Below are 144179 nucleotides of genomic sequence, written 5' to 3'. Positions count from 1 at the left end.
TGCGATGGTGTCAGGTCACCAGAAGAGGAGCACCCATCCGAAAGCAAAGCACAAGAACTCATGGTGACACAGGCTGGCAGCAATGTGCCACTGCAAGCCTCGTGTCTGTCTTGAAACAACTGGCACTGGTGGATATACGCTCAGTAAAGTCTGTCAAAGTAAGGGAAAAAAAAGGCTTGAACCAAATGCCCTTTCCAATCCCAGCAGCATACTCTCACATGCTCAGCTTGGCAGTAGCAGGGACTATACGTTAGTAAAGAAAACAACAAGAAAAAATAATCCTACACTGCTTTTGCAGGTGGACTGGCTCCCTGCCTCAGGCAGCAGCACTGCGATGGGATCAGTGTCAGGGGGCAGCAGCAGCAACGGGGCAAGAGCAGGGACACCCCAGATCCTGCAGTCCTCAGGGGAGGTATGGCTGCTGCATTGGAAATCAGGCCAGCAGCTTCTTCACAGACACAAAAAATCAAAAGCATTTTACAGAAAAACCTTACCCATTCCTACCTCAAGACTGACCTGCTGGCTGAGCACAGACTGTCTCTAAGCTTAAGGTTCCCCGATCCTCGTGGTTTTTCAGCCACAGGTTTTTTGCAGCATCATTCCTTGTGTGAGCCTTTGTCCAGAGCAGATACATACACCTGTCCTGCAGCAGAAGTTGCCCTTTCCCTTTCTGTTTTATCTGGTTTCTGGCAGGTCCCATCTCTGAGCCCATCAGTTATTTTCTACCCACCTGTCATTTAATAGTCATCTCTGCTAGCTCTGCAGACCTAGCAACAATGCATTTTAAACAGGCTTAAAATTCAAATCTACTCAAATTATCCCTAGGTACTTTACCCATAAACTGCCAAGGCAAGAGCATCAAGCTGTCCAGGTGTCACCAAAGGCAAGAAACAAAGCTGCCCTGAGCACACAGGACCAAGTTCCTTGGCATTCACCTCTGCAATCGTTTTTAGTTCAGCAATTCACCTTAAAGCAGGCGGAGAGCAGAATGTCATCCACATCAATGACTGCTAATGCATTTTGCAATGTATTTGATTTTAATATCAGAATATTACATTTTCCAGTACCAAGAGATAATAGGCAAAACACAAGGGTTTCCATGGGACATGGGTGTATTTTGTCTTTTATATTTGTGCTGTGCTTTGCTTTGGTGGTACAATATGCTTACATGCCATTACCATAAATTCAATTGTTTGCAAATTCTCTCTCAATTTTCCATCCTCTGGCAATAAAACTACATTTAGAAAGGGCTGTCTTTAGCAATTGCTTGCCATCTTTTTATTGATGGATTCTCTGAACATCTCATTGCACTTTTATTCTATTATCCTTTTAATGGTTTTTCATTTCCTTCAACATAGACAGCCACCGTTTTTCCCAAGGAATGTTTTTACCACAGTGGGTGCCATTTCTCCTCTCCATCTGGGGGGTTTGGAGTGAGGGGGGGCATTTTTCTTTTCATGAATTCATTTGTGAGATGAACTTTGCTAGTATACACAAAAAAAATTTGGTGCCTTGAAGAGTCTAACTCTTTAAGAATATTCCTTATTTTTCCTCACAAATATATTGGTACTATGTATTGAAACAGACCTTTATATTCTTACTGCATTAAACTGTAGGTATTGCCTGTTTAAACATATATTTTGTTTAACAAACTGAATAATTTATATTGACAATTATTTCAGCCTACTTTTGTTTATTAAATTTAGCCAAAGATATTGTAATTGGTGGTAAAATTATGTGAAACTTGGAAAATTATTACTATTTATGCTTAATTTCAACATCTCTCATGTCATCTGGTTGCCCAAGTAAGATGTACACCTGTTCCTTAGAAACAAGGTGGTCTACAGATCTGCAGAGAAAAGGGAATATCTTTCACAAGGACAGCTGATATATTTGGAAAAAGCTAGCAAGAACCAGGCACGCCGTTGAGAGCACAAGACCTCTGGTACACAGTGTAAAGCTATGAACACTTTTCATCACAGTACAAAAAACTTCTAGAAACATCATTACAGCAGGCAAACCTCAGTTTCCTTATTCTCAGCTTATGTATTTTATTAAGCCAAATTCTCCTGTTGTTTAATAAATATTCTAATTATTTCTGGAGAAGTGGTTATCTGCTCCTTCTATGCTTTCAACAAAACCCCACACTCTGAAGGTATAGTTTTACTTAATTAATTCATTTAACATTCATCTCCATGAATATCAACATTAATCTTTTCATGACAGCACAGACATCTTAATACTGTTTTGCTGGTCTTGCACAGAGATGGCTTTGGAACATTCAGAGAAAATGCATCTGTGCTCCATTCACAGATATACATGATATACTTCATCAGGAGGTTCTGTCCACACACAGTACTCCAAAACTTTCAGCGTAAGGAACTTCTGTAAAGTAACATAGGAGCTATTCAAGGCATTTTTCAGGATAAACCTGTCTTAATTAATGCAGCTTGAAGAAGTTCTTTTCCACCCCAGTGAGGTACCATGAACCTCCATCCCAGTTAGCTCCCAGGCATGCCAGACAGATGAGATTTCCCTTCAGGTCCACGGGAACCTCAGGCACAGTTGGACAGTGCCATCAGCCTCTAAGGGACTTGTGCAACACAGCCAGATGTTGGTAGGTTTCCACCACACAGGGTTTATAGAGAGCAAGTCCTGCCCATTAGAAGGGCACATTGCCCAAAATGTACAGCACAACTCACAAAGAATTGTCTCCTTAAACCGCAAGTAGAAACAAGTATGAATTAAATCTGGTATATTGAAAAGGTACAGTGACATACCGGACATCAAAAATAAATAATTAAAGCAAAAGTAGGCAATTAAATCATCTTAAGTGATCACCAGTTTGATCCAATAATGTTTGAATTTTGGATTTAAAAAACATTCACGTGGCTGAAACTAGAAGTAGCCATCAAAATAAATCTCTTTTTGCTGCATGTATTTGCATGTCTTGTTTGAGGATTATTATTATTATTATATTTTTTTTTTTCATTGAAATACACAGTTAAGGCACACGCTAGATATCTTCTTCAAAAGTTTTCATAAAAAAAACAGCTGGGGGCTGAACAACTGTCCCCAGCATAGCATTGTGGTTAAAAAACAATAATAATAAAAAAAAAAAGCTAACCAACTCCAAGAAACATGTATCAGAAGGAGAATTAAAATAACAGAATAAAAGGGAAACAAAACCAACAAAATACAACAAATCAAAAATATCTCCTTTTACTGCTTTTTCTAGCTCACAACAAAATGGCCTCACATTTCATGCGTTCCAGGGGGCTGCTGTGCATGCCTAGCAGAGGGACATGCTCGGCCCTGCCACCACTTGCTCAGAGCAGTCATGGGGTGAACTGAAGCTTCTGCTGAAAAAGAAAATATATTCTTACCAGGAAATAGTAGGATAATAGTAAAACTTAACCTGTCTGGTTTGAAGTCAACTGTTTGTCTTCTGCGGAGGAATGCTGGGTTTATTAGCAGACATGAGTATTTTGGAAACATTTAGAAGATGAGTTCTTTTACTGGACAATCCTGCAAGACCTGTACCACCTCTTCCCACCTTAGCCTCAAACTACACAGAAAATGACTGAACCCCAATAAATCAAATCTGCAAAGAGCTAAAAATTTTTCAAAGACTGGACGCCCACAGGATCAGAATTTTCCATCTGACCACAGAGAAACCTCTTTATTTTCTTTTCACTGTTCTGCAGCTGAGAAAATCATCATCTTGTCATGAATTTACAGATCATTTCGTTCATGCAACAAAAGGAAAAACCCGAGAAGCACAATCTCTTTGTTTGAGCTCAATCATTTATTCTGCTCAATACCAGTCTAGTCTGAAATTAAATATTTTCTTCATCTCCACCTAAATAAAATGTGATCCAACATATTATGCAGTTCTAATCTATTTTGGCCAGCTACATTTTTATGCTGATAAGGAAAAATTAATTTAACCATATATGCACAGGAAAATCATCACATTGTGCATGGAAGATAAAATCACAGAAGGCATTTGGCTTGTGAATGCAGCTTCCAGCAGAATGTTCATTTCCAATTGCATTTTCCTCCCAATAGATTCTTAATTTGCCTTGTTCTATATGGTTTTGAGTTATCATTTTGTATGGCAATAAAAATCAGTGAAGCAGCAAAAGCTTACAGGCCTGCGCCTAGGTTTGATTTATATAATGGATGGCACAATATTGCTGGTCTTCATAATTGAAATTCATTCAGCTCCCGCAGTTTATAATGCACTTTTAAAGTACTTTGTGTATTTATTGATAAACAATCATTTTATTTGCAATAGTACTGGAAAAATAAAGGTGTCACCTTCATTTTCTTATTCTGTATATGCTTTATATTTATGAAACTTAAATTGTAGAGCTGTGTAAAACCTGCTTATTACTATCAGCTTCTGCTTCATAGCCTTAAAGTAGACTCATAGTTCCTAACAAAGCACAAGTAGTTAATAAAACGCAGGCTGTGGCAAAAAGTCAGAATTTTAAGTCTTGAAATAGCACTCATCAATAAGTAAAAAAAATCTGAACAATGGTTAAAATTCAACAGCTGACCTGAACATGTCCCATATAGCTTGGGTTCTCCTGCAGTAAGAAAGCTGCAGCTCCAACCACTTTCCTGAAGTTCAGTGTTCCCCTAATCAGGGAAAAAAACAATCCAAATGTCACTTTCTGAGACATCGCCAGTAAGGCTTTTTTAATAACAACTGTTTAAACAAAACAGTAAAGTTCTCATTCAAAACAAAAACAAAAACAAAAACAAACAAACAAACAACAACAAAAAAAACCCCTGTCCCTTACACAAATTTAATCAGATATCTTAATCCTACTGTCAGAAAAAAAAAATCACGCTTTTTTTTTTTTTTTATTTCTCTCCTTCTTTAGAAATGCTGCATGCTATGTTTATGCCTGTGAAGGCATCATTTAAAAAACATATTTTCACCTTTATTTTTCCCTTTTCCTTGTGGCACAATTTAACAAAATCTTATTTTCCATAAAAGCTGCATCAGTTCTGTTGAGGGTCATTAGACTGACAGCTTTGAGGTAAATAATTTTTCATTTACCCCACAAGAAAGCACAGTGTAAAAAGCAGAAAAACAATAACGTGCCTGTATGCTATCCCTGAATGAACCACTCCTGCAAATTGGTCAGAGAGTAAATATCATCTCGGGGGCCTTCTCAGTTCATGACATCTCTCTCGGAGTGCTCACAAGGATCAATAGTATTTCCTGTACAACGAGAATTCAGTGTGTCCCTTTTTATAAAGGATGCATTTGTCTCCAAAAAACTTATTTCACACTGGCCAAATATAAGTCACTGAAAGGTTATCACTTTAATTTACTTCCCAGCTGGCCTTGTATGTTACAACTCCCATTTTCCAAAATGTAGCATTCTACTGCACCAAAACCTGGATTTACCACGTGAAGGTTTTACTACATGGTTGAAAAGCCAACTGATTTATTGGGTTTTATTCCATGGCTTCAATGTCACTCTTTTAAGAGCTTCAGATTCCTCAGTCCAGCATCTGGACCTGGCAGTCTCCTGCATGGTTGCCCTCACCTTGGGTTCTGCAATCATAGCTTCTCATTCTGCTTCTCAGAAAATGAATTAGATGGAAATAGTACTGACACGCAATGCAAGGTGAAGGTGGAGAAAATTGTGTCCTTCGTTCCTTATTCATGTTTCTTGTTTGGAGCAGAGCTGGTGGTGAGAGGAGGGGAGTATTCCCTCTCCATAGAGATTAACCTTACCTCTCAAAAGCATCAAATGAAGGATTGAAAATGAACACATGCCTTTAAAGCAGACCGTTTGCAGAGCTAGATGCAGGTTCTCTCTTATACTGTTTCCTGGGGACAAATAATAATAACAACAATAATAATGATAATAATAAAAATATTTACGATCCCTTCTTCACCAAGAAACCTAGATAATGACTCTACTATCCTAATATTTCTTGCTGGAAATATTCCACCCATGCAAGGCAGGTGCCTGTATGAGTTATTGCAGCTTGGGCTCTCTTCACATCCTCTGTCCAAACCTCCTCTCCTAGCAAGAAGGATTGGATTGATTTATGGTGTTCAAAAGCCATTCCTGACAGATATAGAGCCATTGGTATTGGCACACAGTGCTATTTCAAATGGACCTTACTATTTTTGCTCTTTTAAACATAGCAGGCAATTGGATTTATGGTCTCCTATGAGGTGACTTCAGCTGTTACGCTCACAAGTGTACACAGACTACACTTCTTGCTTATTTACCTTTGATTTCTTGCCATTGAGCAAAAGATTTAGGAGGTATGTGGGCGACTGATTGATGCAGCAGGGCACCACATTACTGTTTTCAGGTACCAGGTCTCTCTCTCGGCTCCTGATGTTTGTGTGCATTGCATCCTGCTGATTTTTCATGTTGTTAGTGGTGCCAGGGCCTCCCCTCCACACTGGCCTTTGGCTGCAGTGATGCTCCAAGGACAGTGAAATCCCCCAAGCATCTGAGAGCTGGATGGCAAGAGGAGAAATTCCCAGGACAAGAAAACCTCAGGAATAAGCTACTCTGAGAGCAGTGCTGCTCCAGCACTGGCAAGCAAATCCCTCAGTCATGGTGTACATTTATGACTCAGGGAGCTGCAGGGATGGTGAGGAAACCAAAAATATGTTGGGGAGAAGAATTTGGGGGGCATAGCTGTGGCCTTGTGGTTCTCCTCGCAGTGGCAGAGTGTAACCACCACAAGCAAGAGATACAGGTTTGCTCTACCATTTTAATTTGGCCTATGAGATGTCTGAAACAAGGCTGGGTAAGCCCATCTATTTCCTAGCTAACAAAGTCTGGAAAACAAAAATTCCCCAGTTCACCCAGCTCACTAACAAGGGGTGGAGGGGGGGGGCTGGGGAAGAAAAAATAAGTTTTGATTCTCATAAAGAAAACTATCCATTTAGAACATTTTTAAAAATAAAAGAAGCTAGAGCTTAAAATGGTGAATGGTAATGTCTTTTTTCACATGCTGAACTTTAACGTTTCAATAGAACCAATATTTTCCTTTTCCAGATTAAACTAAAAGCTGAATTCCTCAATTACTTTGGTCATCTTTAAATTACTTGGACTGTTCAAACATTCATTTGGATCTTCTTATGAATCTTTTTCTAACTTTTGATGACAAAAAAATAGCTTTTCTTTTGCTTCCCAATTGTTGAAATCTACTTCGCCTTCTTATCCTTGATTTGATTTTCTCTTTTGAATCCTTACATTTTGTACTTGTCAGCTGCATTGATAAATGTGTTCATGAGCAGCTCTCTGTGATTTTTGGCTCAAGGAAAGTAACATGACACAGCATACTTAGTGCATGATAATACTGAGGACAGAAAATTATATGTGAAACAGCGGGGAATATACAACCTGGAAGGGACATATTTTAACATTTAGATCTTAAAAACAGATACCTGAGATCAGGGACTTCTTTCTGGTGCATGTTCTTCTCTATCCCTAAAGAAAATAAATCCTTTTTTATAGTTGTAATTCAGATTTATATCAGGTAGATTTATTAGTGCTTACCTTTGTTTCTGCTTCTTAACTACCAAATTTTGTTGCTTATGATACAAAAAAATTCTCAGAAGACTTACTAAATTCTAAAAAAGTACTGTGAGAAATGCAAAATTCTCCTTCCTCACCTCCATGGAACTTCAAGAAACTTTCCTTTCTTGAATCTGTATGACAATAACATAAAAAGTCTTCTGAAAATTCAAGTATATTGCAGATTGTTGTAATTTATCATGTAGTTCTCAAGATACTCTATGATGTATTTAAAAATTCTGCTTTCAGTAATGTGTCAAATAAAATATTCATTTTTAATTGAAATGAAACATACTACAAAAAAGACTTGTAAAGCTTCATGGTGAATGTTCTCACACCTTTTCAAAAAGGTTTTAATAAGGAAACAAAGGAAAACAAACTAGTTAAACACAATAACTATTAAGAATTAAAAACCAGTGCAGAGGCTTTTCTCTCTAGTCATGACCAGTCCAAGTGCTTGGCTTACAATTTACAGCGCTATGTAAAGCAAGAATCTGGCCTTTGTAGCCCATTTCTTTACAAAATAAGATGAAAGAATTGAATAAATTTGAGCCCATTACTGGCACCACGACCAAAAGTAAGAAACATCCACCCTGACATCCATCTAATAAGGCTCACTGACTGCATGTACTATCCACAGATAAAATGGTCACACTCTAGTTGTATCTGATTAAAGATGATGGAAGTCATGAGAAACTAGATTTTTGGATGATTCATCACTTTAGAGACTAACTGTGCAGCAGGTGACTGGGATCACCATTAAACTTGATTGATGCTCAGTGAAACACTGTCTGTACTTTTACAGTTATGTTCCTATGATTTTTCCTTTGCCACAAGAAACCTGTGCTCCAAGGCTGGTGACCTGAGTAAAATGGTTTGTGGTCTTCTTAAACAAAACTAAATGACTAGACTGAGCAGCCATAGCAGTAAATGGTTATATGAAATGAAATTTCAGGTACGCATGCTAGAAATACTTGTCTGTCTTTCAGATTATCAAAGAAAGTCTTGAACTGGTTAACAGGTGAGCTAGGAAAACACTGACTGTGAAGCTTCACAGGTTGTATTCAGTCCCTCTTTCTGGGTTTGCATCACTAAACATGTGAAAAGATGCATGAGCAGTGATGCATGTCCAGATATGATGTGAGACTAGGGAACAATGAAAATAGCAAGCTGAGTAGCACATAAAATTAAAAATAAAAATAAAAATAAAAAATCATATGACAACCACATGCTTGATTAACTACTGACTAAATACAAGGAAAATATGAGGAAAAACGGAATTTTTAAATGCTTCATTTGTGATTCTACAAAGGGACATTCTGATTCTCTCATCTCAGCGCTACGTATCTGGGCGCTGAAGATGACCCAGTGAGTATCCTATCACAGCCTCTTTTGACTGAGCCACAACATCTCTTGAATTCTGAATGCAAAAATGAGACACATCCACAATAAGAACTGTTTGCAATGAATAATTCAGCAAGCTACAGTCATGAAACCCACAACAAGCACTGCAAGGAAGATGAAGTATTTTTGCTGCCCATCATTATGTATGTTCATGCCACAGGGATTTTTCAATTATTGAACAGTGTAGAGTTGCCTTTGTTTGCAGAAAATGTCAATTTGAATTGTGTGGCTTCTACACATTCATTTATGTTTGCCAAAGGCTGCTTTAACCTTAGTTTGGCTTTTTATTCCTCTGCCACATGAAGTTGCAGATCAAAAATACTGAATGATTACTAACATTTGAAGAAGCATCTTAAGTTTGGATGCTTTAGCTGTCAAGACAGTTCCAATAATTTCTTCCGCTGTCTTTGTACCAGAAAAAGCTCTATTAAATTTCTTTTTATTCACTAACTCAAACATTGTAAACAAGTACTAATGATACAGAAGTATGTTATAAGTGTCATAAGTAAAAAGAAAATGAAAGGCGAAGTAGCTCATGTTAAGTTTACAAGCCAATATCCTGGAAAATATTGCTGCTTTTACTTCGCACCTATTGAAATTCAACCCACAGTTTAAGAAGGAACTGTCTGCACAATTTACAGAGGCAGTACTTTGAGCAGGCAAGAACACTTTGTGTGTGGATATGCTGAGCTTCAGTTTGGTGATGTAAATGGCTAATTTTAGCTAGTGATGACAGAAATTATGGAATTGCTGTTGTGTAAGCTCAGAGGCAAGAATCTACCACTTCCTGGGGCAGCAGCAAGTATAGAAATACACCTTGTAAGTTACTGCTACATGTGGTAAGTTATTGCATTTTATTAATTTGTGAGATATGATGAAGAAGATCAAGTTTGTCCTATAATTATAATTGTGGTGTAGTTGGTTATCGGGGCTGTACCTGCGTGTGTATCCAGTGCACTCATGCCCTTAATTCCTTGGCTGCCAACATTTTAGCATATCCCTGTTTAGTTTCTATAGAAGAAGCAATGGACTGATATCAAAAAGATTGGATTGAAGGCATGGTGTTGACTGAATACCTATCTACCATCACAAACACTTGAATAATTTTGGAGGAGCTACTCAGGAGGGAATTTTGGACAATGTTAGAAATTCCTCCAGATACGTCCAGATATGTCGAGGCTGTGGATGGGGCAATCTGTATTCTTTTATATGTGGAAGAGCATCCTAGGTGTGGGATCTGTTTGTCTCAGTGTCAGTGACTTCCCAGGTGGTTCCTCTGCAGAATTGCCCAAATTCTGCACAGCTGGCACATGTAGAAATAGTAGAAATCATTTCTGCAGATGCAGAAATGGCTGCTGTCTTTGTATGCAGTTTAAAATAATTGATGGCAATGGATCAGACATATGCCTGAATTGTAGGAAGAATTCAGGAAGAAGTGAAGGAATAATTCAGCAGAACAGCAGTCTGGGGATTCTCACCTGAAACAATGCTGATACAAAGGCCCTTGCAATGGAGAGATCCGTTACCACCAAGGCTGTACACAACCATCTTGTTCACGAGATCTGAGTCCCCACACACCCACTACATGTACACAAGGGTTCCAATAAGATGGGGTGGTGGTGGTGTCTGTTCTTTTCATTATTTTTTTTTTTAAACAAACAATCTTTCCATATCTACAACTGAATACAACAGGATCATATATACTGTGCTCATCTGGATGGATTCTTTGCTGGCTCAGATAAAGACTACGTATGGTTATGAGACTGATGTTGAACAGAGTCAGACATTTTTTATGTTTTATGAGTCAGACAAGTTGAACTAATTGTGAAAGCAGCACCACAGCTTTATAATAAAACAGAATTGAGAAATGTGAAGTAACAGGTTTGTTGAACCAGAATTTCACAGAAGGGTACTCTATTTCATATCCTCTCTATCTTCGATATCTACATGTGATAAATCACATTCAACATCAATCCACCATCAACAAGGTAACAACAAAATCACATATTGAAACTTTCCTGGAATGTCACCCTTTCCTATTATTATAAACTTATAAATAATATCTTTATCACCTAACATCCATATCTCTGACATTGAACCAGCTGCTAAATGTTAGGCATCAGATCTTCATAATCAACTTCTTGTCTTTACGCCCACACAATAACTCCTTTCAAAGACAGTCCATGCTTTCCTAACTCTTTAATAACTGAGACAGAACAAAATGATACCAGATAGCAGAATACTGTTACCTTTTTTAACCCTAAAATGAACTTCAAGATTCCTAAAATGACTTTGTTCCCATGGAGACGAAGCTAATAATTACCAGTGTTACATCTCTTGGTGAGAGCTGGCTTATTGATTATGATGTTTAACTGAGCAAGATAAAATTGAAAACAAAAATGAACAAAGTTATTTGGTGATTATTGTTAATGAAATTGAAAAATTTCATCTGAAAAAGGATTTCTCAAATACAAAATTATTTGTATACGTACCCGTCCATTTACTCTTTTAATTTTTTTTAATTTATTTGATGCTTTCTGAGTATTCCCCACTATTAAATACTTGGCAGAAAGCCAGTGAAGTAAAATTCAGAAGAAATGAATAGGTATTCTTACATCTAAGGATTTCCAAAGGCTTTCAAAGATTCAACAAACTATCTCTCTACAGCAAAAGATGCAACGCACTTGCCCATTAACCACCATCTACCTTTTCTATTTCTGTGTGCAATCATTGTATTTTTAACTCAGTCCCTAACATACTTGTCTGATGACCCTACAGCACTGAACATCTGTGGTGGGCATTAAGGGGAACCAAATCTAATGCACTTCAGTGCTGAATGCATTTCCCAGATAAAAATGTGTGTAAGCTTATGAAACAATGTGCTCTTTTGATTCAATTTCTTTTTTTTTTTTCTTTTTTTTTTTCTTTCTTTCTTTTTTTTTTTTTTTTTTAATTGTTGCCAGGATCTCTGTCCTTTCTCTGAGAACTATGCCTTCTTTCTTTCAAGATTTTCTTAGAAGAGAGGTACTCTTTTAACAGAGGGGCCCTATGGCTATTACCTTTACCACATTCCTTCCAAAACACCTGAACACCCAGCCTGTCAGCTGAGTAAACAGCCATCAGCACAGGCTTTCCTGAAGGGCAGAGCATGATCTCAAAGTGTCAGCCCAGGGAAAACTAACCCAAAAATCAGGCAAAGAACCCCAATAATACAATAGCTTGGAGTTACTGCTGGGCATCTCACACAGCTCCCCCCCTCCCTGTTGCTGCATTATACCCTGTTTTGGGGTCAGACACCAGCCTCACTGTAGCTGTTCTTGTGCACTGCTCCGATCCTTTCAGTGTACAAGTGCCTCCCAGCAATTCTTGCCATCAATAGTAATCTACAGCAGGCTTAAAAACAATTATTTTATTATTTGACACAACAATCACTCATTGGCCTCATTTCTCCTCTGAGAAATGCATCTGAATGCACGCCGCATCTGAAACTAGCACCAATGCACAGGGAAGAATTAACACTGGTGTTACCCACCACCAGTAGCGTTAATTTAACTTGTGGAGTCCTTTTCAGACTCCATTTCCAGCTATCTGCTTATCAGTCCATTTTTCAAAGGTAGAACAGAACCAATGCAAAGGGATTAGGGAAGAAAGTCATGATGAATGTGAGGTCACGAGCAATCGGTGTGTCCTGCTCCTGACCTTTCTGATAATGTGCCACTTGAGAACGCAGAAATATTTTATGACATCCCCTTTACCTAAGCCCATGTTTCCACTTGTGATTTGCATAAAACAGATTGACGGTTACACATCTGACCTCTCTGCAGACATTACAACAGTACACCTGAAAATGTTAAATAAGGTAACCAACAAATAGCAAGCTCCAGTTCAGCTGCAAATCACCACCTTATACTCCATGCTTCAGAAAAGAGTTTATCTTGCCACAATCAAGCCAGGGCAGCTAGTCTTCTTGACAAATTTTGTTTTTCTATGTAGATTAAAAATACAGATGCTTTTTACATTTGAAATGAACACACAACAAAATACTAGTCCGGAAACTATTGACTGGCTTTAGTGGAACTGGGTATTAATAATAATGTGAGCATCATTTCTGGGCTGGTATGAACAGAACACTCTGTGAGACAGGTAGGAAATAAAGAACATGTGAACTCAACAATTCAGGCAATAAACAGAATTTTTAGGAGAGAAAGATATTTTGTCTATCCCTACAATTCACCCAACCTCCTTTTCAGCTGTGAAATGGGCATTCATCTGCAGATAGGTGCAGATGGGAGTGATGGGGTGTACTACTAACAGGAACCACTGGAGGACTTCAGGCTGGTAACTTGGAGGGACTTTGAGAAGGTGAACTGGCATGACTTGGGCTTACTTTTCACCACAGTTATTCATTTACGAATGCACGCAACAGCAGTAGCACTACTTTTCTGTTAGTGGTTGTCTTCTGTGAATGTCTTTTCATAAAAATACTTGATGGCTCTACCATTCAACATCACTTACACTTCTCTGGTTGCTACCCGAACCTTAACAGTTGCAGAGCCTTAAGGACATTATGGCTCACCTAAGATAGCATCTTTCCTATGGAGGACCATTAGAAAGCTCATGAATTATGCTGGGTGCTTCTCATGTCCTTGTGATACATTCCTCATTATTGCAACCTGAAATGTCATTTCCATGCCAATGACTCTCAGATCTGTCTCTGTGATGGAAAGCCCATAAGCTCCTCTAAGTTTCACAGTTGCCTGTAGAACAAATAAATCCTGAAACAGCCCAGGCTTTTGTTACCATATGTGTCTGGAAAGGCTTAAATTGGGTGTCGTCTACTCTCAGCCTCAGTCCATGACCACACTGTCAACATATTTTGATACTTCAAAAGAGCTACTTGAAGCTTGGGCAAAGATCATGTCTTCAGGGAGAATGCTCATTCTGAGCTGATTTTCAATTAGCTTTTTAATTAGGCAGACCATGGTAAAGATGAAGCCATCCTTAGGATACTGTATTATTTATTTATTTATTTAATTAATTAATTTATTTATTCATTTCTACTGGGTCGGTTAGCAGCTTCCATAAAATTAAGTCACACAGTCTTCCTTTGGACATGATCAAAGCAACGCTCATTGTATAAAACAGCTCCATATAAAATGATCCCTCTTCTTTCACCAGTCTCTTCACAGTATGGCTGCCAAAGAGCATTAACATTAAAGATAGTTCAACTGGTATCGTAGAAACTTTACATGCTATAGATATGAGAATGCTAAAAAAGGAAAAAAGATTAATTTCAAGGTTATGTTGCTGATGTGCAAAAACTTTTTAAGGACAGAGCTCTGCTTTATGTAACAGAAAGGACAGGATAACTACAGGCTTCTCTACAGGACTGAAGGCACATGCTGAACTTCAAGGAAGTGCCACTTTATACAAGGAAATTTGTGTCTAGCAAGGATGTGCCTGCATACGGTGCAATGACTGCTGGAAAAGTATATTTAGGCCTATTAAAACAAAACAAAACAAAACCAAAACAAACAAACAAACAAACAAAAAATGGAATTAGATTAAATGTTGTGGTCAGAAGATTTCTACTGATTTTTAAGGCCAGAACTCTAGTGTTGTGAAATGGGATTTACATTATAGAGAAATAAACTATTACAAGTCCTGGCCAACAAGACCAAAAAAGCTTGGAACCATACAATAAATAAATAAAATAAAGACATTTATTTAGCAGAACTTATTATTAAGTATTATAATGGAGAGGCTTGCCTTTTTCATCTAAGACACTAAGTGAGAATAGGAGAATCCTTCCTATTGTGTTTACTTTGAATTACACATCCATTTTGAGTCATAGGTCAGGAATGTAAAGAGCTCAGATTGCTTCTTATGATGCCACAAGCATTTTACAATGAGGCAGCAAAAATCTTGTTTATTAGCAATTGTGGCTTTAATCTATGGAAAATATAATGGAATAACATGTTTTACAAAGATGAGGATAATTACGGCAGAAAAATAAGCAAGCAGATCAGCAGCTTCCCAGCTGTACCTATGGAAGGTACTGACTGTATCAGGCCTACAGAAGTTAGGTTTTAGAACTTATTTCATTTTAATATTGTTTTCCAACACAATTACTTTTTAACAAATTGCCATGCTTAAGCAAGTTGTTTTGACATGCTTTTAGGAGGTTTTGCATCAGCTGCAAGGACAGCTTTATAAGAAGCGTGATATTAATTTTCCTCAGTCTCAGCATACTTGAAGAACCAAAAAAAGGAAAAGGAGTGAGTTATTAGCATCACTACTCTTCCTATAACTTCCTGTAAGGTGAAACCATTTTAGGGTCACAGTGCCCATACAATGCATCTTGACATCAGGGTTGAGAGCAACATGACCCAAAGAAACAGACAGAGATAGTCAGACATTCCAAAAATTAGAGTGCAAGTTTCAGCTCTCAGACAAAACAAAACAAAACAAGTGCATTCAGGCCCAGTTACTATGAAAGCTTAGACCTTCTTTGATGGTTCAGGGACCTATGGCAACCTCAGCAAAAGTACTGAGCAGAGGCATCCACTGACCAGAAAACAAACTTGCTCTGTTAGTAGAGACTTTGTGCCCTGGATCCTGCAGAGAAACAATAAAAAGCAATTTTTACCTGTAATAAGCCTCTTTCAGGAGTAGGCAAAACCATCAGGCCCTGGATATACTTCAACAGACCAGCTCATAAGTAAATGTTTGTCTTCTACTCATCACAGAAACTGAAGGAAACATCACAAGAGATGGAGGGAAAAAAAAAAAAAAAAAAAAAAAGAAAAAAAAAAAAAGAGGAAAGAGAGGGAGAGAAAAGAAACTTAAAACATTCTCAAAAACTTGAGCCAGTTTCATTAAGTCAGGCCAGAATTCGTAACTCACGTGTAGATTCCCTACATACATAACAATGTTGTGAACCTACTAGTGTAATCTTGCACCCTGATTTTCTGGCTAAGATTTATCTCCTCCATCACCTACTACTCTCCATAACTGTGATAGAACAGTGCTCTGGGTCCAGCTGGGGCACTGTGCCTGTGCACTTCCATGACCCCACTTGTAAAAAAAAAAAAAACACTTCAAAGGAAGGACAGTGTTTTCCTCTTTAGCATGTACTGCTATTTATGTCTCTAAGCAGCAGCTGCTGCGGGCAGGTAAAAAGTAGTTTTTAGCCTCACAATGTCACATATCTGAGTTAAATTATTTCATTGCTATGATCTTCAGAGAGCAAAGAGCATTCTATAGCAGAAGGATGTAGTTGTTTGTGTGACTATACTAGTGATTAGTTCAGGCTAAGCCAAAAGCCAGAAAGTATTCTTTATTACCATCTTTTTGACACCATCTCCAAAGATGTTTGCTATCTTTAAAAATACACATAATCTGTGAATACATTTTGGTTGACAAAAGGAAAAGTAAAAGCCCTGCATCTTTCTGTGCTAGGGTTAAGCAATACTACATTCAAGGGTTTTGTTTATTTTCTAAAATGTTATTATATCCCTTCTTCAATTCAGCTCTCCCTGTGGAACCTACAGCACAAACAGACCTTTACAACTTAACTCTGGTCACAGCAGTTTAAACAGATAAACAGATTTTTAAAAGAGAGAACACCATCTGATATGTTTAGAAGCCTTTTTTTTTTTTTTTTTTGCAGCCTCTGTTACAACTTGAGGTCAGTTTGAGGATGGCCAGAAAAAGCCAGAAAGGCAGTGCATCCCAAAGCGAGTGAATTCAAGCAGCACACACTAATCCTCCACTTCCTTAAAGGGTTCAAATCCACCACCTGGGAGCACCAATTCCAGGCGCTGCCAAGCACCCAAGGCTCTGCTGTGACACAGGGGCTTTAATGGTGATTTCTCCTGCACCCAGGGAGATGGGCATGGAGGTTAACCAGCATCCTCACCATCATCCTTGCACAACAACATGGGATGTGGAGTGCCTGAGATACTGGGACAGGTGCAACTTTTGTTTCAGAAAGCCTTGTTATGTTCACCTGGCCACAATCAAAGCCAATAAAAGTCTCCTTGCATTTCATGTCATCAGAATGGAAGGTTGGGTGTTTATTTTTGGTTGTTGTTGGTTGGTTGTTTTTACTTGTTTTTGATTTTTGTTGTGTTTTGCTTTAAATCCAGCACATCTTGCATGAAAAAGGTAAAAGATATTATTTGACACTGTCCAAGGTGTCTAAGGAAGAATGAATTTCATAAAGAGAAAACTGTGGCATTTTAACGAAATCTTGCCAGCAACAGTTGCACAATATGAAATGATGATGATGCTTTAAGCCTCTTAAGGTCTTCATTTTACAATGTATAGCACATCAGAAGTCCACTGCTGGCAGTTAACGAGCAGGGTTGCTTGTGCTGAGGTCTGGTGGAAGAAAACAAAAAACAGTAGCTTTAGAACTGTTACTTTTATCTGGGGAGAAATGTACTGTCAAAGGCTGCTTCTGACAAAAGCTGTTATTTCTGTCAAAGCAGAGACTATATGGTTACATAGGCACTTAGACAAGGATCAGTTTATTTATTTATTTATTTATTTATTTATTGGAGCTTTGTTCCACGTTCGTGTTCTTGGAACTGAAATCTTTCTACTTTTCTCAGAAAAACAAAATTAATTATACTTAAGCTAATTACAGATTCAAATATGAAAAAGCAAGCTGTAGTACTGGGGAGTCTCCAGTGAGCTCCTTCAGCTCCTGTTTTTCTGACGCTGGCAGTGCCCCACCAGATATGTGGCAACAATACACAAAGTGTGCCTTATCCACTGCACGAAGTGAATTACACTGTGCACAGTCTGCACAGCATGCTGTGTTGTTCTGTCACTGTATTCATAGCATGAAAAGAGAAAGCAAGACACTGAATAAAGGTATCGGCTGTGCCACTTCCACAGAACAGACCTCCCAGTATGTGTCACCATTTATCTCTAGAACAAAAACAAAATCAGACTACAAGAAGCTCAACCTCATTCATATTCCTGAAGCTTTTGTCAGCTACATGATGAAAGACCCTATGTGCAAAAAAATTCTGCTTACTTACGTATGCTGCCGGCAGAAGAGAGGTTGTCCTGGGGGCCACTCTGTCACCATCTTTGGTCCATTCATGAAAAACAAACTTACAACCACCCCTCCCTGGCCCCTGCTAGGGGGGCAAGGCAGGGATCCAAAACCACATCACCAGGTTCTCTCCCTCTCCCCACACACTTGTACCTGCTGTTTGCCACCAGCTTGATCGAGGATGACCAACAGGGCTGCGTCTGTAAAGGATGTGCTGCTGGCAGAGAAAGGAAAGCAGGGAACAGAGTCGCATCTCAAAGGAATTGCCTCAGAAGGGACCAAAAGACTTTACTCCACAACAAGAAAGAAGCTCACAGGTCAAGAACCAGGATCAATAAAGAAAATCTCTCCCACCTGAATGCTGCCACCTAACCAGTGGCTACCCGTACTACTCACTATGAAGGGCTGGGAATTCCCCTCTGTCGTGGTTCCGCTCGAGTGGGCAGCCGAGCTCCACCACAGCCACTCTCTCACTCCCCCTCCTCAAAGAGGAATGGGGAGAAAACATGTGAAAAGGGCTCAAGGATTGAGATAAGGATGAGAAAATCACGCAGTAATTATTGTAACGGGCAAAACAGACTCGGCATAAGGAGATAGTAAGATTTATTGCCTATTACTAACAAGCGAGAGAAGTGAGAAAACAAAGGAAAAAGCAAACCAAAAGCACCTTCCCCCCCACCCACCCTCTTCCACCTCCTCCCCCCAAGCGGCGCAGGGGAACGGGGGAATGGGGGTTATGGTCAGTCTACAGCACTTCTTCTCTGCCGCTCCTTCTCGGTCACTCTCGTCCCCTGTGCTGTGGGGTCCCACCCACGGGATGCAGTCCTTGATGAACTGATCCGGCGTGGGCTTCCCACAGGCAGCAGCTCTTCCAGAACTGCTCCAGATATGGGTCCGTACCACGGGGTCCATCCCTCAGGAGAAAACTGCTCCAACCTGGCTCCCCTACGGGCAGCAGCTCCTGCCGGGTCACCTGCTCCTGCGTGGGCTCCTCTCCACGGGCTACAGGTCCGGCCCGGAATCTGCTCCGGCAGGGGTCTTCCACAGGCGGCAGCCTCCGTCAGTGCAGGGCCACCTGCTCCACCGTGGTCTCCTCCACGGGCTGCAGCATGGAACCCTGCTCCACCGTGGTACTCCATGGGCTGCAGGGGGACATCCTGCTTCACCATGGTCCTCACCACAGGCCGCAGGGGACTTCTGCTCCGGCGCCTGGAGCACCTCTCCCCCTCCTTCTACACTGACCTTGGTGCAAGGCTGTTCTCCCACTCCCTTCACTCTCCCGGCTGCTGTGTGGCGCAGCGTTTTTTCCCTGTCTTAAATATGCTCTCACAGAGGCGCAAAACAACATCGCTTATTGGCTCGGATCTGGAAAACAATGGGGCCCTTCCCAAACATGGGGCAGCTTCTAGATCTTTCTCACAGAAACCACCCCTATGGCTCCCTGCTACCAAAACCTTGCCATGTAAACCCACTACACCCTCACACCAAGATGCTTCCATTCACACTAAAGCAACCTGGGCTGCAGGGGCAACAAGAACAGGCAGGACAGGAACAAAGAACAGAACAGCCCTCACACATTCAGGTTTTCTTGATTCTCGTGCCCATTTAGCTGCTGAATACAGGCTGACAGCTTGGTAAGGCGCAAGAGCTTCATGTGACTCAAACAAGGAGATCACTCTACCTTAAGAATCACCACAGTTGCAGAGATTGGGCATTTGTGCAAAACATGATGCACAAATTCAATTTATTTCCTAATCAGAATGAGTACTTCCCACCCTTTGTCCCAGTACTGGAGGGGGGCCCTCTCTACTGGTAATAGTAGCCTTCATATGCATTGCTCTGCATACGGTTCCTCCGTTTCATTACATGAAAGCAAACCTGTCTTTTCAGTCCTAGTGCCCTGACCCCCTCCCAAACTCCAAGAACTTCCCTGGTTACGCTGTCAGTCATTCAGAGTTTCTACACTACTTTGTGCCACAGCTGATATTTAGAAAAGAAAGCCGTCCTCTTCTTTTGTCAGTTTACGGTGTATTTCATCTCCCACTATCTCATAAAGTGACAGTTTGATTATAATGTAATTACCTTTTTTTAGGGAACCTAGTGAATAATTTTATTTCCAGATGGGTTTATGCTCCTTATATTTAAGCTCATTATGAACAAGAAAGCTGCACTGGGAAAATACAAAGCCAGATTGTCTTTTTTCTTCCCCCCCTCCCCCCTCCCCTTTTTAAGGTGAATGTTATGTAGGGTTTATAAAGTGAGGGAAAAGATGCCAACACCACACAGTAGAAAAGGTGACTCAAACATGAGTGCACAAAAGAGCTTGAGAGCCCTTTAAGACATTTATATGGAAATTGAGAAAATAAATGTTTAATTTTCATTGCGTGGAATTTGGTAAAAGCTAACAGGCTGAATAGCTTCAATACCCAAGAATCAAGAGCCTGAGAAGCAAGGATGAGAGTGGCTGCAGACGACTACGGCAGGGACAGTGCCAGCTCACAAATTGATGAAATGAAAGTCTTTTTTATTCAGTAAAATCTCCAAGCCTCCTGTGGCTGGGTACTCGCCAAGGAGCTCGTTTGCAAGTCAAGTATTATTTGTTGATGCTAAGAAGCACAAGCTGATACATTTTGCCAAAACATGTGTCAAGAAAATCCATGTAAATCAACAGTGCTTTGCAGCAGAAACAGTGGTTCCTCTCTGAAAACTGTCTTAGTAAAATGGCACCCTGGGGTTTCCTGTTTATTGCATCCCAGTGACTTCCAAATCAAACACGATCAGCTCAGACGCAAGTGATAATGATTTTTTTTTAACTGCTGCTTCTATGAAAATAGAAATAAAGTTGCACAGCCAAGATGTTCTTTCTGGCTCACATATCAGCGGTATAGATCCTGCAACTGGAATTTAGTCAATAATCCTATTTATGACTGGAAATCCAGTTTTCTTTCTATCATCCAGTTTGTAGTTGATTGGCTTGAAAGGGAAAAAAGGGAAGAAAGAACATCCTGAAGCAGAAAAAAAAATCCTGAAGCAAACAAATTAACTTACCACAAAAGCGAAAATTGGATCCTCATTGGAGTCCATTTCTTTAGCAATGCTTTTACCTCTGGTTGAGCATGTGCTAACAAAATTCTTCTGTCTAAAGTAGAGGTGCAGGACCATGTACCATATCAACTACATCTGTCTGTGTTTTCTGAAGTGGGAAATTACTTAAATAACCAACTGAAGCAAATATATCCACTTCTCAATGCATTTCACCATTTGTAATCCTACAGACGTGGCTGGATAATGATGACATTTCGAATCTGTGACTCATAAGAGGTACATGTATATGACTTACTGGCACTGCCAGCCAGGCTGTGACCTGGCATCAAGCTTCCTCCTCCGGAAAACTCCCACACACTGCTCCTTGCAACACATCAATTCTCTTCCTCTTTGACCAGCGGTTGCTTGAAAATACACATCCTGAAAATAAACAGGACTTTGGTTTATAAATATATGCATATTTTTCTATTTTCAAACAGTTCTGGGCTCATTTTCCCATATTCCCAAGATTTAGGCCACTGATAAGTAACCTAATCTGCTGTAATGAGAATATTGCTCATTTTCTGTGTGTTATCTAGCCAGCAGCTCTCCTGGGACACTTTAAACTAGCATTTAAAATGTTGATATTCCACGCACGTATTCTACCTTATTCTACTGCCTTGCCACAGACCTCAGTACACCAACCTAATTGTTCATTTGTCTGGGCCTGTCAGTTTTTCTATTTCCACACTCCCACCTTGGTACCAGCATTCTGTTAGGTGGTGGGAAAACCCAAAGATTGCCACATACCACAACATCATTTATTTACTCTATCAAACAGGAACTATTGATTGATTGAGCTTGTTCAGTAGCAAACCTGCAACATAATTTTATCAAGAAGTAGCTTAGTTCTACGTAAGAACTGGAACCTGGAAATTCATATAAAAGATGTGAAATATCATTGCTGTTACCTTTTCAAGTGAAAAAAAAAAATCAACATTACAGCAACAAAAACTAGACACCTACAGCAAAGAAAAGGGGAAATCATGTGAGAGAAAACTCAAAGATAAAAGAGCTAATATTAAAGCTTAGCAGTCCCTGGGGGTATTGTGAAGGCTTTTGAATGGATGAAGCATTTCTAGTAATTATGATGAATCGAACAAATACTGTCAACCTCAGGCTCACTGCAAGACTATCTTGAAAAAAGGACAACTAATTATATATATGTATATATAACTGAAACCAAGTTATTGTTTCACTTAAATGACTAGGATCTGCCTACCAGAAAAGCTTTTTTATGAGAATTGCAACCTTTAAAAAAATAATCCCAAGCTGATTTTTTTTTTAAATACAGAAAAACTATTTGCAATGTATTTGAACTTGTCAATCAACTCAGATGAACAGTTTTTGTAAATGTGCTACAGAGCATTCAAAAACCAATATTACTATTAGAACAACCTTCTTTAAAAGACAAGAGTTCAAAGACTCATCATTCTTGGACAGGTTCAAATTTCCCTTTAAGGTCAAGAGCAAGATTTAAAACACTGTCCCTGCAGAGGCCTCCAGACCATCTTTGTTTCTCTTTTTCCATGTATTTTAGCAGTTAATTGATGAAGCATCAGACTTTTTCCTGATGCTTCCAGTAGAGGTGACTGAATAGCAAAGGGATGAAAGAGGCTATGTCTGTAGAGGTCCCAAATCCATGAAACAAAGATTTATCAGACTAAAGCCACAGATGGGACCAGAGAAAGAAATGATAAACTTGGGACCCTCCTCCTTATCCAACACCACAGAACAGTTCTTGATTTTAACTTGTCCACCTCTCTGCCCACCTTCCAGAAACCATGGGTCATAGCTGAAGGTGTCTTCTTAATGTTCTTATCTACTTTGTTTGGCTTTGTTTCTGTCTGAAAAAAAAAAAAAAAAAAAAAAAAAAGACCAAATTAAGGATTATAAATTATGACAAAAAAGGAAATTTGAAAGCAACATTTACCAAAAATCCCACTTCAGAAACACAGAGGATACATCTTGAAAGGCCCCAGCACCAGTCCTTCAGCATATAATTCCAAGTAGTCTTTAACTTCTTCTTGTCAGTGTAATGTATTCAGAAATGGCATAGGAATGGTTAACTTTGCAGTTGTTTTTCCTTCAATCAAGGAAGTAGCACAGAGGTCAAAGCTTTATATGACTGAGAAGCTATCAAGCTGGTGACAGCATTAAAAAATAAAAGTGTCTGTTAAAAACTGAGTCCATCAAAAGAGAAAAAATCGTGTCAAGAGTCATATTAAATGACTCTATTAAGATGATTTTTTTAAATCAATACATGGTATGCAGTCCACGTAATTCAATTTTACAAAAATTTAACTAGATTATATCTTGTCAAGAAGACCTTATGGGTCACTTTAAACTCAATTTTCATCTGTCCAAATAACGAACTCTAGAAGGATAAGAGATTAGCACTTCGGAGTATGTTTTAGTGCAATCAAAGCTTTCTTGAGAGGAGGCTATTGTACTGAAATTGTCAGAATCGTTCCTGGATTATCATGTAGACAAGAAAAAAACCCTAGAATTAGTTTCTGCGAGTTACCTTGGGTAAGATAAAATAAGGCACTGACAAGGCACTCGAAGAAACTCAGTCACTCCCAGCAATGTAAAAGCTTACCCCCAAAAGGCTGAAGGAATTCTGAAATAATTGCAAGCACTTCCCCAACACAAAATTATAAAGTAAAGATGATACAAGTCTGTAAGATTTTATTTAAAATTAAGTATATTCTTTTCCACATGTTGTCACTGACTCCTCATTCTTTCCAGTCATAATTCTTTTCTACCCTCATTATGATTTCATTCTTTCTGTGTACCTCAAAACCACAAGCCAACTTTTACTCTGCATTTTTGTTTTCAGCTTCGGGGGAGACCAGTGCGTGCAAATCACAGCATTTCTTCTCTCTGGCTTGCACTTCCCCATACAGAAATCCAGCCAGGAAAGAGAATTAAGAGGCAGCCTGAGCCACTGCCTTGCCAGGAGGGAGGCTCCATTATATCTATGTCATTTCTGACAGACTTGTCTCTCTCGCTCTGCAGTGCCTGCCAGCTGCTGAAATGCCACCAGTTCCCTAGCTGGTCTGTTCCCAGTTTTCCCTGTCTTTTAGCACTGATAAATTTCTTCTTACTTGAAGTCTAGGGAATCCCATTACATTTTGTTTTCTCCCCCAAGGGCAGGGAGAATTGATCGCTTGCTCACCACCAAAACTCATTACCTACTGACCAGCTGCCACGTCCACAGTCTCAGTAATCTGTGCTGAACTATAAACCTTGCTAATGCCCTCCAGACTCCAGTCATCCTGAGGACACCAGAAAAGCTAATTTCACCTCTGGGATGTGCAGAAGCCAACCTGCTGGCTCCAGCAGGAACTTTGGGTGATGAGCAGAGCCTTGTCCTGGTTTCAGGACAAGGGCTTCCTGGCTCAGTGCTCCTCTCAGGCTGGGCATTGATGTAGCTCACAGCTCTGACCCCAGACAAGACTGATGTCCATCAGTGCAGCAAAACACCATCAGACAGCAGTCCTACCCATCTGTGGTGGCCAGAGGCATACATGACACATGAGCTACTGTGGCATAGCCTCACGACTCCTCAGCAAGTGACAGCTCAAGTCAGCAAGAACTAAGATTCAAAAGCCTTTTACAGAGCTAAAATACCACCTACGGGATGGATGGCTTTATCTGGCATTTGGGAAAGGCAAGCTGCTCTGGAGCTGGCATGCTGCATTGGAAATGACTACAAAAGACAAGGGAGAAGGGTGGTTGTATTTCTGCAGGGACCCTAATGGGTGGTATAATTCCTTAGTGTCATGGAAACCCCTACAGCTTGCATTTACTGTGCATGCTGGGTCAGGCTCTTTTGCTCGTGCCAACTAACAAAGGGTTGCCTGATGTGTCCTTTCTGGCCATCATCCTCATTACTATGTCTGGAGGGTCTAATTTCCTACTGCTTCACATAGTTACGTGTGACCTGCTTGCATTTTCTATATGATGAATGAGTAACTGTGGTTATCTAGAAGAAGGGTAATTAAAAACATAATATGAAGCTAACCAGACAGAGATGAATATTAAAGTGAATATTAAAGCACCTGACCTGGCCAGGTGCTCAAAGATATTGCTGAAAATGTCTTCAGGTTAAAAAAATAAAATAAAAAATACCACCTTGACAGATTACTAAGTGTTTAAGCCTTCTGGCAACAAGAGCTGCTAATAAAGAAACAGTGTAAACCAGAAGACAACAGTAGCAACAGTAATTATGCAGCAAAATGATTAAACAGCTCACAGCCTTAATGACTCTAATCTATTTTATGAGAGGAAGTCACATCTTCAACATTCAAAAAAAAATCAATTAGGGAGCAAGGGAGATGGAAAAAAAAATCTATTTAAACTGTGTTCCTACAATCAAGTGATAAATCAGTCATGAGTAATTGTAAAAATCACTGCAGCTCACCATGTTTTGATAACATTGGCTACTCCACCAGGGACTGAAGCCCTGTTCAGTTTCCCAGCATCCAAAGAGACTCCACAGAGTAATCTGAGAAATTGTTGTACCGGACTAACCGTGCTGTCTGGCTGGAGGAATATCCAGCACTACCAAAACTAAGAAGCTTGCTTTGGAGACCTTTTCTTATTTTTATAGCAATAGAGCTAATTTCAGTTCAGTTCAGAGATACTTAACAGTCTCATTAACTCTTAACCACTCAGATATTTTGTTTCCTCTTCACATTCTTTGTGTATGTTTTCCCCTCCCAGATAAAAGAATTGCAGATATCAATTTCCCACAGTGACACTAGCCCAGACAAGGTCATTCTTGGAGGTCTGCCACATTCCCCTTTGCCTGCAGAAGCCAGAAAGTTCAAGGGAAGAACACTAGCATGGTGCATGGGAAAACCTGAGGTGTTTCCCAGACTCTTCTGGCACAGGGTCCTGTTTGTTACAACATAACATTGACCTTCATGGTCACCTATGCTCTGAAAAATAGGCCTCAAAAAGGAGCTTGTTTTCACTGCACTCTTATCCAATTCTTGACATACAAACAAGGATTGTTACACCGAATTAGACAGGCTTGTGTAATTCCAAAGGTAATAATAAATTAGTCAGATCCCCTCTTTGTCTTTTCCTAGACCTTTTAGTGAGATTATTCTAGGTATCAGAACCAAAACACATTCTAAGGTTTTAATATTTATTCTTGTATCTCTCTTCTCTACCCTCACATTTGCAAAAAATATTTTGAAACACAGAAAGCTTGATGCTATATCTACCTTACAAATGTCAGGGAAAAACAAAACAAAACAAAAACAACAACAAAAAGCACCACCAGCTCCTACAAATATTGATATATCTATAATGAAAAATGATACAGGCTCTTTTTGTTATGATGGTATTAGAAACTTTGTCTGATGTATTTTGTTTGCTATAACATACTTCAAGATCTGTGTGCCATGATGCAGAGCTTGCCTTTCCACCTCATGCTGAAGGTGCAGAAATGCTTCTGAGGACAAAGGATTGGGCTGGAAAAAGCACTCCAGATGCAAGGACTAGTATGAATGAAGAAGAATTTGGAACTGGTCATGGAAAAACCTGTGTGTTGAGACAAAATATAATTTCTTATTTGCCGCTTTTCTATGTAGTTCCACTTTTTATATTTAAAATAAATACTTCAAAATATGTTATATATATGTATATATATCATGATTACTACCCCTTTTCTGTAGACTAAATGTTATAACCTTAACTATGTCACACACACACACACACAAAAGGTTAATTTTCAGAAGATGGCGGGAGATAAAGAAACTGTAATAAGGATCTACCTGTGCCAAGGCTGTTGTGCTTCTCAACATTTCCCTGAAAAAAAAAAAAATTACCACCATACCATCCATCCCCATTTGCTCACTTTTCAAATTTCAGAGCGAGATGCGATTAATTAACAAGGGTTTTGTATTTGTTATGGTTTTAGACCTAGAAGTTATTGACAGCCACTTGACATTAATTATTTGTAGTGTTGACATCTTTACACCACGGAAAGCTCTCTGGAGAAGAGCTTGGGAATATGCCAAAGGTGGAGAGGAACAGTTGCTGAAGGCAGGTAGGGAGATATTGATGTTACACGCGTGCAGATGGGGAAAGCAGGGGGATTTAGTTGTTGTTATTAGTTTCATTGGTAGGTCTCAAAACCGGGAAAAAGAGAGCCTTCGTTGTTTTGAATCCTTGCTTCCAAAGACTTAGGCACAGTGTGACCCTACCCAACTTTTGGATGCAACTAAGGCACATGAGATAGTCATGGAGAGAATGTCCCCACCTTGTATACACATGTCAAAAAGCCATTTAGCCCACCCCCAAAAGGGGCTCATGGGCAGGTGAACTGAGAGTTAAGCAAGTTCCTGGGGTTTCCAATGGAAAGAGAGACATTTATGCAAGGGTAGAAAACAGAGGAGTCAAGTGATAAGCAGAACATTACATTTCAGATGGCATCAGAGAGATGTAGGTCAAGTTGTAGCTGCACTGAATGAAAACCCAGAAGTCCAAGAAATCAGCACACCATGGCTGCAGGCAGCAGCCCAAGTAGCATGGCCTTGATGGCAAAAGCTGGGGCAGACACTGAATGAAGGGGTGGGGGATCCACACAGGCCCCCAGTGATGCTGCCTGGTAAACAGCAGCTGGGAAGAGGGCAGGGTCAAGGGAAGACCTGCAGCTCTTCCAGAGGACATCTGCCCAAAAACAACAGCTCTGGGAGGAAGTTACCAATGATGAACCTTCCTTAAATTGACCATCAGCTGGGTTACGCGGGGAGCAAGAGAAATTTGAGAGCAGAAGTCAGTTGGAAAAAAAATAATAAGGTGGAAAATTTATGACTGTGGAAGGAGATTTTGAAGGGGGAAAGTGGTAACATGGTGCCAATCAAAATCCAATTTGAAACTCAAATTCATACACATTCCTTACGGTTTTGTTAATGTGTAATATTGTGGTTTATATTGTTGGTGGTATTGATCTTGAATATATATTTCACTGATCGTTCTTTAATTATTTTCATTTAAAGAAAAAAAAAAAAAGTGACTTTGATCTTGATTTGATATAACTGCATAAATCACATAGCTTGTTTCCTCACACCGTAGGCAAACCAGATGGCACACACTACATAGCAAGGAATGAAGGTGTCACAAAAACAAACCACCCAGCAGACTGCTTTCCTGCTCACCTGGAGGGGTTAAAGTTGGGGTGAGCACCCACATGATGTTCGTATGTTGCTGAGAGCTACTGAGCTGAAGGCAAAGAGGATGACCGTGTGTTTTTCCTTTTGCTTGCCCAAGCAATAGACCAGAGAGGATTCAAATAAAAGAATAAAATGTTTCTGTGCAGGTAAAAGTGATCCCCTTAATTACACAAGCAATAGTCAAGAATTTAGCTTTTACTTCTCCACATGTGCTATTTAGTGCAGTGGTTTTCAAGGAGACACACAGATAACAGAAAATACTATTGGTAAAACAGGGATGCTGCTTCCCAGCCAAAAGCACAGTCCCAGAGATCACAAGCCATCACTGCAGGCATTTCTGCTCTTCAGTTCAGAGGAAGACTCTCATGTTGGCACTGACAACTTCTTCTGGGAGTTTCCAGCAGAAAAAATGAAGCAAATGAAGGTCACAATGGCATTTAATACTAAAGTAGCTTATTAGTAATCACTAGAACAGATTTGAAAGTTGTACCAATTATCCTTAATCATTTATCAGCTACAGCCCAAGAAGCACAAGCAGAACCTTTGTCTCATTTGCACAAGACAACTCTTGCTTTGTCAGAGCTTTTCCTTGTCCTGGTTGGATTGCAGCTCCCTTCTCCTCCTCCTCCAGTTTTGCTTCAAACACAGTGCAACTCCCACAGATCTATACCCCACACCCAACCTCAATAGCTCCCTCTCAGACTGAAATGCAATTTGGTCTCTGGTGGCCTCACTCCATTCTGTGTTGTGCTTCGATTGCTGGAGCAGCCAATTGGGGCAGTAAGTCGGAGAAAGATGTTGTTTCCATAGTAACCCATATTCCTCTACCCACTCATTAGATTAACACATTTCAGATCAAAGGTAGACATCAAAATATCTAATAAACGATAGTCCAAGACATTACTTTTCAATATAATCTAAACCCACCAGATTGTCTCAAATGGGCCTCCTTGATATCAGAACATACATCTATAGCTGCTATGTTCATTACCCTGCCCTGCCTGAAAGTTATCAAAAGCCTCTTATCTAGTTCACTTTATTGTTTGCAGACAGTTGTTTAAGTACTGAAACAAAGAGAAATTCCCCAATATCAGAGCTGCAACAAAGTCAAGGAGTTCATTATCTCTGCAATTAATGCCTTTGGTACACTTAGCATTTGGATAACATTGGCAACTTTGCTTAAGAAAAGGCCTGATGCACACTCCAAATAGCAGAAGGTGTCTTACCAGTTTAATCTCTTCCCAGTTCACTTTTACTACATTCTTAGTATTTCAGCATGAGTTGACTTAATGGAAGTCTGAGCCTGAGGAACAAATTCATGCATTGAGTCCGTGTGCCCAGATAATATGAAAACCCTTCAGGCTGCCTCACTTCCATCATATAGAAACTCTGCTGCACACAGGAAAGCCTGAAAGAAACTCTGAAAACGGCACAAACCTACTGTCACTGAAGGTTTCAACATCTTCCATTAAAACAGTTGACAAGGAGGCAATGGATGAGCCACATTTCCTAATTTTTGTCATGTTTTCTCTGGAGTTTTTAAGAAGTGTTTCTCCATCTCAGCTCCCCACACAGAATATGAGCCATTTCTTTTGCTTTTCTTTCCAACCATTCATGTCTCTAAACTGACTTTATGGTTCTCAGAGAGGGTCTTGCCACAAACATATATACACACAAAATACATGATGTACACTACTTGAGTAACCTGCACTTGGTAAAATTGGGTCCTGGACCTGACTTGGCTCTCGATGCTGATGTAATACAAGCGGTAACTGCAAGCTTGCTAAAAACCCCCTTTCCAACACTTTGCCATGACTCAAGCAAAGCCTATTTACACCGAACAACATCATTTGGATACTGACTCTAGCTGGTATTTTCATGTCAGTGTTATTTGTTCCTTGTAGATTTGTATCTGAAAACTAGCATTTTCCTGACAACAGGTGCAGTTTCACTAGTCTGTTCAAAACACCAGGAACTGAACTTTGTTCTTTTTATTTTTCTTCAACACGTGTTATAAATGAAGTCTCAACTCAATCTGAATTTATTAATATTTATAAAAGAAATATTTATAAAAGGTATAAAAGGTAAGTAAACAGCGCTGGGTGTGCAGGGAGTCTGCGCTCCACCAACACGCACACACGAACATCAAACATTCTAAATATACAGAACATTGCTTTTACATACTAAACGCAAGTATGCCTATACAATCAGAAAAGGTAACACAATCCTTTAAGTTCCATGATTTAACAGTCTTCATTTTCCATTCCTTTTGAACAATGCCTTGCTTTAAGTTGTCAAGCAACTCGGCCTTCGGGCCTTATGTATCCTGTTCTTCCCAGATCAAAGAAAAGCATATCCATCTCCTTTTCAAGGCCAATAGGGCCTGGGTCAAAAGGCACGTCCAGCTCAACAGGGGGCGTAACAGCAAAAGCCTTCAACGGCTGTAGCAGCAGAGGGGCCGATGGCATAGCAGTCGGATCAGTAAACGAGCCCACAGCTCCCTCACTGTCTGGCAAATCACACATTTGTGATTGTGACCCCACATGGCTCTTTAAGGCCTGCTGAGCAATCCTGATGCAACCTTGTCATTTTTAGTTGCAGAGTCCCACACCTTGACCTCAATTTGGTCCCATATTTCAGGATCATAAACTGTCTATTTGTTAATAAGGAGAATAAGCTGTAAGGTTACCAGGACAGTCTTTGTTCCTAAGGACGTATGATTCCCCATAACGCGCAAAGGCTTGCCAGCAAGGGGCAGTTGTGTGTGCGGGTCTGCTTCTCTCAGCTTAAGCTGAGAGAAGCAGACTGCTTCTCCCAGCTCCAGTGCGCCCATTTCCAGCGACTTTCTGTACGAGCTTCTCTGAGCAGTTTGCTGAGTTTGGCCGAACCTACATGTATCTTCATAAGATGATCAATGTGCCTGTTCCCGTCTCAGTCTCCGTTCTGCTAGCCTGTTCCTTTTCATTCCTTCTTTTTACTTCTTTATTGATGACGTAACTTCATCACATCGTGTTACCTTTTTTTTTTTTTTTTTTTTTTTTTTTTTTTTTTATCTTGAGGACAGGATCCCCTCTTATACCCTTCTCCCCCACAGCAGTTCTTTTTAAAACAACTTTTCATTGGTCAAACAACTTTGCAAATAACAGCAATGGCAAACACCCAGAAACTTCCATGCCTTAATGGCTGGAGAACAAGCAACCAAGACTGCATGGAGTCTCCGAATCACCCTTCTTTGTTCCCTTTACACTCCTTATGGCCTCATTGTCAAGAATCTGATGATATCATCATACAAGGGGCTTGCCGACCCCCACGGCCACACATCTCCCCCTTCTTTATTAACATCAACCATCTTCTCGACACAAATTACCACTCCATATATAACAACCTCTCCTTGTCAAAAATCACTTTTGTCAGATATACAGCCTTGGTGAGCCAGCTTGGGGTGAGAAACCTTGGGGTTCCATTAACATCTTGACTATCTTCTCCTAAGCACGATACCTCACAAAATTACAATTCACAGGTGGGAAAAAATAATTCTCATATCAGAAAATCACCCTAGAGTTGTGACAAAAAATCTTAATATACATCCCACCTTTTCTTTTTCTTTCCTTTTTTTTTATTTTTTTTTTTTATGAACTTATAAGAACCGATGCTGTTCTTGATTTCTGATCATAACACCAGTGCAATCATTTGTCTAGCGAGGTGGGGAAAAATGCTACATACGTCCTGATTTGATTTCCTCATATTGACTATTCTAACAGATATATCTGATAGCTTTGCAGTATTGCCTCATTTCAATTTTATTTCTTCATTTTCTTTTGTCTCATTGGCTCTCATGCCCTTACGTGTTTTACTCCTTCCAAGGTATTGCTGGAAAAATAACTCACATGGACTCTTCAGTGCAGGACAGTGTGTGGCTGGGTCTTTGCTTTTGTACTGGAAAGGGTCTGTTGTTTTCTGTCAGCCAGGGAGAAGAGGTAATTTGGTCCTAGTTTCCAAGTAAACTGCAGATGAAAGAGACTTTGCCTGCTTTGTTGTGCTATAACCTTAGGCAACAGCTTTAAAATATATACGATTTTGGTCATTAAAAAAGTAGCCTTTTTCTGTCATTTATGTTCTCTATACTTTGTGCCTCATTAGAAACATGAGAGGAATACAGGCACTCCAACATGATGCAGAAGCCCTTCAGCAGCCAGTACATTTTGAGTGTTAAAATGGAAACAGTAAAATGGTAAATGAACATAAAGAACAAAGAGGTGTTCTCTTAGCTTCTATTATTTTCTGCATTTAAAGTATAGTAGTCAGAACAAAATCATAGACTTTAAAATTAAGGAAAGAAACTGAATGGTGAAATTGGCTATGAGTTTTGTAAATGACTGCTACTTAATAGCTGCAGCCCACTGTGGTTCTCGACAAGAAAATGCATGTCAGTCACGTCACTACCCAGGGAATAATCAGAGACACATCTTCTTACTTCCTTTTGTGGGCAGAGGGTAACTGCCTAAGCTGCCTTCTTGCTACAGAGCAAAGCTAACTCCCCAGCTCTTGAAAAGCAGGCAGTCACAAAATCACAGCATGGCTGAGGCTGAAAGGGATCTTTGGGGTCATCTGGTCCAACCCTTCGTTCAAGCAGAGCCACCTAGGGCAGGCTGCCCAGGACCAGGTCCTGGTCTGTGTGGCAACACAGGGAGCAAAGGGGTCTTTCCAGCTCAGTGCTGCTCGCTCAAGAAACACTTGCTGCCTTCTCAGGGCACAGGGAAAAGGGAAGCATGCCTTTGATCAGCAAATACCAAGGTGACATTGACTGATTTTCCTCTCTCAACTCTGATGTGTTGCTTTTCTCATTTTAAGCATCTGAAAGCAATAGAAGAAAGACTATTTTCCCCAGAAGAGAACTCTTAAAGCACTCACATTTGTGCAAACTGATTCTCTCTCTTCTTTTCACAAAAGGAGTTGGCCAGCAATTAGAAAGCAGACAGCACTTTGGGAATAGCTTTTGCAATTTTCTGTTTTAACATAGCTGCTTCTCAGTTAAATTCCCACAAACAGGAGATGAATATCCTTTCAACTCTGCGCCTGGATCAGCCTCAGCATCATTCATGCCTGTAAGTGGTGCTTTCTACTTTGCAGGTAGAAAGTAACCTACCACAACAACTTTCAAGGTTAATGGAGCTGCACTGGGACACCATGATTTTACTACAGAAAAGCTAATTTCTGTGGCTTTTACAGGACAGGAAGGAGGATAACCTTGTCTGGTGTTTCTCAGGTAGCTGTTTATTCAACCCTTGCTCTTTCTTCACCCCATAAATGCTCTCTCTTTCACAACTCCTCATCACTGGAAACTCAGAGGAAACTCCAGCCACTTTCTCCTTCTAAATCTCTCTTGCTCCTTGCCAGCCCCATCTCCTGCAGCACATACTCTGTGAGCAGAGTGACTTTACTGCTGGCAGGAGGGATGCTCCACATGGGAATGCTGCTGTACCAGGCAGGCTCCTCTGTTTAGCAATGGTGAATGAGAAAATGCTCGGTGCCTACCTTGTATCTATCCATGGTTCATGCTTACTACAGATTTACTTCAAAGCACTCTCAGTCCTGCCCTAGGCTCCTTATTTGTATCCTGTGTCAAATTACACACAGCTCCTAAGCAATAACCACCCAATATATTTTTGTTGTTTTGTCTGGTGCTATTGTTTTTTTTCCTAAGTAGACATTACCCCAGCTGCTCCCAGCCTTTAAACCTGTTACTGATTAAAATGTCATGTTCTGGTACGTGGTGTTCTTGCTCGTCCCCTGGGATCCAGCTACAGAGCCAATCAATACTCTGTGCATAGTGCACATCACAAGAGGTGCCGCCCAGCCACCTTCATGCAAGCACTTCTCTCTCCCTGGCAGTTTTCCCAGTGGCCCTGCAGACAGCAGACACAGCACAACCGAGAGCAAAAGTAGTTTATTGGCAAAGATGTGCACTGTCACACAAATAGGAGACAGCTGCCCTAACACATCCTGACAAGGAATCTCCGATTGTACTTGACATCTACATGATATACAGCTCTCCAACTTGCAGACATGTCCTGGGGGAATCCATTGGAGACCCAGTTCCCATGAGAGGCGGGTTAACATGCCAGGAGTTAGCCAGCACTGTTGCTCCCTTGTTAATAGAAACAGCAGCAATTTGCTTTAAAGAGAAAGGCACAAAGTGACCTTCACTGCTGCCTGGCAGTCAGCAGTCTTAAATTGAAGAAGCACAGCACAATACCTTGTAGGTGGCAGAATGGTTTTTAAAATGCTTTTAAAGAACTGAACCATAATAGTCATCTACCCCCACAATATCTCAATTCAGCCTAGGACTTCAGCTCGTACATGTTTCCCTGTTAAACCCTCTGCAGCAATTGCTCCCGCTACTAAATGCCTGAGGGCTGTCAGCTGCACAGTGCAGGCCCCAGAGGCAGCAGCAACGTACAGACTAATGCTGTACTATAGGTGCCACTTCAACGTATGTCTGTCCACTCTACAACCATGGGCATTAGCTTCCCTAACTGCAAAGTGCTATTTTGCCAAGTGGCTCAGCAAAATGTTATCCTTTTAAGAGAAGAGCCAAGTTTAACACAAATAAACTACACTACAAATCAAGATGCTGGTAGATTCAGTGAGACAAGGACCATAGCAGAGCAGGGGACACTTATAGCTGATCCAGCCTACTTGCGTGTTAAACTGCTCACCCAGCATCTTTGAGAAGGAAGTGAAGCAATCAGGGAAGAGTAAATTCTCAACAACCCTGCAAAGACCAATGCACTTCTTTGAAATCAAAAGGAATTATAAAGTGCTTTAATTTTAGCTACTTATCGAAAAGAACACAAGCAAGGGGAAATAGTCTCAGGTGTGGCAGGGACTTCACTCAAAAGCATTCAAGACCTTTTTTTGCTTTGCTTCCCTCTCCTGTTCTGATGACCACCATTTCATCTGTAAAGGTTGCCTCTAACCTACCACCTTCATCTCTTAGCACTCCTGATATAAGTAAACATACTCACAGGTTGGGATGGTTCTTTTCCACCCATCCCTACCACTCTGCAGCCTTTTTAGAAAAGAATGGGCTTCTGACAACAACACAGATCAGCTCTGTCAGCTGATACCAGCCTTCCCTTGTGCAACAGATTAAGATTTTTATATTAAGCTATAAATCAACAATGCATGACACATGATCGTTCCAGATATTTTAATATTGTAACACTTCTCCCTGGTGCTTCTCCAAACAGCTTTCCCACCTTGGAGGCTGTTTTTGAGTAGGCTGGTGACAAGCGTCATGTTAGGGACCTTGACCACTGCAGCAGACTGCCAGGCTCTCAGTGAGTGCTCTGCTCTGGCCTTGTCACCTGGGAGGACTCCGGTCTCTGTCCCCCACAAGAGAATATAGCATTCTCACCCTGTGGCCCACCTGACAGGACAGCTTCCTGTGGTGAACTACCTAAATCACCTCGTTCCAGTTCAACTTGACAGCCGGTAACACAAGCTGGCACATTTTGCCTTGGTCTTCCACTTAGCACCATTAAAAAGGAAGCAACACTGAAGTTTGATGTAGATTACACCAGCACAAGCAATAGCTTGACAGCTTTTTTATTCCAACACACAGCACCCTATAACAAGTCTTTGATTTATAATCTTTATAGAGAAAAACATTTCAGCCAAATATCTGATTTAATTCTTGTTTAATTTAGCTTTTTTTTTTTTTTTTTTTTTTTTTTTTTATGAATGGAGTGATGTAAAGACAGTATTAGAAAACTTATGTGAGAGGAACAGCTATCAGCTTCCTTTCACTACCATTCATACAGTTCCAAGATCAGGGTAAGCTAAAATCTTACACTGAAAAGTAATACAGCAAACCAAGATCTGATGTACAACGTCAACTATTTTTATTCGCCTGCTGCTGCTTAAGTGACATTCACTCAATTAAGAAAATCTCTGGGATCTGTCAGCAAGTGCACTAGATGTACAATTATGCTTCATTTTATTTCCAGTCCCATCACACCCGTGGCATTGTTCTCAGGGTTTCTTATAATGGAACCAAGCATCTTCAGACATGCGTTAATATGTTAGCATTGGCTCTCCCTTAAATAAATCTTGAATAGAAAACAGCTTCTGAGTCATATTCCATGTTACAAATCCATCAAGTTCAAAACAGGAAATTCCATTATCTATAACATATTTCAAGGTAAAGCTCAGGTTGAAAAAATATAAATTATTTTGGCCTTGGTCTGCAGTACATGTTTAAATAACATACTAGGGACCTCTCAGTCTTCCCAATCTTTTATTTTATAAATATCTATATAATATATAGATATGTATGTATTTATGAATAAATCACTAAAAGAATAATTATGCAATCTAAAAGGCACTTATTCAGCCTTAACCCTGTGGTTTGCCATAATTAAGACTTTGCACAACATCCTGAAGAATTTATGCAGGAAATGTGTAAAACATGCTTTGAAAAAAATAAACTTCCTTTAACCTTATTAAATATTTTAAAAACACATTTTCAATTGACTAAATTTCAGTGTGATTTTACTCAGTTGAATGAGTAAATTTAAATTCACTACTGAAGACTTACGTGCTTTGACCATTTTCTGATTCCTCTAAACCATGTAATGAGGAACAAAAAATCCAACTGCTTTTGCCCCATTGGACACGGAGGCCTGTCCAGTGAGGTTCCACACCAAGATGGAGGCCATCCACCTCCACTCCACTGCCGGCTCTGCCATCAGCCTTCTGACTGACCTCAGGCCTACCCAACACATTCTGTTTTTTCAAAGTAGCGTAGAAGTTCATGTCCCTTACCACAGAACTGACATTTGTTCAGTCCTCAAAAGAGCTTGTGTGGGATAGAGCTCATACGCCTGCCTGGCTGATGAGTCCTGTCAGACTAAACTCCTTAAAGGCCCTGAGGTATTTACTGCACTAACTGCTGCTACAGCATAACATTAAAATAGAAGAAGCTCCCTTCCACCATCAAGTACCTTTTCAGGGCCAACATAGTACTTTGCAGAACCCTAGCTCCCAGTTACCATTGCCCAAACACAGCAATAAACATGTACTTTTGTGGGTGCCTGGACTTGCCTTCCACTACAGAATACTCATGAAAGTTGCAATCTCAGGCTTATGTTGAAAGGTTATGGAGTTGACACTGCTCCAAATCAACTCTTGCCCCATCTGCTTCCCTAGCATCTGTTCCTGGAGCATTTCCTGACTCCCCCCAGTGAAGGAAATTGGTCTGCTGCATGCTATTGTTGCTCAAGGGATGAGAAAGGAAGAGCCAAAGTTGGCACTACACCAAGCACATAAGCATTGCTCAGGCCCCGTTGAACAAATCCGTTTTGCACAGGGCACAAATCACTGGCAATGATAAAATTTTTTCCTGCCTCTGAGATCTCCATGGAAGTGCCAAGCATGATTCTCACTTCTCTGGTTCCTGGGCAGAGTTGCAATGATACATGACTAAGTTGGGAGGAAGTCATTTACTGTCACTTGAAAATAGAGTTATATGTGTCTTACTAAAGAGCTTGAGACAGTTTGATAAGGTCTAATGCCCTGACTACCTTAGCAGATGCCTTAAGTAGGTCTGTAGGGAAAAAGAACGGAAATTCATGGATGTACAAGAGCAGCGATAAAGACAGACAGGCTGGAATATGTAGGAAGAAGCAACTGATTTGTTAGAAGTGGAAATGAAGGAAATGGAAGAGAATTTGAAACAAAATTAAACAATGTGATTGCAGTCAGGATCATGTTTTTCAAAGCTAAGTGAACTTACAAATGCATATGCAGTTTAATAGGGTCAAGACAGCATGGTGAGAATGATAAGAAAATGTAGACCAAAAACCAAGTTGCCATTTCCTTTTTACCCATGGGTGTACACATAATGTTCTGACACTGACTAAAAATCTGGTGACTGAGACCCTAGTTATGTCCTGGTAAAGCCAGAGGATGGATCAGGACAACCAGAGCAATTAGCAGCAGCAGCTAGAGTTCAAAATTCTGAACCAAACCCTCTTTTCTTACAAGTCTGATAAAGATCTGGAGTTGTAATTCCCTAAATTGTCATTAACTAATTTAGTCTTCCCTTGCAATTCTGAACCAGGAGCCCAGGCACAGCATTTAATTAGTGTCTCAATTATCATTTAAATGTTTGCTCATCAAGTTCAATAAATATCAAGTGGCTGAGTTTTGACACAAGTGGCTGTGTCAATGATTTCCCAAGAAGTGGCTTATTTGAAGGTTAGCAATTCAAGCAAAGGGTTCTAAAAAAGCAATTAATCAGTATAAATAATTTTGACTGCAGACATATCCCCTGCAAGCAAGTACCCAATTCATTTGATCTTAACAGACTAGGATGCATTTCATGCCTCACAGCAGCAGACTGGTCCTAAGCTACCATCATCAAGTTCAGAGAGGTCATATCCCTCCTAAACAACATGTTCCACCAAACAAATCACAATTTTACTGTATAAAATGAGCAAGTGATTCACTAAAATAACTACACCAGCTGCTGAAGGAAAGAGGGAGAAAGGTGTGCAGGTCAAACTTAAATATTCTAATGACTTGAAATCTGCTGCTCGGAGGAAATCGCCTTAGATTTGCCTGGTTTCCTTTCAACCATCAGTCATCAGCCTATTTCTTCAAACATCTGTTCCTGATTGCTGTAAGGGAAGGAGACAAGAGTAATGAGAAACTCTCAAACTTATCATACTTTTTTAAAACAAAGCTGCATCATCTTTAGTTTTGCCTCTAGACTACTGACAAAGTCTGCTACTTGCAGAAAATGTAAAAAAAAAAAAATAATAATAATCCTTCAGCATAGGCATGTGCAGCAGCTTTGGAGATGAAGACAGAACTGATTTTGGAAGTCAAAAGCAAGATACAATTTATCCCACAAAGCAGACACATTCATCATAAACCAAGCAAGAGCAGAATAAAAATGCCAAAATATTCTTTTCCAGTAGTAAAGTTGCCTTGAACCGAAATTTCTAACTTATCTGTCCTCTACATCCCCTAACAGACACCTGCACAAAAGTGATATTTAGATGAACAAACATCACTAAGCTTTCCACAGCATTTTTCCCTGTAAGGAGGGGAAGAGAGGAACAAAATCTTCAGTCAGTCTCTAAGACTGACTTGTGGAGGTCAGAGGCAAAGGCAGGACATGGGGCCATCAAAGTCCATGAGCTTAATAGGTCTAGTACATCTGCCTGATCCTAATGCAGGAACCACACCACACTGCAGAAAGTCCACAAGCTCACTGCCCAGGTTTGCTGGAAGAAAACTCCTTCCCAGCCCTTGTCTCTCAGCCTGATGCATGGTCTCTGAGCAGACATACCAATGCAGAACTAGAGGGAAGGGATAATACACTACTTGCAGCTAATGTTTCTCTTTACAGCATCCCATTTCCAGCCACAGCCAATGCCTAGTCTTTGAGAGGAAGATATGCAGAGCCTAGCTGTATATGCAGTAGCTAATTTGCTCCTGAGGGCAAGCATTTGAAGCTCCGAGTCTGGGGACCATGACAATTACCTTAATGAAGTTCTTCAATAAGTAAATCATACTGAAGCGCAATACATATAAGCTTGCTCCACTTTGAAACGTGAAACAATCGAATGATCTTTAACCATTGGGTTTTGCTGCAGTCTGACATCAAACCTCTCTCTTCTTTTCCAACCATGACAATGAATGACTTACCAAGTCTCATTGGCAAGCTTGTCATGCCACCCTAAATTATACTGAGCACTGTTGTGCTTGCCACTACAACTGAAACACTGACCTGCATGACCAGCAGGTTGAGGGAGGTACACGGAGGTATACCAGTTCTGAATTTGTTTTCTGGTAACACCTTGTCTGATCTAGATATGCTATTTTTGCTTTGGAATTGTTGTTGAGAGAAAAGTCAGGTGTCACATGCATATGTCTGTATATCTCCAGGTATCTTGGAGAAACCCAAGCAAACCTTACCAAATCAATTTCCTTTGTTCATCAGATATGCATTCCTACAAAGAGACAAAATGAATTTCACTGAGGACATCAAGGTATGATTTTCTATGATAGTTTTAGTCCAAGTCTTTGTACCAAATTCACTGTCTCATTAAACCGCTCAGCTGCCAAACTAGCCAATTACAATTTCCACTAACCATTTTATTTACTTCATTCATTTACTATCACAAGCTTTACCTGTTACAGGCAGAGATTTATGTAGTTGTTTGCAAACAGATAATTAAATTCATTGCAAGTTTCTCTCACAGTCTTTCCTCAGGCTTTTGCCAAGTACAGAAGAGGCTTAAAATCAGCAATCAAATTCAAGACTCAAATGACTAAAGATTACACTTTGTGCTAATGAAATTGAACTAAAACAGCTTGGCACCAACTGTAGTGATGATATGAAATAAGGATATACAAACCAATGATTCTCTGGTTGTTAACCTAAGAAAAACAATTTTTTCCCCTAATTAGAATGATTTTTTGTCTTTCTTTAAGAAAAAAAAAGACAAGCGGGTTTTGTTTGCACTGAAATAAAATATTATGTTTCCATAATGGTGATTTTAACCTAAAGCAATGCAATAAAAAGGATATGGAGCATTATTCACCAAAGAAAGGAAAACAAATCGACTGATGCCTGATGCCCTCTCCCCTCTCTAGTCAGATATTAGAGAGCTTACTGAGAAATGTGGGAGCCGTTCTGCTGTGCGCTCAAGAGGATACAAACTCATGTCTCCCCTTGACAAGAGAGCAGTGGCTAGAGCTGTCACTCAATGCCCACAGGTGATCACAGCACCTTTCTTCATCAGCACTGCCTCCTTTTTCCCCATGTTTCTGAGCTGGGAAGGGACTGTTTCACCCACCCAGTGCTTCATTGCCTTGTCTGCTCTAATTTCTAAGACAGCCTGTTAGGAATTATTAACCTCTGAACTGGGTGAAAGACTGCAAGGTGACAGGCTGTAGCACATCTCCAGCTCAGGCAGTTACTACCAGCTGGCATAGATATGCAGAGGGGCAGAGGTGAAAGGCAGCACATGCAAGTGACAGCACAGCCTGGACCTCTAACTTAGTTTGTTCAGTGACTTAAGTGTCTTAGATCCATGATGAAGTTCCCCAAATGCTCAGACATTACAGGTTATCCCTGAATCATAACCACTGCAAAATGCCTTAACTTGTTAGGCAACAATATATACAGCACTAGCAAAGAAAAATGCTGCACAGCGTTGCATGCCAGCCTTACAGTACAGGAACAGGTTAACTTTCCCACCCCTCAGTGCACTGAAATAATTCTCTCCCCTCACCCACATTTTGTGCATTAACATAAGCCTTGTTCAGGATTGACAGCTTCCCATTTCTAGGCAGGGAGTAATGCAGAAGTGAGAAATGTACAGTGCTGTAGTTGTGTGGAAAGGAATAGAGGCTGTATGAGCTAAACCCTGCCAGAAAAATTCTGGCATTATAATCCTTAATGTTGTCTTGGATGGCATTTGAAAACAACATAAAATAACTGGTGTTGAAAACAGAGTGAAGTGTACTTTCCACCTGCCCCATGCTGCTTCTCGTCTCTCAGTCTACTTGTTGAAAAATGCCCTCAACTAACCAGAAATACTACAAAGAAACTTCAAAAGAAAAAAAAAAAAATCAATCTGCAACCTGTTGCAGGGCAGAAACAGAGGGATGTGTTTGGGCGCAGCCTGTTTTTTGGTCCCAGGGCCAGAGACCAGTCTGCCCACCCACACCAGGGCATCTGTAAGGCAGAGGCCATCCTGGGGTATAAAGACATTGCTTTCTTGGTTATCAACAGAGCCTTTTCCCAGGCTCCCACCAATCACATCTAACAGTAGCAGTCCACAGCCAAAGAAGCCAAATATTAGTCTTTGAAAGTAATATCTTCTAAAGGGTAGAGGCAACAGATGTCCTTGTGTTACAGTTCTAATATAAATATCAAGCCCATTGCTTCTGTTGCCAGGCATTTGGATTGTGACTTCAGTTTTCCCACAAAGGGAATGCATAAGCAAAGCACAGATGGGAAAATATCAGTTGAGCTACCAAAAAAAGTCACTGCATTCCCTTCCGCCCTCCCCTACTCCTCCCCCCTCAAAAAAAAAAAAAAAAAAAAAAAAAAAAAAAAAAAAAAAAAAAAAAAAAAGTAACATTTTGGAGAAACACAGATGTGGCTCAAAATTAACTGATAAGTATTTTTAATAATTCAAATAGAGGAAATTTGTAATTAAGATTTTCAAGGATGTAAAGTCAAGAAGGCCATGTGGCTTTTTTTTTTTCCTAATCAAAATATACTTTTACATTACTAAATATGAGTTGACTCCTAGAATGAAAACTGAACCTATTCTCACTTTTCTGGGCATATCTAGCACTCTGCAGAATCACTCTGACGACATCTAAGCAGCAACTATTATTTTTACTGCATTCCAAGAGAGCAATGAACCAGACTTAGATGAGGATTTTCAACATACTTAAAAAATTTATTCTTTTTTTTTTTTTTTTTTTTTTTTTTTTTTTTTTAATAGGAGATTTAAATTCCCTGGTATGCTCAGTCTTCAAATTTATATATGCACTGCTAAAAATCTTCTCAAAGTAAGTATTACAAACTAAAATAGTTTAGTTGGAAGGAACCTGTGAAGATCATTGAGTCCAACTGACTCACTTTTTCAGGGCTAACCAGAAGTTAACACATTTTTGGGGGCACTGTCCAAATGTCTCTTGAACACTGGCAGGCATGGGGCATCAACCACCCTAGGAAGCCCGTTCCAGTGTTTGACCACCCTCTCACAGTAAAGAAATATTTCCTACTGCCCAGTCTGAACCTGCCCTGGCACAGCTTTGTGCCCTTCCCAGGAATCCTGCCAGTGGTGATGAGGGAGCAAAGACCAGCACTTCCCTCTGCGCTTCCCCACCTCAGGACATAGCAGAGAGCAGCGGGGTCACCTCTCAGCCTCCTTCTCTCCCAGCTGGACAACCCAAGTGCCCTCAGCCTCTCCTCACACAACATGGCCTCAAGCACTCTTACCAGCTTTGTTGCTCTCTGCTGGATGCCTTCAAATACCTTCACATCCTTTTCATACTGTGGACTGGACTAAGGCAGGCAGCCTGAAACAGCACTGCCCTGTGCATATGATTTTCTTACATTCTACCATATCATTTGCAGCCTCAAAGACTTCAATGTCTGCTGTTCATACATGGAAAAAAAGTGTTTTACAAGTTCTGTTGCCCTAATGGCCTTTACCACACAAGGAAAGAAAGTTATGGTAAAGCAAAGGAAATTTATAGCTGAAAATTTATAGCCTCCAAGAACAAGTGGAATCAGGAATCCCAGCAAACATGGAGAAGTTTACAAGTAGCAATAAACATCTTTTTTTTCCAAAAATTAGGATCCTTCAAGCTAGTCTCTGACATATCAGAATTTTAAGAGCTTTCTCAAGATCTGTCAACAAGATGAAATGAAGGCAAACTGAAATACAGAAAGTTACACTTAAACAGAAGAAAAACTTGTTTTACTGTGAGGGTGGCTCAATCTCTAGAGCATGTTGCCTGAAAAAGCTGTGGAGTGTCCACCTGGGGAGATATTAAAAACCTGATTAAACACCATCCTGGAAAACCTGCTCTAGTTAACTAAATGATCTATGATTCTATGATCTCCAGATGCTCTTTCCAACCTCAATTTTTCTCTGTATGATTCTGCATAATAGGCAAAATCATATGCACAGGGCAGTATGTTTGTAGTCCTGCTTGCCTTAGTCTACTGACTCTGGTACAAACAATGGAAATCCACATCTTTCAAAGCTTATTTGAACTGTGGCTCCCACCTTGTTCCTTGAAAAACACAGAAAAAAAAAAAAAGGTTTTCCTTTCAGTTTAGTAAAATTACACACTCACAGCCAAAAACATCAATTTATTCTCAGAGTGAATAAAATATACCTATAATTTATTGTGCCAGACTTGGGAAGGGGTAAAGTTGTCAAGTCATCCATGTGACATAATATTTCATCAGTCACTCAAAAAAAAAAAAATCTTTGGCTACTCTGTGAGATTGCTCAGATTGAACAGATTTATTAACACAAAACATAGTACTGAACACTTCTTACATCACCCTTTAAAAACAGCTGGGCCTAATGCACATCCCAGAAGTCAAGCAGTAAATACTGTCTCTTTCTGCTGACTTGAGTCAGTTTTGGATCAGTGATCAACTTGACATTTTCATTTCACAAGAATTTAAGAAAAACAGAGTAAAAGGAATCACACTAGGGGGTGTAGATAGTTCCTGTAAACTATATTTATCAGAATGACAAAGCTCAGCCACTAGCAGCATGCTTTACATCTAGATTTCATTCCAAAATGGCCTTCTGTCTGAACATGTCCCTGATAACCTACAGAAGTCAACTGATAAGACTGTCTGAATGGGTGAAAATTAGGAGGTACATTTTGATATATATATAATATATATTTATTAAAGATGAAATATCGAAGCCTGGAAAGACGCACTAAGTATCTCTTGTCAAATGTTCAGGACAGAAATCTTACTCCCCTGAAGCCTTGAATCTAAGCAATGATTTTATGAGCATGATTTCAAAAATATGTACCACTGCTCTTATTGCAAGTTTATATCTCAGGGCTTGAATCACCAGGAAAAAGGAACCCCAAGAGATTTTAGGGATGGAAGCTGAGACTTCTGAGGCAATGCCAATTCACTGGCTTTCTGTTTTATGGCTTGACTGACTTTGCAGCGGATTAAAGCTACAGCCTGTGCGATTGGCAACTTTCTCCCATAGAATGAAGTCTTACTCTTTGAGGAGTTATGTTCCTGATCAGGTTCTTGTTTCACTAAATACTTCTTTTAATTGCAAGATACTTGACCTGCAGTAGAGTCAGGTAGAAGGGAAGTAATAGAAATTAAATAGAATAAACCTCAGATGTCCAAGAGCAATTTGTTCAAGTGGAAGAAAACCACGCTAAATACAATAAGAGCTTCACACAGAAGTTGTGTTCCCATACATTAAGGAAGTACTCCTTACAATGTTTTTTACTCCCTTTAAGCTACACCTTCTCTATAGATTTTGGAAGACACATACTCAAATTTTGTTACAAATGAGGACATACATACCTAGGCTTTAGCAGCCCAGCTACTGAGAAGTATAGAAGTACATGGTTATTCCACTTTTATCAATATGAAAAGATTTGAGATTCTCCAGTAACAATTTGCTACTCAAATACTCCACCATTCTGCAGCTGTCTGCAAAGGAAAACCCATTTATTGATCTCTCCTGCACCATCACAGCCAACATGAGGGTCAAAGGATGAGTTTCTTATCAACAGATGAAACTGTGGCAGCACAAGGAATAAGTCACTTCCATCTTCCCTTGTTTCCCTTGTGGCCAACGTGAAAGCATTTAGACACCAGGGAAATCTCTGTATAGTGCTCTCGCATGCTTTGACAGCTTAAGATATGCAGAGATCATTTCCACCACCGCCGCTAAGTAAATATGGAAGGTTTTAATTGCTATGAAGGAGGTGCAAACTCATTTTAAGGAAGAGATATCAAATTGTCTCTAGAAGAACAGTTGGATGATTCCTGGAAATATGTCTGATTCCACCAAAGAGTAAGAAGCAATGCTTTTCAGTTCTAATTAAGAGATAAAAACTACTTTCAGTGGTCCAGCAGCTAGGACAGGGATTGCTCTGTCAAGATCGATCATTGCCCGTATGGGCTTGGAAATAACTTTTAGAGGCCGGAGGAAGGGCATAGGGGAAGGCGGGCGCTGTCCAAGGTGCTTCCCAGTGCTCCCCAGCCGCAGGAGTCATACGGCACCAGCAGGCACAGGCAACAAAGGGCTCAACTGCAGACAGACAAGGAAGCCTGAGTCTGACAGTCCTAAAATTAACAGCATCAACTGCCCTCCTTCCCCATGCCCAGTAGTCTTGCAGAGAGTGCATTCCTCTGCACTGCAATACTAACCTGCCAAGAATACCCTCTGTTCAGTCCACCATACACAACATACAAACGCTTATTTTGCTGGTTCTTACAACAAAATTAGTCATGCAATGCATTCTTCTACCCCATTTTTCCACATTCAGTCTGCTTGTGGTCACTGCACCGAGCCTGCTGGAGTTCAAGAAGTGTTTGGACAATGCTCTCAGACACGTGGTCTGACTTTTTTGGGTGGTCCTTTATGGACACAAGAGTTGGACTTGGTCCTTGCAGGTCCCCTTCCAACTCAGGAAGTTCTATGATTCTCTATTTTCTTAACGATCACACAAGATGAGCAGAAAGGGTAGGTGGAGAAGACAACCTTGATCCTTGTTTAAAAAAAAAAAAAAAAAAAAAAAAAAAAGAGAGAGAGAGAGAGAAAAATCCCCTCCCCCCCCCCCCCCCCAAAAAAAAAAAAAAAAAAAACCAAAACAACATACAAATATCCCAAGCCAGAAACAGTCTGCTGACTTGAAGTGACAGTCAATACACTGCTTTGTCTTGGTCAGGATCCCTGTTCTGCTCCCCATGGTGCAGTGTCTGTGCTTGTGGCTGGCCCAAGGCTCCTTGGGCATCACCTTAGGGCCACTGAAGAACTCTACCATTTCCCCCCAGCTTGGGGTCACCCTCACATCAAGAGCAGCCTTACTCCTGTTTCAGCTTCAGAGATTGGGTCACTGCTGCTCTCTGGGCCTTTCATCAGGTCACTAAATCAGGATCAGATCATCAGTGGAGAAGCAGATAGCTATAGTTACACTTAAACTTTCAGGAATCCCATTTCACTGTCTGAAGCATCACACTTTCATGAAGAAAACATTCATCCAGCTGAAATAGGCAGCCTACCCATTGAAAGAATTTTCTTGCTCTTCTGTCACATAAAAGCTATCGATGTCATTCTTCACCATGTGGTTTTGTTCTGCTTCCAAGTATTCCCAAAGACATCATTTCACACTCCTCTGCTTTCATCCATCCTCCCTATAACTTCTTTTGCATGACACCTCTTGTTCCTTTCTTTCTATAAAGAAATATAGCCAAATGGCATAAGCCCATTACATAAGACAACAGCCAACACCCCAAAGCATCTGTTATGACCTTGTTTCTGATATTCCTTTTTCTCACCAACACCCCTGTGATATTCTCTGGATGACTACATTTTCAGACAAGAGCTATATTACTATCACTTTTCCCTAATGTAATGTCATGAGAACTACCATGCCACGTTGTCAATGGCAATCATTATAACAACAAATTCCAGAAGAATTATTTTGCAACTAAGTTAAATATCTAAAGTAAGAGCAAGTACAAGCGATGAATGCATAAGAGCTGTCAAATCCCTGTAATTAGTACCATATTCAGTACTAAAAGAAAAGCCTGAAAAGCAGCACTGAATTCTAGAGTTTTAATATTGGGGAATAGGAGAGAAGAAACATCAAAGAATGACTGACAAAGCTTCTGGGTGCAGTCATTACCTGAAATCTGAAAATTAAAAAAATTTCTTGCAGATTTACTGACTACATTAGAATAGAGACAGTTTTTATTTCCATTTTAGTCACCTTGCAGAAAAACTCAAAATGGCAACATACAGTTCTGCCAAAATCAAGCTCAATTTATTTTTCTCCAATCTTCTGTTCCCTTCCCCACATTTAAAGCAAGAGCAAAAGGCCTTTAAGCCAAGGCTTCAACATATATGCCCAGATGTGAATAACATACTTTTCATCAGAGGTGTATTGATGAGTAGACAAAACTCTTTTTTTTTTTTTATTTTATATATTTCCCCTACTAAGATGAACTTAAAGCAACATTTTCATCGTAGCTGTATATAACCTATAAACTGTCCAGGAAGTGGGATCCAAAAAAGTAGCAGACAGAACTCTCCACGTTACAATGAACACACAATCCCCAGTGACAAAACCTTTATTCAAAGCCACATTTTTTCTCCTCCATAGAGGACTTGGTACAAGTGTGGCTCAGGGGTTAGTCTTTGCTTAAGGTGCAGTCAGACAAATAAATGAAATCACAAGAAGGCTTCAGTGGCAATCTTTACTCCCATTTCACAATTAAGGTTGTGAAGCGGATGGAAAATCCTCTCCGGGATTGGAAACATTTGTCCATCAGATGCTTGTGCCAACACAGGGGCAGCTGTGCCAAATGAAGATACTGCGAGCGCTGTATTCTACCCACAGTTTGTCTCAAGTACCAAGGGCTGCGTTTCTTTACCCTGTTACAACGTGCTGTTTTGGTAGCACCCTAAGGGCCTGCAAATTAGTCAAATAATTCCTGAGAAAGATAGCCTTAATTTTAAGCACCATCTTTCTGAGCTGGAATCACAAGCAGTGAAATCACATATAAAAAGAGGGGCTGCCAGCCTAGTCTTTGAGTGTCATCATTGTTATTGACTTTTCTATATGGAATATAGAAAAAGTACACCAATGCATTTATCAGATGATCCGTTTGAAACAATTTAAATGATTTTCAGGAGCATCTTCAGTCTGCTTGGGCTCCGCTGGCTATCCATTATTGGCTGGAGTTGGGAAATCCATATGCCAGGAAACAACTAAGTAAGTATATTTAATTAAAAGCAATCTTAAAAAGCATAGCTTTTAATAATTAGGATGTTATAAAGGAAACCCAGATCCTTCAGGGAGATCAGAAATACCTAAAGCTCCGGTGGTGTTTGTCTGCAAGTCAACCCACAATTAGCCAGATTTAAAGGCTCTGGCTCCATACAAATTGATTGTCCATAAAAAGAATAATAGTTCCATCAGCACTTTTTGCTGTATCCTGAGCTTTGACAGGCTGAAGAATTATGTCCCCCACAGAGCCACACCACATGTGAGCACAGAGCCCACATGGCCAAGTTGCATTGCTCTTTCTCACTCAATACAAGCAAAACCGCCTTCCTCTTATCTCTCTCAGCAATTTCTGAGTTCCATTTTTGTAAGCTTTTCAGCTATAATCTATCACTAACCAGAAAGAAACCATGTAAAACCTGTCATCTTCAGCCTTACTAGAAGCTCGTTCCACTCAAACAGCAAATTGATATCAGGACTCATAAGATATCATTCAGATCAGATCTTTTTAATGAAAATGTGGCCCAGTACAAAAATTATTAGATTCTGTCTCTCACTTTTCACCTGCACATTCAGTCCATAGACTCGTTAGCATAAGGACTTCCTACAGGCTTTCATAACCTGCTAAAACTCCCACTATGCATTATGGCCTTCACGTATTAGAGCTGCATAATATTACTAACAGAACATGAAGGGTAATTTACTGACAAATGACTGTAATTGAACACACAATCTACCAACCATGTTCTAACAGAAAAATACATTCTATATAATGCAGAAATACCATATCAAATTTTAAAGGAGGGAATGAAGTCAGCAAGGCAGAGTTAATGACATCTATTAATTATAGATAGTCCAGACATACTCTTGCCTGGCTTGTTTTTAACTTTCATCAACACAGAATCCAAAAGCTGTGCCTCTGCATGCCACTTCCACTGTGGATTTTCTATCTTCATCATCAGCTAACTTTACTGGAACCCATTCTGAATCACAGAATCATAGATTCTCCTCTGTAGCAGTACATGTTCTCACCTATCCACTAATGACATGGAATAAAAATGTATGTATATTCTTTTACAAGGCAGTATCCTTTTACATATTTGAAGGTTGCTATTGCATTCCCTCTCAGTCAATTATTCAAGGTGCTTGTGAGTGGCCACAAGTTATCCAGACCTCGTCTTCTTATTTTCCCCCTCAAGGCTTCTTCCAATTGATCCTTCTCTTTCTCATGTGTGATGCTGAAATCCAAATACGTTATGCTGCTTGAAGAGTAAACAGTACTAAGTATAGAGGCAGACTGACATCAAGCATCTTTATAGGCAATACTTCTAGTTACACTGTGGGGTACACCACCTTTGCTGCAATTTGCACAAATGAAGATGCAGAGCTACCTAATCTGAGATTGGATCTCACGCTATCAAAAACTAGATTAAAAAAAAAAACGTATCCTCACACTTTAAAAGGACTCTCAATATTTCAAAGAGCTGATTTATTAATGCTGTCTACTTGATAGGAGACATGACATCCAGCAATGAAAACTTCCCAAATTTTATTCCCATTAGTTGTCACACCATTGGGAAGGAGTTATAATATGTATGTCTAATTTTTGAATGCTTTTTCGTGCACCTATTTTAAAAGGAAATCCACATCATCAAGCACATCTCTGATTTAACATATCCCTGTAGGCCTCAAAGAAGCACGACTATTGCTTATTTGGCATCTTTGTCTTCAGAAGATGAAGTGGCAAAGACAAGCAGCCACAGCACTTCTAAGCAAAGCAGATTCTATTACAAAATGGTAGTAATACCAAGAGGGGCAGTGATTAAACTGTGGATAACTGAACTACCTGTATATCCAGAAGGAATGAATCTCAAAAACAAAAAGAGCAGAACAAAGAGAAAGAGCAGAACAGACCCCATATGTCCCAGCCTCTTAGAAAATTGGAAGACGACCAAGAAATTTAAAAATATCCAAGTTATTACTGTAAAGAATGAAGGCATTTGCATTGACCTATGCCTATCCCTCAGGCACAGCACCCTCTGGCTTCTTACAGAATTTGCTACTCTACTCAAACACGACACCATTTTGCGGTGACTGTAGGTCATGCCAGATTCCCACTGTTCCCTCACAAATGCACCCAGTAACTATCATCTGCTGGAATTTAAAGCCAAGGGTCATTGGACTGCATTTCATCTCTTGACTTCCAAAATCATCAGAACATAATCCTAACTTCCAAATACATCAGTGCTACCCCTCAAGCTGAAGACAAAGTTATACTTTATGGATTCACGATCTCCCTGTAAAGTAGACTTTCTTCCTCCAAGAAATAGTCTGCAGGGGGAATAGATACCTATGTCACTCCATCCTCCAAGTGCTGGTGAACACCAAGTTCATTTATTCCTGTCATGTTTTCAGGTATGTTTTTCATCAGGGTTCCTCCAGCATGTTAGAACCCTTCCTCTTGCTCAAATTCACTAGACAGATTACTGTGAGCCAAAGCTTTAAGAAAAACACCATAATCATTGTGAGAATACGTACTGACTTTTCACTTTGGAACATAGGCTTTTTTTTGTTTCTTGTTTTTCATGTTTGATTCAGTCATTCATCTCATCTGGCTACAGAAGAATTATTCAATGTCTACTTATAAATTCTAACAAATCTGTGAATAATTCATGCCATGGAGGAGACCAAATTACCACCTACCTGCACCTGTGGATGCCAAGGGATTAATAATCAGTTATAAAGTCCCTTTTCTCTTATACTGCATTCCTTTAGCACCAAATAACATGCTCGATCACAGTGGCTGTCAACTTTGTCAAGTGAAACAGATGTATCACTGGAAGGTAGAATTCTTTTATAGATTAAAGAAAATGAAAAAGAAGGCCACTCTAGATCCCCTCACCCCAGACTGAGGTCAGCATCTCATTTCATAGTAGAGGAGCACACACTCACCTCACAGCTTTGGCACACAAGTCCATCTCTGCACTGGGAAGTTGGTGGGAGGACAATTCCTTTGTGCCTTAGGTAAATACCTGCTTTGTAAACCAAGATGACAGTTTTACATCCTAGTGGCCCTTCCAAGCCTCAAGCTCCATACTCAAGCCATGGAGATTTAATCCATGGAGCATGACCTACAGAACATGGGTCTTGGCTGGATTTGTGTGTGAAGCACCATTTGCCCCAGCAGTGTAATTATCATATTTTGGCAACAGCTGTTCCCTTTTGCAGAATCAGTGTTCTGAAGCCAAATAAGATGCTCACACCCCTCCTGGGGGGAAGTTGGTGTCCCCCATCACTAAAGAGTGATGCTCCTGGGGCCTACCTTAAGCTTAGAGACTGCCACCATGGAGCAGAAGGATACTTGGTCCTTCTCCTATTGGCTCCTCAAAAAGCCAGTGACACTAGATAGCATGGTATAGGATGTATCCCACCTCAGCCTGCCACACATCACTGAAAACAAGCTGTTTCTCACCACAGCAGAGACAAGTGCTCCCCTCCAGATCCTTGCCAGCTTCATATGTTACTTGTGCAGGAGCAGCAGTCAGGCAAGGTAAACAAGCAACCTTTCACCCCCCTACGACCTTAAGTAGCACTTATCAGTTTCAGTTAAGTGTCTCAGTGAAAACCAGAAAAGCTATAAAGCATAAAACTATGCTTCTCCAAAAAGCTTAATGCATTATTTTGCATCCAATTAACACAACAGGTAGGCTTTCATTGCTGTTTAGGATTCACCACGATATGTAGCTAAAATTTGTTTGATACGATTGACTGATTACTCAGGTGCCAGCAGCAGGTATGCAGCATCTAAATCATCCTAAAACATTGCAGCTATTTTTATTTGTTCACAGTAGTGCTTTCAGGAGAAAGACATGGTCTGTAGTTATAGTACTTCTCAAGAAGGTGAGAAACAGCAGAGACTGCATTGGTTGAGTCTTCACATTTTCTTACAATCTTGTTGCACCTAATCGCAGTTGGCTTTGATTAAATTTGTGGTTGTCACTATTTTATCCCAGCTTTGCAGCACCTTCCCAATTCCATAGCATTGCTGAAACTACCCAGCTGGAAAAAAAACTTACCAAGAAAGTACTGGGAACATTAAAGAATCAGGCCTTTAGTGCTTACCCTCCTTGCAAATGGTATGCAGCAAATCAACTATGAACTAAACTAGGAGCAGAAATTGGCATGGATTATACAAGCTATCTCAACTGAATATTTTTTCCCCTCATCATATCCTTGCTTTACCTAATGAAGGAAAATTCTTTCAGACACCGGTTATTTCTTTTGGCATCTTTCATACATCACCAGAAACACCTCCCACTGGGTTTCTCAGGAGATTGCTAAAATAACCTAAGTAATACAGTGCAAGCATTCTATCATTAGTCATCAGGATTAAGATCATTCTGGCTTTGTCTATTTCTCTCCATGTTTTCTTTCAGTGCATCTGCACAGTCCTTTGTTTTTCTGTGAACACAATCATTCTTCAATTCTTGTAGTACCTATGTGACAAGTTATTGCACTCAAAACCTTATTATGGGCAAAAGGGGAAATACTTCATTTAGGAAGCCAAGAATTTATTGTTAGACTAATTAAAATCTTAACAGCCTAACTAAAATACAATAAACTGTTATTATAGTTCAGTTACAACAATACTAACCTTCAGAGTCCAAATTGCCTAAATAATTCAGTGCACATCTCAGTAATACAGTTAAGGACTGCTATACAAAAGCATTTTCTGGTGTTATGTTCTCCCTTCCCCTGTTCCTCCAGCTCCCAAGTATGATAGTAAGTCATCCTTGAGAGTCAGCTGTGGGGAACACAGCTTGCCAGCATCCTGAGTCCTTTGCCAGGAGGAGCACAATGCTTCTGATTGTTGTGTTGTTTTAATTTTCCTTCCTTTTATATTGTTGTTAGCTTCTTCTTTCTATCTCCAGGGCATATACTCAAGGATTCTTATATGCTTTCTAACAGTTTTACTCCTTAATCTTTCTTTGTTGAGGTAGAATTCAATATTATATCCTGACTTGCCATATACATGCATATGGAGTTCTTAAATGTTTGATACCTGTTCTTTTAATTTGTTACCACTAAAACTGGCTTTGTCAAGCTCTGCATTTCTTTAACCAAGTACATCTGAGTTGCTGATAGCTCTGAGGTCTCCAGAACCATCCTCTGACCTGTCATCTCCCTGTGCCTCTGCTTCCCTACATCACATCCTGCATCCTCTTTGGTGGCATCTCCTATCACACCATTACTACATTACTCTATGCTACATTATGCCATAGCCATAAATATTTCATTAATAACTATTTGTTATATTTGTCAATATAAAATAATGGTATTCCCACATGCTTATACAAATCTAAGCAAGAGCAAGTTATGCAATAGCCTCCCCACTCTTAAAGAAATTATTCTTTCAAACTAAATTAAAGCTCTACACTGGCAAAGAAATTCAGGTGAAGCCCGATAAAAATCAGTCCTGAGCTCCTGTGAAGTGAGCAGCCTTGCAAAGCAAGGTGGGCTATGGGGCTATAATGACCAATAGACCCCAGTCTTGCAGAAGACTAACAACACATCTCAGTGCCATCAAGTTTTCAGAGGCTGAAACTCCACAAAAATAGCATGCACTTCTGTGTTGCTTCCAGTCCCACAAGACCAATTACATCACATCACAGGCAAAGCAAATGTTCGAGAGCTAATTAAAAGATGATTTGGAAAAAAAATACAAATTCAGCTATAAATGGATGTGAATGCATTGAGTGCTTCAATTAGCAACACTTGCTCCAGAGAATCACTGGGTTTGTTTCTACAAACATAGATCAGATTCAAAGTGATGGAGATCTTGCGTTTAGCAGCTGGAAATGGGGAAGTTGTGCCCCTTAGAAGTAGGTGTTCTGGAAACACCAAGCACGGGTGTCGTGGTTTTTACCGTGCTGGGCAGCTAAACCCACAACCGCTCTCTCACTCCCCCTCCTTTAGATGAGGAGGGGGAGAAGTAAAGCAAAGAACACCTCACGGGTTGAGATAAGGATAATTTAATTAAAGGGAAATAATTATAATAATTAAATAAAGACTACCATGAACTAAACAATTTAACTAAGGGGAAATAAAAAGGGAAAGGGGAAAAGGGAGGGGAAAAGGAAAAATAAAAAGAAGGGAGGAAAACAAACAACTAAAATAAATGAAGGCTATATGGAAGTGCAGAGGAAAGAAATTACTCTCTACTTCCCACAAATGAGCGATGATTGACCACGTCCTTGAAGCAGGGCCTCAATGCACGTAGCTGGTGTTCGAGAGGAGGACCGACGTTTTCCCAACGAGAGCCCACCCCTCCCCTCTTCTTCTTGTTTCCACCTTTTATTGCTGAGTGCGACACCACATGGTATGGAATATCCCTTTGATTGGTTTAGGTCAGCTGCCCTAGTGATGTTTCTCTCCTCACTTTTTGCCCACCCCCTAGGAGGGTTAGAGAAAGGCCTGATGCTGTGCCACTGCTGCTCAGCAGTAGACACAACACTGGTGTAATAACACTGCTGTTCCAGCTACAAGTGCAGAGTACGGCACTGTATGGGCTGCTGCCGGGAAAGTTAACATTCCAGCCAGACCCAGTACAACGGGACAGTCAGACATATGTTATTCCTGAATGTACACCTATTAGCCTTGTTAGTCAGCCAATTACTTGTTTTCTCTGCTGTTGGCTGGATTCACAATGCTGGAAATGTCTACGTATTTATCATGTGTGTTCATTACGACAAGGTTTTATCTACTGAAATTTTTCACCTTGTTGAGGCTACACTGCACAACTTTTCAGCCAAACTTCAGTCAAAATTGCCCTCATTTGTGTTGAAATGCACCAGGAAAATTTGAACTGCAACTTTAGTAGACTATAAAACAAAAGTTCGCACCTCTTTTCAAGTATTCCCTCACTGTCCATCTCCAAATATGAGTGGGAGGGGAAGCAGATGGTCTGGTTTGCTCTCCTGAATACCCAGGTGCTTCCTGGGCAATAGTTGAAGTCTGGAAAGTACTTGCAGATTTCTCTCTTTTGCCTAAACTAACTGGCTGTCACAGAGACTAAATATAGTGAATCTTAATCTACTAGGCTGTGAAAAAAAAAAAAAAAAAAAATCAAGTCCCGACAGCATAAGCCAAATGAAATAGTGTTTTTTTTTTAAATGTAGTTTAGAGAATCAGATGTTACCACCTTCTGGCAGAGAAAAATGTGCATGTTCAGGCAAAACCAACCCTTCATAGATATTGAATATGCACAGTAGAGTACTTGGTGTAACCCACAGAAGTCTAACTTGAGAAAGCACATAGTTGCCTACTGCTATCTTTTGAGATCTTCGAGGAAAGAAGAAAGCCATTGAAGAACAAATCCTACGCCCAGCAGGATCTGCACTGCTATAACCTTATGTCAATCACCACTGAACACAGCTTGTAGAATAATGAAGATTGGGGGAAAAAAAAAAAAAAAAAAAAAAAGCCCCTCTACTGTTGCATACATTCATAAAGCCAGAGCTCTTTTGAGCTAAGCCTGTTACTCTTAATCCAAATTCTACTCAAATGAAGTTTTCCTCTTTCAAGTTTCTCTATTAGAGACAACTCAGCTCTTTTCACAGAATTGTTAAAAAGTCTCTAAAATCATCTAGTTAACCCTCCTATTGGTTACAATGCACAGCTAGAGCAGATTGCCCAGGACTGTGTCCAGCCAGGCTTTGAACATCTCCAAGAATGGATACTTGGCCAACTTCTTTGGCTAACCTGTTTCAGTATTCAACCACACTCACATTAAAAAAAAAAAAAGAAAAAAAAAAAAAAAAAAGTGTTTTCTTATGGAACTGGGTGGAATTTTCATGTCTTCTGTCTCTTGTCCTGCCACTAGGCATCACTGAAAGAGTCTGACTTTCCTTCACTCCCCCTTTCAGATATTTATATGAATTGATGAGATCCTCCCAGAGCTTTCTCTTCCCATGGCTTTAAAGTCCCAGATCTCTCAGCCTCTTCTCATCTGAAAGATGCTCCAGTCCTTTAGACATCTTTGTCTCCCTTTCCTGAGTTTGCTCCAATACATTCATATTCCTCTTCTCCTGGGCTAGACAGGAGACCCCAGCACTAGACATGACTCCAGACTCAGGTTCAGTAGAGCTAAGCAGAGGGGAAGGTTCACCTACCTCAACCTTGCCTACAACCTGCTTTCCAGCATGGTCTGTCATTTAAACCTACACACATATTAGCACAGGGACACGGTCATTTCTGTAAGCACTTCCAGTGATCATGCATGCCCAGAATATGTGCAAGTGTCACATCTAGCCATGAGTGGATCAGCAATTATGCTGTGCTATAACTGACATGTGTTGATTGCCCTTCAGACATTATGTATGATTTCTTTTCCTAAAAAGGATGGTATAAGGAGCAGCTGAAATCCTCCTTTCAACACATTCAAGAACACTCAGCTGTTTGCATGCCTGGACTACATACAATAACAGAATAGAATAGTTCAGTTGGAAGGGACCTTCAAAGATCCTCTAGTCCAACTGCCTGACCTCTTCAGAGCAAATACAAGTTAAAACATATTATTGAGGATATTATCCAACTGCCTCTTGAATACAGGCAAGGGGCATCAACCACCTCTCCAGGAAGCCTATTCCAGAGTTCGACCACCCTTGAAGTAATTTTTTATCTTATGTCCACTCTGAACACAACACCCCCCCCCACCCCAGGAAGGTTTTGTACCCTTCCCACACATCCTGTCATCTGTGACCAGGAGCAGAGAGCAGCACATCCCTCCCTCTCCCCTTCCCCTCCTCATGACACAGCAGAGAACAGTGGGGTCACATCTCAGCCTCCTTCTCTCCAAATGAGACAACCCATGTGCCCTCAGCCTGTCCTCAAAGGACACGCTCTCCAGCTCTTACCAGCTCCATTGACCTCTGGGCACTTTCAAGGACCTTAACATCCTTTTTATACTGTGGAGACCAGAACTGCACACAGTATTCAGTGCTAAATATAGCAGGAACCTTCTTGCTGGAGAATGTAGAATATAACTTCTTGCTTCAGAAACTGAGAGTATGTCTTGAAATTTTCAACTGCACTACCTTGAACCTCAACCTGGGAACCTGCCTGTGAGGGCCCACATTTCAGCCAGACACCTCGCTGACTGGTATGGCCTTATGTCTACATTATGCTTAGTGCTTAAGGTTCAGACACAACAGCAGGGTGACAACATCCATTGCTGACAAAGAACAACAAAAAAGAACAATTATTAATTTTAACACACACTTCTATCCCTTCCTCACCCTAAAAGCCTCCAAATACTTCCCTAGCATTTTTTTTTTTTTCATTTTTATGGAGTCTTTGCTGATTCACAAGGGTGGAGGAGGAAAGTAATGGGGGAAACACACATGCTGTAATACGAAAAGAGATCTTAGCATGAACAACCCAGCTGGAAAAAGCTAACTACAGCAACCTTATGAGACAGCTTGATCTTAAGTTTCCAGTCAAGCTGTGTGGGCCCTCCCACACACAGACACCACTCACCCCCCAGGACCACTTGCAATCAAGCCGCAGTCTGTCACATGCTGTGGTCCCGATCCCATGGTGCACGACCAACATGCACAAAGCTCAACAGTAGTCCTTACTTTAGCAGTTCCAGAGGAAAAAAATGTGCTGTCTACATCCTGGTTATGCTAAGCTGCAGAAAAGCAAGGTGGAACATTTTTGAGTGGCTTCCTGCTAATGAGCCAATGTTTCCAAAGTGGGCTCAGACAGATGCTGCTATAAAAGTACTGTAATTCCACATCATCGGCCCCTGGTGGAAATGAAGCAATGAATAAGACAGCTGCTTAACAGTGATCCAAGAAAGAAAATTATGATTAACGTCTGTCTTATTGCCTTAACATCTTCCTTTCTCCTTCACAAGACAGCGTATGCTGAAAGTAACACTCAGAAAATGTAGTACTAAATCTTTTTCTGTATCTACAATGCTAAACATCACCTACAATGAACAAATATTTCTGGCTTATGGGGGCACGTGGCTATCCAATGAGTACCTTCTGTCTCCCTTCAGTGGAGCTCTGGTGTCAAAATTACTCCCTTTACACCCACAAGTCCTTTGATCCTTTAAGTTCGTATTACACCCATACAATTTTTTCCATGGTCTAGAACAGCTTGTCGAGAGTTATCACCATTCCTCAACTCCCTCATACAGCCCACTGGTTTGAACAACATGCCATGAAATAGCTACAATAAAACATCAACCCACTTGGAATACAACCCGTGGGCCGAGTGAGGAAACCTCCCATTGCTTCAGCGTCCAGGGCCCCGCTTCATCTGCTGTTTATAGTCACACACAGCAGTTTCTCAATCAAGTCATCATCTACACTGGTGCCACAAGTTTTTCAGACAACTTGCTCTACCCTTCGGAAGTGGCAACCTCTGAGCACCAGCCAGCTAATTGTACCCTATGGTATCCTCCACAGCACCCACACTGATGTACTTAGATCATTCTCCTATTTACCAGTTGTTACAGAGGAACACCCTCTTTCTGGAAACAGGTTTACTTTAGACTGATTCATCTAGGATCCTGCTCATTTATTTTCAGATGCTATGTCTGAGGGAGGAAAGGCTTGGAAATAGCACTCTTAAGCAGGAGAGATGGAAGCACAAGTTCAGGAAGGCTCCATTCTCTAGGTGAAGCTTAGAGGAACACATCTTTCTTCCAGCACTCAAAGAACCATTGTTTTATCAAATGCTTACCTTAGAGTATTTTCTTGAAGCAGGGTGACTGCTTTGAGCTATCTCTGAGTGAGGCTGCACAAACTTTGGGCCCATGTGAGGCAACCTGAGCTAACACAAGCTCACAGTCAAATTTTTCAACAGCCACATTTCTCTTGCAGAGCCATACAAGGAAAACTGTTAAGGTACTGCCTGGTAATACTTTTACTTGCCAAGAACATTTCAGACGTACACTTTTATAGCGCATCAAAGTTTTGATTACTTTCTGACGTGGACCTCTCATACTTTTTTTTTTTTTTTTTTTTAATAAGTCCTAAATTCACATGGAAACTCATCTTCCACATTACTTCCTTGTCCTTTACAAAGTTGTAGCATATATGCATCCCTTTCAGAACTTAAAGCCCAAGTATTGACAGAAGTATTTGTTGTATGCTGTGTGTATACTACTGCAACTGCAAGGCATTCAGGACATACTCCATTTTTTTCCCTTCAATATAACACTTACAGAACTATCAGCAGAGTAGCTTGCACAAGGAATAAAGGACACAACTTAAGAGACAAAGACATGACTCCAGAACAGAATTGGAAACCATCTTACATTTTTTATATAGTGATGTAACGGGGATTCCTAATATATTAAGCCAACAAGATACAAGAAGTTGTACAAGTGCATACTCAGGTGAATGCAGTAGAGAACATGCAGTAGAGAATACCTTACAAAAAATAAATCACAACAGCTCAAATTTGTAAGTGGGGTTACAAAAAGCCCAGGAAAACACAGATACATTGGGAGTTGTTAAATCACCAAACAAATTAGAAGCAGAAATCCTCTTGAAATTATTCCTGAAAACAAGGTTTCTCTGTGCTATTTATATAGCACCTAGCAAGCTGTCTCTATTCCAATGATGCCAGAGGTTGACAGACAGTAACAATATCCAAAAGGAAAGGTGCAATTAACTTTAAAAGCCATTTATTCATGCAGTTTCAGGAAAAAAAGGTTTCCATATCGGGTCCTCCACTGTTCTCCAAGATATTAAAGAACCAAAGGCAACATCTGGATCCATACAACCCCCTCACTTAAATAAAGTGAAAGCACAGTTCATAGATACCACATTTTTTACATGTATTGATTTCTGTAATGCTGGGTCAGGTTGGCAAATAGTGGTTTTGTCAAAGCTGTGCATTTCTCATGTTTTAGCCTCTGGCTCCTTATTGCTTGTGCAGGGACAAACTAGTTACAGTCCTTCCACCACTATATTTACTAGCTGGCATTGCAGCTCAGCTGTTCCTTCTCTCTAAACCAACTTTTATTTGGATTTTTGTTTCTTCCAGGCTTTTGACTTTATTTTTTGTAGCTAGCACTTCTTACTTCCCCCAGGCTATTGGGTGTTTTGTGAAAGAACTATCAGCAGCCTCAGTCATCTGTGACCTACAACAACTAAGACATCTGGCTATACCTGGACCCTGTCACTTGGACACTACAGAGAGTTATCTAGACGTAGCACTACTTCTAAGCCATGTCAAAACCAAAGATGCTTCCTATACATTGCCTTTGCTCATGCTGTACAACAAGATAACAGGATACATGCTCTGAGGTTACAACATCTCAAATGAGCCTTTGTGATCCTTTCTACTAATGGTAAAAATGAAACAGAAGGAAAAGAGCAAAGAGAAGGTGAAGATTTTCAAGAAGCCAATTTGACCTTCAGCATAAAAAAAAAATCACATACAACAAGTGGACAAACCCTTACACTAATGTATATTGCACAGGTAATGTGTTTAGTAAGAAGATACTTGTTAGATTCGTCACTGTAAGGGGCAATGATAGTATTTTACTGACATTTTTGTACTGCACATGATTTCTATTACCATTCCCCATGTATTCCAATGGCTGTGCTAGCAATGCCCTTGGTAATGGGCTTCAAACTGTCCACTTTCTTTTTACCTCCTATATTTAGATTTGTTTACATCTCTTGATCTGACTACTGGTCTGACTCCTCAATTGTCATTAACATATTGTAACTAATCAGCATCTCCCAATTAGAGACAATAATCTCTGAATAAGATTAGTTTACTGGAATCCTTTTTGAGCTAGTCAGCAATAGCCATTAGGAAGAAAAAAAAAAAGTTTTACAGTGTCTAATTTTGTGTTATTGATCTGAAAATGCAAGAGATAAAGCACTGCTGGAAAACTTCCTGGAGATTATGTCAATATGCACTGGGTATTAATACAATCATTTTGAAGAAGCCAGACACAAAGACTCATCCCTTTCAAGATGTGCCTGGACTTCAGAATGACTTGTTATGATTTCTCTATCGTTATTTACAGTAACTGAAACTTATTTTCCTTCCCCAGAAATTAATTCAAAGGTTTTACAGGAAAACTCATCCCAGCCTGAGCAACAGTTCACTGAATGGTTTCTCCGTGTCCAGTTCTGTTCGACTTCACAACGACATAGGCAACCACATGTATGAGCAATCCGATCTGCAGTTTTTTGGCATGTTTCCCTACACTGAAATTTGTTCCTGATATAGCTTCAGGATAGAGATCTGTCAAAGCAGCTTCTGGGCTTTGCTGCCACATCGCATGTGCCCGACAGACTGTGACAAGATTGAAGTGACACACGATGCCAGTGGAAGCTGTGGCATTTTGGGAGAGGCAGCAGCCTCCAGCTTTGAGCACGCTGAGTGCGGGTTAGGCAGGAGCCCTGGCTTCGTTCAGAGGCAATGCGCTGCTGGTCACCTGCTGCGTGGCATTTTGCCTCTGAGACAGGATCTGCCAACTTCCAATTCTGCCTACGGGCATGCTTCACCTGTAATTTGGCAAGGCAAGGATACCTGGCACACCAAAAAGGCCACTAACTATAGGTAGAAGCTGTATTACAATGCTGTTATGCCAATATATATAATTATATATAATTATATATTATATATATTATATATATAATAATATATTATATATATATATATATATAACTTTATATATATGTAATTATATATATATATATTTATATTTTCTGATTTCCAGTTCTACCAGGATTTTTTTTTAAGCTCAAATGGAAAGTATATCAACCTATCTTCTTAGATTAAGATCATTCAAATAGACTTAGACCATCATCATATGAAAAAAACCCTCTATTTGCAAGCCCAGTATACAAACAGTACCTTCAGTGTCAATAAAACTTAACTGATGGCATCACCTTTCCCAATAAGGCAGGAATCCCTTGGAAAAAAAATGCAGGAAATATGTAGGATGTATTCTGTCTTTTGACAGTTGCCATTTGACAAGGTTGACTATTAACGCCCTCATTTCAACTCCTACTCATGTAACCGAATGTGCCACAAGCCTGCTTACACGCTGTAACTTCATCCACAAGCATGCCAGGCACTTCGACACCACAGCAACCCTGGGCTATCTGCAGCCCACCAGTACGGGCTGTCAGCCTGCAGACCGGCCTCCCTCAAACCTATATCCTGAGATCACTGGAGTTTCAAACATATGCAACAATCAGCCTCACTCAAATGACAACATGAAAGCAATGAGAACATTGAGCCTTGTGTTCCTCCTCTTGATTTCTCTCCCCTGAGCCCCTCCAAACTACACCATTTAAGCCCTCGTCTTCTTGCCTTGGATGGTACTACAGCATCAGGGTAATGAAAAGAAGACAGCTCATTCTTGGACCTACCTTATCATATAATACAGGAACAGGCCACAAAACACTACCCATTAAATCATCCACCAGGACCTCTTCCTGATGGTTTCATGCAGCAGTGTCGCTTCCGTGAGAGGCTGAACACTTGGCTGTTTGGGGAGAATCACTGTCCTTAGGGACTTACCTACTCATTTTAAAAATTTCTTCTTCCTTGCCACATGAGGATTTAGGAAATGGAAACAGAACTGACGTGGCTGACTCACAAGGACAACACATCCTTTTAACATCAGAAAATAGCAGGATCTGGAACAGACATTTAGGCTATTTAAATAATGCTTAAATGACAAAAAGACCAATAATGCCAGAAATACAGTAAATGCGTCTATATCAAGACAAACTTGCAGAAAACTGGAAAGCAGGTTCAGAGTTTAGACCAAAAACCTCTGGGGAAACCACTTAGTAATAAAGCACCAGACAGTAGGATTCCCAACATCAACAATTTGAACCCCAAAGCCTTTCTGTTACCCAGTTATCCCCACAACTAACCATACAAGAGTATTTTCATGTATCAGGTTTGTTCTTTCATGGCCATTCCTTTCCTGACATTTCTACATAATTATTGTAATCACTCTACAAGAATATTGATGCACATGAATTTATCAGTGCCTTGGCTTTCCACGCTTGCCCAAATGCTACTTCCATTCTGACCCCAAGTCCATCGCTCTTCTGTGCCAAATTTTATGCTTGTTTTATTCAGCTTCCGAGTCTAATTAAGAGACCAAAGGAGGGGTCAGGGGAATGAGGGCTTTCTCTTCTCAAACATCCTCTTTCCCAGGCAGAGGATACTGCTAGATATGCAGAGTCTGAGCATTTTCTCAGACTGAACAAAGACCGCTTTCCTTGATGAATACGTGACAGCACAGGATTTCAAATGAGCAAGTAGGTGCTGGAAGTGAATAAATAATTCAGTGGGAGAGATGACAAGTGTGCCATTCACCTAAGATTTATTTAAATTAAAAAAAATAAGAAGTCTCACTGGAGATTATAGGGAAACTTTTTGAAGGACAGCTAATTCACACTTCTAAAATATTGCACGGTTGCCATGGGTATCACCCATGGGGTCCACCATATCCTACACGCTAGCAATCACATACTGGGTTCCCTTGATTTAGCAGACTTCTGCTAAGCTTTAGGAGAGATAATGACTGTTACAGATTCAAGCCTACACAAATCAAAATAATAGATTTGTTTCTTTGGTAGGGAAGGAGATTTTAAATCAAGCTCCGAGGTAGCAGGCTCACATTCGAACCCAACACCTATACAGACAATGCATTATCTGGTGACACTGTTGTCCTCTAAAGCACTTTCCTGTAATTTCCAACAAGCTTTTAACAGCTTCTTCATGGAGAATAAATCTGATCCACCAACATGTGCTTAGCTTTTCTGCCACACACCCTCTGAGAGGAAAGAAATGATAACTTCTGAAAAGGTTCAGAACTGCCCACAAAAACTTGATTTTTTTTTTCCTATTACATCTTTTTTTCAACCCCCTTTTAAATGCACTTAGTACAAGGTCTGACATTTCTTGGCCAGAGTCTGTCTACTGTGCAGCAACATAGAACCTGACAAACTACCATATCAATGACATTTCTGTACTTTGAGGGGCAGACCTGTTTTTAGTCCTCTAAAGAATTCACAGAATCACAGAATTTCCTAGGTTGGAAGAGACCTCAAGGTCATCGAGTCCAACCTCCAACCTAACGCTAACAGCCCTCCACTAAACCATATCCCTAAGTTCTACATCTAAACGTCTTTTGAAGACTTCCAGGGATGGTGACTCCACCACTTCCCTGGGCAGCCTGTTCCAGTGCCTCACAACCCTTTCAGTGAAGAAGTTCTTCCTAACATCTAACCTAAAACTCCCCTGGCTCAACTTAAACCCATTCCCCCTCGTCCTGTCACCAGGCACGTGGGAGAACAGGCCAACCCCCACCTCGCTACAGCCTCCCTTGAGGTACCTATAGAGAGCGATAAGGTCGCCCCTGAGCCTCCTCTTCTCCAGGCTGAACAAGCCCAGCTCCCTCAGCCGCTCCTCGTAGGACTTGTTCTCCAGGCCCCTCACCAGCTTCGTCGCCCTTCTCTGGACCCACTCAAGCACCTCGATGTCCTTCTTGTAGCGAGGGGCCCAAAACTGAACACAGTACTCGAGGTGCGGCCTCACCAGAGCTGAGTACAATTACCAATGTACAGAGTATTTTTCTGATTCTAACAGATTAATTCCTGCCAGCTTAACTAGCTGAATTTAACTCTGTAGACATTTATTGCTCAAGCCCATGTTCTATTTCCTTCTCTCAGTAATTACTGGTCTCCCTAGAAGACAGATTTTGCAGACCAGACTTTCCACTGACAGTTAGTTAGTTTGGGTCTACTCTTTGTCAAGAAAGCAACAGTGAACTCTGAATTTATCATATTGAGATGACTTTACAAAGTGTATCTTTTAATTCTTGGGTGAATATGAATATCAGGCCCAAGTTTTAATGGGTAGAGATTTCAGAGTGAACATGCCTAATACAGCCAAACAGGAGACTAATGCCAGGCAGGTGATCAGTCTTGCCTAAACACAGTCATTGATGCCCAGTGAATAGATTGAGCAGTCAGGTGGTTGCAGTTCAAGTCTTTAACCCCGCTGAAAGATAACAGCCCCCCCAAAGCAACCATAATTAGACTGGAGTTGATTCACCTGTCAGACTCCTGACAGCAAGTAAGATGAACAGTTGGATTTGCTGTGTGGTGGAAGTAGCAGCTGGGGGACTGGTTCAGCCTCTTTCAAAAACCAGCATCTATACTGAGAAGTTAAAACCGTAGCTTCTTACAGTGCAAAGTGACCAAATGGACAGGAAGAGGAAGGAGTTTACAGCTTGCTGTAGCAAAGGCTTGAGGTCTGGGCAGTGAAATAAAACCAGTGATGCCTTGCATGAAAAAGCAACAAAACATGACAGGGATAAACGTAGAAGTTGGATTGGCAAGACTATAACCTGATGAAGAAGTTTGTTTGTTTGTTTGTTTGTTTGTTTTTTTTTCAGGGAAAGGACTGGTGGTGGGACCAGGAAATATGAAAAAAGCTGAGTAAAGCAGGAGGATGAAAGAACCTATAACAAGCTGGTTAGCTACAGTGGGAAGAGTTGATTTCCATCTAAGCAGTTGACATCAAGTAGAAGTGTTGGAGAAAAGACTTAAATCCTTAGTAGTCCCATGGAGGTGATCACAATTGTGATCAACAAATACACATGATGAATTCTGTATTACAAAAATGGCATCTTTTAAAAATGGATAAAATAGCACCTTTTTTCTCCTCAGTCAAAATGAATGTAGGTATTTTGTCAAACATGTAGCATCTGTAAACAGGATACATGTACTAATGGGTGAGCTTCAGAACTCAAACATCCACTTCATTATAGAGACCATTATAGAGACAAAGACCTCAGTGCTTCAGATTCAGGCTTATTAACAGACCACCTGAGTACCTAATAGTAATAAGTAGCTAATAGTAATAAGATATTTTCTTATTTTTCAAGAAAAAAAGGGGTAAGGAAACATTGATTATAGTCAAATTAAGATGTAAAATGACTATAATTATGCCAAGAACAAGAAGTAATTACCTGTTAACAGGGGGGAAAAATCATCTTTACCTGATTGTATTTATGACTCCACTTGTTTCTGTGAGCAACTTCTTTCTGCTAATACAGACTAGCCCAGTTCTGTTTTTTCTGCCTTCTAGTGCAACTCTACTTGGTTTTGAGAACAATCTTAAGGAACTTACGATGCAAGACCAAATCTAAGGGATTCCTGAGAACTTTCAGTTCACATTTTTGCGAGCCTGCTAGCTGCCTGAACTGCTTTGAGACAAGGTATAGCATCAGGTTAAGAGATAGAGGAACTCCAGGATCTCTGTGGTGTGCAGCAAGATGTTAACACAATTGTTTTATACTCAAGAAGTCACAGTGGTACAAGCATCTCAGACAAGACAACAGCAGTGACAGCATCTTCCCATTGCTATCGTTATCACATGAGGCTGTAGGTTGTGTTCAAGATTTCCATTACCTCACCTAGAACAGCTAATTTCTCATTTTCAACTCAGAGCTCTTCTGACAGCACCAATGTGGTGTCAGCAACTGGCAATATGCTTTCCAGCACTTGCACCTTGGTTAGAACCCTCACATTTATTTGATGGTCAACAGAAACATTCAACCCTTTCAATCCACTGTTCAGCACAAGTGCACTACAGTTTCCCCATTTCCTTATATCCATTTTCATACCATGCTGGTTTGACTTCTGTTACTGTTTTTTCTTTATCCATAAGCAGCTGCCTTCTGCAGATTTCCTATTCTGTTATTTGTCTGCATTCACATGTAGTGGCTATGACTGAACTACCCCAAAGCCTTTCCATGACTCCACTCTCCACTTTTTTCTTCAATCCCGAGCACCATCCTTCCTTGTGCTGTACCAGAAATCGCTGCTCCAATATTTGAGATCATTGCTATAGGCGATAAGTAACAGCAACCCTGTGCAAATGAGCTTCCCTCGGCAGGGCTTCCTTCAGCACTACTTCAACAACTCGGTCAAAACAAGACAACTAGTCTTTTATAGCAAATAGCGATTTGCTATTCTTTCTTTCAATGTCAAAGCAATTTATTAGAAGCAAGATGACCTACAATTTGAAGGGTCTGCTGCTCCGCAAATGCCATCTCTCCTCCTGTGCCCCGTAGCTGCACTTCACTACAAATACACTTATTTTTCAAGCACTAATACCATGAACAGTCTTGAGAGAGCAGTCTTGAGAGAGCAGCATTTTCTTCCGCTGGTTCAAACTGCTAATCCAGGCCAGCAACCTCACTACAATAACGGATAGGCCTTCCCCTTGAAGAAAAGGGCAGGAGCACAACAGGTTTGCCACCTGAGGCCCATCACTCTGCACACACACACCACCCAGGGCTCCCAGCTGTGGCCTAGCAGTGCCATGCACAACAGGCCTACCCTTCCTGTTAAATACACTTCCCCCCCAGTGACCACAGTCCAGTCAAGGTACCTGCTCAAGACACTCCTCAGAAGGCTGTCCTCCTCCCTAAGGTTCAAGGGCAGCCCACAGCAGCCTTATCTGCAGGTCCACAGCAGCCTCCAGCACCCCACTGCAGAGTCTCCCTTCCTCGCCCACCTAAGGAGAGGGGGAACACAGCCAAGCCCCCTCACTAATGCCCTGCTTTCCTTCTCAGAGCCACCTGAGAGCTGAGACAGGTCAGCTGTACTTGCAGCAGCACACGCAGCTGGAAAGCAGACAGATCTCATTAGGCATTTACAAATCCACCTTCTGAATTGGAAATGAATCTCCAAGCACTTAAAGCAACTGCTGAAATGCACCTTTGGCAAATGTGGGTAAACTCAGTTTATCCTGCACCTGGAATAGCCTTACCAGTGTCTCTCTTGACATGCCATGGCACTGTGAAAGACTTCTCACAGGCCTGATTAGTGGGAACTCTTAATTATTCAGAAATGCTAATTTCCCATTTCTTCCACACTACCAAGCCAGGCCCTGCTGTACTACAGATTAACATTTCTTACTGAGGTGTGGGGGATTTGATCAGGCCAAGCCAAGCACAACACTCGCCTTTTCAGATTTATATCCAGAAAGGACACATCTCCGCATCCTTTTAAGAAAGTTTGTGTCTTCCTTTCAAAGGAGTCTCCAAACATGAGGTAACACAGGCTCTCTGCCCTTTTTGGCCCTGACTGATGAGGTTACACATTGGGATGCACACAGTACACTGAAAGGGCATCCAATTCCTTTCTGATTGATACAATACTAATGTGCAATTTATGATATCTCCCACCTTCCTCTTCTCTCAGCCATCAGAGCCAGGAATGATGCCTCTCATGCTGAATTGCTAACCTTAGCAACTATAACTTTTTCAAATTGAAAACAACTTGATCTCTTACCTCTTTCTCCAGCCTTTTGAGATTTCCACCATTCTCTTGATATCAAACTGATCAGTGACTCTGTGGTAACAAGATTTAAAACCTTAAGAAGTCACACTTCATAAGCAGTTCCCCATATTATTTTTAATGGATTTTCAGAGCTGTTTTTCTTCCTTTCTTGTGAAGTAATGCCTCTATTTAAACATCTTAAAGGCTGCTGCTTAATATTACTCTTTTTCAAGCAGCTCAGAACAGGAAGACAGGACTATGGATTTCCTAGCCAAAACTGAACATAGTAGACAAGAAAGGAGAGAGAGGCATTATATAAAAAACACATTGCAATCAGCAGGTTCCTTTCATTGAAATATTACATCTAGACCAATAATAAAGTATCAATCAAATAACAGTTTCTACACACCTTCAGCTGAACAGTTTGTGATCCAAACTCATGCATGCATGTTTCTGGGCAAAACCGGACCTTTCCCCAAATCTGTACAAAAAGCAGAAGTCAGATGTGCCTGTTCAGGCATAAGTAGCTGGGCATCTGCATCATTGGTTACACACATTTCATGACCTGAACTTCCATTTGTCACAGTTGATCAGCCAGCACTATAGTATATTCAAGGAAACACTGGTTCCCTGAAAATGCCCAATCGAATTTAACGGTAACTGTTCCTTGTCCCAGGGGTATCGTCAGTGCTACAGTTGGATTTCTACAATTAATTAGTTCATCGTCTGCCCTTGATGATTACATGGCACTTCTCCATAGCAACATTGATTTGTGGAGCTTAGCTTCGTAAAGAGAAAAAACCCACAAACCCTCAGATTTCAAATTATCTGTCAACAACAGCAGTGAGAGTGCTCAGGCTGCAATTTTTAGAAGACAGTAGCTGTTTGCCTAACTTCTGCTGTGCTTGAGCAATTGGCAGATTTTGTATTGACCAGTGCTTAGCCAGCCTTCTGCTAGTGGGCTCATAGCTGATTAGTCACATGGTGATTCATTTCAAGCTTGCTAGAAAAGCATCTGAAATTAATGGCATGGGCTTGATAACAATCCAGGTTCCAGCCTCACTTAAACAGAGCTGGGCTGCTGTGGAGGTGCCAGTTACTCCTCATCATGCTACAACATGTGAAGTTTGTTTTTAAGTTTTTCCCTATGCCTGGTTTAATCATGCTTCTGATACCTCCTACTTTGTAGTAGTAAGAAACGGTAGCACCTAAGCCTTAGGATCGTCCAACATAGAAAACAGTCTAAGACATTCTGTACATTTTGTGAAGCACATTCAAGATATCTAACAACTCACCCAGCAGTGAAACACTGACACTTCAGAGCTGCAGAGCGGTATGTGCTTATCAGCAGATGCTAAAACAGTCACCAAGTAACAACAAAATGAAGAACTACCCTGTCTATACTTGGGCTGGAAAGACTTTTTTGATATTCAAGAAGTTTTAAGCTGCAAGTACCTTCTCATTCTTTAATGAATCAGGGACATATTGCTATAAGCTGACAAGGCCTCAGGAGAGTCAACTAGTAAAATGAGAGCACTTAATGGGGATTCCAAAGCAAATACCTGAAAAATGAAGAAATCCAAAATACCAGAACAACCCCAAATACTTATTTCAAACCTTTACTTCACCCTCATTGTACAGGGATGCTTCAACACTGAATTAATAATTCTTACTCAGTCTCATTCCAGCCGAGCTCTCAACATCCCCTAAAGAAGTTTTTCTGCTCTGTGAGGTTGGCTGGTGTAGGGACAGAAACCTTGCTTTCTCCCCCCAACACAGTTTAACGAGGGTACTGAGTTCTCTCTTATCTAGCATACACCTTAATCTTTATATGAAGGAACATGCCTCCATCAGAATAATGATTTCAGAGCAGTCCTTGGCCTTGCTGCTCCTCTCTGACACTGCACCTTCTACTATAGATCTCATGAGCCTTGCACAATAGATAGGAGAAAGAACAGGTGACCATTTAGCAGACACAAGCAGAATTTGGCAGCCTTTCACTCTTCCCACTTTCACATCAGAACAACTTAAACCACAGCAGAGCACTGACAGCACCCACCTCCATCTCCCCTGTCCCTGACAGTGTGAGTCACAGAAACCTGCAGACCTGTGCAGTGCTGGATAACCACTGTTCTTCACTTTACCTTCATCTACTGTGCAAAATGCTAGCAACAGTGGGATGGAAAGCTCACTGATTCCCCTCCATGCAATGTTAACAGCAGAGCTGTGTGAGTGAGTTACAGTACTATATGGTTTCATTTTCCATTATTTGCTATGCTATGCTATTTAAATAACATCTCATCCAAAGACACCATTGTTGTTAAAAACATTAGCTTCACATCCCTGTTGTTAGTGAACACCAAGTATTTATATCAGACAAAAAATATATATTTTTTCCTAAATCACAAGTCACTACTCACCACACATCAGCACACTTGTGAAAACCGCAAAAGAGTAGCAAGTAGCAGGTGGGAGCAAACAAGTAATTACATTCCCAGCAACACCTGCCTTAAATTTGAGGTGCACTGTTCAACTAGCAGCTTACCAACCAGTGACACAAGAAATGCCCAAGTAGTTCAGAGCACTAATTGGTAGGATTTTGAGTGCAATAGCAGTCTTTTCTTCAGGACTCCCTGGCCACTCTGATGGAATTAATTTCATCCTAATGCCTCAGTGTTCATATTATGTATCCTCCTTCAACAAAAATAGCATTTCAAGTAGTTGAAGCCAGGTTAATTATCCTGCCAGCCCCTGGGAAGATATACAACCACATGTGATCAAGGAACTACATGCAGCTAAGGAACCACATGCTGTTTCCCATGTGTCTGAATGTAGGAAAAAAGCAACTCTTCTACAGTTTAACAACACTACTACCTGAGATATAGATACTGGGTGTGAGATTTGATGGAGGCTATTTGATAAATAATTTAAAAGCCTAAGCATTCAGGACAAAGTAGGAGAGAAGGTGGCTCAGAAGCTATTTGTCTCTTACAGTGGTTACATCCAATAGATAAGCATTACCAGCAATGAACACTACTTTTAATCCAGTACACTGAAGTACAAGGGAAAACTACAGGCATTGCATATAGATGCACTCAGAGGATAACAGACTCCAGAAAGGAAAACTACAAACTGACAGCAAATTCATCATAGGAGTAACTAGTATGGATTTACCAAATGCACCTGTAACCTGGAAATCAGGAGGTCCGTAGCCAATAGTTATCAGGTGCTCAGTCTTTCTATTAAAGTTATGGACACAAAACAGCTTTACAGATGAAATAATGTCAGTCTGTGAATTTACAAGCAGCTAGATGTGACAGCAGGGAATGTTATTTTCACAGCCTGATATGTCCTGTTACTCTTACATTAAAGTAGTATGTCCCAGAAGATTTCACTGGGGCATTTTTTACATGCCCACCTCCCCCAATCAAATGTTTCGGAGTTGAAACATTTGTTAAAAAAGGGAAGTGGTTTTTAATCAACGTATTACTTAAAATACAAAGACAAAAGCATTTGAACTCTCTGGTAAGTGTGGCTACTAATTATATTTTCTGCAGATAAAGCTATGAGTACAAATAATATTGAAGTTGTAATAAACATTTTGTAAGGCTTGAAAGGCACATAATATAACAATCTAAAGCAGAAAAGTACCCTCTCTGCATTTATATCTTGGGTAATTCAGCAGACATCCTTAATTTTGCTGCTGCCCATTCAGACAGCGTTTTCCCCGGGTTCATAAAAATTACCTGATCTTCCAATATAAGTCTGTTTGTACATTAGCATATTTAACCACCAATATAGAACTAATTGTTATTTTCCACCATTTACCATATTATTTACAAGATTTTTTGTATTGTCAGTTTTAGGCAGCCTTAGTGAAGTTTGGCAGCTGCAGTCTTCCAAGTGTGAGCATTGCAAATGTGATAGAAGTTTCTACTGCAGATTGTACTGAGATGCTAACCCTAAAGAGCAAACAGCATTTAGGAACTTTCCTCATATGTCAAGACAAAACAGTCTTCTGTTTCCAGAAACTGCAGAGTGAATCAACAGTTAAGAAAAAATATGAAAAGCACAATTTAAAGTGATGTAGTTCTGAAGTACATCATGTTTTCTTCCCCCTTAAAGTGTTTCTGAACCTAATAATTCATAATTTGTTACGAAATCCTGCTATGATGCTACCTGGGGCTGTTTTCTTTGAGGGGAGGATAAGGAGGTGAGGTAGCGTGTGTTTAAACATTGTTTCTTTTTCTTCTTAAATAAATTACACTTGTCACATATGAAGAGGTAGATCAGTCTTTATTCTGACAAATAGCAAATTGTCTTTTCAGTCATGACCCTTGGCCCTTCATATGGCTTCCCTTTTCCACAGACCCTTAATCCGAATGCTCCATTGATTCAGAGGGCAAAATCCATCTGTGGTTTAATCCAGTATAGATTGCACGAAATTCTTCCAGTGGACAAGGACACTTGCAGGACAGCACATCTCACTGTGCCAGGCTGCCGTGTCTTTCAGGTATCTTCCCCTTCCACCTCTGAATGCAGCAGTTGGGCAGATCTGGGGATTCCGTGAGCAAAATAATTTTATCATACAAGGAGTTGTACATACCTAACAAGGTGGGGACACCTTCCTGAAAACTGGAGACACCAGTCCTGTAAGAAGTGCTAGTTACAAATCAATTATCCAATACAAACCCATGATACAGGGAAATGGAAAGTTAGATTCATAAGTCAGTATCATTCCAAGAAGTTATCCTGCTATAGATGTGACCAAGACCCATACTAAGGGATGATGCACTGAAGTGACTTTGTCCTTACAGAGAATCTGTTAACAAACAGGAACAATCAAGTGTGACTCCATCTTTACTCTTTTATCTTCTATTTATTTTTTTGAAAATTAAATGTCTTAGCTAGAAAGGTCTCTGGAGTTAATTAAGTATTTTTAAAGGCACAAAGAAAATAAGCTCATCTTCAGCTGCACATACCACAGTTGTCTGGCTTGCAGGTAACCTTTGATTCATTACCATGGCAGCAAAGTGTGTTGCCTGCAATGTGACAGCAAGAAAACTACAAATCCAGTGTCAAACAACACACAAAGCAACTTTTCCCCTTTATGAGAGCTAACTGATTTTTTTAAAGTCAAGGTCAAAGTTTATGGCAACTACATATCTTAACTATATGCATGGTACACATGTTAAACCAAGTATATAGCAGTATTCAATTCCTCAGCTACAGAAACTTAACTCAATTGTTATCTTCAGAAAATGCAGGAACAGAGACAAAGCAGAGAACAAGATCTGGCCTGTGCAGAGGAGGATCTGTGAGTCCTGGTGAATAACAACTTGAGTCAGCAGAATGCCCTTGCAGCAATGACAGCTAACTGCCTATGGGTCTTTGTAACTACAAGTGTAGCCAGCAGGTCAAGGGAGACTTCTTCTCTATTTTTAGTGTTTGTGAGGCCTCATGGTGTACTGTCCAGCCTTAACCCTCCCAGTACAAGACAGATGTTGCCAAACTGGGATAATTCCCAGGGAGAGCCATGGAGAGATCAGGGGCTGTAGCACATCATGCATAGTGAACAGCTGAGGGCCCTGGGGCTGTTCAGATGGGAGTCTGAGGGGTGTGAGAAGCTACCTGCTGTCTTCAGATACCTAACAGGGCTGGGTGTTACAGCGAAGACTGAGCCAAGCTCTTCTCAGAGGTGTCTTCACTGTGTAGGAGGCAACAGAGAAGTTACAGCAAGTGTTGTTCAAATAAGTTTATCCCTGTGATGGTAGTCATATGCCAGGAAAGGTTGTACAGAGCTCCATCCTCAAAGTTGGTCAAAGTTCATCTGGACAAGGCTCTGGGTAATCTGATACAACTCTGAGGCAAGTGGTAAATTGGACTAGATAATCTCCAGACATCCCTCCCAATTTAAATCATTCGTGTAGTTTTCAAACCTGTGAACCTGGTAATCAGGAGGGCTTCTCCCTGCATTTAAATCATTGCAAATTTTATAAATGCCTTTACAATATTAATTACAACAATTACAATATAAAGAATTAAAATGTACAACTTGAAAACAGATTCCACTCATCTGTTCATTTTTTTTTTCTAGGACTTCAGCTTTAAACCATCATTTTTTTTCAGTGACATTTTGAAAGAACAAAATCTCTGAAGCTTCCATTGCATTGAGTTACAGAGGTCCAAGAGACTAAAACTGCAGACTACCACCATCACCTGTTTTTTTTCTTACACCTGGAAAATATAGATAAAAATTAGTTACTTGACAGAGAGAAGAGGGTCATGAAATCTATTAAGCAAAATATTTTTCTTCTCTCTGCTTAACATGACAACATGCCTACCAACTTCAAACAGCTTCTTTGAGTAGAAACCAGGTTGCCCTGGCAAACCCACACTCAGTCCCTTATCAAAAATTGCAGCTGTATCATCAGGTAACTCCATTCAGAATGACTGCAGAGGGAAGGCCACTACTGCAATGGCTGCAAGGTTCCCCCTCTGCTATTCCAACACCGTGGCCTAGAACAGAAACCAAGCAAATAAAGCTGGATGTGACTCTTGTATCTAACATGTCCACAACTCCACTTCATATGGATCCAGTGCATGGTGAAATGGCTGGACTCTGTATCATAAACATATTTAGCTGGGTCATCAGTAACACAGGCCACAAAAACATCATACATGGATCTCTCTCTGTGACATTTCTGACTTGAGAGATGAAACAAGTACACTGTTCAAGCTGAAGTAGCACACTTCACCTCCCACCCACCCCTCTGAAAACACTCTAGTAACATACTAACTGAAAATATCTGCTGTCCTATCAATTTTGTGTGGAAACTAGGCTGACTCACAGTTACTATACCTGTGACAGACAGAAACTGCTGAGCATATTTCAAGGCACAAAGTCTGTTGCAATTATCATCTTCAGCTATAGGAGGCACCCCATTCTGATGCAATGAGACTCATTTTCTTTCCCCAGTTCACCCTTGCATCCTAAGGTGCACATCACACAATCAAGTGGGGAGAAGTGGCATCATGAACAGATGTATAATTATGGAGACATCTATTCTCTGTCTAGACTATTACTTTAATTTATCACCAAAAGACCACTGAAACAAAATTCAGAGACATGTCTGACTTGTTACAAAATGTCACAGCTGAATACATTTCTGTGACACAGCTATTAAAGGCAAAAATGAATGAGTGACAATCCTGACAAAGAACAAATCTGAAACTGAAGAGAAATGAAACAAACTTGTTGCTGGTTCCAGGACATTGTCTTGTAGTCTGATATGCAGAATTTGAGCACGATCCTGACTGAGATGCACCAATACTTCACTTACCAATTAAACTGTACATCTTTAGATTTCACAAAGGCTAAAAAGAAGTTTAGGCTCTCTTGTACAAGTTCAACAACAGATTATCTCAAGGCACATTAGAATTTCACCTGTGTTTTTTTAAAGGTTAACAGTCTGGAATAGAAAGTGTTTTAGGTTCTTTGGTCCCAAGCAATTTCGCAGTACATGAACTGTTCTCTTAAATAGGTCATAAGCAAAAAGCAGGGAAAAGCTCCTCTCAGAGACCAAAGTTATTGACTTCAAGTTGTGAGCAGCTGTCAAGACTTAATAATCCTAACATTTTCTATCACTCAGTGCATCTTGTAACTGACTGCACAAATATGCATAACTCCATAGTTACGCCAGACAATCAACAGACCTAATGAGGGTAGTAGCACTGACCACATACGTATCTGGCAGTAACTGTCAGCTTTTTGTAACTGCACAGGCCTACCAGAAAGACACCACAATTTTGTCCTGATATTTACTGTTTCAACTAAATATGAGAAAAAATAGGTACAGCAAGTAGCTCTGTATGTTCGCTTAATGTTTTACAATAAAAGCATTTTAGTAACAGCGAAGCAAGTCGCAGATAGGAACATAAAAAGCTACCTTTGGTAACTTCTTGTCTGTATCACAGATTTCAGTCTGGGGACTAGGTACAAGATAAAATTGTTGGTAGGTAAAATCCAGAAGACAGGGCAAACAACTATTAATTACTAATGCACCAAGATGAGTTAAACATATTACATTTCATATTACATTTAAGCTGAATTTCATCTCTTATCTTTCGACCAGTTTATTTCAAATAGTGTCTTTTCCAATTTCCAGCCTTACAGAAGAGCTGGTCTTTTTCTGTGGGTCTGTATAGACATCCAGAAGTTTTCCCTCATCTGCACTTAGAAAACAAGCACACACTTGTTAGTATTAGAGGTCAACATGCTTGAAAAAAACTTCAAGGTTGTCTTAGTCTGTTAATTTACAGGATTTACAGGAACACTGAGTAATTAAGGCAATTATTTGAAAGTTATTTGAAAGGTTTCAAGAATACCTCTAATGAAGCATGTCCAATTATATTTTAATTATTTACTGTTACTAGTCAGGGTGAGATACTGAGATACAAGCTCTAGTAGAACTGAAGCAATCCTGAGAGAGCAAGTGCTATCCAGATGCACAGTAATTCCCAACAATTACTACCCTCTTTAGCATCACTTCACTACTCCAGTGAAGGGTAGTGGCACTTCAAAGAGAGCCTCAAACTTTGTTTTTGACAGTTGTGTGGACATATGCATCAGCTTCCTATTTGGTCAGTTTTGGTTTTCTCCCTTACCCCTTTTCTTGTCCTTTGGCACAAAACATGGCAGTATCTTCACAATAAATAAATAAATAAATAAATAATAATAATCAGGTACACCAGTAAGTGCAAATCAACTGTCATCCCAAAGTCAATGGTTACCATGCACCCAATCAAGAATCAGCAAGTGATTTACACGCACACATTATCCCACTTAAATGCATACAACAAATGCAATTGTAAAATGCACAGATACACAGATAATTCAGAGCTCAGTAAATGGACTGCAGGCTCAAACTTCAGTTCTCATCAAGTACCATAAGCCTCCTGTTAAATAAAACAACTGTTGGCAGAACATCTTGCTTCAGCATCCAACACCACAGGTATTCAAAAGTAGTACTGCTAGAAAAAATCATATGCTCCACATACAGAACCAGAGAATGAAACATGAAGAAATATATCATGCCAAGAAAATGGGTACATTTAATCTTAAATCTAAACAACATATAAAAACTTATATTTCATACGTTTATTTGCATCAAAATCCAAATACATTTAAAGATATACAAAAATAAAAAGACATTTTCTACACCTTAAAAAAGCTGATCAAACTCACTTCTATGTGAGCAATCTTTTGTGCAATCCTAATTAGCATTCTCCTGTTATCTTCAGATAATTCTACACAAAAATACCCTCCCCCCAACATCTAGCCACACTTAAGACTGTAGGCAACATTTCAGAAGAGTTAATACTCTAAAAGTCCCTGAATATATTACAAAGAAATCCTCTCACAGGTAATAATTACGGTAATACATTGCATTAACTACTTTAGGGCAAAGTACATGCTGATGGAGAGCTTACAATTCAAACTTTTATTTTGACAAACATTTTGTTGTTTTGAACAACATAGGAAGACTACATTTTTCTTTAAGCTAATCTTACATTTTTAGAAATAATTTTTAGAAATAACTAGAAAATGGACTTTTTTGCCAACATTCTCCCTCCCTTCCCCCTTTCTCCCCCATCTCAACTCCTCAAAACAAAATGCATCTGCAATTAAGAAAAGAAAGTAGAATAATGGTGTCTAAACTCACAAGCTTTTTTTGTTTTGTTTTGTTTTGTTTTTTTTTATGTCATCATAATAGGAAGTTACTAGCTTTTCAGTATCATATTAAACTAATGAATTTACTGTAAGCATTACTACAACAGCAGTTTTGAACCTCCCTGTAAAGCACTTTCAACATATTTTTTGCATTAAGTCTTGCTCAATAATATTGGTCTAATTACCAGAAGCCAGCTTACATTGTAAACAGTTTTGGGGTGTACAAGCCCTTCTTCAGGTCTCAAATACAGCAGCAGGCCTCAAAGTTGAAAACAGTTGCTCAGAATTTAAATGAACATGCTCATCAGTCCACAAGAGAACAGCCAAAGAAAGCTCCCAAGAAACAAGTTTTTCCCAAAATTCTGCTTTGTCATAACTTCAGCTGTCAGCTTCATCCACACATAAAAGCAAGTTGCTTAGCAAGATACCAGTTAATGCCGGATCTGTGCCCAAACAATGGGCATCTAAACCATCAGCTTCTAGCTATTGCCTGTGCCAAACTGCAAGCGTTTACCTAACCCTATTGTAGTGATGTCATTAATTTTACTACAATTGAGATTAATACATGTTTTCCTAAAAGCATTCTGCCTGCAGCACATTTAACTGTACAAGGTTTCAATTCTATTGCTTCTGCAATGGGGAGTCTTCTGTCTCAAAAATCAAATCATGTCTGCAGGAAAAAAAACACACTGATATTACAGGTGTTATATTCAATCTGTAACAAGTTAGTTCAGTGTGAAATAGCCATACTACATGTTTTGTCTTAAAGTCATCTGACAAAGTCCTTACTCTGTACATACGTGTAAGTTTCTCCAAAACAATTTCAGTCAGCATCTTATTTCTTGCTGTCTTAAACCTCAAGACTGTCTCATGAGATCATTTTGGCATTGGTAAACATATTTTTTTTACTTGAAGAGTATTTTACTCTGGAAGAAAATTTACTTTAAGAAGCTCCTGAGCATGTTTTTCAACCATTACTCACACTCCTAAGACTTGATCTGGAACACCCCGTACTGGTAACATCAGTATATTCACCAGTTATTTCACAGTACTGTTTAAGATGAAAGAACAGCACTGAAAGCTACTTGAAGACTACTGAAGCTTTCTTTTTCTTGTCAAGACATAAAAATTTGTCATGGCAATAGTTTTATCACAAATTGAGAGGAAACCAATGAACATGAAATATATTTATTGACCAACAAGAGCGAACTCTGAAACACTTAACTGAGAAAATAGCTAAATAGTCATGAGCTTTAACAGTCTACTTTCTGCAACTAAATTTCATGTAGACCTACTCTGAAACTATAACCAGAAAGTACATCAACTGACAGCCCGGGTGCAAATAACAAGGAACACAAAATTCCTGATATAACAAAATTATGTCTGTTTTTGCAAGGTGGGAAGACACCCAACATGTTATAAAGCAGTAAATCAGTACTTGAGAGGTAGTCTAGTTGCTCATTTGACTGGGAGAGGTAGAGGTAGTGGAGAAACCAATTGCTAAGGCCAGTCAAAATGGTAACTACCCCAGGCTTTCCAATATGCAAAAAAACCTGACTGATAGCCTATTACTACTTAGGTCACCTGGAATTCAGTTGCTGGCCTTTTACTCATTTTTACATAGGCAATTTTATAACATCTGTTTAGGGAGAGAATATGCACTGATAACTGGGGCAACAGCCTAACCGCACTCGGTCATGGGTCAAACTAACGAACTGTAGTATATACATCTTAAGGCTATGAAGGTTAATAAAGCTACATCGCGCTCCTCATTTGGCAGGCTGAGGTTGTACTGTTAACTGCTAAAAGAAATACATTCCAAATGCTAGAATCAAGTTAAGTCACAAATTCCATAGGGTTCACTTACACAAAATTGCTATGCAATTTCTTTCCACGAGAAAAAAATCTTTTAGAGATCAAAGCCAACAAACCATATTGGTTGTATGGTCAACAAGTACGAAAAAACTCGTATCTTAAAGTTATCATCTGCATGTGGAATCATACGTAATGCTCCCTTGGATTGATGTAAACTTTCCCAGGTCCAAAGCTTTGAGGGTGTCTGCTGCTCCAATTTTTGTAATATGTGTGCTGATAAACAGGATATATATGCTGAAGACTCTGTTCTTCCTGTAGCTCTTCAGCTTCGCAGGTAAGTTGCCTTCCATTCATGGCTTTCTAAGCACATACAAGAAATAAACAGTTTCATATTTCATGTATAGAACCCACTATTTCTGTTCTTGTTAAACCTCTGATGAAAATGAAAGGTCTATGATCTCCAAAATAATCCTAGGTACAAAGAAACATGAACTTGAAAATTCCTATCACTAAGACTATTATATGGCAAATGTTAATAACTACTCAAAGTTGACCTTCTAACTTCTGTTTCAAAGTTAGAATTTAACTCAAATCTAAAAATCAAAACAGACTATCTAAGTGTCTGTTAGAATCTCTGTTCTTTGTTATTTTATTCAACAAGAACTTTAAAGTTCTAGTGATTATATGATTAAATTCGCCAGCAAAACTACTTGGCAAATACAGTATTTTGAAGTCCTATTGACTCATTTAACTTAATGGACAGCAAACCCACACATGCAACAGTTATTGCCTTGGACAGACAAGTATTTTGTTCTTCATGCCATAAAACATCCTCACACTTATTTTAAGAAACTAGAGGAAATCAGTTTTGCTTAGGAATTTGAGCCATTTTATTTACCATGTGATGCAAGCTCCCAGTATCTCTCTCTCCACACTGGCTTTGCAAAGCAAAATGTTCTTTCTGAAAGAAAAGTTAGTGGAAGCAAGTCAAAACTGCAGAACAGGTTTATTTTACACAAATACATTACCCATCACAAAAACGTATTCGTCATTTTCAAGTGTCTTAACTGACCACCTTTTACAGCACTCCATACAAGATAATCTCTAGTGGGAAGAAAAATGCTGTTGTCAACATACCAGTGTTATTTTCATGAATTTGACTTTAAATATGAGCATATTTGAGTGAGATTAAGAATCTTTTTAAATTTATGACATTGACTTTAGACAAGACAAATGAAGTCAAATCCAACATACAGTACAAGTCTTCACAATCATCACTATCATCATATGGATAAATACAGTTTGATATTGCACAGAAGTATTTAACTGAGAAGGAATTTAATTGGATACTACTAACAGTAGAAGGGGATAACATGTTGGTTTCTCCATTTGATGAAATAAAATATTTTTTTATTTGATAAAATTAAATAAAGCTGTTCCTTCTGAAAAAAATATAAATTTCTAAAGGCAATATCCAATGCAAAAGTGCTTTTTTGTTGTTAATTAAAGCAGATATATTTATATCTCATCTACTTAAGTTTGTTTTGCTGACTAGTTTTGCTATTGATTTTCCATGCTGCCTAGATCTTCTGCTGTCAACTTCTTCTGTGGAGCCTAAACTTCTTCTTCAAAGTATGTCTCGGAAGTATTACTTCAGACTCATTGCAAGGCCCAATAGCTAGATGCATGTTAGGAGCTGTTGGATGTTCTATTCACAGAACAGGACAATAACTAACAGCCATCAGAATTTCACAAAACACATATAGCATGAACATCTTACAATCTCAGTGTTAACTATGTCTGCTCCTATTGTTCAGTGTGGCTTGCTAATAAAAATACAGCCATATACAGCAGTAAAACTTGGGTAATCCAAACAGGAGTCCACTGCTCTTTTTATTAAGTCTATCAATCCTTTGGAATATTGGCTATGTTGTAACAGAAGAAAGGCCGTAATTAATTCACCTGATTGCATCTTGTTATTTGATGCCTTCTCGTACTTACACTAGTCAATTCACTTATTCCATTATTTGCCTTTCGTTGGATTCTGAAAAACAGTTCCATGACCAGAATCAATGTAGTTCTTACAGATCTCTTAATTTTCTAAACTTATGGCTATTATAGTAACAAAGAAGTCTTAAAGCTGACTCCAATCAAGCAGTAGATACTGATCAAGCAGCACTATCCTACCCTAGCGGCATATCCGTAGTCTATTTCTTCATGTCTTTAAGAAACTCAATAATGAACACAGAGGTTCTCTGATAGCAGATAGAGAACAAGGACTATCTGCATCTACTACATTTCATAACAGAACTGAAACTCTACGTACTTGGGCTCTGTGTCAGCTCTATTCACGAATACATTTAGCACTAACATAAATAGCAAACACCAACATTCCCAAGCATGTGACTGACGCTGCCTTGTTCTGATCTAAGTGCTTGTGCTAGCCCTCAGAGAACAGAAGCATATCAATAAAATTACAAGTACATAAAAAGCTAAAACACAGATGTTATTCCTGTCCATCAGAATATTCAGTAAGGATCAAATAACAGTGGATTAAGTTCAAGACTGCAGAAAAAAACTTAGTGATATAAAAAAAGGATTTTAGATAGCTTCTGTATCTTATCAACTTGTCAACTCTATTGCTTTTGGAACATCTATGACTATTAGTACTACTAATACTGTAAGAAAGATATTGTGGCTTATTTAGGGTATGCATTACATAGTGATGGCAACCAGAACCCATACTGAAGTACACAAATACACCATAATCAACTATGCTGAAATGATCCAACTTCAATGAAGTAATACCAAATGGAAATCCTCCTCACTGCAAACACTTGAAGAAAAATGAGCTAACTACAACTAACTTGTCTATGATTAGTTTATTGTTAAGATAGAAATAGAGAAAGTAATATTTATTGCTTTATTCTAAGAAAATCAGCATTACCGGTATATACAGCAGCACACATACTGTGCTCTTGAAAATAAGCTAGAAAAGTATGGCAGGAAGGCACTTCCAGAGTTCATACAGACTTCTGCTTTAAGTATAATCATCCTTCCAGCCCGAACTGTGGTTGTAAACACTATTCAGAGATATGCTGGACAAAAAGCAAGATGATATGCTGCCTGAGAAAAATATTTCTCTTCTTTTGTATTAGCAAGCTTTTCTAATACCTCACAGGAGATAGATTTTTGTTTTAACCAAAGGGGAGAGAACAGATTTTTCTATTCTTCAAAAATGGTTCTTCACTTGGTAGGTAAACACTTGTTCTTCAATATTTCTTTCAGAATGGCCAACAGTCATTTTAGTCAATAGCTAAAAGTCCTTCAGTCATGACTTACATGTATGTTGCTCCAAGTATCTATTTTAAACATGACTAAAGAAAGCACCCTGCATAACTTCTGATATTCTCAGTGTTTGAAGTGTAAGTTTGTTCCAATCTCAGAAAACAAACTTTCAGCAGCTGCTAAAAGACAAGAACAGATTTTATCTGAGCAATTTAACACCAATCCAACAGGAGAAAACAGGCATCTGCATTTTGCTTGGGTCTCACTTAAGCAGGATCTTCGGACTTGTACCACTCAAATCACAATTCTGTATCAGCATTTCAAGTAGTTAGTTCACCAGAACTTCATCCCCAAATTTAAACCTTACTCAGTCAAGCTGAACATCTCCAATCCATTCTACTCTGTCAGTCAGTTTCTATCCAAACAAAGAATCAACTCATTAAAAATAATGTAAAAATGTGAACTTTTTTTTTTTAATATTAGTTCCAGATAGCACTGTGGGAAGAATACAGAAGAACAGTAACTATCTGTCTACTCCAGATCTTCAGGCATGTGAGAGAGTCATTCTTCTCCCATTTCTTTGTCAGTAGTGAAAAAAAGTTTAAGTAACAGTTTAAAGCCCTGTTCAATAGAAATAAATATTTTTCCTCAATACTAAATGCAATGTCTAAAAAGTGTATTGGTTAAATCTGTAATTTCAGCTTTTTTTTTTTTTTCCATTTTGTTTTCCAATTCAGGAGCTACTGCCTCAAAGTACAATACTATCACTCCACCTCTATGTTAAAAAGGAAGCTAAGGTAAAAGTTGCTGGTTTTACATTTAAGGACTTGCTTTAAACAACACAGAAGACAGTCAAGAATGAGAACATTCCACTCCTGTAAAGAACAAGTCAAAATATTGTTTTACTCTAACAGTCTACTCTAACACATCATGAACAAGAATATAAAAACATGCGGTTCCAGCACAGAAAATATACCATATAGAAAAGTCTATATACCATATAGAAAAGTAACAGCTTGTAATCATTAAAGATGACCTCTACGCTAATTGGACATTTACATTTTAAACTGGAGGCAAGTAAAGGACCTCAGGAAATCAATGTTTCCTAAAGAACAACCAAGTCTTCAAACTGACAAACCAAAGTGAGGAGTGTTATTCTGCCAATTAAAACTTCCTAACTTGAATGTCAACTTATTCCAGTGCCATAAATCTTCATAATGTCTTATTTCATTGTTTTTCGCTGCAAACTTGGTATTTCCAAGTGTTGCTTTTCTTCTTGTATCTTCTTCCTAATGCTTTAATTTATGCATTTCAGTGTTTCCTAAGAGCACTGAATTTTACTTTCAATATGCTTCTTCTCAAACAGTCCTTTAAAAGGCTCAACCAATTATCTCATCATCTTATATTTTCTCATCCTTTCCAATTCACAAATCCCATTATAAATATGTCCTATCTACTCCCCATGTCTAAGAGATCTTATTTATAGGAATCCATCCCACAGAGTATATCATTGTCTTCATACATTCAAGATCCATTAATAAAAAGTCATGCCTCATTCTAGTCCCTATCAAGTTAATGTTTCCTTCCTGTTTTAAGATCCTTCATCAATATGGATGAGTTTATCTGCACACATTTTGTGCTTCTTTCTATTCAATCCTGTTTGCCTAAACAACTTTGCAGTCTAAAGCAGTTTATAATAACGCTTCCTCTTCCATCAAGGAAGAGAAATTCCTACCTTTATAAAGATCGTTAGAGAAACAAGTAGAAGAGTGCAGGAGCGCCATGAAATAATCAATATCAAATGCCATAAATGAATCAATATTTTCCTCTATTTAAGACTACTTTTTGCATTTGGTCCAGAAATATCATTCAATAATGGGGCGTTGCATAGCCTTATGTTTTTAACTAAGCTACAAGTTCACTTTTTTCCTATTTTGGAAAGGAATACTTGTATTACCATTGAAGAGCTTTACCATTTGACAGGATAGTTTGGTTATAGATGTTAGGTGTTTGAAGTTTCAAGACTCAAGTCAGCCTTTTCAGGGCTAGAATTACCTACTTGACTGTATTTCCTTTCTTTGCTTTTTTTTCTGCTGCTATAAAAGAAAATACAAAAGAAGCCCAAATAATTCCTGAGTGTTTCAAGAATCCTGAATATTCATGCATTGCATTATATAAAATCACAGTTGAAGTATTATTTTTTTTTTCTATTTCCTTTCGAAAGGCTTGTCAAGCATAACATAATACCATTTTTTCCCATAATGTCACGCAGTTCCTGTCTCAGTCATGTTTCTAAACAAGTCAACTTGGCTTCTTAGAAATATATTCCTTTGCAATATATTCTATGAAATAGTTAACTAACTTGAGTAATCAAATCATTTGTCTGGATTAGTGCTCCCTCTCCCACTCTTTTTATTAATATTATGCTGCAGAGAAATTTCTCTTCAAGCTACTGGAACTCTTCTATTGCTCAGCTTCTTGACTTGCCTCAAAACTCAGTTGCCAAGCAAAGATTGTGCCCTCACCAAGAATATAACCTTCAGGCTGCTCACTGCTCTTTCACATTGCACATAACAAGCCATTCTGAGTGAATAAATAGTATTTCCGTAACAATGATTAGGAAAAAAAGCACAAAAGCAAGACCTTAGAGATAGACAGTTTTCACAGTAAAAGCTATTTACATGGTCATTTTTAAATTTGTTCTGTTTACTGTCTCTTTGATTTAGCCTACTCCCTCACTCTTTTAGGGCCTTTTTTCCTCTGAATTTCTACATTAGTCACAGGAAAATACCAATTGGTATCCACAAACATCAGTATAAAAAATTAGGAGCGTTCAGTTAAAACATACTTCCACTTACGTGTTGAATTTTCAGCATCAGTACAAACACTAACTACACATAAAGCTTCCAAGTCTGAAAAAGTTACTATTAAACCATTTGTTTTCCACTATTATCAAATGTGTATAACATTTCCCTTTCTTTTAATACCAACACTCATATGCTCAAATATGCATTAAGATCTACTTAAAAATCAACTACTGCACACAAATGGGAGCATTTCAGCTTATTCAGTTATATCTGAAATAATTCACATGACCCTAAAAACTACTGTACTCTACCTGAGCACTAACTGTATCAACGATTAAAAATATTGCACACTACATGTATCAACAGAATCAGCTTAAATTGCATTGCTCCTCAGCTACTCTAAACACATCGAAGGTACCATTTAAGTTCAGTCTCCTTCAGCTTTACTTTGCACTTTTGTGCATTTTATTTTTGCTCAGATTTATGTGATCATCTGTTGCTGTTGTCAATACAGCAACGCTTCACCTGCTTTTCTTTTCAGCATAGCTATAAGCTTGTATCCGAGCTATTTGGAAAGAAACCTACCAACACGGTTCTCACTTCTGTCTAGACATTGCAGTTCAAACAGCATTTAGAACATAATTTACACAGCCACTGCAGACACGGCCAAACAGGACAAGGCAGACACACTAAGCCACTTCTCCCTCTTTATAGCTATTCAAGCGTTGGCTTATTATGACAAAACAATACAACCAATCACTTCTTGACTAAAGGTAGTATTTTGACACTTATGTCTATTAGATTAAGCAGAAGCACTTGCCTCAAGCATAACAGACAGTACATGTGTATGGATAGTATCATTAGCAGATAGGAAGACAGCCTCCAGCTCCAGTTCTTTTCAATTTTACGAAATTCCACAGAAGAAAAACAAAACAGGTATACTAACAATGTTATGCCAACATCCATTAGTTCTAAATAAAGAATAGTGAACATGTAGCGTGATAGAGAATTTGATATCTTCTCCCTTTCCCAAAACAACTTAGGAAGTTGTTTTGGGAAAGCTTGAGGGAAATGAGTATTGAACTGAATCTGGTTTTGGTATTCAGTTTGTAAAATGCATTTAGATAAAACATCTTCTTCTTTGTTCAACAAAGATTACAGCCAACTTCAGCTTTTCTTAGTTCTTAAGTAGTCACTAACAAAAGCCACAGCAAGCAAAACCAGAGAGAATTCAAAGACAGTTCAGAAAAAGAAACCATGAACTTCAACACTGGATACTTGGAGAGCAGACTTCAGGCTGCTCAGTGAATAGTTAGTAAGGCCCCCTGCAAAACTGCTTTTGAAGATAATGGTGTCCAGCAGTGCTGGTCATTTTTCAAGTACCACCTCCTAAGAAGACAGGCAATGGAAATTCTAAAACATCACAAGTCAAGCAGGCACGGCAGAAGGATGGTTTGGCTTAGCAGGGATCTTCTAGAACTTAGGCAGAAAAAGTATATGGCTGCTGGAAGCGAGGTCAGGTTATGTGGGAGGAACTGCAGGGATGCTGTTTGCCTTAGTAGGGAGAAATTTTGTGCAGCCAAAGCTCAACTAGAGTTGAAGATGGACAGTACCGTGGTGGATAATAAAAAGGGCTTGTTAAAAATATCTGAAGAGCAAAAGAAAAGCAAAAGAATGGAGAAAACACAGGCCTGTCACTTCATGCAGACAGTCACCTCACAAACAGGAACATAAACAAAGCAGAGACATTTCATGCCTTCTTTTCCTCTGTCTTCAACACTAGCCATAGGCTCTGGGACTCCAGGTGCCCTGAGTTTGAGGACTGACTGCAGAACAATACGTTCCCAGCCAACCCCAATGTTGTGTGGGATTTGCCGTTCCACCTGGATGCATACAAATCTGGGTGGCCCCTTGGGATTCAGCCCAGGGTACTCAGAACTGTCTGATGTCATCATGAGACCTCTTAATTCTTCCTTCTGTGGTCTTGGGAATCTGGAGAGGTCCCAGTTGACTAGAAGCTGACAAATACCGTTCCAATTTTCAAGGACAAGAAAGACGACCCTGGTAATTACAGGCATCTCAGTCTCACTTCAGTGCCTGTTAAAATTACAGAGAAGATTATTTTGGGAGCTACTGAAAAAACACCTGAAGGACAATGCAGTCACTGAACTTAGCCAAAATGAGTTCATGACAGGGAAGGTCCTAACAGACTTAGTTTCCTTTTAAGAAAAGGTTACCCATCTAGCTGACAAAGGGAAGCCAATTGATGTAACTTTGGGTTTTGGTGAAACTTTCAATATTGTTTATCACAGTATCCTTCTGGAGAAAATGTCTGGCATACAGCTACATAAAAACGCAACATGAAGGATGAACAATTGTCTGAGGGGTCAAGCTCAATAAGTTATAGAAAATGGGATTACACGAGGCTGATTGCCAGTCACTAGTGTTGTTCTGCAGGGCCCCATTTTAGGATCAGTTCTCTAATGTTTTCACAAATGACCGGGATGTAGGATTGGAAGGTGCTTTGACCAATTTTGCAGATGATACTAAATTGGGAGCAGCTGCTGAGATTCAAGATGCCTTGCAATGACATCTTTACAAATTAGAGGGATGGGCAATCAACAACAGCATTAAGTTCAAGAGCAAGTGCCAGATTCTGCACCTGGAGAAGGGGAACCCCGTGTACAGACTAGGGGGTGAGGCTGGAGAACAGTCCCAATAGAAAGGGATCTGAGGATTTTGGTCAATAGCAAGGTAAACATGAGCCAGCAGTGTGCCCTGGCAGCCAGGAGAACCAACTTTATCCTGGGGTGCATCAAACACAGCATTGCTGCTAGCTGGTCAAAGTTGAGTGATTGTTACACTCAACTCTGCACTGATTTGGCATCACTTTGAGCACTGTGTGTGGTTTTGGACACCATAGTATAAGGAAAACATAGAACTATTAGTGTCCAAAGGAGGCCTACAGAGATGGGAGGGGTCTAGAGGAGTGGCTGAGACCCCTTGGTTTGTTCAGCACAGAGCAGGCTGAGGGGAGGCCTCATGGTGGCCTGCAGCTCCCTCAGGAGGGGAGCAGAGGGGCAGGCGCTGAGCTCTGCTCTCTGGGGACAGCGACAGGACCCAAGGGGACGGCATGGAGCTGGGACAGGGGAGGGTCAGGCTGGGGGTTAGGGAAAGGGTCTGCACCCAGAGGGTGCTCGGGCACTGGGACAGGCTCCTCAGGGGTCATGGCACCGAGCCTGCTGCATTTCAAGAAATATTGGGACAACGCTCTCAGATACGTGGTCTGATTTTTGGGTGGTCCTGTGTGAAGCCAAGAGTTGGACTTGATCTTTGCATGGTCCCTTCCAACTTAAGATATTCTGTGACTCTAACATGCTTCTGAATATCCCTGTAAAGGATAGCAAGTCACATTTCTTTCTGCTGTCATTTTGATATTTGACAGCATTGTAGATGTACAACTAACTTACAATAGTACATACCTTCTGATTCAGTAAGCAAGATAACATTTTTTTTTTAACTTAATATTTCAAGCAGAGGACTGTATTAGCAGAAGTATGCTCCATCACTATTGCATTCACTAGCTATGGTAATGCCAGAAGAGTTACTCCATAGTTAGCACAGGTGTCAAACCCGAGGAACAAAAAGCATTGTTTACTTTGTATCATCTTAGGTGTTACACTGCCTTCAAAAGCAGAAGACAAAAATTACACTTTTTGTCAAATACATTTTTTTGTACATTCATAATATTAGAATCATCTGGCTTCTACTAATAATAGCAGTGAGTCTTCGTTTCCTACTTCACTCAGGAACAAAACTAGCAACTGTTACTCAACACAATACCTGTAACACAATAATATTTTCATGCACTAATTGCTTTAAGAAGAGAAAAGGTTTTATTGTCAGCTTATATTTGTTGAGCTTTAGTAGCCAACAACCCCCTGAAGAAAATCTACAGAAGTATCTTCAGTGCTTTTAAGAAAATCTGTAACTAAGATCTCCACATCAGTTTACAACTGAACAACCACTAAACACCTAGCAGAAAACACATGCCAATATTGCCTGGACAGCGTTATTTTAGATCACATTAAGCTACCCATGCAAATGCACTAAAAATTCAAGTAATTGTCACAGAGCTACTATAGAATCTTTTGGTGCTGATGAAGGTATATTATATAAAAAATATATTTAAAAAGTTAGAATCTAGATAATTGCAGACAATTATTTAGCAACCCTCACTAAGAATCAAAAAAGCATATTAAGTAAACCATGGATCCAGAATTTCCATGTATTCCAATCAGTCCAAACACAAAAACTTAAAAGAATGGCAATTGTTACCAGCAAAGATCACTACGTTGAAGTCTCTTGTTAAGTGTACTAAATATATCTGTTCCGTATCTGTTCCCCAGATGAAAAGCCTCTTATGAAGCTATGTACATTCTCTTAATCACCACAGTTTCATACACAGCTTCAACATCAAGAACAGCTGACCGTCAAACACTATTAAAGATACAAAAGAGATCTATCCACTAGCTGTCCAACCTTTAAGTTTAAGGATCCCATTAACACCAAGAACATAAGATTCAGGTATCACATAGGCAAAGAAACTTTTTGGTTGTGAGTTAACAAACGAAAGCCTTGGTACTTTATCAGGAAGGCAAAATGAGACTGAAGTAATTCAATAGTTAGCACTTCTCCTACCTCTGCTTATATATAACCCCTTACTCACCTGAAGCATAGCTTCTTTCTGCGGTACAGAGAATGCTCTCTCCTCACAAGATGGTTTTTGAGTGGGTGGAAGATCAATCCTATATTAAAAGAGAACAAAGTATGACATACCATGTTTATGAAGTCCAACTGAAGGGTCATAATGTGTTTCTCCAGCTGCGAAGTCACCCAGTGCTCACTTTAATGAACACACATTTCAGTCAGCAATAACCCAATTGTGGAACATGGTAATAACCTATCCATCACTGGAAGTAACTCAACCATGCACTTTTTGTAGGAGAGAACTGCCCTCCTACCCTCCAACTAAGTAGAATAGGGACTACTGTAAGCAATAGGTAACCATCATTTATATGTCATGAAACAGCCTGAACAATGTTTACCAGTACAAGCTTTCTTTGAGAAGCCTTACAAAGAATTACATGCAAGACTTCTGTTATGAGCTCAGTGAAAGCAAATGGCTATAGAATACAAATGTCTCAATCTCTTCATATAATTATGCTTCAGCTATTGAATTTGAGAAGCAAACATGAAAACAGTATTACTTCTAATCATGTTAGAAATTACTTAGTTCTACAAAAACACCTGACTTATTTTCCTAACTCAAGAGATTCAAGTCCTGTAAGTTACTTTATGCTACATACTTTATTTTATTCAACTCTTCATTAAGCATTCAGGGAGATGACAGACATTTTCATTTCTTATTCAGTTTAAGTGTTAATTGTATATAGGGACTTTTGTATATGAAGGGACTTATATTTACAAATATTCTAAGCCACTGTCACTTTTTATGCATGCTGTATGCACGCTCCAAACAGGGTCTAGACATCAGCTACATTAACTGACAAAATCTGTTCAGACTGTTCGCTTGTTTCTGTTTGACCACATCAGAAGCTTAAAACTCAAGTGCATGTCAACATCAGAAATGTGAACAGCCAACCAACATGCCAGAAAGCACATTAAGCCACTTGTTTCTAACAATACAAATCAGAATGCTTCATTTCACACACATAGCAGGATAAATCCTACTGGACCGTTACTTCTGCAAAGCATGGCTAGTTTACTTCCATATTAAACCTACGGTTATGATAAACTAGTAGTAACAAAGTTGAGATGGGCCTCTCCCTATCCTCCTGTTTCAACTACAAGCAAATACAATGAAAAGCATAAAGCTAATATCAACATGTTAAGAATATATACCACCTTTGAACCCCCCTCTTAGCTTCCTCATTTATTTTTCAGAAATGCAAGTGATAACACATTTGACTACCTTGCAAATACGACTCTGAAATTATGACAGCCGTACAACTGTTAAGGCAATTCAGTCATGTGAATTCCAATAAAACAAGTATTTTCTGTGAATTGCTTTCAAGTTTAAGAAATGCAGTGCATACTTACACTTTGTCAAGATAAGATGGCCTTTTTTTCCTTGGGGTCAGCAGCACTGTCACAAAGATGGTAATGATAAAAAGAGCAAGGACTGCTCCAATCACAGCCCCTGCTACAGCAACAGAAGATGTCTGCTTAAATGGCACATCTGCAATGTGATAGCACAGATTACACCTTTATGAAGTTTATGCACTCTCTATAGTCAAGTAAGCTATTTCACTGTCGTTCTGAGATGTCTCTTCCTTCCATCACCGAACAACAGAAAGCCTCTTCTTGCACTAGCACTTGTTATCTTGGCTCCAGCCATCCATTTAAAAAATTGGTTAAATTAAGAGAGTTCATAAATCATTAATATCAATTCAAACATTCCATTGGATTCCATTGGCTACATTTAATGAATTTTAACTGCATGCTCTAATTTTCGTTTTTAAGACAAAATGAAGTTACAAAACACATACTTTGCACTTACATGAAAGAACAGAGTGTAAATTCAAAAAAAAACTAGAAAACTATGGCTTTACCGACAATCTGTCTTTAAAGTCATGTAAGTCTGCACAAAGGAAAAATATGGATCAAGGAAAGATATGCTATATGGAGCAACGAACACACAAAATGTACTAATACATGGCTTGCTTAAAGCAACTCTTAAGACTACCTATCATCTTTAGCACTTAAAGCTAGTGAGAAACATTAATTTTGAAGTAAACTTTAACAAAAAAGAAAAACTGTTTTGTGAAAGATGCATTTTTCATTTGAGCTTACTGGTGTCAAATTCTACATTATCAACTCCTATATTGGATTAACCCACTTATCGAGATGTTGCTGTTGCACAACAGGAGTAATTCACATCAGCTTCACTAAGACTGTTAATGCAGGTAACAAACAAAAGTGTTGTGGTGTATACTCATTATTATGCCAGAAAACTAACAGCATCAGAGCTTGAAGTTAACACAGCTCTATGCTTGTAACGTATTTTTAAACACAGCATACTTTAGTTATGTCCCCTCAGAAAAAAATCATACTGTTTCTCTGAACACTGTACACCCCTCCTCTGTTTAGTCTCTTACCACAAGAAATTTTAGGAGCCTTTCAGCTATACATACTACTCAATTGTCCAGAAACAAAGCAACTAACCAAGTTGTTTTATTAATTACTCTTACTTCAAATACCTTTTTCTGCCTGTAAGCTGGACTAATTTTTTTCCATCCCTCACTTTTTAAAGAGTACTTCATTCCCAATCTGAAAACTGAAAAAGGGATTCCTATCCTCTTCTGATATAAGAAAGACCCTGTAGCAACACTCCCTTGATGTTCAGATAGCAGGAAGAATCTGTATTCAACAGCTTTTTTTTTTTTTTTTTTTTGTTAGTAGCTCTATTAATTTATGACTTTATCCCTTAGTTTTAACGGACTTGTTCCAGAAGGTCAGTGTAACATAAAATAGTTGTCACCTAAAATGGTGTTTTTATCATACATCTTTCCTGATATGAGCTCAATTTGTTAACTTGCCCATCAGATACCAGTCTGTACACAGAAGAACCATAATTCCACTTTTATGAGGAATAGCTATGTCAAATAATTAACAGGGCAATTAACTACTGCATTTTAATTGGCTTAGGGTTAGTTTATATTGGGTTCCATATTACTTAGATAAGAAAGCTGCTGGTAACTAATACACAGCACTAAGTCCAGAATTCATAAAGGTGCCCTAAAGATCCTGCTTTTGTCTTTCAGTTTTATTTGCCAGCAGAGGTACCTGCCTGTTTACAGGAACTGGAGTGCAATTATCAGAGTGCTCACTTAAATTACTTTTGGAATTATTACTTTTGGAATTGCTCTGGCAACGAAGTAGGCACACAGATTTTCACTCTAACCAGATGAACAAGCAGAAACCCAGACCACTATGCCACGTTTAACAAGCTAAAAAGTACCTAAGCTGGATGGTGCACACAACACAGCTATTTAATGACCAATTGGTTGTAAATAGATGAAAATTGATTTGACACTAAATGTATGTGGTTCAATCAGAACTACAGCAGCTGAGAACAAGAATTTTTTAGTATTTGGAATTCTAGATAGTGTAGCCTTTGTGCTTAAACTGCATTTGTTTGGATAGCAAGTATCCCTGTTCATGATTCCTAAAGTACACAGACTTAAATCATTTCTGAAGCAACTCATAAGGTAAGGATCTTGAGGAAGAGATGTTCAGAAGCCCATTTCAACAGCTTCATTATAGCAGCTCCTTCTAGCCATTTTCTTATGCTTGTTTACCTTCACTTTTAACAAAATCTGTCAAACTTTAGTTTTTAACACTGCCTACATTTGAGAATGTAACAAAAAATTTATTCACACAAGAGCCATTTGTACTTACAATCATTTCTTTTTACAGCAGACATGACCATGTACAAAACATTGCAACACTTGTAAGCCCTATATCTATTATCAGCTTCAACTCAAACATTTGAACTTCTTAACCCATTGGAATTAAATATATATATATATATATATATATATGTATGTATTTCTTAAAAAACAAAAACAAACTCCACAGAGACAAGCAAGATATCCCATGTGGATAACAGGTTTATAGGTGTTTGTTTCTAAGTAACACCATCTTTTAAAGATGATATATCAAGTATTTTTATTTGAAGAGAGGTATAATATCTTTATTCCAGAAAGAATCTGGATCAGAACTTTCAGCTAGAAACTTCACTCTTTTCCTCAAATTTTGATCTCAAGCTACTGATACACACTGTCATTTACTTAAAAGTTTGAGACTTTGGTTAGTAACGTATCAGTAACCAATTAATCCAAATGTGAACTTAAGTTCTTTAGGGAAGTTATTTTCCATTTGAATTTCAAATAAGGCTGTTGTTTTCATCTTTTTTTAAAGACATGCAGTCATATGCAATCACAGTGCATTGTCTACAACACTTAATACAACTACTTTTGTCAAGCTCTAAATGCTGTAAGCTACTGAAAATGATGAGGATAGAAGGAACTCCAGCAAGAAATTCCACTCATGAAGCAGTCATAAATACACAGCCCATTTCATTGTGAATGTAGTAAAGGTTTTGCCCTTCTCAGGTTCCAAATCTTTATAGGCCCATCCATTTCTTTTCTTCATGCTAAGCATTTGAAGATGGCACTTGAACACCATTCTTTTTAATTTTGAGTTTATCATTTCTGTACAATTTATCTTATTGTATTTCAGCCCAATTTGTCTTTGTAGTCACAGACTTAGTTTGGTGCAACCACTCAAGACAAAGTAGAACTACTTCGGATGTCAAATGACATGTCCTACATATGATGTATTTTTTTTTTTTAAAAAACAACCACATTGTTAAAACACTGAATTATTTGCAGGCAAAACAAATCCACTGCTGTACAGAGACTGTAAAGTTTACTGAAACTGCTGTTTCTTACATTCTGTAGTTGCATCATTGCATAGTAGGCTTTCAGTACATGAAGTAGCAATGCACACATCCACTTCCCTATTAATCTCAAGTTTTGGTTACCCTCTTCAGAGGGACCATGTAACTTACGCAGAAGTAGGGTAGAACATCTGTTTTGACTTCTGGTTGTAAAAACTCAAGCAAGTGTTTTGACACCTCTTAGCACACTTCATGTTTAATGGCATCCTGGTAAATGTTTAAGTTGGCTTTTACCTTCAGCTTCAAAATTAATTGGTGTTTTCTTCCTAGTTATGTCTAGTTCTCCGGCTTTCAAATTTAATGTTGTGATCCCTGTAACACCTCAGAAAGTGGTCTTAAATTGTACTGTACTTGCAAGAAGGAGCCTGAAGTTTACTAATGAGTTGACATCCTGCCAAGTACAGGCCCAACAAAATACCATACTGTTTACATACACACAAGCTTTTGGAAATCAATAAGTAAAAAAATAATTTCTTATTCAAAGACAAGCCTTTTACCGGTTTATACTTACTCCTCAAAATCTTGCTCATAGATAAATTACTTTCAGTGCAATGACTTTTTAAATACATAGTTACAAGAAGGCTCATTAAAACGCTAAGAGGTATTCATTTTTGTGCAGGAAAACTGAAAATAAAGCTTTGACTCCCCTCTAACTCATTTTAACTGGTACAGCATTTGCTATGTAGAAGCATTAGATTTACCACAGATGGTATCTAGATGTGGCTATTTGATTTACTAGATCTGCGAAGTAAATGTCCCAAAATACTCTATCACTACCTTATATAAACTTATTTTCTCCAATCAGAGACCCAAGACAGTCACTTTTTATTCTTTAACAATTTTGAGTGGTAAGTTTAATTTATCTTTTCTTTAACCTGTGACATAAACCAATATAAGCACTCTGCATTTAAAAAAATCTTCAACAGTAGTACAGCATTGGGAAAATAAGCAGCTCAAATACATTTTCCCGAGATTGAATATTTGCATGTCAAGTCACAATATAAAAACCTTCAAAAAAATCAGTTTCAAAAAGTTTATTCCTCCTTATGCTTAAGTATAAACAATCTGAAAGTGATCAGCCAATGAAATGAATTGTAGATACAAGTTTAGCTTTCAGTGGTTACTACACATACCACTCCCTCCGGGATATTACCGAGCCATCTATGTGAGAAACAAAGTCTTCTTCATTGTCATCATAACATTCACCACCCATATATTTCATCCCCAGTGTTCCACCTTCATAGTAATCCATTGGTCTTTCATAACGTTCCTGGTACCTGTTAATATTGTCTAGATTGTTCCACTCTGGTTTTTCAGGGTCTTCTAAATAATCTTTAGATATTAAGCTGTTCATTGGATGCTTTATTTCCTTTTTTATACTGTCAGGGTAAGAATCCACATCATCTGACTGAAGAACATCTATTTGAGACTCTTTCTGCATATCTGATGGTGGAATGTAGTTCTTAGCAAAGTAGTCACCACGGAACGTCCGTCTTCTCCTATAGCAGATAATTCCAACCAGAACACTGACAAGTATGAGGAAGAGGGCCCCACCCACCGCACTACCGATGACGGTACCCCAAGTGTCTTCCTGCATTGCTGGCAAGGTTGATGTTGGGAAATCTATTATTCTAGGTTCTGTTGCTAAACCTGTGATGCCATCAGTCGAAGGATGCCAGGGAACCGTGGGCAGTCGAGTGGTAGTAGTAGGAGGATCTAATGAAAAGAGCAAAGAGGTAGACAAGACACAGAAAAGGCACAGAATGTCAATGCAAGCTAAATCAGTTAAGGGTTTATAAGAAAGCAAAGTTGATGGGTACATCCTACAATAGTTTTTCATTCTCAAGTTCACGTTACTAGAAAAAAAGGTCTCATAGTTCAAACGGTCTTTGAACCAGCTTCAGTATGATTTGTTTTTAATTATGTTGCAACAGCATAGGAAAGTTCCTTGATGAATTTCAAAAAAAGTCATGCATAAGTAGTCATCTGGCCCTCCTCAAAGTAAGCAGATGCCACTTATCTGATTGTGTATGTTCACCATCATATTTAGCTCCCTCTTGGAGAAATGCTATCTATTAAATACAATCAAAGCAGTCTCCTACCTTTCCAGACAGCAGTTTGGAATACCAGATCGAATTGATTCATTATGCCATAGAGGAAATTACTCTGCATCAAACTCCCCCTTCAGAAATTGTTTATGGCACTGAGTATTATAAGAATGAAAAACTATGTGTCGTGTGCTCAGTCAGCAGGACATGAATGACTGATTTTAAGCTATTCTCTCCAAAAACATGTTGCATTAATACATCTTACTCAGCTTTGCATTAGTTTTAGTGGATGAAGCATAACTAAAAATACAATGTATTAATTTGAAAATAACACTATTACTAAGCAAGGAGCTTTCAGGGTTTAAAATTAAAACTGGAACATTTTGAGTAAAAAAAAAAAAATGGTATCTTGCACTCCCCTAAAGGCACTTTGATCCCTCATGCACGAAGAAAATTCCATATTACTTCCATGAAACAGAATATCAATTGATTTCGTGTCAGATTATGCAAGTAAGCAAGAGATTGCCAGATACCGAGCTTGTCCACTACTCAGCGTTCTCCTTTGTTCTTTAGATCTACTGGGGAAGATGCATGCATCTATATTGAAGACAAGGTTGCAAGTGATGGGCTGATGACAGATGCTTCCTGAGATTATCCCGGTCAACTTCAATGTGACATGCAACACCAGTTGCTATGTCAGCGCTGCACTATGAAGATCTTCACTTTGCCCAATGCAAGGTAGTTGTTAAATTAAATCAGTGAATCAACAAACTCTAAACATGTTATTATAGTTTGAATCTTTTAGAGAGAATATTACAGACAGCCAGGTAGATCACTAAATCATGTTATTTAAATGCCTATAAGCAAGATTCATCGAAGTAGTACTACCATATTAGAGAGCAGAGAGTCACCCTGAATTTACCACCACAGAATAAAACAGGTCGAACTGGAGATTTGTTATGCTTCCAGTTACGTGACAAATCTTAAGGTGAAAAAATTCATGGATATTTTTTTGTAATCTTACTACTCAAAGACAGTCATGCAGTTCTCTCAAACTAGGCAGAATTGCCACATTTGTCATGATTACTGCAAATCACACTTCAGACTGCAACTCATTTGAATTTAGTATTTTAAGCCTGACAAGTTCTATACAGGTTTCAAAGCACAAAATTTTATTATCTGATTATGTAAAAGAAGTGGTGATTTGTTAGGAAGGTATACATAAATGAAATTAATTTGACAGAAGACAGGAAACTGAACAAGGAAGATGCACTACCAAAATGAACAAGAGGAATTCAGATTATGATTTTAGTAAAATGGATATAAAGTGAATTTTGTAATTTAACAAAGAAGTAGAGATTAAGAAATCCAAATTTACCAGGGTTCCCATGTCCTATAAATCCAAAGGCCAAGAAGTTATTCAAACCTCTCTTCCTTGAGAACGTACTTGCTTTAGATGCAAGATTTGCTTGCTTAGCATACAATTTCAGACAGCATCACCAATATATGTATTTATTTCCAGGATATAGATGCACACACAGACACATACACTTGCTTCTAACTGGCTTTGTATTTCTTTATCTACCTTCCTTTGGTACCAAGGTTTTAGGTCTTACCCTCTACATTCTCAGCATAAAATACACATGCACAATTCGGTAGCGGTATCACCTTGTGAAGTTCAATTGCCACATGTGAAATAACAGCAGCAATTACACTTATAATAAATACCAGTTTAAGAAAGCCTTTCCTTTAAAATACAGTTCATCCACTAGTTGTCAGGTTGGACAACTGCATCATCTACGAACACTAATTGATCTTCAACTCACTACATATATACAACACCTTCAGCATTTATATGCATTCCTAAAGCATATAATAATTAATACTTGTCATTTGTGTCAATCTTTTATTGTTGGAGAATGACAACATGAAAACGAGCTCTCCTTGCTTATAAAGCTAATCAGAAGTAAGAACAGGTGAAGTTACCTGCTTATTTCAACCCCAGCTTTCTGAGGGAAAAATTACATCCCCCCACTGAACTCCCCCCTCACTTCCTGCACTAGGGAAGTTTCCGAAATAGAAAATGCAATGAACCTTGCTATTCCTTTTCCCTAAATCTACTCCATAACATTAGCAAAACATGTCTGAAATGCTGTCTCCAAATGAAGACAATTGCCGTCTGCATTAAACAATAGCCAAAACAGACTATGTCTTCTGAAAGCAGCCAATCAGCTGTTTTCATTATGGTAACATTTCAGGTCATCACCAGTATTTGTTTCTTAGCATTCTGATTTGTTGTAGAAAACATCAAGAAAGCACCAAATTGACTTGAACTTAACTGCTTTAGATAGTGATTTGTTCAAAAGCATCATTTGCTATCCATTTTTTCCCCCTTAACCTCTTAACTTATGACATAACGTTGAATATTCATCTTTTCTCTTTCACTGATGGAAGCTTCTCTTATTGTGCAAAGCATAACAACATACCAAATTAAACATGCAGGCCAGGCAGCTGAAAGCAGAAATTCTGAAAAAAGTTATCTTTAGGTTAAGCCTGTCTTGATTTTTGATTGTCTCTTACTGTGGGGCCCTATTCATATCCCTAAAATAGGCATGCTGTACTAATAAGGATAAATGAAGAAGCACAGAAATATTATTCCATGATTATATAGCTACTACCGTCATTAAAGTCAAATAAGAGTCATAAGTGATTCAACTAGAAGAACACAAAAGCTTTCCACTATGGTAGAATAAATCCACCCATTCCCTTGGCACATAAACCAGAGCTGTTTGTCTTTTCATTTCAAAGCCTTTGTTCATTTTCTACCATGGAAAGTGAGAATGAGATTTGTTCTTCGCAAAATGTGAAGCTCTGGTAGCTTTGCAAAAACACGTAGTGGTACAGTGTACTTGGTTCTTACTCTATTACCTCTTTCCCCCAGATATTTCCTATGACAATCAGTACCAGCTTTCAACAGTAGTTTTACTCTACTCCAGTCTCTTACTCCTTATTTTACTTATTTTATTCCTCCCTTCAGTGAAGGTTCTTGATACAGTTCTCCCAGCTCTTTAAGTACAAGCAACTTACACTAGGTGGATTAAATCCACAATTAAGTCCACTAGAAATATCCAACTGCATGATTCACCTCATATCCCCGTTGACATCTGGTCTTCTCAATCCCCCTGCAATATTTCCTTGTTCAGATGTTCAGTACCTATCCTCTCCTTGCCAGAAGTTCAAAGCCAGTCTAAATTCAGCCTCAAACACGTATAAGTAAATGGATGGGCCATCTTTAGAATCAGACAGAGAACAATCTTCAAGTTCAGTTAAGCCCTATCTCAGTACCAACAAGGCTACCACTGTAAAAATCAGCTATAGAACACAGTATTTTTGGACTGCAAACCATTTCGTATTTTGTACTATCTCAACTCTTTCAGGACTACAGTGACCAACTGTATAAGGATAAGGTAAAATTGAATTCAATACTGGCAGACTTATCTTTCAGCTAGAAGTTCTCACTTAGGCATTCTTGAAAACATGTTTTCAAGTCGAACATAATCTGGCCTAATTGTGTGTTAACAGTAACAGTTAAAAGCTGCATAGTTTCAAATAGCACAATGAAGTCTAGCTCTCCTTGTTAAAAAGAAACCCTACACAATTCAAGACCCCACACTTACATTCATACACCCCTTTCTTAGCCTTGGACAAGAGGATGACTTGGTCTCAATTATAATTGCGTATCAGTTGTCTTGCACATATCTACTGCTCTGCAGTTCTAGTTCTGAAAGTGAGACTGTGTGCCTGTACATTTATTACCTGCATGTCTGAAAAGCAGTATCCTTAGCTGTTCCTTCACCCACTGTTATTGCTAAATTTCCCTTACATGCTAAGTACCTAAACATTACAGTACCTGACATCTCTGTATAGGGCATTATAGACAAAGGCCCTTCTTCGAACTGCCAAAAAACTTACCATTCAGCCTTATTAGAGCAGGGGAAGTAGGCTTTCTATGAAATGTTTCTGTGACTGTTTTCTGAATGTCTAAGAATGTTTTTTAAAAGTTAGCACTGTTTCTCCAACCACTGTGATTACGGAAATCAACTAGTGGGTAATGACAATGTGTTACCCTCTCCCTAGTCCCATATACACAGCTTTACATCAGATTAGGATACAAGATTTCCCTTGGGTTATCTTCAGTTTGTTTCCCCTTCCCAATTTGGAAAAGATACATTCAAAGATGATGTGAGACTGGCCTCAAAACAAGTAACCATTTCTTCAATCGGACTCAATCGTTCATTCTTCAAGGTTAAACATACTTGTGTAGTTTCAACATGGGGTTTCCAGAGGAAATGGAACATTTTGCCTTTTCCATAGTACACAGGAAAAGCCTGCCATTACGAACATCACCTGAATACCCCTTGCAGGTTGGAAGTTAAGACCTGTCTGGACACCTATCTGTGCAACCTGCCCTTTGGCAAAGGGTTTGTACCCAATGATCTGTCAATCTGTGATATTCAGAAACAATGTTTTAAGTCCGAAGTCTGTTATGTCAGATTGCATAAAAGTTCAGTTAGAGAAGAGGTTCTTGAGATATTCCATGTAGGAGAACAAGAAGCTCATGATTTCCAGTTAACAATGCATTTCAGTTCTGTCTGAGGAATTAAGAGCAACGAATTCACTAGTCTTCATTCCACATTAGTGGAATCAGGCAGGATCAGTGCCACATCTTCATGCAGTGTGCCAGTGACTACCTTAGTCTCTATCTGCTATGGTGGTGTTTGTTATCTGCCTGCTGTTGTGAACACGTAACTCTAAATGTGTTGGTAAACTCTTCCCACTTTTAAATATTTATTTTTACAGAATATAAGAGTGTTTTTATTCATAACACTCCCTCAAAGAAGAGGTGTATATAGGAAGAAAGAAGTAAGAACAATGAACAAGCTCTGTTATGTTAATCCTTACAATATCCATCTTACAACAAGGCAGCTCTGAATTTACCAGTTGGATCATCTTAGAACTGCTAGGATTGCTGGCTAACCCAGTCCAGCTTGACTTTCAACAAAAACAGTCTTGGCTGAAGGCAGAGATGACGACAAAGGAAGCAAATATGATTCTATATCAATGGAAGTCTCACAGGTCACTTCTCTCTCCCAGGTATAGAAGAACAAGGCCACAGCAGCGAAAGTAAGGCAGCAGAGAGCCAGGACAACACAGAATTTGATTCCTTGTGTAAACCACTGAACAAATCTGTATTACAAGGTTTGTCTGCCTGGCAAATCCAGCTGACAGCTAGTTTTGGAGACCTTCAACACTTGGAACACCTCTCAGGAGATTCAGAGGTGATCTTCATGTAGTTCAGAAAGTAACTTGACATCACCGATTGTCTGTGCCTCTAAACAGTTATTACAAAACCTGTAGCTTTAACATTTTACTATTTCCCTATCCATCTAAAGACTTAATACTAACTTGAACTAAAACTTGGTCAATCATTTAATCCCTGTCAACTACTGTTATAGCTACCCATTTGACTTGGAGTATTAAGATAATTAAGATGAAGGTCAAAAGGAAAACAGGATTTTAGAATACCTTTTTTGGTCTCAACACATATTAGCATTATACTTTTGCTCAGGTTTTACTGCAATCCTGACACATTTCAAAGTAGCTACTTATTTTCCGAAGGATTTAAATAGCTTTACAGCTATCAACACCATGACTCGCCAGTAATGCTGGCTTCCTAAGTTTTCTTAGATAAGTTTGTAATTAAGATTTAGAAGATGGTGTGATCACATAGCTTGCCTGCTAGTTTCCAAATTTCATTTAATATTTTTGCATAATATTTTAAGTAAGTTTTTGTGGAGTGGGAGACAGCTAAGATACAAAAATAAACTAATGAAATCATTGCTGTAGTCTTAGATGGTTTGAGTAAGATGGATAACACTCACAGGAGTACCATGTTCACCATTACTAGACAATACCTGATCAGTTAAGTTGAGAATAAAGTTGCTAAGCAGTTTAAGTTTACTATTTGCCTTACTTTCTTATACTCTTAGCATCAGTCTGTTCCTTTTAGAGGAAACAAAATTATAATTATGAAAAATGGATATTTCATATTCATTTACCTGTTCTACACCATTTTAAGTAGATGTCATTTATTTAATGAGACAGTCAACACTGAACAGCTATAGCCTTATAGTCACAGTTAAATGGGTTTTTTAATGGGTTTAATATTAATTTCTGAAAACAATACAGGTGCTATACTTTGTGAATGCCTCAACTCATTTCAATCACGTTTCCCATATACTGGCATTTAACAGTGCTTTTTATCAGTTTGTTACTCTACATAGCTTAAGGAAAACTGCCAAGTGCTAGATACTTGGTATTAAACTGATGTGTATGACTCACACAAGCACTAGTTGCACTGGTGTGGTGCCAGATTGTCTCAAAGTCACCCATATTTTCTTAGATGTTCATGATGATATACACACACCAAGATTAACATGATGAAGCTTTCAAAACAAAAGTTGATTTCAACTGATAAGCTGTTATCATCTATTCCTTTAACTTGTAGGGCCATAGCCCTTTATGGTCTATCTAGCTACAGTTCAGTTTTGGTTCTCCCTAAGAACAGCTAAGTATTTGCAATAAAGTTACTCCAACAAAATAAAGTTATTGAACAAAGATGAAAAGCATGCATACCAACAACATCCATATATCCACATCAGAAATTATACCGCATCTTCATCATCTTTGCTGCAAACTAGTCTAAAGTTACATTTTATTTACCATATGCTAGAACATAAGCTTTCAACAGGCACGTATTTCTACTTTTTCAAAAACTCAATCATTTTATGAAACCTTGAAAATTCAGGCCCATTTTAGTCTGTTAACAAAGGCTGCAAACGTAATTTGAATGATAGCCTTACATTTTCATGCATAACTATCATACGACTGACAGCAAATCATATTCACAGAACTGACAACCTCAAGAATCATTGATTTGAAATAACCTTCTTTAAGGTTAAAACAGGGCTGAGGACATAGCTAAACTTCAGAAATACAGTAAGTATTTGAACGTTACACACGAGAAGAAGATTTCACCAGAATTAATGATGCTTTTCTAGTTTTTGTCTGACTCACTACTTCTTACAGTGTAACGGTCTTTATTTGCTTTCAGACCATTACACACCTGAGTTAAACTTTATATAACTTTAATTCTGTTTACAACTAATTCTACTGCTTCATAGTATTTAAAAGTTTCCAGTACACTAACTCATTAGATACTTAATTGGAACATACTGGTTTTCTGCAATGGCTCTCAGCATAGTTATGTCACTATGAGGAAATGAAACCATCCCTTCTGTGCATACAGGTATCTACCAAATAGGAATTGTGATTAACACAGCTTTAAGCATCCCTCCAGTTTCAGTCTTAAGTTTCCATTCTCATATCCATCTGACTTTCCTACTTAGTTTTACACGTAGGTGTCTTCAGAGTAAGATCACAGGATTGCTTTCATGTATCATGGAACTGGTCAACTTGCACTCTGATGCTATTCTATATTGTGGATCTAACATCAAATTATTGAACAACTTGAAAGACCACACAAGAGAATGAACATTAATTTGTGTCTCAAATCCTTGGGAAGTAGTGCTGTATTAGCACTTGATGATCTAGCTAGGTAGTAATTAATTTAGGCAGTCTCTCATGGAAATCTGGAGAGTTGTTTTCTTTGAACATTTATACAACAGCATTCACGTACACCCTGCTATATTAGTTTTCTTTCTCAACAGAACTATCATGGTAAAACATTATTATATAGATGCACAGATGTTTTCCAACAGCACAGGTGCTAAACAGATGCACAAGTTTGCCATACTATACGGAGCTCATCAAATGGATGTTCTGTATGAGATACTTAACTTTATGATTATTGGATAACTGTAGCCTGAGAAAAGCAAACAACCAGTTAAGGCACTGCAATGAACACATAACTTAAACTTCCTCGAAGGAAATCTCTGACTTTGCTAAAGCTGGTCACTCCTCTCCCACTAATAACTGTTGTTTTGATTATTATATACAAGGTACTGTTGGTTGTAGTACACCTTGCCAAAACAGGTTAAGATTGGCAAAACAAAGTTCACCTACCAAGAAGTAGGCAGCACTTTCAAAAGCTCTATGGAGACAACCTCAACCACAATAACTTGTGCTGTATGCTGCCATTATGAAGAGTCAGTTTATTCCCAAGTTTTGCTGCGGGTGTTCACTCTGTATTTCTACTTCACTTCCATACTATGGAAAGGCTCATTCCATGCATCAGCTGGCTCTTCAGTTAGCTATTGCAACTACTGACAGAAGTCAGAGTTAACATACTGATGTTGCCAAGATATAAGACTTACCTGATATGTAGATAGTCTTCTGGTCAGTTCTCTGACCAAGTGCATTAGTCACCTTACAGATGTAAGTCCCAGTGTAGTTGTAAGTCAATGGGCTGGTGAACTGCAGCGTGTTGTTGACAGACAGCAGTCCTTCAGGCCATTGTCCATCCAACCTAAAATGAAACAGTTGGCCATACTTGAGCTGCCAATCTTCAAGACTGAATTATTAATTTAACTGGGTTAAATACTATACAAAGTAGGCTAAAGTGAACTTGCACTGAACACAGATAGGCCTTCACTGGATGTTCTCAGTCTGTAACTGATTATTTAGCATTTCAAGTTCTGCGTCAAATCCTTTAAGCATCCAATCTGCTGGCAATAGTAAAACATCTATTAACACTGCTCGAATTAAGTTTCTTCAAGTTCTTTTTGAGATGTTTTTTTTTTTTTATCCAAATCAAGTTGTGAAGACTATTAGTTCAACATGGTGAACTTAAATTACTGTCAGGATTATCTGACTATCTTCCAGACAGTGCAGCAGTCACAAATAATATTTCTGGCAGTGCAAGATGAACTTACAGGATAATTTCATTAGCATTTGTCAGCAGGAGTTCAAGCAGTTTCTTACCCCTCAACCTGTCTTTTCTTACCACCACCCCCAAACTTTCCCTTCTAAATTACAGCTCTGTAACTGGATTTGATGCTTAGCAATGCAATTAGGGAAACTACTAATTATAAAAAAATTTTTCCCAACCTTTTCTAAACCTACCACTTACCTGAAACATTTTGTACATGGTAGCAGTAACAACTGTGTAAGGACAATACAAAGGAAAGAGCAGAGGGACTGGAACTGTTTTAACACAGCTGCCAACTACATACTGAAACACCTGTATGGTTTAATGCCTATACCACCACATTTTATTTTGCTTTCATCTAGCGATCTGTTAGAAGCTAACAAGGACTAACTTAATATTCAAACAGGTGATCACCAGGTCTCCATACCATGGAAGCAGACGGTATTTGCTAAATATTAAGTTGTATCAAAACACAAGAGCCACTCCAACACTACACTAGATATTCCATCAGCTTTAGAGCCTTCCTTAACTTCCTTGATGATTACTGCCCATAACTGCTGGACATCAGCCATATGAAGCTGATAAACAAATGATTCACCTTATACTTATAATACCAGTGATGTATTTGAAATAAGATTATAGAACAGTCTTTGAAAGTTACATTGTAATGTTTACATTTCCATATAAACAGCAGTTTTAAATCTTGTTTACCAAGAGCATTTTACAATCCTAGGAAGTACAGTCCAGTTCCAACAGATAGAGCTTCTAGAACTACTACAACAGAAAAAGAATGGTTATCGTTTTTAAGCCAGTAAGATATTCAAACTGTGTACTATTATCTCAATATTCTTTCCTTCTTTCACATGGACTTCCTCTCCTCCCCTCATAGTTCCTCATTCATCAGTATTATAACTGCTTGAGTGGATTTTGTTTAAGCAAAGAGGTACACCCACTTGACTCCAGAAGGTTAAACTTCTCTTGTAAAATTTGGTTCACATGAGCCTTAGGACGTTCAATAGTGACATCCAAAGCTTCCAGTGTTTAAGCATTGGGTATATTTTTACTGAAGTTAGAATTGTATTGTTTAGTTCCCATATACATCTCAAGCTCAAATAAAAGTGAGGCTGTAGTTCAACTGAATAAACCAGCTGTATTGCTTTTTTATAACCTGGCATATTTCTTTAAACACAAATTTCTTTGTCATCATTTCCACCACACTAAATTTCAAATTAAGTAATGGAATGGCAGATTACTGTAGCATATAGGTAAAACATATTTTTGTTTTCCTGTTTTAGGTGTAACCCTACCATTACCTTTAGTGTTACCTGCAATACTGACTTAAGATTCCTATGCCTGCATCTAGGATGAAGTTGTTATAGCAATGTTTTGGTTTCCTGTCAGACTGCCATCCAGTAGTTCTCATCTTATCAATACCACATTTTCAAACCACGTTATGAGTGCTCCTGTAGGCTACTATAACTACCATTGGGCAAGCAGGAAAATGGATTACAACTTTAGACCAGTAAGTGTTCCTGTGATTTTACCTACAAGGTCACTGTGATGTTGTGACTTACAAATTCATAACGCTGAAATTAATAACCAAAGTTATTCCCTTGGTGCCAACAGTGGTACCACATCAACTTAAAGTAGCTGGCTTTATTTTATTTTCATAGTACAGATTGATTTGTTTGTTTTTGTCATCTTGTGTCTCTTGCCCCACATACATACGTGACTTCAAAAAGCTACACAGAAAGTTTCAGAGTAGAGCCATCCAATCCTTACATTCATGTAATGAAGCTGTTATTTAAGAATTTGTATGCAACTTTATTTACTCATTTGAGACATTCAAAGCCTTGTTTACACTAAGCTGAACACTGCTTGAAAAACATAAGTTGCATAATTCACTAAGTAGGAGTTGCCATCTCAACTGTAGTTTACAGATTTTAAAATGCAGATATTGTGAAGTGTCTATAATCTTGAAGTAATAATAGAATACAACTAATGAGGTAATTGGATCCCTACTAGATGTATCATGCTTTGTATTATACTGCAACATAGTTTATTCTCAAGCACTCATAAGATAAAATCTTTCAAAGTTAATGATAAACTGTTCCAGGCTGGTAAACTTAAAAGATATCCACCCACTGATATTCATACATAAACCTCTTGTACCCCCTTTTTAAAAGGGACTTGGTAAGACCATTACATCTCAATAGAAGTCACATAAAAAAATCCACGAAGAAAGAAAGTTATTAACTAGGATTTTATACCACCACTATTACGTGGCATGGCCCTTTTTAGAAATATTTACCTGGTCCACATCAATTCCATAGGTAATGGATTTGCATCAGCATTACACCTGAGCTGAACATTCTCTCTTCCGATGAACCAGTTTCCATCATAGCCAGTTACTGAAACTTCTGGGGCATCTGCCAAAAGGTGAAACCCATCAATAACCACAGTATTTTCTTTAAACAAGCTCTGCGTATCAATCGGTTTGGTGCAGAAGGTAGTGGTGTTAGTTTTTAAATAAAAAAGCAGAAACAAACAGTTCCGAGCTATAGCATGATATGCAGCAATAAATAAAATGGCAAACAGTTGTTAGAACTGGTCCAACTGTCCCACTTCATTTTCCATGAACAGCATTTGAATGCTGTCAAAGAACTTCAGAAGACAAGAATCAGTTTAATATTCTGTGTTGATTTACAGCTAGTTCTCATTAACAAGATACAGGTAAGAGATCAGAATAGTGTTTTGAGAAGCAAAGTGAAGTAATTAAGAAACCAGTAAGGTCACAGATGCTAGCTGAAAAGGTTAGCAGTCAGCCACTGGCATTGTGTTGTGGCAGGATGTTATTATGGCTCTGAAGAACAAGAAGGCCACTTCAGATTAGTGAGAGACCTATCTGAAATATTCAGAAAACACTGTGAAGAACCACCACTAGGACTATGTATAGTTGGTATAAGCTCCTATAGCCAAGGCATGGGAATATTGCCAACAGCTGTGAGTAGAAAGGAAGAATCAAGACCAGAAGAAAAAGAATTAGATGCTCTGCTCACTTGCTGCTGTGTTGCTTAGTATACAATAGTGTTACAAGTTCTGAAACATAACCTAGCACTGCATCTCATGTATTTTAGTATCTACCTGACTAATTTTCAAATATATAACTTGAGTCTCGTTCAGTGTCAGAAGCAGAGGGAACCAGACATCTATAACTTCAATTCAATACTGAAAAGAGAAACCAGTACTAATAACTGTTTAGTACCCAAATAACTGATTTCTCAATTGTGCTAAGAGAAGTTTGTACATATTTGGCAAAAACCAAATGTTGATCCTTTAGAAATTCAGAAGTATTAATCTTTCAAGTATTAATGTTCACATGCAGCTAAGTTGTCTTAAGTCCTAACCAGCATCATTTCCAAAAGGAGAGAAATGAAGTACAGCTCCAAAGGCCATCTCAGTTCAAAGTAGTATGCTTAGGTGAACTAAGCTTCACTGAACAGTGAGAGTAACAAATCCACAACAGGTTTTCACCATACTAAAATAGTAAGGTTTGCTTTTTCTATGCATTCTATTTCTTGTAATTGAATTGACAAGCTTATGTGATTTAGGAACTTTAAAGCATCACAAAGCTGAAACAAAAGACTATCAAAGGAAGAAATTGAACATAGCTCTTCTTGGTCACACATTCATTACTTGACAAAATACTGATCACATACCTGAAGCTTACTTGCCCTAACATGTTTTTATCAAAGAAGTTATAAGCCATCTTGCTTCATATTCAGGTGTTTTCAAGATACAAGTTCATTAAACAAGCCTGGTACACAAGTTTGAGTTGTATGATCAGCAACTGTTAACACTGCATATTATTTTTACATTTCATTATGCAAATAATGAAATGGAAAAAGCTTAACATCTAATTTGAAAGTAACTTAATCCCCATAAGCCATACTTTCCATTTGTCTTCAAAAACACAAATCCTCATTAGAACTCTTTTTAATACTACTGAAATCATAGGACTCCAAATAGTTTATAGATCACAAATAGTTTATAGATCAACTTAGTTTTGTCTGTAATCTTTGTTATATTAAATATAAACATGGATAGTAAGTTCACCCATGAGTCAGTATCCAAAACAAATAGTGGAAACGTTGATGAGACTTATTTAAAATTAAAACAGACTCTGGACTCCTACTCTTTGCTGATCTACCTATTGTCACATTGTTTTCTTCAGTTTTCTTTTTTCTGTAGCTGTAAATGCTCTTCTCCCTGTGGAAGGTACGCATTGATAAAGAATGCAGTCATAATAAATAAATACCCTGCAGTATACTTACACTGTATATCCAACACATGAGAGTATCTTATCTCCTTTTCCAAAGCTGGGTGCTTCACAATACAAGTTATACGTCTTCCTCTTGCAAATCGTGTAGGGACAATATTATACTGACTTACAACTGTCACTGTTTCATTTGGAAACAAAGTAGAGCTGGATTCCATTTCACCAAGACCTCCTTCCCAGTCGATCTCTGCAGCAGGTTTTCCAGTGGCTGCTGTACATATTGCTGCTGTTGTTTGATTTGCACCATCTATTAAAGGGTTTGGTCCTTTTGTTAAGCTCACAACAGGTTCAACTAGGGAAGAGATAAAATTAAGTTTAATCAACAACATTTTCAAAAGTGTCTGTATATAGAAGAATTAAGCAAACATCTAAACCATTTGAAAGCCCATGCCAATCAGTTATCCTGGCAACAAATAATGTGAGCTACTAAGGGTGAAAGCTGTACACTGGAGTTTAAGGTTTTTCACTCACTGTGTTTAGTGTGCTGACAGTGAATTCCTGAGCGGTTAGGTTCAAAACATCACCTACAGTGCTTCATTTCCAGTGTCTGACAGATTAGTATATTAGATTGAGAATATGCTGTTAATTTATAGAATGCTAGGGTTCTGCTTCACTTTGAAGTTTTGTACTTAAGCTATGAATCTATACTGCCAGTTCCTATCATTTTAAAGTTAGTGCTCTGGGGTTAGAAAACTGACTTGAGAGTTTAAGCTTCATTCAATTGGTCATAGCAACAATACAGACGGATTCCAAGCTAAAAAAAGCAGTAAGGAATTAGCTTTAAATATAATTTTAACATATGTATATACACAATCATTATGTTAATTATAAACAAAAATATACATGTACAACAACTTATGCATTTAAGTTAAATGAAAAGTTTCCATCTGTGTAAAATACATGGAGACATAAATTTGAGATACAGAATGTCAATAGCTATAAAGGTTAAAAAAAAAAAAAAAAACTTGACCCCAATACCTTTGGCAACACGAAGAAAATTCTACTTGAAGAACCTAACTTCCTTTTAAGCCTATTGCTTACCCCCAGGTTTAGAGCATGCTTGTTTCTCAAGGTTAGGTTCGTTTTGCACAGACCACTGCATTCTGTAAAGCCTTTAAAAAGGACTCCTTCCTGTTTCAGTAGTCTCTTCCAGCCCCATGAGACTCATCCACCAGTTACTGCCTAAGTCAGCCAGACCATCTGCTGTTTCTGACGCAAACTAAGATTTTGGTGTTTCGGATTGTCTGTTTCAATATCCAATACTGGAACATATGGGTTTCCCTGTAGCATACTAGCTTATTTCAAAACCCTTGTCTTGTGATGCAATTAAGCTATCTGAGCCCTCTGAAGTGAAGCCATCAGTATGTACTACAATGCTTCGCAATCTACCGCAATGGACCAGCCTTCAATAACAACAGGCCACTGGCAACTCTTGCCACTTGCATATTTTAATATCCTTTAAGAACAGCAGTGAATTAGACCTCTGCTTCTTACAAAAAAGCTAGCCTGCATGTTTTAAAACACGACAGAACGGAGTTCACAAGACCTCCCAAGATACTTCTCCAAATAACAATACCTGTAAGAGGCAACTAACACATTATAAAAATGAACTCACTCTAGCTGAAATAATCAGTTTGTCTGCTTTCCGCTCACTCTATACCACGCTTCAGTCACTGAATTTGGTTTATATGTTCAATAACATTAAAAAGAAAAGGCAACTATTCAATAGAAAACCATATAAAAATCTATTCTCTCCTATGCTTAAGATATATCTGGTGCTTGAAGAATATACCTCCTAAGTTCAAAGTTAGGTGTTTTGGGGACGAAACATTTAGAACAAATTGCTTTCTGCCATTTTTCTGAATGCCTACCCCTTTGTGATTTGTTAGTGACCCTACCATAAATAAGCCAACAGCAGGGTTATTCCATAAAGTCCTACATTTACTGTTTTCCATTTGAACCATCTACAACAGAGCATCATCTTTCAGAGTTTGATACTGTATACTCCAACACTACCAACAAATGAAGCGTTCTGTAATAAGCCTGGATATTCAAACTGATGTGTATACAAAACATCCCATTGTCTGAAATAGCTTTCAAAACCTAGCATACATAACTGGACATTTTTACAGTTTTACTATTTGGCAAACATTTTCATTTCTGTGATTTTACTTAAGCATTACTCCCTTATTCTCCCCAAACAAACCTCTTCAATAGCTTTTGTAGAGGCTTTATCAGCAGCATTACTGAAACTCAGAAGTAAACACCCAAAGTTACACTTTGGTCTCACAAGCATAAGGATACTTACTTCTATTGTACCACCCACTAACCTCCCCAATCTCCAAGATTTCCATCACTACAAAGAGATCCAAGCAACTTAGCAGCTAGCATTAGCTTTTCAGATCAGAACTTCCAGAGGTATTTTGAGCTAGAAGTAAAACCTTCATATATTTTCTTTGAGCTTTCCTCAAAGATACCAATACACAGCTCCCAAGTTGTCCCCTCTACCCATTTATGAGAGAACACAAGGCTCAATTACAAGTTTTAACAAGCATAATTGGAATCTCCAGATCCAAAAGAGACTACTCAGTATGCTGTTTCACTGACCATGCTTGTTAAAAGAAGTTGTCTTCAAATATTAGGTGCCAGAATTTAGGATATGTGCTTGTTTTAAAAGCTTAGTTTCTCCTCATTTTTATCGTCAATTGAAAGAAGTTAATTTAACACGCTCAAGTAACATCCAATATTTGTGAGGTGGCCCAGCTTCAGTTGATCATTAGTCTGACATTCATCAGAACAACACCAACTTCTACTATTCACGAACTATTCAACTACGTGAAACACCCATTTCTAGGCTAGAGTGTTTCAGTGCTTTAGTGTTTTATACTTAATATTTAGGCTTCCACTGTCACATCTTCTTATAAATCATGGTTCCTGGACTACAACCAACTAAAAGATAACCAAATAACCACCTAACTTACTTTTATATCCTTCACAATTGCTTTGTCCCAGCAACAGACAACTGAATACTTATTCTGTAACTTTTCTGGTTGTTTTATTCATGGATTAAGGAAGATATATTTTGAATGAATCCTTACTCACAAGTGTTTGGTATCGTTGCCCAACCCTGCATTTCACTGAAAGTTTTTTTTCCTCCAGTATAGCTTTTGTATGCACAAGCAGCAGTCCACTTTTGCCCCAGGACCGTTAAGTGTGCGCTACATGAGTACAGAAATGGCATTCCTTTCATTGCTCAGTGCTAACAGCAAAGAGGATATGACATGGAATAGATTGGGATAACATCACAGAAGCTGCTTCAACGATCAGTTAAAACATTACATCCCAATCAAATGAAAACAATGTTGCTGGGTAAAATGGAACCACCAGTCCTACAATTATCCAAAAGCAGAACAGGTCTGCTTCCTCAGTGTAAGAGTGGAAGGACAGTGGCAGCTTCCCCCAACCCCCGTGAATAATCAGGAGAATAGGTAATAACAGAACAGCGGTTTGACATTCTTATTTTTGGCCCTAGTTTACCAAGTTAAGTTTGAAAACAGTGTTTTGGACAAGATTAGTATACCTGTTTAACCCAAAAAGCATTTGCATTTCTTCATCATCCTAGCCTCTGCTTCTAAATGTGCACTTCTTAACGTGACATGAAATACTACGGTAAGCAAACTGTGACTAGGAAAGTCAGCACATGTGGTAACTCTTTAAACTTAGAATGCAAGATATGTCCTAAAATACCATCAATATCCTGTGGTAAAACATGACATTTTATATATTTTTTTCCCTTCATTTGTTTTCTGTGTCTCTTCTATACAGCATACAAGCACCTTCTACAACACGGAGTTCAGTGTACTTACATGTACCAAACCATGCATATTAAAGCAACTGCTTGCTAAATAGATACCAAGAGCATAAGAAGGACACTGATTGGATAGCAAATAAACAGTTTCAGCCCCAGGACATGAACTTTCCTTATTTAAGGGAGAGATTTTTAGAACAAGGGAAAACCACAGTCCAGATAACGCTGAATAAGTCACATTAGGTTTTTAGGTTTTGATTGGAGCTATTCCACGCCCTAAGATTAAGCTTGTGGTTGCTGAGCTCAGGCTATGAAAGCTGAACAATTTGTTACACGCATATTCTGAAGACCAGTCGGAATAGCATTACTCTCCTACTACTTTTAGTACTTAACTCTAGATGTCAGTGCAGGGACAAGTTCCCAGAAGAGAAAAAAACACTGAGACTGTGCAAGCCCCACAGCGTTACCCAGCTCTACATGCAAGCCAAGCACCTGCTAACCAGAATGGAAAGGCAAGTTGTTTTAAGAATGACAATTAGAGGAGGAAAAACACCTATAAAGACTGTTTTGTGCCAGGATGCACTAGCACTCTCATCCCTTCCTACTCCTATCCACTTAGAGAGCTGTACCTAGTCTTTTGTGGTAGAGGTACTACTCTCAAACATGCATATTTGGCACTAACTTTTCGAAGTACGAGATGGATCCTTGCCAAGAACTGGCAAAGTTTTAAAATTCAGAGGTAGGTACCATGTCACTGACAAGCATACAGCTATCAGCAACTATCTACATCAACTACGAAAAAAACTACTAATGAGGTGACTGTATACCTGCCAGATTACTACATCTATTCTAACAAACTTTTCATAGTAGATGGCTCAAATGCATTGCAGTGCTATTCTCAAATGCTGAACAAGGAACACACAGGGCATGTATTTGCTTTCCAAGTTCCAGTCTCATCATGTATTTTTTTTTATTATTATTATTTTTTTTTTCTTTTTTTTCTTTTTTTTTTTTTACAAACTTAAGATTTGGAAGACATAATGTCCAACTATTAGGAAGGTCTGAAAATATCCCAGAAAGGAGGGCTGACAAGAAAAGATGAGGGATAGCAATGAGAACCTCCCATTGTATACCAATGGGATTGAACCCTAAAGCACAGAGATTTTTAAAGTAGCCATGGTCATTACTGCTTGTAATGCAGATGGAAAAGAGGTGAAAGAAAGAACCACAAGGCCACATACTTTATATCACACAGCACTTCTTTGAAGTTAGTCGTTTCAAATTGCATCAAGTCACTTGCTTTGATGCATTTATTTTGCCCCACCTTGTGGTGAAAAATACAGTTCACATATCACACTAAAGCCATCTAACTTACGTTGTATGGGATTCTACTGTCGTGGAAGAGATCAGAGACCAAGAATATCCTAAAACACATATTTACTTATAAAAATAGAAGGCCAGCTCTACTGAACAAAATAGCACTTACCTACTTGCAGTAGATGCAGAAACAACTGATTTGATTATTTTAAAATAATCAAATATTATCAAGAACAGTTAAGTAATATGCTTTTAAGTTTTAAAGTCATCATTTCATACTGTACAACTACCCAAGTCAGCCTAGAATTCAGTGCTAGTCCTTCTGATAGCATTCCAATGCAAAACCCAAAACCATCAAGGGGGACTAAAAGTAGTTTAAATAAAATAAAGCGTTTTATTTAAGCTTCACATTATAGCTACCCATATCTAGACAAGGGTTTAAATTACCTCTCTTCCAACAGTACAACAGCAGTTTAGACAGCTCTGCTTTTATACTGCATAGGTAACAGTTTACATCACCAACCCCAAGCAACTACATTAGCTTACCATATTAGCAGCGAAGTCGCAAGGGAATGTAGGCCAAGCAGTGGTTAACACTGCCTTCAACACCTTCACAGCATGTCCCTAGCATCAGCACGGCCAGGTTTAAGTTCTGAAGACCTATACGAGATGTCTAAAAAGAATTTTTTCCTAAAAAGCATTAGGACAATCAAAGAGTAAGTTCTAAAAAAGCAAGGCTCTAAAGAAGCCTTCTCAATGAAGCTGTTAATATCAAGATACCTGTTCTGAATGAGTAGCAAGTATATTCTTGCATTTTCTTCTTTAACCTCCTGGCAACGCAACATCCAAGCCTGCAGAGTCTTGCTACCAAGTTAATGCTATTAATTCCATTTCCTTTCATGAAGATTACTTACCTAGTACTGTTACAGTTATCGATGACTGTGCATTTCCAAGTGGGAATGTAACTGCTTTGCAAATATATTCTCCTGCATCAGAAAAGCTTACATTTTTCAGGACGATTGTTGCATCGGTGAGCGAGTAGTTTTTAAATGACACTCTTCCTTGGTATTTTCCTTGAATAGAAATTCCGTATTCAGGGTGATGAACAGCAATAGTCTCTGAATTTTTACCGTGCATCTTCTCCCACGAAACTTGTGTTATTGTTTCATTTACATCAATTATGCATTTCAGTGCAACCTTCTTCCCCCAAACTGCTGTCACATGTGGATCAACAATTGGTCCAGCTAAGGTACCTAAAAACAAAGCAATCATTAGTTTGTATACAAAAATGTTACACCTCCAAGACTTCATATTAAGCCTCCTTTATTAGTCAGCTTGCCTTCTACAAAGAGAAGTCCTACTTCTACTGAGGAACCATATTCTAGCTATTTCACAGCAAAATACAAACACGTATTGCTCTTACAAAAGACATGCTTTAAGTATTTAAGTAGCAGACAAACTAGATGTAGATCTATAATTCTTCAGAGAACACTAGCATCACTGTGTAACGTCCTACCATGACAACCTGATGATCATGTAACTGGTGTATCCATCTTTTATCAAGTCAACTAGGTATGAGATGACATCTAGATCCAGAGCAACAGGTTAAAAAAACAGGTAACTGCAATTATTTCTGAACTTCAGAAGACTCCTAAGAGACCATTTAGTGCAAAATATGTAAGTTAAACCTTCTACCACTCATAAATTAATTTGCTTTTTAAGTGTCTACAGGTAAAAAGCTGCCCCTTACACTACTTCATCTCCAACATTCACCATCAACCTAAGAAGACAAATTTAGCTTGAATACTCTAGTTTCCAGTGAAGACACACCATCACATAAACTTCCCGCTGAACTATAGCGCTCCCTTCATACTACGTCTTTCCTCTGTATTAAGACAGTAAAAACACAACAGTAGGGATGCTTACCATTCACTTAAGATTCAATTTACTTCTATTCAAGACCTAAAATATTTCCCACAGTAGAAGTCTTATTCTGAGGTCAGCATTTTGCACTACCTCCTTTCAAGGCAGGAAACCCACTAGACAAAGCAGTTTGTACCTGTTCATTAAACCACAAGTCCCCAACTTCTTCTGCCAAACATATGTTCCAGAAACTTAAATCATTCATTCTCCCATTAAACTAACACAATGAAAAAAAAAAATCAAGGTCTTAATCCATGCTGTGTATTTTTACTGTGCTTAAGTTTTCAAGGTACTATTTCAACTGCTCTAATTTTCTCTTCAGTTGTCGAACTGGTACTTGAGCTGTTACTTAAAGAAGTCACATGGGAACAAAACATGGGTCCAAATTTTTAGTAGCACAGCTTTCACATATATGAAGAGGTCATTCAACTGGAGACATGAACCATATTATTGGTCACAAAGTCTCAAGAGGAAAAAAATATTTTCAGGAGAAATTCTGTATACAACTTTACATGAATCCCTTGTTGAAAGCTCTGAATTTCCCATCAATTGATTATTCAGTGCTCAATCCATAACTAAGTCAAAGAAGTCACATGAACAAGTGACTTTTTGTACAGAGAAGGGCGACGAAGCTGGTGAGGGGGCCTGGAGAACAAGTCCTACGAGGAGCGGCTGAGGGAGCTGGGCTTGTTCAGCCTGGAGAAGAGGAGGCTCAGGGGCGACCTTATCGCTCTCTATAGGTACCTCAAGGGAGGCTGTAGAGAGGTGGGGGTTGGTTTGTTCTCCCACGTGCCTGGTGACAGGACGAGGGGGAATGGGCTTAAGTTGAGCCAGGGGAGTTTTAGGTTAGATGTTAGGAAGAACTTCTTCACTGAAAGGGTTGTGAGGCATTGGAACAGGCTGCCCAGGGAAGTGGTGGCGTCACCATCCCTGGAAGTCTTCAAAAGACGTTTATATGTAGAGCTTAGGGATATGGTTTAGTGGGGACTGTTAGGGTTAGGTCAGAGGTTGGACTGGATGATCTTGAGGTCTCTTCCAACCTAAAATTCTGTCAAAATCAGTTTCTGTGAAGTAATTTAAAGATTCAAATAGGAGATTCCATCTGTACAGAACTCCTGACTAACAGCAGTACTATGAAAATACAAAGTACCACAAGTAAATCCAACTAAGGAGAACTTCATACAAAGACAGCTGACAGGCCAGTAGGGGCTGTTAAGGGGAAAAAGGCCAGGAAAATAAAAAAAAACTCAACAGGTGTAATCAAAGAACACTTGCTAGCCTCTTCACACTTCTGCAACTAGTACACATTGAGACAGACACTCAAAACAAGGCAGCTGTCTAAACACTTGATTAAAGCAGGCTGAGTTCTGCCCAAACTTGGGTCTCCACTTGCCACTGCCGTTTACATTTAAGGACAAGTTTGGGTGTTCCTTGGAAAAGCTAACTATTGTTTTCTACTTCACATATAAATAAGGCTCACAAGTTTTATTTCTGTGACACATCTCCAATTATACCATGTTGCGTGTTTCACAGTGTTCACAATGTATGTATTCTATGATGTCATGGACTCCACAAAGTGATTTTTGGTCTGGAAGCACCAATTCAGAATGTCAGGCCTATACAAAGTCTCCATCTGCACCAAACATCGAAAGATCTGCTGTATTAAGTGCAACCAGCTACTACTAAGTACAGAAAAGCCCTGCCATCTGACACAACAGCAGCTTGGATTTCTGGGAAGACAAACTGAATACGGAAATCATTCTGCTTTGCAGCACACCAAGTAATTTGTTTCCTTTTAAATTACATCTTAGCTTTTTAAGAGTCCAATTGCAATAGTTACAGGCATTAGCTACATAAAGATGACGGAAGCACATTGAAAAAAAATTACTGAACTAACAATTATTCCTGTTTTCTTCAGTTGTGAGAAATCTGATCTTTTTCACTACGGAATACATTTAACAGCTCATTTGTGCTTTGAGACCATTGTGTTATTTCTTACATGGACTGCATGGATATTTTCAGCAGTCCAACTTCACTGCTACTTTTAAAGATGTACAAGCTGGAGCAAAGAGGCATCAAATACACCTGCTTGCAGCTATGTAACATTCACCAGCTACATTTTGTTTTTCATTTACCTTTGACAATACAGGAAATAGAGCTAACAGAACATTCAACCAAGTTTTACAAATGTGTCTTTTCTTTGGAATTTGAATGTATCAGAAGACAAGATCCGCTCACCTATGTTAGGCATTTAACTTGCAATTACACATCCTTTGCATGTAAGGAAATGAAAGAGGCAAGGGATGCACAAAGAAAATTTATCTGTTAGCAAAGGATTAGCAGAATGATCCATAGTAATTTTTGGGTAAGTGAATGGTATTGGCTGTGTTTAATACAGACTCTGAAGAGCCTCCCTCAAGTACACAGCAAGGCTTGTGAGAAATCAGGTAAAACAAGTTGCTTCTCTAAATATTAAAAGGAGTGCAGCTAAATATGCAGTGGGAAAAAAAGTTTCTGAAGAAGATGCCAGCATCTAGCACAATTAGAAGCAGCAATGTTTAAAAAAGCACTTGTCAACTGCGACCATTAACTTATATCAAGTCTAGGAGCAAACATCTGCACTACTTTTCTTTACTATCATACAAAACAAGAAACATCGCAGTTCCAAATGCTTGTATACATTACTCCTAAGTATACAGATTATTATACAGACATTAAAAATGGAAGGCACAGACTCCAGTAAATATAAGCTATTCTTTCCTGACATTCGATCAGTTCAGTACTTTCTCCTCACCACTCCGGAATTACCTGTGCACCTCACCTTTGCAACTCAGAGCTGTTTTTCCTATCTACACAGCTATAAATTTGGGGGAATTTGTGAAGCTTTGTTTTGTCAAAGCAGATAGAAGTTTGTTAACTACATGGTGAATATAACTTCAGAAGCAGTACTATCCTTAAGTATCCTTTCAAACAGCCTTTGAGTAGCAACCAGAGAATTTCATGATTCTGTCAGTGTACACAACAGCCTTCTCAGGAGCTCTTCCAAAAACGCAAACTGCTTGCTGCAGATATATCTTCCATTATACAGCTGCTATTAACCTTATTGGAAGGTTACTCACTCATTCTTTGTATTTTTTACAACTTTTTCAGCATTGGCATGAAGCTTAAACCATAATTCATCTCAAACCAATCCAAAGTAAGCACACATGCAGACAGCATATACTAGGTAGAACTTTAAAAGATCAAAATAATAGTATAAGGCAATCATGGAAAACAAGTTGTCCTGGTTTGGGCTGGGATAATTTTCTTCCAAGTTGCTGATATGATGCTCTATTCTGGATTTAAGACAAAAATAAAGTTCATAGATCTTTCAGTTGTTGCTGAGCATTGTTATTCTTTACAGAATAATTTTGGCTTGATAGGACCTCTGAAAGTCATTTTGTCAACTAAAGCAAAGGCAATTTTGTTCAGTTTGCTCACAACTGTCTGGTCATTTTCAATGTTTCCATTAAGAGAGATTTTACATGAGACACCTGAGATTTTGTTTTTCCAGATTCTCTTTAACATTATGCTCAAGAGTCATCTAATACTGAGTCTTTCCTGCGTATTTCCACAAACATTAACAAACACCACAGTGTTCTTGTTCTATCACTGCAGATACAGTTGAAATGAGAATAAGCAACCACACATCTTAAAATCAAATACCAACAGTTAAGACCATTTTGGCCACACAACATGTTTTCACAACAGGGAATCCTGAGCTGGCCAAAAGGTTCTCTTCCTTTATAAAATGTGGTTTGTTGCAAACCAGCAATCTAAAAACTTTATTTTGCATGATTTTAGGAACATATCTAGGAACTAGTACTGCATGAACAAAGCATAGTTGCACTGAATGTTTTGAACCTACCTATTACTGGAAATGATAAAAGTATTTAATGATCTCGTTAGGCTTCAAGTCCTAGGTCAGAGCAGAGCAAGACAGACAAGCTATGACTGCATAAAAATTTGTTGCTCCAACCTAAATAACTCACGTAGGAAAGCAAGACTTAAGTTACTTCGTGGGGAGGATGTTATGTACAGGCAATTCTATACTTCTACCACAGATAGTTTCATCAAACAACGGTACACTTATCATCTACTTGCCAAGATTAAAATTCTTACAGTAGCTTTTAGAAAGCACTCATGTTTGCAAACATTACATTGTATCACGCAGAACTTCTCCGAAGGCAGTGACAGTGAATGACTTAACTGCAAGTCCATACATCAAACACCTTTCTTCATTTCCTACTTGGTTCCATAAAGCAGTAATGATCCATTCATGATATGGTAGACATATGTTTAATGCTTAGTACTGACAATTAGTAGTGGATAGAAACATGAAATAATAGATTCTGTCCTTGTTATTCAGTAACTTAAAGTTCTGGTCCTCTTCATCTCTACTTGTTGGGGTCTTTATGAATGATGGTATGTCTACACCCTCCTGCCAACAGTACTCACCTTCCCACTACTTCCTCCCTATCCCCAAACCAGAGAAGCTCGCATTATTTTCACTATGTGGCTTTAGTCTAGAGAAGCCGTTTCTGAAGCTCCTGCAGTTGGTTCCTATTTCCATTTGGTGTCTGAAGGCAAAACCACCTTCAATTACAGTTCTTGCTTTTGCAAGAAGTTCTGGTTGTAATGCCACCTCTATGCTAGTACCATTCAGGTCATTAGCCTGAATGCTACCAGAAATTGAACACTTTATACAACAAAATCTGTTTTATTGAATTAAGTTGTACCTTGAAAGATCTCTTGAGCTCATGTTCTGATCCAAGGCTATATATTTTTTTTTTTTTTTTTTTTTTTTTACATTTAGCTCTACTTAGCTGAACACACATACTAAGTCGAATTACTACAGTTTGATTAACCTAAGGTAGTGAAGTCATGAGATTTTAGTTCAGTTCTACTGCATACTAACAAGGAACTTGTGTTCACTAAAAGAGCTCAGGCTTGTTGCTGCCTCAAGGATTTCTTCACACTTCTGACTCCCATTGAAGTCACCTGTTTCTCAATTTTAAGTCATTCTAAGGAGGACTGTTTTACACACATTATTGCTTAGGAGAGCACTTCAAACTCTCAGGGGCTCTTATTGTTCCCCTTAAATGTTTCCTGAAGGAATTAAAACAAAGCACAAATAATGAAAGCAGTTTATTGAAGACATCTGAAAGATTCTCATGTTTAAAATGTTATGCTTAAACTATAGAGTTCATTAAATATGAGTAGGCTGCTTTTCCAAATAACCCAGGTAAACGTACCGTAAGCCATGACTTAAAGCCTTTCAAAATTGATTTATCTGCTCTGTTTCAGTTCCTTCTACACCCAGAGAAGACTTCTTAACAAAAATCACTTAAATAGCTCTTCACTCCATCCTGTAACATTCACATCTCTGTGCTTACTCTGTCCCTCCTAAAGCCTAGTGGAAACAGCATCTTCCATTTGCACAAGTCTCTGGTTTTAGCCTTCAGCTAGTTGCTATTATTTAAGTACTTGTGGTTGCTGAACTAACTGTTCAAACTATTAAGTTAATGACTAAGCTGATACTCAGAGCTCTCTATTAAAGGAACCAGGAGTCATGAGGACTACTTACTTTGACACAAATATTTCTATTCAAGAGCTTATTTTGCTCAAAGACTATAATGAATAATAATTAAGTCAAAGCTGTTGCAGATCCATCTTTTCTGTTTGCTCGCTTACAAGTTACCTAAAGGTAGTTGACACTACCAGTCATCTTCTACTGGTGAGTTACAATAATTACTGAGTTAACACACTGCGAAGTCATACCGAATCCCATTATCTTTAAATCTTTGAACTTAACTATTATCCTCCAGTTTGGACAGATGTTTTAGAACTTCTTGTCTGTACCAGTCAGCTACAACACCTCTCAGCCTGTTTCATAGACAGCTATGTTAGTTGCATGTAGACACCAACAGTTTCTCCAATTGATGCAGTCCCTCTCTATTTCCAATTCTACGAGCATAGACAACTTAAAAAAAAAAAAGCATTCATTTAGTACTCTTGGCTCCACACTTGCTCCAAGATGTCTCAAAATAAAAGAGCATCACAGAGCTAGGGACTTCACTCCGTTGTGGATGCAGGGATGGAAAGGATGAGCAGCTTGTTCTAGTAACTCAGTTGAAATACCTTCTAGGGGAACACGTTTTTTGGCCCTTTGAGTTGACACACCTCTTTCTTCAAATAAACCCTATCTCTTCATCCTTCCAATCTTCTTCTGCACTACCACAGTTGAAACTGAGATCAAATTTCAAGGCCTGGTATTGCAAATACATCTCAGTCCAAGCTAGTTGCATTTGTTTATTTTGAGGTGAAGACTCAAGTTTCACCTTGGTTTAAACAATGAATGTTTTATTTTTAAAATAACATTTACATTGGGCTCTTTAACTCGCCAGTTTTAGACTGCTCCAAGAACCTGATTTGAAACAGCAAGGCACTTAGCATTATCATTTCACTCGTCAGAGAGCACTTCAAAAGATGAAATCAGAGAAAAATCCCAAAGACTTGCTTTCTGTTGTGTGGGTTTTTTTTGTTTTGTTTTGTTTTGTTTTTTTTTTAGAAACAGAACTCAGGACTATCAAATGTTGCCATGATAACAGAAGCGGCTTGCTGGTAATTCTTAATCAAAATTCTCATTAGTTAAAAAGAGATAGGGTCACAAAAACAGTGACCTCCTCATTGAAGCAAAGCACTCATGCTATGAAAACAGAGTTTAGTCTCCACATGACCAACTTGGTTATTCACTGTAATAAACAAAAGATTTAGAAATCTTTCTTTATGGAATGGTCATACATTTCTAATTACAACAGCAATCCATTTTTGTTATCAAGTATCGAACTGTGGCCTACTTACCAGTCCACCACTAACTAGTAAAGAAAAGGGACCACATGGCCACTTCCTAGCCACTCATTTTGTACTAGCTGTCAACTGTTTCTACAAGAAGATAGAGCCAAACAGCACATGAGTAGGAAAAAAATAAACAATTTTTTCCCCACATCAGCAAGTTACTCAGCTTCTGGGTGTATCCTGCTCCAGTGCTAATGAGAAGAGCTCCAATCAAGAGCTGGGCAGAACAAGCACATCCCATTTTGGTAGCAACAAGTTGCTATGTCAGCACAGCTTCCCACAGCAGAGTTTTAAGGTCAGGCTAAACATCATTACCTCAGACTACTTTCAGCTGGCATCAGGATAAGTATTCTTCTAGCCCTTCCCCCTACTGCATCAGTGCTTATCAGGTACCTTTGAGAGCTCACCCTACAAAATCATCACTTGATTTCTTCCTGACTTATCCTTCAGAGTTGGGTTCTCCCCTGTTAGTCAGTTACAAGTGGCAATGCAACAGAGACAGAAACAGCACAGCCACCCAGTCTGGTGGTATTTTCAGATTTGTTTAGCTAGAGATTGAAATCACTTAAGGACACAACAGAAAGCAACCCTCAAACCACCACTTGAGGCTTTATAAAAATATATTCTTAAATTACTAGGAAGCACTCAGTGTGCGTCTTCAGCAACTGAGAGAACAATCAAATTACTGTCTCAAGAAAAGATCACAACCACGGAACAGAACAGACTCACGTACCTCAAAATGCTTCAACATCAGCTTCCAATTGTAATCATTAGCCAAGTCCTTAGGAGAAAACTGCACTTAAATCAGAGAGCAAGTATCATAGCATATTCCTCTTCCGTGATCACCTGCCTGGTCACAATCCCCAGCTCAAGCAAAATGCTAGTTTGGCAATCAAATTTTTTGGGGGAGGTAGGCAATGAGGAACAGAAATAGGGAGTGTTACCTTCTATAACCCTTAGGTTTATTAACTCAACTTCCCCTTTTACCTAAAACATTTCCTTTTTTAATGTAAAGGAAAGAAAGCAAGGAAACTAAGTATTATACTTGTATATTTGAAGAGCAATTCTTAAAACCTTGTTCAGTTTTTATTTCAACAGTATCACCAGCATGGAAAAGCTGATCAGAAGACCGTCTTGAAAATTAGGAATAGCAATTCAACAGACCTCAGCTAAAGCAAAAGAAATCCTGTTGGCCTTTTTCTGCATTACACAGTAACAGAATCACAGACTGGTTGAGGTAGAATGGCATCTCTGGAGATGTAGTCCATCTCCCTGGCCAAGCAGTGTCACCTGTAACACATTGTACAGCATCGCATCCAGGCAGGGGTTGAACCTCTCCGGAGAAGGAGGCTCCACAGCCTCTCTGAGCAACCTGTTTCAGTGCTCTATCACCTTCACAGTGAAGCAGTGTTCCCTCATATTAAGCTGCAACTTCCTGTGTTGCTGTTTGTGCCCATTGCCTCTTATCTTGCCACTGGGCACCATTAAAAAACTGTCTGGCCCCATCATCTTGGCACCCTCCCTTCAGGTATTTATACACATTCATGTCTTTTCAGTCTTCTGTTCTCTAAGGTACACAGGCCCAGCCCTATTAGCCCCTCCTCGTATGATACCAGCTAGCTATCAGTCTCTTATCCCCCCCCCAAAAAAAAAAAAAAAATGTACTAGCATTCCAAGGACCCAAGCCTTTGTATCAAGGGGTCTTGACCAGATTCCAGAAGAAAACCAGGAACATTAAAACAATTGTGCCATGCCATGTTCCTAGATTTCTCCCACAGCACTGATATATTAGCCCCACTGTGGTTGCTCACACGTTCTTCTCCTCGAAAGATCGCTATTAACTTCTGAACGTTCACTTGTTCCATGTACAACTGGACCAAAACCAAGCTCCAGTCTTAATTCCAACATAGATGCAGCTATTATATTTACAAAAGCAAATGTAACCCTTCTGTCCAGTAAATGCAAACTTTGATCATGGAAGGCAAGGAGAAGCATTAACAAGTGCTCTCTTATTCCAGTGTAACATACATGTAAAAAAAATATTCAATTCGGAGTTCACCATTAACATAGCTTGATCCCAACTCCTACACTAATACTTCAGAGGTCCGTATATCTGAGCCATTATTCTTATTTCCCAGTGCTGTTTTCTCAACATGAAACTAGAGCTGAAGCACAAGGTAACACCACCTCTATGTATGGCAAGCACTGTGCCCCGCATACTCTGCTTCTTACCATTCTCTGAAGACCTTCAGCAATAGGCAGTAGAAAATTAAATACAATCTAAGACACAAAAGGAAAAAATAAAATAAAAAAAAAGGTTAGGCTCATGATTCAAATTGAGTTGTCAAGGACAATCTCAGAAAGCCAGTTTTATAAGGTTAAAGCTTTAAATCTAACTACTCACAGAGAATGTTTATGAAGCCTTAGCAACTTGAAAACTTCCTCTGGAATTTCAACTTAAACCATGCTAGCATCACTGTGTTTTACATGCTCTTGAATTATAATCTTCTACACATGTTAACGCACTGCAAATTAAAGTACTTACGTTTACCCCAATACCATGCGTTCAGATGTTTACAAGACATGTTGAACTAATGAGTGAAGTGATCTATAAGGCAGCTGGAAGATGTTCTGCAACAAACATTCCAAACATCAGTTTAAACAGACAAACCTCTCAATCCCATCCCCTTTAACGAAGAGCAAGCAAGACAGCAAGGTGCTCTTTTCCCAGGAATTGGGTGAGGCTCAAAAGCAGGACTAGAGGAGAACATACCTTCAGCCCTACTTCTTCCAATCCTACTGGTAGTATACAAGCTCACTATAGATATATATACCTCTTCCACCCAGAAGCACGAAATGCTTCCTATTCCTCTTTGAATGTATTTATCCCCAAATACCAAATGAATAGGCATTAATATACTTAAAGAAAAACTAGGGAGATCAACAGGCAGTTGCTCAAGTTACCACTCAAACTTTTTGATGGGAAGGTTTGTTATAAAGTTCCAAATGATCTTCAAATTCTTTTGAAAGACAACATAAGTAGTCCTGACACACTGAGCCGGAAGAAAACACTGACGTCCTCCTATGTGGCATCGAGTTTGAATAGTTAACAGAAACAGCTAGCTAACAGATACAGCAGGAGGTCAAAAGGAGCGCTGTGCTTCTGTTCTGCATCTTTGTTGGGCTGCTAACTGCATTAGAGACAGAAAAAGAAGTTAGACGTAAGTCTCTCCCAGTCAGCCTGAAAAGCAAAGGAAAACTTCAAGTTGTAATGGGACCAAATTAGAACAATAGTCAGTATGAACATGTACCAGTAACAGACACAGGATGTTACTCAACTGGTTAGAGAACAAAGAAGGTTCTCCAAGTCAAATGAAGTTTAAGTAGATGGTGATTATATTTCAATAATTCAAAGTCCCAGCCTAGACTACACCAACAAAGAGAAACTCTTTTCTAGCTAACATCAGTAAGGTCTCATTTGGAGTTTTTCAACCACAACACTGTACTTCACATAGTAGCCACCTAGGGAATCTAGGTTTGAAAGCCAACAAAGCATGTTCCAAGCCCTTAAATATGATCCACAAGGAAGGACTGGAAGCAGTCATCTTTGTTCTCAGAGACAACACCCCAGTGAAGGTCCTGATTTACACATACTGCCAACTACTACCAAGTAAGAACCCTTCTACTACTGAGTATGCCTGTAGATATGAAGCATTAAGTCACCAAGACCATCTCTGTAGCCTCAACTTTCAAAAATTGAGTAAGATGCTGTAACAGAAAGACCTTTGATGAAGAAGGTAGTTCCATACTGAGATTTTTTTCCCCTGCACTCCTCATGACCTGGTAACCTAATAGCTTAAGTTGTCATACTAGGGAAACTGCATTTGTGCTCCCACAAGGGAAATAATCAACAAGATGAGATTAGTGTGGAAGCATAGCAAACAGCAAGATGTCAGGACAATCATTTACTCCTAATACTTTCAGGTGGCGCAACCCTAACCTGACCTGTCAATTTAACTCACCACTGTTTTCTCAGTAACAGTCCATCTCTCATTGGTATCACCAGCTTTTTGCAACCACAGCATCCTCTGACAAGGCGTACCAACATCCTTGCCATCAGTTCACAAAAAAGAGAAAAAACAAAATCTGTGCTTGTAGCTTGACCCCTTTTAGCTTTGAGGTAGCCCTGCTTTTTGCACTCTACTAGTTGACACATTGTAGTGCGCACACATTTTAGACATAGCTCATGATTATGATTTCACTGATGCCATCATATCCCTTCCTCTCCTTCCTGCTAAGGAATCTTTTCCTCAACTAAGGATTCTTTGCCTGCAACATATACAAGCCCCCTTCCATACCTTTGATCCTTGTTGCCCTCCTCTGATTTATTCAACCTGAGGCTTTTTTTTTTTTTTTTTTAAGATCAAGGAAGCAAAACTGAATACAGTACCTGAAGGATGGGCAGACAACCTATTTATATGTAAGCACATAACATGCTAAGTTCCCCCCTCCTCAACTGCAGAGGGTGTCTTGCCCCATATGCTCTTTCAGTGATAACACAAAGCCATCACTTCAAGGAAGCATCCATCATGTATTCCAGATTTTGTCTCCAAGTACACGAACAGTTCAGAGGACATAAGGAATCTAAGTTACTCCTGTCCTCCACAAAGAAGGCCTTGTGTACATCAAACATCCGTCTACACTAGTCAGATTGCTTTAATTATCTACCACTGTTTCTTAAGGTAACCTACCTTTATTCATATGTAACTTGTTGTTGCTGATAGCATGTTGAACAAGGTTTCATATTCCAGAAAAACACCAAACACAACATTCTAGTCTTCGCCAGCATGGCCCAGCACTGTAGCTTTCACTGTATGAATTCTTCACAGGACAAGGCTTAGCAAGGCCACAGTAACTACTAACTGAAGGTTTGGTTAGATAAATACCCTCCCCACACTTCCTCTGAGACTTTCGGAGTTCAAACATCTCTTCCTTAAAAGATACTTCATGTTATTACAATACCTGCCAACTATTTTTTAAATGTGAAGAGTAAAGGGGTTTGGCAATAAGTCACATCTGAGAAGTTACAGCCTACCACTCCTCCGTCACTGCAAAATCAGGACATGATCAGTGAATTAGCAGTGTAACCTACCTAACTTAGCCACTAACTTGCTAGAACAGGGCTTGTTATTTCAGCATGCACACTTAAGTCCAACAACGTCCCTTTCAAGTTACATAGCTGTTGTCTCAGCACTACCATATAATAAACTTGTCATTACCTACACAGAACCGCAAGGCAACTGCAGCCAGAACTGAAAACAAAATGCAAAATCATCACTAAGATTCTATTGTTGCAAGTTGCTGCCTTTCACTGTAAGCTAAAACAACACTGTCCTGCTCCACAGTTATAACACTGCTATAGTAATTGCAAGGGTAACTGCAACACACATCCTACTAGATAAACAGAGAAAACTACTGTCTATTTCTGAGTATAAATTGCATGAGTGTGTTCTACACCCATTGCAGATTTAACCTGTCAGACCAAGCCACCTAGCTCTGCTCAAAGTTGGTCTGGTTATATCTTTGTGCATGGAGCCTCATCCAGTCAAGTATTTCATGTTGACATAGAATTAAAGTCCTCAGCCAATTTGGGAACCCTCTCCGGTATCTGAGATCCCTCAGAAGCATTTTTTCCCTCCTTACATTGACCTGGAGTTTCCCACACTCCAGCTTTATATTCCTTATAAATTCCTTGTGCTGCACCTCTGAGGAACTCCTGGCTCCGTTTTCTTGGCACATTCCCTCAGGCAGCTGCAGGCAGCAGGACTCCCTCCCCTCTTCCAGGAAGAGGAAGCCCAGCTCCGTCAGTTTCTCCTCATACACTCTTGCTCCAGCCAGTGAGCACCGTGGCCTGCCGCAGGGCTCACTCTGGTACCTCAGCAACTTCCCTGTACTCGCAAGTCCTCAGCTAAGCACTGTGCTCCAGTGCCAGAGGCAAAGGATCACTTCCCTTGACCTGCAGTCACGCTCAACAGCCCAAGACATGGCTGTCTTGCTTTGCCGTGGGGGCAAATTGCTGACACATGCTGTATTTATTGTTCCCCAGGACTCTACATCTGTGCCTGCTAGGCTACCTTTGAGAGCACTGGACCACAGCCCATGCTATTGCATATGGTTTTTCCAGTCCAGATGTGGGACTTGGCACTTGCCATTGCTGAGCTCCGTGAGGCTGCAGCCAGCCTGTTTCTCCAGCATACTGAGGTCCATCGAAGTAGCACTCCTGCCTCCTACTGTTAATGGTACCCTGGGTTGGCATCTCCCACAAACTTGCAGTAAACACCAGCCTGTCTTTAAATACAGGAAATTAAATTCGCCCCAATACCAATTAAGCCACCAGTTGGACACAGCTTAACTGAATACCACCCTTCAAGCCACTTCCAACCACCTCCTTGGCCATCACACGCCTAAACAGGCCTGGAGGTTGATTTGGTCTACAATCTTTCCAAAGACTGAGGCAAGACTGATCAGACCATAGTTTCGTGAGTCCTCCTTACCTCAAGATGGACGTGGTATTGCTTTTTCCACTTGCCAGGAACCTCAACTCATGAACAGTTTTCAAAGGCAACAGCAGTGACATAAGCCAACTCACTCTGCACCCTCAGAAGCGGACTTGTCAGCCCATGGTCTCAAATACATGCAATGACTTAAATACTCTTCAACATTATCTTCCTCTACAGTGCGTAATGCTACATGTCAATGGCTCTACTAGTATAGTTCGGGAACTAGGAGGCCAGAGGGCAGGACTCACCGGTGAAAACCAAAACAAAATGTATTGTACATCTTGCTGTTTTCCCCATATCCCTCCTTACAAGGTCCCCAACCCCACTGACGAGCATGCACACATACCCTTTAATTTTTCTTTTGTTGCCAATATAGTAATAGAAGCCCTCCTGTCAGCCTTTAGCATCCTTTAGTCATTCCAGCTGCACCAAGCTTGAGCTCTGCTGCTCTGTACCTGCGCTCTCAGATACTTCCTTCATGGTTCTCCTGCTTCAACCTTCCACAGACTTGGCTTATTTTGCTGAGCCTCAGCCATGAGTTCTCCATTTTTCCAACAGGTCTGACAGACAATCAGCATGGATTTCCAACACATCGCAGCAGCCATTTCTTGTAGTTTGCAGGTTTTTTTCCCCCTTGAAGACAGTCAGCTGTTCTCAGATCATTTGCTCACTGGAGCAGTTTCCCCATGAGAACATGACAAGCAGATTACTGTGTAAGGTGAAATTATCTCTTCCACAGTCCACAATTACGACTATCAAGGCTATTTAGTCCTCTCAGGATTTCAAACCCAGGACTCAAAATCACTTAAGTCAAGGCTGCCATCGACTGTTACAACCTGCTCTTTGTGAATGTAAGTACAGGCTCTTGCTTAGTCAGTCCATGGTCACCTCCGACAAAAAATTGACTTGAACATATCCCAAGCATCCCCTGGATGGTTTGTGTGACACTACAATACTACCTCAGCACAGATGTGCAATTCAGGCTGTTCATTTGCCATGCTGGATGCACTTGCACATGGGCAGTACAGATAGGATTCCCTTTTGTGCTGCCTTGTCAACAGGAGTCAAAAGCATCTCCCATTAAGTCCCCTTTGTATGCTTGTTCATCATTCCTCATGTTTTCACTTTGGCTTACATAGAAGCGTGTGAGTATTCCAACATGCTTGAAGCCCTCCTCAGACGTTAACAAATGCATTGGAAAACAAACTCCCACTTTAATCTCTCAAATAGACCTAATCTCTGCCTCAGCAGTCCTTGTTTCTCAAGGAGAACAGTGGTCAGACGAGTCAAAGCCCAATCTGCAGCACCAGCCATGCAGCCAGGTGCTGACCTGCTAGATACATTCACTGTTAACCCAAATCTTTTTCCTTCATTCAGAAAGCCAACTGGTTTGTTGTCTCCGCACTTCCATCCTTCACCCTTGCCCCCGAGTTCTTTAGTCACTCTTGAAAATGCTTAGGGTTACCATTCTTGGTGGGTGCAAGCTTATCTACAAAGATTACTCATTTAAATCAAAGTTATTCTCCCCACTAAAACCTGGATCCAAAGTAGAAACCTCTAAAGACTTCACATCAGGTCAGCAGATGGGGTGCCTCAAAGACCCAGCGTAAACTCTGTTAACTATTACCTCCCTTTTCTTTCCAATGACATGAAGTCTTTTACACACAACAGGAGACTATTAAGATGCACAGAACAAAGTGCAAACACACAATGAAACCACTAAGCAATTTTCATGTCTTCCATCTGATGATTAAAACTGCTAAGACCACAGTTTCAGTTACAACTCCATCAGGACAAACCTCAGCTAGCAGCCAGTAAGTTAATAAGCTTCCTTAAACATGAAAAAAAGCTGTCACAACACCTTTCAGTTGACATTTCTGTGAAGGTCAGTCAAGTTCCCGCTACGCTGACAGGCCTAGCCAGTACTAATGGAGACAGAACACTTGGAGACCGCCAGCAGCATTTGGTGTTGATGGAGTGAACAGTCCTTACAGAAAGCTTTAGCATGAAGTACCAGAAGAATTTGTACAGACGTGAATTTTTAAGTTAAGCACCCAACCATTTTTTTTTTTGTGAAACTGATTTTTAAGGAAGAAACTGTCCTTATAAGCATACTGCAACAGCTTTAAGCATTCAGCATTCCCTGTCCCCACAAGTATACCTCCCACAGGGATTACAGAACTGCTAAAGAAAAAAAAAAAAGAAAAAAGAAAAAACTTCTGAGGAACACTGGTGTGTAATGCTTTTCTAAGTGAAGGGATGAAACTCTCATTCCCCAGGAAAGCTCCAGTTCCCTCAAGCAGGAGGCTACTCCTCCAGTCCTTCCCTTTCTATACACGGTGTTGTCCTTCCTCAGATATTAGGCATGTAACACCTACTCTAGGAACTGAGGTTTACAGGAGAAGTTATGTTGTAATTTGCACTACAGATATCAACGAAGTCACAAGTCCAGGAAGGTGGCTAAGCATAAGCTTTGCATTTCCTTATACTTGTACATCTGGAATGCTGTCAGTAATTCACAACTTCAGCCATACCATGCAATATGAAGTGACCACATTTCGTCAGCAGCAAAGTCATGAAATACAATGACTAAAGCTCAGCTGTCCATTGCAAGATCCGATTAATTTTCTATTACATTACAAAGTTACAGGGATGTGTGCTGCTTCCTGCATTGCTGACACTGCACTGGAGGGCAGCATTACCAATCATTCCACCAAGTTAACCCTTTTTTTTTTTTTGTCAGTGATCTACATCAGGACCATAAGTCTGTTACTGATAGCCAAGCACAAGAAAGCTTTATAATAGCTTCTATATTTACTGCCAAAATCTATTTGCCATATTTGTCACACTACCAGCATTACTCTCAGCTGTGTGCTGTAACAGACTGGTCTCACTGGCTACGTACTGAACTAGCAGAAATTCTTCCTAAGTTATTACATACTGTTGGGGTTAACAATGAGAACCAATTTTCATTTAAGCTTTTAATCATTCTTAATCTATAAATCAAGCCACTTTATAGGACAACCTTGTTTCAGACTCCACAAACACTTCACTTTTGTTTAAGCTTGAAATGTGTAAGTAGTTCTACACTTCTTCCACAGCAAGCAACTACTAGTTATTCTAGTTGCTGCCTACTCATGTGCAAAAGCTAAGGCTTATTTCGACTGGGACTTCTGTAGGGTATACAACCCCAACCTAAAGCAGGACCAACTTTGAATTCAGATTACGTGGCTTAGGGTCATACCATCATCTAGTTCTGAATACCTTCAAGGACAAAAACTCTACAGCATGTTTCAGTGCTCAATCTGCCTTGTAGGAAAGAGCATTAACACATTACTGGAATTTCCCTTCACGTAGCTTGTGTCTGTTCCTCTTCCCCTTCCTCTGCGGACTTCTAAGGAGATCTAGCCTTGGTTTTCTCTTACCCTCTAAGCCACTGTAGCCAGGAATTTGGATTCCCCAGAACTGTGTGGCTACGCCTTCACCCCCCAAAGGTGTGCTGCTGACCCAATAAGGACTCCAGCTTCTCTCCTGTAAAGCTTTTTTTCTCCAGTTCACACCACATCCATGCTGCTGCTGCATGGGGTCATTCTGCCCCAGAAAGATTTAAGTTTTGCCTTTGTTGAATTTCCTGAGGTTCACACCTGCAAACCTCTGACTCAATTAGCCCTAGCCTCCATAATACCCATTACCCCTCCCAATACGTTATCATCCACAAACTTAATGGAAGTTTCTTACTGATTTGCATGGATGGTTGGTTAAGACAGACTGTCCTAGTACATATCCCTGACGAAACATACCAGTAACAAGCCTCCAGCTGGACATGGGATAGCTGATACAATCCTTCTAAGGCCAGCTGCACACACAGCTTTTTTTTTTTTTTTTTACTCACTTTAGTCCACTTACTTAAATTGTAACTCAGTCTGGTTACAAGGACTTTCTCAGCAATCTTGTTCAAAAATTATTGAAGCCTTAGTACTCTCATACTAAGGTAATACTGTTGTTCCTTTGCCCATAGCCACATCCTATGAACTCACAGAAATCGATTCATGATCTCTTTTCATACCAGCCTCAAATTGTGGAGACAACAGAACTGTGTTTACTCACTTTACATTACTCACATATTTGCAGACACATCACTTTAACACACCTGAAGTGTGCCTCCCAAGTCTCAGGAAATACAGCAGTAGACTAGCTCTCAAACTTCATCAACCAAGGGAACTTCTGTTAATATTTCCATTGAGTCCCACAGTTTTCACCTCTTTAAAAGTGAATACTCTCAGCAGTATTCTTATATGATCTTATAAGAAGCTTACATGAAATTTCTTCCACACTTGAGTACATTCACATTTGTCAGGAGCTAATGTACACTATTAGATGTTTATGCGAAACCATTGACTTGTCAGCTTCAATCATCAAGACATTTCACTATAGTCAAAAGCCTGTTTTACAGCTGTTGAACTGAAGTTGTCTTAAACACATAAGCTATGTCCAGAAGCTTGAGCTATCTCTGATACCACCAAATGCCAAAATGCATCTATGCAGAATGCCACCTAAACTTAGTACGCTCCTTCCTGTACAGGGTATCTGGAACCAATTGGTGTATAGCACTTCCTATCTACCAGAAGCAGGCTCTTCTATGCTACCTCAGCTACCAACAACGCACTGCAACTGCGTGTACTCCCATCTTGTAAGAAGTGATTAATGGTATGTTTACAACCATTCAATTCCCATGTTTGTTTTCTTCAGCTGTAGAGATAAATGCTACAGTACCTTAATGAAGGCATAACGACATTGTTCCTGTTTCAAGGAAGTCTACCTTAGGAAGTCACAAGTGCACTAAAGTGTTTAAAGCACAGAAGTGACACTGCTGGAGAAGGGCTGTTTGGTCAGTTTTTACAGTACAAACAAACATCAACCATCAGAAGCACATACAGACACAGAATTAGGCTTCCCAGGTCTTTTCTGGCCTCACTGACCTCCAGTAATCATTTGTAGCAGAGTTGATAAAGCATGGTTTTTTTATTGTTGCAAAGGCCAACAGGAAGGTAGGAGAAATTGTAGGGCAATGTGAGGAAATCTCATTTAAGTAACTGAAAAAAAAAGAAAAAGATTAACAGAAGTCCAAAGTCAGTTCATCTGTTACCATGAAGAAGTTCCTTGCATTTGCTGCTATTTAACTTAGACTTGATCAAGGCAAATACTGTTCCACCAGATGAAGTACACTGCAGAGAAATCAAGCAAAGCTGGTTACTTAGAAAAATAACCTCGGTTTTTCCCAGTTCGACCTCCAGCAGCCATTCATCCAATAGCATGTTCAGAAGCATGCTTGTCTCAGCAATAATTATTTTCCAGCTTAATCACATGCAACATGGTATTCCAATTAATGCAGCAAAAGAAGTGGACAAAGATGGCCCATACAGAACAAGATTAAGAACTTCAGCCAAACTCTAGTTTGTAATCCTCTGACTGAAGACTAAGGAAGACAACAGGTCAGAAAGCAAGGAGCTCATCAAGCTAGTTCAGCTCATTACCTCCACTCTTTTATTATGCACTTCAGACATGGAAACCTGCTTGACTAGCTTTTCAGTACCTTTCTTGGGCAGAGACTGCAACTTGGATAACATTAAATTCTGTGCTTGCTACTGCATTACAGTGATACATACCACTAGCACACTAGACATATAGAACAGTCACTCAAGGAAAATATCCTGTCAGTTCAAACTAACTACAGGAAGATACTGAGGACAAGCTTAAAAACTGTCATTTTTAGTAACAGACTCGTTGAGAAGAGGAAAATGGTCTCCTGAAACTCACAAGAAAATCTGATATAGGAAGAACAAAAATAAGCAGCGAGAACCATCCACTGCTGCAAGTAATTCTAATACTCCACTCAGCTCTAGACAAACTACACTTGACTGGGTTTCATGTGGCAGAGGCAAAGCCATGCCATTTATTTTTATGTATTGCAGTATTTAAATGGCTTTTACTTCCATGTAGTACTTGAGAAGGCTTCAAAGGTACAAAAAATATTGAACAGAAGAACACAGAAGTGATTAAGGAGGCGAGTCCGGAAGCTTATTACTTTTCAGTACCTGAACTCTTAGCGACTTACTCACTATCTTGCCGATGTACAGCTTGATCATATCAGCTTCCAATACTCAGGAAGTCACAGGTAGAAGGACAGAAGACAGAGACCCAGGTTTCGGCTCTTCAGAAGTACTTTATTCTTCCCGATATTTTTGTTCTGCTAGTAACTCATTGACAGAGACTTATTTATCAGTTGATATTTGAAACAGTCCCAAGTCTAAAAGTTAATTAGCTGAAAGGAATGAGATGGAGAACAACTTGAAGTGCTTGTCTGTTTAATAGCATGAGAAAGTTTTGTTTTCAAACTATGACTCGTAATTTATTGTGCTATGCCTTCAAGCTCTGGGTTACCACACAGCTCATCTTTGAGATGTAATGTACCAGGGCTATGACACCTGCATGCAACGCAATTGACATGAGCTCCCTCACTTCACTGAAGACTTGCCTAGTCAGTCAGTAGCCATGGATTGTGGTGCAAACCGTGTCTGCACATAAGAGAAACCCAAGGTTGCCTTCAGTCCCAAGACAGAGGTGAGGGCTACTTCCACAGCAACGACAGTCTAGAATGGGACAGCAAGCTGTCAGCCATCAGTAAGATTAATTTGCACCAGTTTGTACAGCGGGTATACTGCCCTACTTTCATTCACTACTGACTTCATTTGAAAGCACTGAGACTTAAACTTCAGACCACAGAGCTCCTAACTGAGCTTTTCAACAGACCCTAGAAATGCTCCTCATCAGCCCCATACATAGCTGGCTGATAAAGCATATCCCCAGCTCCTTTTCCCAGCAGATCCATTTACACTCGTGATGTTGCATACTTTGAAAGCTTCGACTATCAGCATCCAAAAGGTAATCAGCTGATTTAGATGCTCTGCAGAGACAGCACACTTTCGCTTCTCCTGCTGTAGAGCAGCCCTGCTTTCCAGTACCATCCTGGGAGCCATGATACATAGAGGGGGTGGGAAAAAAAATTTACACTGATCATATATCTGAAAGAGATATATAGCACTGCAGTCTTAAAAGAAATAAATCCTGCCTGAGTCCTCTTTTGCTCAAGAGGAAACATTCACACTCCATGACATACAATTATGTTATTTAAGGCAGCAATAAAGAGAGAAACGCATTGTTTAGATCAAGAAACAGCTCCATCTTCACACAGCTTAAGTGGGTAACAAGTCATCACAAATTTTTATAATACCTAAAGTATTCAGATCTCAGCACCTCAAGGTAACATTACATTTCACTTCCATATGTCTACAGGTGTTCTTGCATATCAGAAGCTAAAGTGTTACAGCAATCATGAAGTTTAGTATTAATGAAACATAAGGATGCCAATTAACACTGATGAATATAAAACCTACCACCTGCTTTCACCCTCTCCATGCAAGTTTTATAACCATTTCCACCAGCTAGAGCACCTCAGCTGTTATTTTTATTTACATGTTACATTGCATGTTAAAAAAGTCTTGTCTAATATTTAAATAGCAGTCAAGAACAAGCCTATACAATATATTTTAGTAAATGTAGATGCTAACATTGTAGTTAAACTGTGGTGCTCATGTAAAATAAATACAGGCTAACAGTGATCTTAAACACAACAGACCTACCGCAACGAAACAGAGCGAAGAACTGTTCCAAAACTGTAGATTATTTATTATTTCGAGTTAAACTGAAGTATGAGCTGGACAAACCTCTGGTTTCATTTTTTGCTGATTATGAAACGATCCGTATTTAACTCTTCCTCTGTCAGAGGTTACTGTTGTGTCTTCCAGTGCAGTTGTTCTGTCTCCCCACACAGATGCTGCACACACTGCTGTACCAGCTACATAACGTACCAGTATTTCACTCTCCCCAAGTATTGGAATCTGTTCTACACTATTCCTCCTCCTCTTACTATCGTCTTATTGTGTCTCCTAAAGCCTTTTCGAAGTGCATTTCTTTCCCCTCCATCTTCTGAAAACACAGACAGGAATTCCTAAGCCATTATCACTGTCCTCTTTCCTCCCTGTACACAAAAGGCTTGTATTGTCTTTTCAGTGCACGGCTGTACTTCCTCTTGCCCCACGTAGTAACCTTGTTTGTTTGACCTCATATTTTTATCATGACTTAGCCTGAAAGTCATAATAAAATTCCCAGTCAACTAGACTGTTCTGGTCAATAATTACACAGGAATTTCCTTAGTTTTATTGACAACATCACTTCTGTATATGGTACGCTGCATACTTGTATTTGTATCTTTTTCACACCTTTCTAACCCAACCCATGTAGCTGTCCTTCCAGCTGCACTACACCCAGGTGTTCTGTACTGCAGGATATTTTAGGAGACTGTTTCTACCCCTCTAAAATTAAAAGGATATGTCCCACAAATGCTTATTTTTTTCTTGTTTTATAAAGAAGCTAAACATAACCAAGTACTCAAATTGCAAGATACATTTTTCCCTCAACAAAGTCACTGAAAAACACAGTATACATTGTTTCTTTCTGGTCACCTTAAAATTCTGCCTGGTTTCTCTTTAATTCATGCTTACACTCCAAGAACAACATCGTTATGAAAACTAGTTGTGTACTGAAATTATGACCAATTCCTTATTCCGTAGCTCACAGGTCCACCTACTCAGCATAGCTGAAAAATACTTGACAATACACACACTATTTCATGGATCAAGAGTTAGGGTAACATTTGCTATGCATGTCATGCATTTCCCCTACTTCCAAACCACACTAGTTTTTATTGTATAAGCTTAGTACATACTTCATTGCATCAAGCAGCATTATATGGAGAAGTAACTGGTAGAACTAATTGTACACATAAGCTGAACTTGGTAGCCCCGTTTTACTGAAAAAAGGCAATGTTTATTAACATAGCTCTGTCTTGACTCAGAAAATCCAGGGGTTGCTGTTGCTTCACATTTCACATACGTTTTCTCTTCCATCCCACTTGAGCTTTTTTGGGGTAATATTTCTCTGAGGAAATACAGATCAAATAAATCATCATTTCTAGCTGTCAGTCAAAAGTGATTGAGTAAAGAAAGGTTTGATTTTATATTGAATGTTTTCTGCTAGGTTTTTCTGGTGGCGCTGTTTTCAATTCTGCCTTTTTCCAGCATTATCAGCACTGACCAGCCAGCAGAAAAAAAAACAGTGATGAAAAGTAATCAGCAGTCTTGGGTACTGTCAACATCTAATCACACTCAGAACCGATTTATGTGAGATGACACCAGCATTATTAAAAGCTACAGCCATTGTACATATATGCGTTCTCCCACACACACACCCCGCCCCTTCACACTTATCTTTGACAGTTCCAGAGAAAAGGAAAACAACTGTGGGAAATTTCAGGGGAAGGAAAAGAGTTCACTAAGCACTAAGATAGTGACCAAAAACTCTTTTCCCCTGCTCCTGACCTCTCAGTCCAGGAGTCATTTGCACTTTAAGATTTCCTCACTCTTTGCTTAGATTACACTTCAAAACTTCTGGCAGATATTCTCAAGTGTTATCGGTCAAGTTCACATATGCCAAAAGCAATCTGGGAAGACTGACATCTGATTTACACTCATCAGGACTGAAATAGAAAGCCACCACATGACACAGCACATGGATGCTCTGAACTTCGCGTTACTATTACCTTCACATTTAGATGTATAAACAGCTTTGGAAGGTTATGTCAAGTCTTCATCTAAAACTTATTCACCTTAAAAGAGCAGAAATCCGAACCCTTTGTTTGATCCTGAGTGCAAAACGTGCTACCACAGCAAGTTCGCCAACCCTATGTAAACTAAGCCTTCAAACCCGCGTTTTCAACTGTAGCACCTCCTTCACAGCGAGGGAGTCACCACAAACAAAGCCCAACTCTGCCTGATAAGCGCTTGCTATTGCCTAAGAGCTCCACAGCCTCATGCTGGAAGCTCACTGCCGGACCAATTTACAAGGGGACGAAACTAGGTCTCCAGCACTTCCTGCAGCGCTCCGCCACGGAGCGCACCCCGCAAGGCGACCGACCCCGCTCCGCTTACCCGGCGCGACGGCTGACACCCCGTTAAAAACCCCACAAACGCCACCAGCGCGGGGCCCCCCCGCAGGCCCGCCGGGGGCTGGCCGGCCGTCCCGAGGCGGCTCGGCTGGGGCAGGCGCTGCCACCTTCCTGAGCGCCGCATCGTTGCCAGAGGGGGGAGACTATCGCATGCGGGAGCGCAGCCGGCAGCCAGCCGCTCGCTCCCTGCCCCAGCGCTTCCCCGCTCCCCGCCCGCCCCCGCCGCCCCCGAGCCGGGGCAGGACGGGGGCTGCCCACAGAGAGGTCGGGAGGGGCCGAGGGAAGCCCCGGGGCAGGCCCGGGACACTCCCGCAGCCCCGGCCCAACTTCCCCGGCGCCCCCCTTGCTAACGGTGCTAACGGCGCTAACGGTCCCCGCCGCAGCCCAACGGCAGCGAGCGCCGCGCCCCCCCCCCCCCACCCCGTTCTCTCCTCTCCTCTCCCCCCTCGCCGCGAAGTTTCCCCGCCGCTCCCGCCGGCCTTACCGCAGCACAGGCGGGACACCAGCAGCCCCAGCAGCCCCAGCCCCGGCCCGCCGGGCGCCGCCGAGCCCAAGCGCCGCCACCGCCGCCGCCAGGAGGCACCGGCCGCGGGGAAAAGTTCCCCGCGGGCTGCGGGGGGAGCAGCAGCAGCGGCCGCAGCCCCAGCCCCGGCCATGCTCCGGGCTCGGCTCCCAGGCGCTGCGCTCCGTGCCCGGCTCCGGCTCCGGCTTCGGCTCCGTCCCGCTGCCGCCGCCCCGCGCCCGGCTCCGGCCGCGTTTAGCAGCGAGCAGGGAGGCGCCGCGCCCGACTCCCCGCCCTCCGCCGAGCGGGCCGCACCACCCGCTGGGGGGGGGGAGGGAGAGAGGGACGGAGGCGTGCGCCGCGCCCCCCTGTCCCCGCCCCCACCGTACCCCTCCCTCCCTCCCCGCGCCTCCCCCCCCCCCCCTTGGGCAAGTCGTCTCGCCCCCTGTCCGCGCTGCGGGTAAGTCCAAACCCAACGCGGGGGTTCCCCGTGGCAACGCGGCGGGTGCAGCTAGTTTGGGGGGGCTGCCGCGGTGTTCTTCCCCCCCCCCCCATTGGGGGTCTGTTGGTACGCGCCGCACCGCCCACTCCCCCCGGCCCCGCCCGCCCAGCCCGGGCCGGGGGCGCCGCGCCCCCCCCCCCCCCATCTCCTCCCGCCCCAGGGGAGGCCGAGACCCCCTGAGGGGCCCACAGCAGGGGCTGGGTGCCCACGGGCCGCAGGGCACGTGTGTCCATCTTGGGTGTGCTGTGCTTAAAGAATGACTGAAAAATACTCAATATACCACGAGTATACCATGTATACGCCACCAATATACCATATACAACGAACATACCATGCATGTACTGTGTATGTACCAGCAAGGTACCATATACCATGAATATACCACGTATACACCACCAATATACCATATACTACAAATATACCATATATATACCATGTATATACCACCAATGTACCATATACCACCAATATACCACATATACACCACCAATATACCATATAAATACCATGTATATACCACCAATGTAACATATACCATGAATATACCATATATATGCCACCAATCTACCATTTACCACAAATATACCACCAATATACCATGCCTGGTGATATCACGCCGGGATACCCGCCGGTTAGGTGTTCCCAACCAGCCCACGTTCTCCACGCGGCAGGGCAATACTGACCCCCGTGCTGGGCACCACAAGCAGTTCTCTCCCAGCCGTGCATGGCTAAGCTTATCAGATGCTCACAATGTTCATCCAGTC

At 39.6% G+C, this 144179-nt stretch overlaps 1 protein-coding gene across 2 annotated transcripts; it reads right to left on the bottom strand.

The window, feature by feature from the left end:
- Positions 1-78912: 78912 nt before the first annotated feature.
- Positions 78913-138432, bottom strand: NECTIN3 (nectin cell adhesion molecule 3). 2 transcript variants are annotated; one of them, XM_032183207.1, is made up of 10 exons: positions 138404-138432; positions 137268-137381; positions 117823-118161; positions 111779-112075; positions 109756-109873; positions 106891-107042; positions 93023-93161; positions 91629-91707; positions 81703-81765; positions 78913-81164 (listed from the first exon to the last, which is right to left on the bottom strand). In XM_032183207.1, the coding sequence occupies exons 2-10, from the start codon at positions 137278-137280 to the stop codon at positions 80988-80990; spliced, it is 1377 nt and encodes a 458-aa protein (XP_032039098.1). In that variant the 5' UTR covers positions 137281-137381; positions 138404-138432; the 3' UTR covers positions 78913-80987. The 2 variants fall into 2 exon arrangements, with proteins under 2 accessions (XP_032039098.1, XP_032039090.1); XM_032183199.1 differs by lacking the exons at positions 78913-81164; positions 81703-81765; positions 91629-91707; positions 93023-93161; positions 138404-138432 and adding an exon at positions 95339-98162.
- Positions 138433-144179: the final 5747 nt, after the last annotated feature.

The sequence above is a fragment of the Aythya fuligula genome, chromosome 1 (genome assembly GCF_009819795.1).
Source record: "Aythya fuligula isolate bAytFul2 chromosome 1, bAytFul2.pri, whole genome shotgun sequence".
Lineage (NCBI taxonomy): Eukaryota > Metazoa > Chordata > Aves > Anseriformes > Anatidae > Aythya > Aythya fuligula.
Note: the sequence above shows the minus strand (reverse complement) of the source record. Positions and strands in the feature narration are given on the sequence as shown.

Excerpts from the sequence above, each read along its gene's own strand:
- NECTIN3 (XM_032183199.1), bottom strand. Across the intron at positions 109,874-111,778 it reads TCATGTGTTGGATATACAGT|ATGCCCCAGAAGTTTCAGTA; the intron begins GTAAGTATACTG and ends ACCTTTTGGCAG. Across the intron at positions 98,163-106,890 it reads GAAGACTATCTACATATCAG|ATCCTCCTACTACTACCACT; the intron begins GTAAGTCTTATA and ends TCTTTTCATTAG.